General features: G+C 33.9%; 3 protein-coding genes and 1 pseudogene across 3 annotated transcripts in view; 3 read left to right on the forward strand and 1 right to left on the reverse strand.

The window, feature by feature from the left end:
* Positions 1-2,974, reverse strand: part of LOC137398068 (dentin sialophosphoprotein-like) — a 9,828-nt pseudogene extending 6,854 nt beyond the window's left edge.
* An 8,666-nt stretch (positions 2,975-11,640) lies between these two features.
* LOC137398069 (leucine-rich repeat protein SHOC-2-like) lies at positions 11,641-92,114 on the forward strand. The gene is made up of 16 exons (XM_068084172.1): positions 11,641-11,659; positions 12,082-12,278; positions 14,153-14,271; positions 24,079-24,219; positions 29,938-30,078; positions 34,813-34,953; positions 40,889-41,029; positions 44,049-44,189; positions 48,438-48,578; positions 56,599-56,739; positions 63,086-63,226; positions 71,649-71,791; positions 75,420-75,506; positions 82,871-82,954; positions 88,779-88,865; positions 91,667-92,114. Exons 1-16 carry the CDS (start codon positions 11,641-11,643, stop codon positions 91,723-91,725), a joined length of 1,923 nt encoding a protein of 640 aa, XP_067940273.1. The 3' UTR covers positions 91,726-92,114.
* Positions 92,115-141,783: 49,669 nt separating this feature from the next.
* On the forward strand, positions 141,784-143,400 carry LOC137398070 (uncharacterized). Its single transcript, XM_068084173.1, has one exon. The coding sequence runs from the start codon at positions 141,784-141,786 to the stop codon at positions 143,398-143,400; it is 1,617 nt and encodes a 538-aa protein (XP_067940274.1).
* Positions 143,401-143,551: 151 nt separating this feature from the next.
* The window catches only part of LOC137398071 (uncharacterized), a 1,026-nt gene continuing 398 nt past the window's right edge, over positions 143,552-144,179 (forward strand). Inside the window, exon 1 of the mRNA XM_068084174.1 lies at positions 143,552-144,179. This exon is cut by the window's right edge and continues 398 nt beyond it. Within this exon, the coding sequence (XP_067940275.1) occupies positions 143,552-144,179 (628 nt within the window).

Consider the following 144,179-nt stretch of genomic DNA (forward strand, 5'->3'; position numbering starts at 1 on the left):
ATAAAACCTGATTGGATAAAACTTATTTACAACCATATCGAATATGCAAAATTATGTTTATTTGAATAGTTGTTCGTATGGATGTATCGATAATATGAATATTGCAAAGGTTCTATGTAGTACCTTTATTGCTCTACAAGTACAAGATTCGGTGCACGAGTTTAAACATAGATTTGTATACTTCGTTTTTGTAAAATGATTACAATAGAAAGCATGCAACATGTAATGAACAGGCACAGAACAACTCTGCCTTCTGCTCAGGGAGCGTGCTCTACATAGTGCTCTACACACGTGGCTTGGCTCTGCTGGATGGAGTCTGGCCTAGTGTGACTCGAACATTCCATCATTCCCTCCCCTCCATTGGTGCTACATTATCCAACTAATGTTTTGTGGGAGAATCTACTGGACCAGAGCCTCCTGTTGGTGGGTGCCACAGTGCAGGCGCTCTACTCCTTTTTTCGCAGAGCTGATGGTGGCCACTCAACAGAATTCATCCAAACCTTCAGTTAAGATTTTCTCCAATAGTACCTCCGAGCCCACATACTTATTTTTCCAGAACGATTGACTAGGAGTGGTTCATGTTAGCTTCATTCACCGTCTCTTCTTTTCCTCTTTTTTATAGGCTATGATATTTGCAGGCTTTGGTCCACTTAGCACTTCTTGAGCTTTTTCCAAGCTTTATGTGACTGAAGTCAATAGTTGTAGCAGAGAGGTCTGGCAGGAGTTGTCTATGTTTTTCAGTGAACTGACAGCGTCTAGAATGAGCAAGTGCTTTAATAGGAAGGCCTTCTTGGTAGTGACTGTGAGAGCGTTTGTAATGCTTTTCCTTGCAATCTCTGGACCAGTTTCTGGCGACTCTACTGAATAGCATATTCCATATCCGTACCGATCCAGCCTCCTAGTGGCTGGGGTCAGCCTAGAGTTGTTCCTGATCGGTTTCGATGAGGCTATTTCAGTTGATACGTTTCCGGGTTAAGCTGGAGATGTCACTGGCTATGCCGGAGCCATTTTGGGTCTGACTCGCTCTTCTGCCGAGCTCGTTTATTGACTACTTTCTATTTTCGGCCCGGCTATTTTTTTCGCAGGATTGTCTTCAGCTCACGGTTTCTTGCAACTTCCAAGAGCAGTTTCTTCCAGTCAGTGGGTTGTAGCATTGGCAAGGGCTCGCCGAGCCTCCACTGGATTCATTCCTGGCTTGTCTGATCTGACCCCCTTCATGTTGGAGACCCTTTTCAGCTAAAAAGTGGCTGGAGCCTGTCCTAACTCTTCTATGCAGGCGTGGTCAAGCTTAAGACTTGACTCATTTCATATCAATGACTGCCCATACTTCTCCCCCGAGTACTTGTGATTGCCCCAAGCCTTGAGGACCTGGTACAGGCTTACAAACTGTGCTTGCAACATGGGGATTTTTCCTATTGCCTGGGCTTGTTTGTGAGCCATACCTAGGCCCAGGTGTGTATAGGGGAGGTGCCTTATTGTATTTTTGCCGGATTTACATATGGGTTTGCAGCAGGGCTTTGAGTACTGTTTCCAGTATCACTTGTGCTCTTAGTGCGTGTACATGAGTTGGAATAAACTTGGTGGGCGAGACATGGTTTTCCAGCTTGTCTGGCAACCTTGCATTGTGCCTCAGCATCGGAATATTTGCTGTTTTTCTAGTTGCTCAGTGGGGGAAGTTCGGTACGCTCTCATTAGATGGGGAAGTAGCATATCCCATTCATTTGGTCTGCGAGCTAGCAGCAGTGCTCGTTGGGAGTCTTCTAGTCCACGGTTATTCATTTTCCTGTTCTTTTTGCTTGAATGGAGTACTGGGTAGTGGGAGTATTCTTCTAATTCCAGAGTTGGCATAGTTTGACCATCAGCTGGCTTTTAAACTTTTCCCATGGTTTGTGTGGATCTGCTCTGGCAACCCCAATTAACAAATACCCGCTTATCCAAGGTGTTTGCTACCATTGGTGCTGTCGCGTCGAGCAGCACTAGCACGTTTCGCATCTCAGTAAAGTGATTTGTGAAAACAAGTACCCAATTGTTTCCTCTCAGCGGGGTAGAGAATAGGCCGACTAGATCGATGGTTACCTTATACCAAGGCCTACCAGCATACAGCTTCTGGTTTCTTTTGACTATCCTGGTTCCAATGTTCTTTGCGGTCTGGCACACCTCACAACTCTTTACTAGCCATCTGACAGTAAAGGTCAGGCGCGGTCAATACCAGGTTAACTGGATGCAGCTCATTGTTTTATAAACCCCATAGTGGGCCAGGGCGTGTGTTCTCATGGCTGGCTGATAGATGGCACATCATCTGGTATGGTTCTGAGCGGCCACCCCTGCAACACTACACATGTGCCAATTCAACACACCATCCTGTCGATTGTGAAGAAAACCTTGCAGGCGGTTCAGCACGTCCAGCTCACTGCTTCCTGCTTCAAGGTGTTTGGCTACAATTTGTTTCTTGTAGTGAAAGCCTGGTACCTGATGGCCACTGGCCCATTTCCAGTGATCTGTCGTTTTTCAAATTTGCCAATTCGGCTCAGCTCTTCATATGTCATCGGCGCTGTCATAGGTGTTGGGCTTCCTTGTGTCTCAAATTAGAACAGGGCAAAGAGTCAGGCAGCTCTCCAGAACCGTCGTTAGTGCTCAGATTAAACCCCACCATGGTTGGGGCTGAAGTCCCGTTCGACTTACCGACTGACGTTACAGGGTACGCAATGTTGCCCAGGTTCGATCCTGCTTTGTCAAAGAGGAGAGTCCTGTTTACGCAACTGGTCGGTACCCGCGTGGCTTGCAGCCTCTGTTCTTCAGCCAATTCCTTCCTTGAAAGGCCCACGGCTCTCTGTTCAATGCTCGCGCATGGCTGGCAGTCCTTGCAAGTTTGCCTACTTAGGATGTCTGCATTGCCATGCTTAGGCCTGACATGTACTCTTCCAAGATCTTGAGCTATCGAGCTACTTGTTTCAAGGGTTCCTTCTTTCGGCATAGCTATCAGAGATAGGCGTGGTCAGTTCAGAGGAAGAGTGCCTGGCTAAACAGGTAGGGCCGGAAGTGTTTTACAGCCTTGAGGACTGCTAGCAGTTCCCGTCTGATGACGCAGTAATTGCGCTCTGAAATGGTTAGAGTCTTGCTGTAGAATGTCATGACTCTTTCTTGACCCTTTAGCACTTGATACCTCACGGCTCCTACCCCGTGTCCACTTGCGACAGTATCTAGAGTATACTGTTTCCAGGAACCCGGGTAGCTGAGGACCGGTGTGGCGCTGATGCTGTTCTTCAGCTGGTCGAAAGTGGTCTGTTCCTCGCTGGTTCATCTCTACAGTTCCCCATTGGCAATCAACTGATGCCGCAGGTGGACTATTGTGGCTAACACTAGGATATACTGTCAGTTGTAGCCGATGGTCTCCAGAGATTCCTGGAGCTCCTTAAACCCGTGTGAGTTTGGCCACTACGTGACTGTCTGAATTTTTCTGGGTTTGTAGAGACTTCGTTCTGCCTGAATATGTGGCCCAGGTATCGTACCTGGGATTGCTACAGCTCACACTTCAAGGGCTTTAGCTTTGTTCTGGCTTCATGGAGTCTCTGAAAGACCTTCTTGAGAGGGTGGAGGTGTGTATCAAAGTCTGGTGTAATGACCATATTGTAAGTGAAGTACAACAACAGCATTATCCAGTGAATTCTATGCAGGACATGCTCTACAAGCCTACCGGAGGTGACTTGGGCAGAGGTAAGTTTGAAAAGCACCACCTTCCGCTCCCACATGCCAGTCCTGGTACAAAAAGACTGATTTTTCCTGTGCGTATGCATCCAGCGGCACTTTCCAGTATCCGCTGACCAAGTCGAGCGAGCTGAGATGTTGGCTGCCTGACAGGGCATCTTGACTATTGTCAATCCTGGAGAGGGTACGCTTCCTGTTCGGTAACGGCAATCAGTCGCCAATAGTCAATACAGAAGCGCTGCTTCTCATCCTTCTTTCTAACCAAGACCACGGGATAGTTCCAAGCTCCGCCGGCGTGTTCAATTAGGCTTTCATTAAGAAGGTCCTGCACTTGTCATTGAGCTTTTGCCTCTTTCTCTGGCCTTTGTTTTTGAGGGTCTGTAAGATTGGTGGAGTTTTTTCTTTGAGAAGTATTGAGTGCTCAACCTCGGTGGTCTTTCGTACAACGTCTTCCCCTGCGCTAAAGACGTTGGTATAACGGCTCAGCAGGGCAGCCAACTTTGTTGCCTGACCTTTTCCATACAGTTTGGCTGGGCCACTTGGAACAACTCCTTCAGGTGAGGCGGCACTTCATTGGTTGGAGTCGAACCAGCTGTTCACAAAAGGGGGGTCATCATCTTCGGCCTACAGAGTGTCTGCGCCAGGATTTGCGCCAATGGTTGTACCAGACTTAAGAGTCAGTCGCTGTCCCGTAGTGTTAAGGTATCTGGCTATGACTTGGCTTTTAGGTCATACTGATTCTACGAAATACTTAGTTGAGTGAGGTCGGCTGAAGGCATGCAACATGGTCAGGTTCATCCAGGGAGCCATTCGAGGGGTTTTCGACTTTTTCCCTTTGTAACTAAGCAAAGTTGGTTCTTAGGGTCACCCGGTTTCTAGGGTCGACCTGTGGCTCTATTCTGTCAGGTAATATTTCTGAGACTGGGAAAGTGCTGGCCGTGCCGCTTTCAAGGCAGGCATCTGGCTGTCCCGTCCTGTAGAGATGGCTTCGATAGTTTGCAGTGTCTTTGGCGGGGATAATTGGGTAGTCACTCCTTTATGTTTTTGACTGTGTCTCTGTGGTTCGCACAAAAGCGCATAGGCTGTGAGCCACTAGGAAAGAAATGGGGCTGGCCTTCCTCATGGACTGATAATAGCTCCGGGTTTCCACAGCTTTCTCCTGTGCATAAAACTCTCTTAGCCTAGTCCTTGCAGGGTGACACCATCTGTCAGTGTTTTCTGGGTCCCGGGTGATTTTTTCAGTTTTTCGGGAATTTTTGGCCTTGGCACATTGAACAGCCAAAGCTACTACTGTGGCTTTCTTTTATTTCCCAAAGCTGGTTTTGAGTGACGGGGCAGCTCTTGCAGATGTGTTTCTATCCGCCACACTGTCAGCAAAATGTGACTTTTGGGCTCTTTCTTGTTTCCCAAGATTGGACTCGCTCTTTTAGTTGCTCCAGCTTTTCCGAGAAAGATTGGACCATTCTTTGTAATTTGCCAATAACTTTGGTCTCGACTGACTTCACTCAGTTAGTGGAACCCTCATTTCACTGCTCACACAAAAGAACCAGCAGATTTGCACTTTCCCCTTCTATCTGGAGATAGTCCTTCCCGGCTCGCACTGCTTGGCTAGCATGGGTGTTGGTTCCGCCAAAAGGTGTCGTTGAAGAGCAGTGTCTCCCATTGAGCTGCAGAACGTATCCATGGTAATGTTGTTTCTGTGAGGGTTTGGGAAGTCTCCATACGCGATTCGTACCAGCATTTTCACTTCAATTGCATGCTCCTGCATTGACACTTTTTTGCCTCATCTGAGGCTCATCAGACTCAATGCCTGTCTGGCGGATAGCCTAATCCTCGCTTGAAGAGTATTGAACACAGCCTGCAGGCTCAGGCGTGCCGGTTCTTGAGGTCTCGACATCAGCAATACCCATTCCAAAGCTTTGAAAAATCAGTCGGCGCCTGGGCCAGCGCTCATTGCCCTTTTGTTAGCCATGCGTTCAGCGATGAGTCTCTAAGCAGGTTTTTGCAAAAATCTATGGCAGTTTTTCTTCTGTCCTTTCTCGCTTGTCGGCAGCTGCCTTGGAAAACAGCTTAGTTAGTGAAGGTTTCCTTGTAGGTCTCTGCCACTTGTATGGCAGTTTTTCAACTGTCCCTCCTCTTCCGTGTTGTCGTCTGAGTTTTGTGCTGCCATTTTGCAGGTAGGACTTTCACCGCTCCCTCTGGGTTTTTTCCTATTGCCACTTTGAAGGCAACAGGATGTTCTTCCAGTAGGAGCTGCACTGCCGTTTTTTAGGCAAGCCATAATCAGCGTTTTTTGGGTTTCTTTCTACTGCCACTTTGAAAGCAACAGAAAGTCCTTTCAGTATTAGCCTTGATGTGGAGCTTGTAAATGTTAAAGTTTAAAGGTTCCATGTGCTACTTTAATGCTCAACAATTACAAAGCTCAGCTCAAAAGTTTAAACATATAGTTGTCTACTTCGTTCATTAATGGTTACAACAGAAAGCATGCAACCTGTAATGAACAGGTGCAGAACAGTTCTGCCTTCCGATCGGGCCTCCTGTTCTTATATAGTGGAGGGCTCCGCTTCTCCGCTCCACATGGCTAGACTCTGCTTGACTGAGTCTGGCCTAGTGTGACTCAAACATTCCATCACAATATTGTTAGCTGAATAAAAGGTTTGGAAGCACATAGCAGTGAAAACTTCTAGCTCATGATAAAAAGTCATCTTCATTGAGTACAATTAGGTGAGCGGAAAAAGGTCCATCACCATCAGGCATGAATAATGAAAGAAGTTCTGTGTTTCATCTGCAGCTGACACTGCTGGAAGGGGAGAAAGAGGCCAAATCCTGATCATGTAACTCTGCGGCATTTGGAAAGCGACTGATGTCCGAATTAGAAAGTTCTGTTAAATTACCAAAGTCAGGCCGTCCTAGGATAAATATGCAAGAAAGAGTAAGTGAATACAAGCAAGGTGGCCAATATAATCTATAATGCTACATGTATCTAGGGCATTTTTCGAACTTTTTAAAATTCATCTGTTGATATTCCAAAAATCAGAAGAAACTGTAAATAATGAATTTAAAAAATGTTGTATTTTTATTGAATAATTTTCTCAGAGTTGACCGATAAATACTTAGACTGATGTATGTACCAAATGCCGATTAGGATAAGTTCTCACCCTGCAAGGCCATTAGGAAAGCTCTAGTAGCCAAACACACAAACAAACACACACAGATAAACTAAATGATCTAAATGCTAAGCATAAATTGTCTATGAATAGAGCAAAGACACAGCAAAAATGTTTTAAAGTGTTACAAGATGTCAGAAAGTGCCCAATATTTATGTAGTCTGTCGTAGCATGTTCACTAACATTGATCACAATATGTATTCTGTCAAGCATACATGAAAATGTTGTAATTAACCAGAACCTAATTGTATAATATAAAATAAGCTGTATTAAATTCAGTTAGAGTATACAGTAATATATGAAACATTTTATTCAATTGAAATAATATTTATGATGAGACAATAAAGTAATATGTAACTTTTTGTCAAAGAAGGTCTGCAGCTCCAAAGTTTTAAAAAGGCGGCTGGATAAAAACACCCTCACAAAATCCATAAAATATTTTTTCTGATGACTTGCAGTCGTATCGGATTGCCAGGCAATATAACTAAATGCTACTTCAATAGCCAAAGCTTTGACCAGAACATTAATCATCTTGAGAATGCATTTGCAAAATGGCAAAATGAAACCAAACCACATTTTAGCATTGGAGTAACATACATAAATGCATTACATGTTATTTACTTATTGGTACAAGCTTATGAAAGACTCATAAAAGCTGATGGGATGAAAACTTATTTGCAAACATACCAAATACGCATTTTTGTTTATTTAATTAAGTGTTTGTATGTATGTATTATCAACCTTAATATTATTAGCAGGATAGAAAGTTTATAATCACATATTAGTAAAAACTGACAGTTTGGTCTAGATAGGAATGTGCAAACAGATTTACATGATGGTCAGCACATTCCTTTTAAATTAAGTTATAATTTGGTACATGTATTTAATCAAATATCTTTGTAGGAGTTGATGGAGTAAATAAACTAAAATATAACACTGGTTTAGAATGAATTTCCTAGACTAATGAGGCAAAATTTGTGTCAACTATATATAATGTATGTCAGTAAAGCATCTGCAACACATGAAAATTCCTTTTACCAACCTCCCTGGCAGGCTTGGACAATGATGAGTTTGGGTTTACCAGCCATCGCAGGAAATCTGCCTGGACTCAAGCTATCTCTGATGGAAGTCACTGAGAAAGGTTTACCATGGTGGTCTAGTAGCATGCCTCCTTCAATTCCATGGCTCATGATGATCAGTATAAACATTCCTAGTCTGGGGTGCTCTTCCCTGCTTGCTTCCTCATGTATCTCTCTCAGTATTTCCTGTTAACAGGTTTTCACAGAAAAGTTGTATGAACGTAAATGTTTCCTGCTTCATCTCCTAGAAATACTCTGTTTTGAAAAAGTTTATAAGTTACCATGTAAAATGATTGTGCTGATGAGTATTTTAAAAATAATTATGTTTAAAAATCCGGTTCTAAGTCTAGGAGTGGATACAATAATGTTTAGAGAGAGACTTTCCAAAATATTAGAGAAAATTGGTGAAAACCTCAGATTCTGAATTACAGTAGATATTTTAGAATGTCTACCTTAGGTAGGTTATGCAGAATTGACATTGTTTATCAAAAAACTTCCTTTCCTTAACCCTTTCAATACTGAAACTGATGATATCAGAGTAACAGAGTTGTCCTTGCTCTCCCAACTTGTGTCGGCTCGTGTGAAATCAGTGTTTGATGAGCCGTTTTTTAATATTTGGTATTTATTTACAAATATGTGTTATAACTAGTGACTCTAGCAATCATGATAGAATCTTTACCACTTATTTGAGACTAATAATTGTGCCTAATATGCATGTGCGATCAAAATGTGTAGATAATATTTTATCCTCTTCATGGATTAAAATATTAAGATACAGTCTAGTCTAACTTAGGCTATAAAATAGTGAGATACGTTACTGGTCTAACCTAGACTTTGGCATATCGGGATACACCACTGGTTCAATATTGGTTATGGATATTGAAATACATCACTAGTCTAGTCTAGATTTGTTGTTTAGATACTTTGAACAATCAGTTTATTGACAGAAACTTTATTAGCTGTGTTCATCTTGACAGTTGTGAACAAAGAGAAGGTATTATGAAAAGGCTATTGTAACAAAAAGCAGAAAGCTTTCAGAAAGCACAACGAGATAGCTTTTAAAACCATGAAGCTGATATTATTACAATACTCCCACTCAGTTACATGGTTGCACCAACAGCCAGTTTGTGAAACAAAAAATACAATGATCGTAATCAACAAAAAAGCAAAAATATAAGTCTTGTGTTCAGTGGTCAGACAATTAACTAACTCAAGCCCAACATGTCTCTAAATTTGACAAATCGATCACGTGGCAGCGGCTTTGTGAATATGTCAGCGATATTTTCATTTGTCGAACAAAACTCGGTACAGACATCACCAGCTTCAATCGCCTCACGAACGTAGTGGTATTTTACATCTATGTGTTTTTTACGCTTGCTAGTTGTCTGGCTGTTTCGATTGCTGCAGCTGATTGATTATCTACAAATATGATTGTAGAATTAAATTGTGTGGTTCCAATATCTGAGAATAGCTGACATAACCACATGCACTCAACAACATCATCAAACAACGCAATATATTCTGATTCCGGAGTAGAGAGAGCGACGACTGACTGACGATTGCTAGACCAGCTGATTGGACAACCAGTATTAATGAAGACTGCACCCGATTTCGAGTGCCGATCAGCATCGCTCACATAATCTGCATCTGTGTATTCGACCATTGGTTTACCATGCTTTTTAAAATTCAGGCATAAATCCTTGGTGCCCTTCAGGTAGCGTATTACTCGTTTGGCTGCGGTCAGGTGAGTCTTGGTGGGGCAAGCGTTGAACTTGGCTAAAGCTCCCACTGCTTGAGAAATATCTGGACGAGTAGATATGGCAGCATATAGTAGACTTCCTACCATCGATTGATAGAGATTGGGATCTGCTAATTTGCTTCCATCCTAGTGACTCAGCTTTACATCATATGCTGCCGGAGTTGCAACAAACTTACAGTTTTCCATGTTGAACTTTTCAATTATTTGTTGAATGTAAGGCTTCTGACTTAGGCCCATCGAATTTTCTCCTCTCTCAATAAGTAATCCCAGACAATGATGAAGCGGTCCGAGATCCGTCATTTTGAAATGAGACGAGAGAACCGATTTTAATTTGGTCAACTGAGCACCAGTGTCTGACGTTATACACAAGTCATCTGCGTAGACACCAATCATCACTTTCTGGTCATTTTTCCAGTGAATATACACACAGTTGTCAGCAGAGGACTGCATGAAACCTAATGATTTAAGAAATTCATCTAATACCATGTTCCAACATTTAGGCGACTGCTAAAGTTCATACAGTGAGCGATTAAGTTTGCAGACTAAATTTTTTTTACCCAGCACAACGAATCCCTCTGGCTGTTCCATATACACCTGTACATCTTCTGACAGTTTTCCATTCAAAAAAGCTGTTTGTACAACCATTTGGTGTATCATCATATCTCTCTCAACAGCATCCAATAAGAGTGCTCACAGAGATGTTCTGTGAATCACGGGGGCATATGTTTCATCGTAATCCACCCCAGCCTTTTGTGCATATCCCTTTGCCACAAGTCGAGCTTTGAATCTACTTATAGACCCATCAGACGAGTGTTTAGCCTTGAAAACCCACTTAGAGCCAATCGCTTTGCGCTCGGGCGGAAGATCAACTAGCTCCCATGTACCATTGTTGATCAGTGATTGATACTCATCATTGTTGGCTTTGATCCAGGCATCACAGTTTGTGCTAGCCTGTGCTTGCAACAAACTAAGTGGCTCCACAATGTTGATTGCTGAGTGAGCAGAGTGACCAAGGTTTGTGAAATCATCAATACCAAACCGAACAATGGGTTGAGTGGAACGTGGTGATCGCCTATGTGTAACCGTCGGTGTTGGAGGAGCCTTTTCATTTTCTTATAGGTCAATATTCACCGCTTCAGAGTTGTCTACACTTGGCTAAAGCTCTCACTGCTTCAGCAATATCTGGATGAGTAGATACGGCAGCATATAGTAGACTTCCTACCATCGATTGATAGAGATTGGGATCTGCTAATTTGCTTGACTTCTTTTTGTACTCAGCTTTAGTGGCAGCGTTAGCATCATCCTCCAAAGTAATGGTTCCATCCACATATCCAAATAAGTCCTTAGCTATGAGTAGGTGTTTGAGTTTGAACTTCTATGTAGCATAGTTATCAGTGTTCAGCTTATCTATAGTCCAGCCTTTCTCATCCATAGTTCTATGATAAAATTTAAGGGGTTCACTGGGCCCATAACCTGTTGTTTAGCTACTTTGAACATTATGGAATATTGGGATAGTGTAATGGAAGCTGACGACATAGCCGTCAAGGTGGACTGAGCTGAGGATAAAAGGATCGCCTGGCTTAGCTGTGAAATTTGGGCCAGCCCTGCCAGACTGAAGCCAAAAAGGATTGTGCAAACCCACAAACAGAAAATGGTTAAAATGGACAAGCTGACTCCTGAGACAGCACCAAATAGACTGACCTGCTGCTGAACAGGCAGAAGCATGGTCATTTAAAACAAGGACGGAGCCTACGATCGTAAGAACTACATAAATAACCAGATTATTGCAAAGAGCAAAGTACGGTAAAGTTTAGCCATTTCAGTTATTGTATAGAAGCATTTGTTAAATTTATATTTATATACTCATTGCAAATACAAAAACTTTATACTTTGAAAAGTTTTCTGATTATTTGTAGAGTAGTAATAAGTCATGGCAGCAAGTTTACAGTGTTAGCAGTCAAGATATTTCTAAGATCGCTGACTGCACCGAAACCAGCTGACCCTAAAATAAACTGCCCAAAGCTGCTCTAGTGAAACTACCCTGCCCTAGGACAGGAGAGATCCAAAAGCATGAGTATCCCAAGGCAATATACTATGCGAACTGGCAGAAGCTCAGCTGCTTTAGTTGTGGCAGCTCCTTTCCGAACCTTCAACCAGTTCCTCATGAAATAGAAAAATACCTTCATGGCTACCTAGCAAGCCAAAAGCGCAGATAAAGATACTGACCAACTGACCAACGTTTTAAAAACGCTGATGATGGTATTTCGGCTCACCAATTCAAGGTGCCTTCAAATGCTGCCCAACAGAAACATAAAATGTTCTATAAGCCGCTTCTAGGAGTTTACTAAAAGTAATGGTTGGTTGAAAGCAGCCAGGCTGCTTTGCCTAAACAAGACTGTGCAACAAGAAGCGGAAGACTGCAAGCAGGCCAATCAAGTAGAAGCTGATTTTGACATGCTCAGGGCTCAGTTCATCTTCACTCCTAGGCAAGCTCAGTCTGAGCAAATAACTCTAAGGAAAGCACCACATACAACCCTCAAAAAGCATGCTATTCAAGTGGAGCAGCTGGTCTGAGTACTCAATGGCAATCTGCCGAGCGCATCCTTGGCCAATATTGCAAACAACAGTTTATGTAGTAAGCTGAACAACCCCGACCAGCAATGGCACCTACCGCCCTTGCTAATTTTCATGATCACAGGCATAGTACGGGTTGGCATTGAGTTTTTTAAAGTATGGTCTAAACATGCTAGTAGCAGGCTGTCCTGTCATTAGAGGAGCAACCAGCTAAGCATGTAAGGGTGGTGGAGAACCAGACTATCAGTCAGTTTGCACTTATGGTGCAGCAACTAACAAAGCATCTTTGGCAGCTATAGGAAAAACGACGCAGCCAAAAATAGCTGCACCAGCCAAGCCCTTTCATGTTTGGGCTTTAAAGCCCAGGGCCAGACCCTGAAAGATTGTCAAAGCATTTTCTTCGGATGCGCCTCAGTAAGGAATGGTAGAATTCCTGCCACAGAATCATAACGATTTTGCGCTTACAATAGTGCTCACTGATGTTAGTATCAAGGCCCTCCTCAAGGCAAATGTTTTTTCAGCTTCTTGGTTTGAAACATGCAGCCAGGCTATACACCGCTATGCAGGCTATATGAACAGAGGTTTAGTATGTGTTCATAACCATGGGCGTCTGTTACCTAGCAAGGTGAAAATGGTGTCAGACATGGTGGTTAGAACTGGCCCAGGCGTACATGGCCATTTCATGTCTGGTCACTATGCTATAATAAGAGGTTGACAAAGGTTTTTGCTAGGTTAAAATTGTCAACTAGCTTAGGAAGTAAATGAAAAAGTATTCCCATGTTGTTTGATCCTAATTGACTAATAGTTGAGGCTCTGAGTCTTCATCACAATTGACGCTTACTAGAGAGTTGAAAAAAACATTAGGCGGATGAGGAACTAACCCTTTCCTGCTTGGGCTACTTTTCCCATGTTGCAAAAAATTTAGAAATAAGGGGTGCCAACTTACTTGGAAGACCTGTTCTAAGCAACGATTAAGGCTGCAAAGCGCTGACGCAAGCTAAATGATTCACCGAACAGTTGATGCATCACTACGTAGCGTTGAGCACGAGAGAAGAAATTTCTGTCGGTCGTTCTATGTGAAGCACTGAATTATGTTGGAGGAGGAAGTTTAGCCAATTTGTAAACTTGCCACTGGCTCGAGCTGGAGGAAGAGGCTCAGAGACAATGCCTAGCACAAGATTTCTACAGTAAGGATTTCATTGAGCTTGCCGAAAGTGCTAGAAGTTACCCTGTGGGGTTGGTTTGGATGGTTTGAAAATTGGGGATTTGTATCGACTACCGTCGGCTAAAAGCAGTCAAAATTTTGCGCACCTACCTCTTTCCCAGATCACCCACAGCCTCGAGTTTCTGTCGAACAGCTTATTCTTTAGTCCATCAGATCTGGTCAGTGGTTATTGGAAAGTGCCTATAGATGTTGATGAACAGAAGTCAGCGTTTTCAACCTGTTCCAGCTTATGGACATGGAAGGTCCTATGGTTTGGGCTCCCTTCTGCCCTAACAGCATTTGAGAGGCTGATTAAGAAGATACTGAATGGCTTTCATTTGCTTTCACTGCTACTTTACATAGGTTACATCAAAGTCATTTCTCAAGATTTCAAAAAGCACCTGAACCAGTTAAAGGTGTTTTAGTGACTGAAAAAGGCAGGGCTCAAGTTTAGGCCAGCTCAGTAGAAAATCTCCCAGTCACAAGTGCGTTATTTAGGAAAAATGGCTAACAAAGAAAGGCTTGCTATTGAACTTTATAAACACAAACTGTGTAAAAATAATCAAATTCCAGGCGGCTCAGTAAGCTGCAAGGTTTGCTGAACACAGAAGGGTATTATCATCAGTGCATGCCATGCTTCATCACCACACAACCACTCTTTTAGAGAGTGACCGGAAAAAGGAGAAAAGTGGACATGAGGGAGGAGGAGCAAGCTGGCTTTGATGATGTGAAGGAAGACATCTTCTCTGCACCAATCCTAAGATGCTGCTATCCAAGTCAGTTGTATTTCTTAGATATGAACAAGCGCATATGCGGGGCAAGCGCAGTATTGACCCAAGTTTAGGACAAAACAGACAGGATGATTTCCCACTTCAGATAACTCATGGAGCCTAGGGAGAGGGCTAACTGTGCCACAGGGAGAGGGGTTGTTGGCTATGTTTAAGGCCATGACATACTTTTGACCATATCTAAAAGGCAGTCCAATAGTGTCTCCTTCCGCTGGGTGTGTAAGAAAAAAGGGATGTCTAGACAAGTAGTCCAATGATTAGAGATCCAGGTGGTGTTACATGCTGGGACACATAGACGGGTCTGCCGCAAAACACTGATAGGCAGAGCTGTAAAAATGCTGGCAGTGTGAGGCTATCAAGCTGAAGGATGGCGAGCCCGCCTAGAAAGTACTTGCTATGAAAGACCAGCACTTGTCACATGCAATCAAGGAAAACTAAATGGTCGTGTCACTGGTAGCTAGGGTCGTGTTAAAGATGGCCGTCTATTTGGGTTACCCCTCTGCCTTCAAAGTGGTAGCCAGAGAAGTTGACCCACGGCCGCCGATGACACTCTGAGTCCTTGTGACTCAGCATGGGTAAAGCTTTTATCTAAAATTAGCCATGAGCTTGCGCAAATGCAGGCCAATGGCCAACAGCTCATGAAAATTATGTTCCGAGAGAGGCTAACCAGTGAACAACTAAAGTGGGCGTTAGAGAGCTTTTGAACTCTCACAATTCCAGCCATCTTTTTAATATGGCCCGAAAAAGTGTTGGAAGCCTGGACTTTACTTCAAGATCAGCCCAGAAGGCGAATAACCTGTCTACCAACTGTCAGAGAAACCCTCGTGTGGCAAATGCATGCCTTGGACTGATCAGATTAAAACAGAATGACCAGGTTTTTTGTCTAACTTGGTACTGGTCGGGCGTACTGTGAGGCAATTGGTCAAAATCATAAAGCCAGTATTTGTCAGTGTAGTAATGTTATATTGAATGTCAACTGCATGCATAGGATGTGTGTGAGCGACTGATAAAACACAGCTAGCATAAGTATTATTTTAATATGAGGATAAGCTGACTCAGCTAATGTAGGTAAAGTCAATAGCTTTCAGTGTGAGCCCAGACTGTGACATCTTGCTCTTTTAGTTGTTGTTACATTTCGAACTGCTATAAAATATCGCAAGTCTGACAGTTATAGAAAAATACCATATATGCGTAACAATGGAATATAGCAGAAGTTGATTGCAAAAACACAACTGTACCAAAACCGATTCTTTGCAGATATTGACTCCTTGTCCAAAACCAAACAAAACACAACATGACTTTTGTAGATTAAAATTCACACAAAAATTGGTAGATGTAGCTTACAATAATTTGTCCTAATCAAAAGAAGCCAAATCGATAGGGTGGTTTGGACACTCTTCCCGACCTAGTGACACTGGAGAAAAACTTGAATTCATTTGACTAGGATTTGTTGCACATGTCAATGCAGGAGTGGCGGTGCCACTCTGGTAAACAGAATTTGTAACAACAGCTCGCTGACCTTGCCGAGCAGCTTGGATCAAAACCAAAGTTTTATCAGAATTAGCGCTTTCAATGTGTCTCTGTTGTTTTTTAACGTCATCATTAATCAATGTTTTATAAGCATGATAAGATCAGTTAGGTCTCAGAGCCTCTATGCGGCGGCTTAAAACTTCGCCATCTGCTAATCTGATGTAGGAACTTTGAAGCGTTTCTGCATGTTCAACAATAACAACTTCTGCTCACCTTCTATGGCCTAGTTTACACCAAACCTTCATTGCTACGCAATACTCAGTGGGAAAGGTAGCTGTGTTGTTTTGAAATGTAGTATGTGATAGTTGTTTAACAAAGCGATTGCGTATTTCCCTCAGATGTAGTTATTGGGGCTTCCGTTGGTGGGGTAGGCAATGTAATTGTCCTCTTAAATTTTGAGCCTTTAGCACAACTGCTGGGGATGGGAGTTGATCACCCAATGGAGTTACCCGTAATGTGGCTAAAACATTGCACAACATCTGACCAGATACTTACGCTTTTATGAGACTGTTTTTGATGGTTTTATTCATGCATTCGGCCAATCCATTAAAGCGTAAATGATAGGAAAAGGAAGTTATGAGTTCAATGTCATTATTCTCACCGAACCATTCATAAATTCATAAGACTTGAAATATGGCAGATTGTCGCCGACCAAGGTTTAAGGCCAACCAAAGTCGATGAACTGCCTTTTTAGTAATTCTATGACTTCTAGAGCCCGAAAAGTTTTCAACTGATAGCAAGTGGGCCACTTCAAATATCGATCTACTGTTATTAAGTAATTGTTGCCATCCAGGTGTAAAATATACATACTATCCAACTGCATAGGGTATTGTGAGATAGCATAAGGTTCAAGGGTATACTGACTGTTCGATCTCATGTATGCTTGACAAACAAAACACAATTCTACCAAATCTCTAATCTGACCTAAATAGCCAGGCAAATAAACTTCACCTTTGGCTTGCTCTGTACATTCACTAACTCCCATATGACCAGCATGTATTTGGTCCAACACCGTTTTTCTCATTTATATAGAAAAAAACCATCTGGGCCGGCGCAGAAGCAAGTCATCACGCATTGTGAGATTGGATTTCACCGTTTAGTAAGATTTAAGTGGCTCAAAGAAAACATGTTTAGTCATTGGCTAGCAATGCTCTATGTATGAGTCTGATATCTGCATAATGAGATCTAGTTTGGTTGCCTGACTGACTTGGTTCTTGAACAGAGGTTGTCTGATAATGCCTGTGGTTAATGAATCAATCTAATCATGATCTAGTGCTTCAAGTTTATTAGCCTCAGCACCGTAGCTAGGGAGAAATGTGTGTGACGATGTATCAGCCAAAATTAGGTTTCAAACTTGGTTTATGAATTGAAGTGTAATAATATCCTTGGCTACATAGTCTCACACACATCAATCTAGGGCTAAGCTCATTTAAACCATTTTTCATTATTCCAATTAGTGGAAGATGATCAGCTTCTACCATGACATGCTAGCCGTATATGTACTGATGAATCCGCCTCAGACCATATTGAACCACGAGGTACTCCTTCTCTATTTTTGCATATTTTCTCTGAGTTTCCGTAAGGGAGCAACTGGCATATGCATATGCTATTGGTTGACTTGCATGTATTATTACTGCTCCCATTTCAAACTGACTGACATCAACTGATAGAGTAGCTAGCAAGTCTAGATCAAATATTTTTAGCGTTGGGCTAGATGATGCCGAGAATTTTAGTTTTTCAAATTCCTGCTCAGCTGCTTTGCGCTCCCGGCCATTCTACACTCTTTTTAGTAAGCTCGTGCAGTGGGATAGTAACTTTGACAGATTTGAACAGAACTGAGCTAGATATGTTGCAATTTTTAAGAGCCTAGTGACGTCATATTTACACTCTGGTTTTGGCGCTTTTTGTAATCGCCTTCACTTTATGGACATCGGCCCTGATAGTACCATCATCTATAATGTGACATAAATATTTCAACCCAAGCTGCCTAAAATTGCATTAGACTTTTTCAATTTAAGATTACAATCCCTGCATCTCTGCAATAGCAAAATCTAAGATTTTATTGAGTTGGGCCTCAGTCACTGCATGAATCAACAAAGCATCTAAGTAGCATCGCACTCCTTCGAAATCTTCAAATAATTCCGACATGGTTCGAAGGAATATCTCAGAACTAGAAGATATCCCATAAGGCAATCTAAAAATAGATATCTACCGGATGGAGTGGCAAATGTCATCAACAAACTGCTAACCTCATTTAATTCAATCTACCAAAATCCTTAGATGGCATCTAACGTAGTGAATACTAGAGACTGTGAAAGTTTAGCAAATATTTCACTAGCTGTTGGCATTGTAAAATGTTTACGTTTCAGATTTTTATTTAACTGGTAGAGTTTAGGCAAATCCTGAATGACCCGTCAGGTTTAGGTATGTTTACTATAGGGTGTGCCCAGTCAGTTGCTTGTTTTACTTAAGTTATTGTGCCCTCACTTTCCATATCTTGTAACATGAAATTTGGTATACCTTTCAGTTTAAATGGGACCCTCCTAGCACTTTATAAAACAGGCTGACAATTATCTTTTTGCTGCAAAGCATGCTTACATGGCAACCTGCCAGGACCATTGAACACATCAATGCATTGTTTAGCTACCCTATCTGTAAGGAATCAGCCCTATTAATCAACCCAAGGACAATGCAACTGGTCAGCCCCAATAAAGTTGCAGTGTTTGAATCAGTTTTCACGACTATAAACTCCACTGCATGATACTTATTGCTAACATCCACCAGTAACGTAAGCTTAAAGTAACTAAAAGACACTAATGGTCTAGCATGCTTGATAATTGTAACCTGACTATTTACGCTGTCTAGTACAGTCTGTGAAATCATATTAAATTATGCTCCCATATCATTGTTTAATATTAGTGCCTTACCATTGCACTTAACATTGATTGTTCATATTCTTCGGTCATTGATGGTAAATGCAATGTCTCCGGTATTAACACTGTCAGGTTTCGATACCTCATAGGGAGTGTTGTTACTGTCATATCGGGAGGACAAGCATGCCATGGAAAAGAGATTTTATGAGAGCATTTTCTGAACACCTTTCCGTAAGAAGGGCACTTCCTTTTTTGATATTTCATAGCACAGTGTTTACAGTTAATTATCGTTTTTAATGGCCAGTTCTATATTGTTAATCCAATTTTTCTGTTTGGGCTCTTGCTTTGTCGCAAGGATACTTTCTCTTGTAAATGTATGACACTTCATATGGCATTAAAACCATATTTTGGGAGGTTCGTATATCCAAGGTATTGTGTTGTAGCCTCTTTACATTGGCATACTGAAATAACCTCCTGTAATGTAGGATTGCTTGGCAAGTTGAATATATCCTCATGAACCGACTGAGACTATATTCTTGCTACAAATCAGTTCACTAGCGCTTTGTCTTTCTCATCAGCATGGAATTTGCAAGTTGTGATGAGATCTCTCAGCGCTGTCCCAAAGTTTTCAAAGGGCTCACCTTTCCCTTGAACTGTGCCGCAAAATTTGAATAGCTCAAAGACTGTCTTTACTTGAGGGTTGAAGTGTTCTGCGAATGCTTTTTTTACTTTTGTCATTTACTAATGTAATTTTGGTTTGCTATGTTCACTGTCCCAAATATTTCTTGGCCTTGTGCACCAAGAAGCGTAAATGAAGTCGCAACTTGTATTTCTCCATCCTTCTTAGTCTTTTTGTTCGCTGTCATGTAAAAATCATGTTGTTCGAGCCATGCTTTCCAACTTCTGGGGATGTCTGAAGATTTTACAAAACTTGCTGCCAATTTTAAACATCCTTTTGCAATGTTTCCTTTTTGTTCTCAAAAATCCCATCCTGACACCATATCATAAACCAGTATTTGTCAATTTAATAATATTATATCGATTGCCAACTACATGCATAGGATGTGGGTAAGCAACTGGTAAACACAGCTAGCACTAACATAACTTGCATAAGTATTCTTATACTGTAAGGATAAGCTGACTGAGCTACTGTAGGGCTGTTAAAATCATTAGCAACAAGTGGGAACACACACTGTGACAGCCAAGAGACTCAAGGCGTGCCAAGCCGCAAAGTACAGTGGAACCATGACAGCCAAATAAAGCAATAGCTGGACATTTGTTGCCCAAATCAAAAAATCGGAGTAAACATCATGGGTTTTCTGCCAACGAAACCGAAGGGTAATGATTGGATATTGGTGCTAACCAACTACTTCAACAGATAGCTAAATACTTTAATAGCGTAAATCAGTGGTAGCCAGCGCACACGTTGAGCGAGACTTCTGCCACACAGGCTTGTCAGAACAGATCTATACAGACCAAAGAGCACAATTTAATAGTCCACTGATGCCTCATTGCATCACTGATGCCTTATATATATATATATATATATATATATATATATATATAAATATATATATATATACTGGCCTGTATATACTGGCCTGGCCTGTATATGTATATATATATATATATATATATATACTGATGAAGAAGAAGGTTGCAGTTCACTAGAAGAGGGTGCTCCATGTTAAAATAGAGCATTTATACAAAATATATTAAGAACTGAAAACTTTTAAAACATTTTACTACTTAATGTTTCATCATTGCTACCATTCATCAGGTAAAATAAAAATCTTAAATTTTTTCAATTTTACCTGATGAATGGTAACAATCATGAAACTTTAAGTAGTAAAATGTTTTAAAAGTTTTCAGTTCTTAATATTTTTTATATACATGTATATACATATATATTTCTTTTTATATATATATATATAAGTGACTAGAGTGTTGGAATAGGTTAATGTTACTTATCTTTCTTCCAGATTGATGTTTTATTCTGAGGTGACCCCAGAGTAAAACATCAATCTGGAAGAGAGATAAGTAACATTAACATATTTGAACCCTCTAGTTAGTCATAACACTCTACACTTTTTAGAGTGTAGAGTGCTGTTAGCAGTAGGCCTGACCACTTATCTATTATATATATATATATATATATATATATATATATATATATATATATATATAAGAGTAAAAGCGTAAGGTGCGTAAAAGCGCAAAGTGCTCAATGATTCAATCAGGACAAGTTAAAATCAATAAAACAGACTATAACTTTAGGTAAAACACTTGATTACTATTATTTTTATGATTGTTAAAAGGAATCTGGATATTGCTCTTACCAAGTATGAAACTTAGACTAATAAATTGTTTTATCTAAAGTTATAGTTTGTTTTATTGATTATTACTAGATAATTACATAGATAATTACTATGGGTGTATATACCATTTCATATGTCTTCACATTATTTTCTCCTTATGATGCCAACACTTGAGCAAAAATAAAAACATTTTATTATATATGAAATATTTTTTCTATTTTAGTCATAGCAAACATGGTTATATTCACCTGTTCTTGTTGATGATTTTTCCTTTACAATTGAAACCCTTTACAACATTATTTTTCCTGCTAATGATTTTGACGATGCATTTCTTTCATGATGTAAAATTTGAAAGTTACAGTTGTTTGGCAAAAGTGTGACAACTTTTGAAGTCTTTTTATAATTTAATTGAAGTAAACGTTATTTTCCACCAAAAAATATGCCAGCCAAATATGTCAGCCTTATACAACAACCATTATCCTGTTAAAATAACTTCACTGTAACATTCCAAGAATATCACTCATTTATGCAGGCATTGCGATTTTTACTGTTTTATTTATATCGACAGTCATCGCGGACATCAATTACTATTAACAATGTTTAAGGCTAACGGTCTCATCCTGTCTCTGCTTTCAAAGTTTTTTCTTGATACATTTCATCATACTTAATGATATATTTTCCTATGAACTTGGGTCATGCCGTCGGTGTCTAAAACATGAAATGTATACTCTGGCTAATTTTGCGAGTCGCATATGCCAAATTGAGTTTGGCTTTTGTTTTTGTTTGGTTTATCAAGTTTATACTTTCACGTCAATCATGCTGTCACAGTTTTTGTACATAAGAACTTTTTTAGTTACCATACTTTGCAGACTATTAGCCATTACTTTTTTTTGATGATTCGAGCTAAGGGGCTTGTAAGGGTGCGGTTAATCTATGGCCTTTTTTTGCCGCCAAGGTGCATTAACAAGAATCTCTGATTAGTGCGCCTCTAGCGGTAAAAGAAAAAAACAAAACAATGCTTTATGGTATTTTTTCAATTAAACATTAAGTTGAAAAGCGTAGGTTAAAAAGAAACGGTGCCTTTAGGCACTGCTTTGTTTTAAACAAGAAAATTGCTGCCGTGTTAAAATGCACCGTTCTGAGTTCTGCGGCCTTTTTGTTATGTTTTTTTTTATAGAATACAATTAAATCAGTGCTCATCCTACATCTATCAATGAAAAATGCCGTTAATCTATTTCCTTAACAAAATTGTCTTACTTGCCGGCTGATAAAGAGTATTTCACTCTTAGTTTTTTGTTTACTTTGATAGCTGTATTTTAATGTCATATTTGTCCTAATGCCAGGTTTAATAGAACACGATAATAGGAGAAAATTCAAAAATTGTCGTGCTGTAATTTAACACCACGTCACTAAAATTTGATCATTTTGATCCTCAAAAATTCATTATAAAAAGTGCTGAAAGCAAGTAAGTTAATTATTTCATTACCGAAAAACTGAAAGCTGTATATCCCTCATATATTAAAGATTTTTGATATTTGCTCTTTTGTTACCTATAAAGCTAACAAAGTGCTATATAAATGAAATCATGTTATGTTTTTATCGATTTATTCTCAAGTTAAAATAATATACTTAAAATATTGTTCCGTTACTGGAAGTACTCAGTTTTTCAAACTTTTGAGATAACCACATGATGAACTTGAAGTGATTGAGAAACACAACAGAAGTCGATTGGTGACAAGGACTAAAACCTACAGATAAAACATGAGTACTTGTTTAAAATATATCATCCGATTATGGCAGCAAAAAAAAGCTCAGCAATTTAGGATAAAACACAAAAAGCTAGCCAGGAACAATCTAGACAAGAACAACAGCAAGCTACACAAAACAGCTAGACACAAGTAGAACATTAATATAACAAAATCTGGAAAAAGCTAAAGGAAAGAAAACATTGACAGCATCTGTACCAGAATTAGATTAATTCGATCCAACAACAAAGTTACTAACAGACTAGATAGACAAATTCAACACCTTCATAGAACTAATTCAATCCCACCTGACAAGGGAACATGAGTTTTTTTCTGACGAATTAACACCCAGCACAGTATAAACAACTAAGCAACATAACCGCACATCTAAGTACACCTATAGTTATCAATGATTTCCCATCAATGGTCCTACCTTGACAGCAAACATGCCCATTTTTAGTCTTCTGCTGTGGTATTACATACTAATAATTTTTGGTTAAAGTGCTCTATATAAACATCCTATTAACCTGCCTATCTATCAAATGGCTCAAACTTAGGTATTGATGATGATTTTGGTTGTGTTCTATAGCTCTGATTGTTGACTTTGAGCAGTTCTAAAAACTGCTGTTGTAACTGCTAATACTTCTGTGGCATTGCCGCTAGAACAGCTTATACGTCGTTAACCACATGGTCCCTTGTTGACAACTACATATTATCTAGTGTTAGTTGGCGGTAGTTTGTAAGAAAGGTTTCTGTGTCCCATTTCTGACTGAAATAGTTCCATGACGTAGTAGGCAGCAATAAACAAATGTAACATGTCATTTGAATAGATTTATTAGCAACTGAAACAGAGTTATCACTAGCCAACTTGACACTGAACAAGGCCACCTGACCAGCTACACATAGTTGGTAAGCGAAAGATAGGGGGTTGACTCATCCTAAGCTACATGTTTTAGAGTACTAACCGCATGTTTCTGGGCAGGGACAAAATTGAACTCTCGCAATAGTGCATACATATCATTATTTGTCACTGATTTTAAGGCAGATTTTTAGAATAGATGAATGACATAAAAGGTAATTTTTTGCACATGTTCAGCGAATATAGATAATACTTCTAATACAAATGAAATCTACTACGTTCAGCAAAAAAATTTTGATTGATTGGCACCAGTCATCTAGATGATGAGAGTTTGTATCAATGATAGGGTATTGCATTATTAGGCTACACCAAGCATATTTCTGTCATATTGCTTTTAGAGTACAGCATCATATATATATAAATATTTAGTCTGATTAATTTGTAGTAAAAATATGTTGCTGTGGCTCTCTGTTACAGACTTTCCTCATTGAACAAGCTGAAATGCTTAAGCCTACAGGGGAATCCTTTAGATCATGATACTATTGATGAAATAGCCAAGCTTGATTCATTGGAGTATCTTGATTTGACTCGCTGCCAGCTTACTAAATTACCAAGCAGGTTGGTATAAAAACTTGGTGTCGATATAAAATTTCAGTAAAAGTTAGTAGGTGCTTATTTATTAAATTCCACCTATAAAGCTATATTTTAATTAGTTGGTGGATGTACAGCTGTTTGTAGCCAAAAATAATCTTTTAAAATTATTTTTGCAATGTATATCCTGATAATTTTGCAGTGCTACAAATAACAAGTTGATCATATCTATTTTAGGAAACTTATTCGATTCTATTTCTTACTCATTTTCTTGTAGACCATTTTGTTATATATTTTGTGGTCTGCTTGCTTAGTAAAGCTTTAGAGGTAATTCTAAATATTCATCACAGGTTTGTATTTATTTTGCAAAACAGTTTGCAATTTAGTAGGTAAACTTTCCATATGCCAAGATCACTAATCAGACACTCACTGCTATAAACTACTCATCCCCATCTGATTGGAACAATTTAAGAAAGTCAATTGAAGTGTAGTTTTGAATTTTTAAAGAAGTGTTATCATGTTGGTTACACGAAATGAGCTAAATTTGAACATGGATGACAATGAATAGATTAAACACAAATAAAACAAGAATATTAGATGATTCTATTGAAAACAGTCTGAAATGACTAAACTAGAAAACTGGTTCATCATTGTAAACTTGCCGGCACATTTCAATTTGATAATTTGATAAAATAAAACTGGGTAAAAGGTTATTGCACCCATTGATATGTTTGCAAGAGTTTTGAGCCACAACTGGCTATTTTTTCGCAATAGAAAATGACTTATGTATAAGTTATTTTATAGGTGCAATATATAAACTATATAATACTAATGTAACCTGTAACCAAAATATATATTGAAAAGAAATGACATAAAACAGTACTTAAAACACGTGAAGAAACATAAATTACAATTTTTGAATCAAAATATTATATCAATCAGTGAGCCAGTTGCATTCTGATTGCTGCTTTTGTTTTAATACAACCAATATATTGTTACCTCAGCTATATCTGCACCACCAAACTAGTTAATATTAACATTAAAACGTTTTTTCAGTCGAGCATAACTTTTAGGCGTAGCCATTGAGATTTCATGATTTTTGCGCCGATGAACAGAAACCATTTCAGCCATATATATAGCTTGCATATGCAAAATAAGTACAGACTTTATCTCAGTAACAGTAGTACAGATTGCATTCCAACTGCTGTTGCCGATAACTAGTTGTCTTAACACAAATTAGCAGACCGATAAACAGATTTTAAAAATTTGCAAAACAAAGTGAAACCAGATAGACTCACATTGGCTTGTTGCGCTGTAATAAGTCTTTCACTCCGATATAGTCTGTTACAGTGAGGTAGAAGGTATTTATTTATTTAGCAAACTAATTTCCTATTTAGAGGTCGGTCCTTAATTTGAGCATTTAGGACTGTGCAAGGAGTTTAAACACAAAATTGTACAGCAATGCTCATAAAATTCCCCACTAAGTTACCTTTTAAGCTACTACAGGTAAAGCTCCTAAGTGGCTTACAACAAAAATAAGGAATTTCATGTATGTGGTAAAATATAGTTTTCATGTTTTACCTTGGGTTAAAATTTTACTTTTCTGACTACTAAAATAAAAATGTAAACTTGTGAGAATGTTTACATCTGCTGAACTTATTTGGCAAGCAGCACAATATAACACTTCATTACTTCCTATCTTGCTTAAGTCCAATAAGATAATATAACGTCAAGCGGTTGATAACTTTAAATCAATATTGTCTCATTGAAATCAATTGACTCATCAACTTTTCTTTGCATAGTTGAATATCAAATTTTTTTTTTTTTTTTGAAAATTGCATTTTTGTGACACTTCCTTGCCATGAGCCGAAGTGCACAATAAAATTACCAAGCATTTTACCAATTTTAATAACACTATGCTTATTATTAAGGTAAAGAAACGTCTTGTACTTGTTTTCTGAGCTCAAATTTTGTGGTTTTATGATCAAGTATTTTCTTCGAATTATATAATGTACCACATCTATTCAGGCTCAACAAGCATGGGTGGATGAGGCGTGGTTTTTGATTATCTAAATTAAATTGGTACAGGTAATTTGTCAGGTTTCCTTTCATTATTTTTTCGTCTCTATTTGGATATTGTACCATCGAGAAGAAAGATTGTATTTCAGTTAACATTACAGAACCTATATTGATTATGTGCGTATTAGGACTCATGAACTGTTGCATGTGCCTCCATAATGAAATATTATTTTTTTACAATAAAAAAGTTTTGAATAAAACATATTTTACTGGTTAGAATGATCATCCATCTTTAATTACCAATAGAAACCTTTATAATTTTTGCGTTATCCCAAATTCCTAATGACAAAGTCCAAACTTCATGTACCTGTAATCATTAATAACATCTAATGGTTCAGATTGTTATTGCTTCCATAAAGTATTGGTGTCAAAATTGACATATATGGTTCATGTACTCTGTTGACATTTAATGATGGGATGTTCATTGATTAAACAGTGCATACTTCACATATTACAACAAAAATTAAGAAGGTGGCTGAAGGCCGCATAAAAGGTGTCTGAAAGTGGAATGCTGTGCCAGGGCCATCTGTTGCACAGCACTGGCTTAGTGCGTTATCTTTAGTGAATGGTTTTTTCATGTAATTTGCTCTGGTCTTGTATAGCATTATTGTGGATACTTGAGAATTTTTGTTAGTTACTTTCATTACCTGGTACAGATTTACAATTGATGATAAAATTAAAGCTTTCATCTTTCATTCATAGCTCGGTAAAAACCCCTTATTAACTAAGGCTCTAGATTTCATATTTGTCAAATAGTTGTGTAAAGAGACAAATCTTTCATCTTTGTTAAGGTTTAATGATGGATACAACTCTTTCTAAGCCAAAAATCATTTTTAAGTATTTGCTTCCATTAGTCACTGTTTAATTTTGGTAATTAAAATTGTCAATGAAATCTTTAAACTTCAACACATGAGCATTATCATGTTTTACAACTTCATTCTGTCTCATAAACCCTGACTGCCTGCTACATGGTATTTCATCAGTCGTCAGTAGTGGGAGCACAATTCCAAAAGAAATTTGACGAAGGTCTAATGAATGACTGGCTGTGTCGGTTTTCAAGTTAAATCATGGTTTAAGTTGTGAGTAAAGTCATACTTGATTAGGTGATCGACAGTAATGCTTAGGTGTAAAGAGGTCAACAAATCATTTGGGATGACAGCTGTAGTAATAAGTAGCTCGAAAGTGTCAAATGCTGTTTTTATCAGATCGTTTGCCTGTTCTTTGACATATAAAATTTAATTTTTTTGGGAATTTAGTAAGTTTTGGCTAGACGAGCCACCTCTTTTCATTGGTTATGATTAGAAAATCAAGCTATGTAGCAATGCCTGGCAGGTCATAATCACCATGAAGCGCTTAAACTGTGCGGAACTAGAAGCCACACCAAAGCACATTCTCTTGTATTTAAATAGACCTAAGGGTGTATTTAAGACAGGCTCTGAAGTTGCCACATACGCATACTTTGCAAATAGGCTTTAATACAGCAGTTATAAGCTGCGTAGTTGCTGTAGTTGATATGTTTCAATACATTATTCTTAATTAAGCATTCATGTACTTGCTTTGCAGCTTCACGATAAAAAAAATGTATAAATCTGCGTTTTAAGAATGAAGGTTTTAAATCAGGCTTAAAGTGAATAGGTATTTTGGTTTTAGTGCACAAGCATAATTCAACCTCGAAGACATCCAAATATTTAACGGAGAGATCAGAAACTCTTCTGTGTCTTAGCAATTGGTCACTTAGAGCTCATGTGTGATTATCTTGATTTAGTGCTGTTGAACCCTGTTCAGATAAACCAAATGGGTCTTTCCAATCTAGTCCAAAAAGATTAGTTCCTTCATTGGTGTCAGCAATAAGTAATTAAAGATCCGTGTTATGTGGTTACCCTACTTTCACATCAACCGTGCAAAGACTTTTACCTGGAATTTGGCCATTTCCATAGCCTGTCAAGCGTGTAGTCACAGCACTGAGCAGAGGTGAACTGAGTTTTCTGTAACTTTCTAGGCCAACAATGGAGCAAATAGCACCAGTGACTTGATGAAATTTAGCTTTCCGACAATTAACATCAGCGTAGGTCAAAAGCTTTCAGACTCACTCACATCATTAGTCAATAGTTGCTCTGTTGGAAGATCTACTTTTTACATTGGCAGAAAAAGCTTATGTGCCCAGATAATTGGCAGTTCATGCATACGAGCTGTTTTTTTGGAACATTGTTTTCTATCACGTTTTACAAAGCAGTTAAAACATGGCTTGATGTGTTTGTTTGGAGTCGACTGTCCTACACTTTTGTGTTAAATTTGCTTCTGCTGTCTTCTGGTTCACAAAAGTTAAAGAAACTTGATTAGGTTCACCTAAGAATATTTGCTTTGCTGCTGTGGTTCTCGTGTGAATTAAGGCTCTTTTAAGATGATGTGCTAGTGTAGGGTCAGGTTCACAAAGTGATTTTGGGCGAGATGCACCATTTCTTTGATTACCAGGTTATGTATTGCTTTATCAATGTAACTTTGCTTACAACTGCTGTTCTTGCATGTAAAGTGGCAATCACGAAGTAAACTACAATTTGCAGCCCCATAGTTTGCATAGCTTTGTGTTGGTTTCAATTGGCATTGAAAGAACGTATGTTGAGCAGCCTGGACATGACTGGTATCATCGTAATGGCTTGTGAGTTTGCCTGTTAGTTCATCGTATGATTTAGTAATGATGGCTTCTGAGCCAAATATATTCTTAGTCACTCATAAATTGTTGGTCGTACGCATGACAGCAAACATGTACATTTTTCGTCAATTTCTGTTGTATTATTTACAATGAACATTTGATAAAGCGCTTTATAAAAAGAGCTCATTTTTCCGCTTATCTATCAAATTGCTCAAACTTTGGTATTGATGACGGTTCTGTTGCACTGTTTGTTGACTTTGTGCAGTTCTATGAAATGCTGTTCAAGCTGCTAATGTTTCTTTTGCATTGCCTCTAGAATGACTTATACATTCTTATCCATTTCGTCACTGGTTGACAGCTAAATATAATCCTGTGTTAAATGCCATTAGCTGTAGGTATGTTTTCTGTATCCCACTTCTGATACCATTGGTTACTTCTTGTACTAAGAAGTGATAAACAAACATAAAATTTCAATTAAACAACTTGTTTAGTGACTGAACTGCAGATAAAATTAGCCAACTCAACACTGAACAAGGCCAGCTGACCAGCTGGTAGGTAAGCAAAATATAAGGGATAACTCATCCAAAACTACTTCAGACCTGTACAAGAAGTGTAGTAGTTGTAGTACCGCTAGTACTTTAGGCCATGGAGTCCTCGCTGCACATGTTTAGGCAGAAAAACACTGAACTCTCGTGATTGTGCATACATGTCAAGATCATTCAATGATTTTACCGACAATTTTTAGAACAGATGAATGGCATAGAAAGTAATTTGATAACATAACACTTGATTTCAAATGGATTTTAATACGGTCAGCTACAACATTTTGTGATGAGTTAGCATTACTCACATATTTGAGAAGAGTCGATATCAATGATAGGTTTTGACACTTTCAGGCGACCCCAAGGAAATTTCTGCCATACTGCTCCTACATGTAGGGGTACCACTTCACATATATGGTTATTTAGATTGATTTGTTTGTAGTAAAAATAAGTTGGTGTAGCTCTCCATTACAGACTTTCTTCATTGTCCAAGTTGAAAAACCTAAACCTACAAGGGAATCCTTTAGATCCCGATGCTCTTGTTGACATAGTGAAGCTTGAGTCACTGGAGTATCTTGGATTGGCTCACTGCCAGCTGACTAGTTTACCAAGCAGGTTGGTCTAAAATCATTTTGCTGATATACATTTTTAGTAAAAGTGGTTGGTTGCTTATTTATTAAATTCTTCTGATAAAGCCATATTTTTTATAGTTATTCATCTACAAAAAAAACAGCTCTCTTTTAACTTAGTTTTTTGTTGATGAACAAACTACTGTGGTAGACATAAGGCTGCTTGTGGTCAGAGTCTTTTAAGCAAACTTTTGAATTGTTTTTACAAAGAATTTGGCATCACTACGGTTAATAACACAATCATGTCTTTTTTGGGGATCTTATTTGATTGTTGGCATTAGGCTTAATTTTAAGTTAATTATTAAGTAATTACGAACAAGTCTTTTCTTTGAGCTTCATCATTTACCATATTTATTCAGGTGCAAACGACACTGGTGCATAATGAGTGCTTTTGATTTTCCAAAGAAAGTTGGTACAATTAATTTGTCAGTTTTTCATTCATTTGATCTTGTTTTTATTTGGAATTTTTACCATCAGGATGAGATAACGTGCTTTGGTTTACATAACAGAATCTATAAAGGAAATGTAAGTACTAGTACCATTGAACTTTTGCATGCGTCTCTATAATCATTATTTATGTGGTTACCATTAAACATATTTGAATAAAAAATAATTTATCGGATAGACTAATCTTTTACCTTTAAATTTCAATAAATTTTTTAAAAAATATTTGAGCTTTCAAATGTTCCTAATTCCAAACTTTCGAATCAATGTACCTTTAATCATTGAACAGTTCCAATTGGTCATATTATTATTGCTTGCAAAATAATGACATAATTATATGGTACACACAATATGTTGATATATAGATGCATGGATGATCATTGATCAAACAGGGCATATTTCAGATACAATTATATTTTATACATATATTTCATGTACTACAAGCAAAATTAGGAAAGTGGTCGGGGCAGCATAAAATATGTTTGAGGGTCACATGCGACTCTAGGGTCACATTTAGCACATCACTTACCTAGTGCGTCATATTTAATAAACAGCTTTTTGGGTGTAAGTTGCTCTTGTCTTATTGTATCGCATTGTCGTAGATACTTATCGCTGTTTATTAGTTACTTCCATCACCTGGTACAGCTTTACAATTATTAAATAACAAAACTGAAGATTTCATCTTTCATTCATAGCTAGGTAAAGACCACTTATTACTAAAAGCTCTGCAGCTTTGTATTTGTCATTTAGTTACAGTATGTAGAGACTCAAATCTTTCACCGTTGTTTAGGGTTGATGAAGCATAGAACTCAATTAAAAATAAATATTATTTTTGAAAATTTTCTACCATTTGGCGCCAATAAACTCTGGACATTAAAATAATTAATGAAACCCTTGAATTACAACAAGTTCACATTACCAGAATTTTAGATTATGTTCTGTCTTAAAGATGTGGTTGCGTCAAATTTGAGCTGATTTTAAAAGAAAGCATTTTTTTCTCTATCCGTTAATATGTTGTTTGTTGTGTTAGGCAATATCATTGCCAAGATATTTGAAGATTAAAATCGAAAAAAATCTGGTCTCTGTAAAAACGCTCAGGCCAAAAAAAAATGCCCAGACTTGCGCAAAATGATGTCACGCGTCATTCATCTGTCAATATATCTCACATTGACATCGGCTATTTGCGATAAAAGTCTAGTCCTACGCGGCTCTATTAGCATATATTTTATTTTGTATTTGCTCATGTTGGTTAGAATAAATTTTTAAACCCCGCTACAGATACATTATTATGAATGTTTCAAAGGCCTGAAATAACGAAAATTGAAAATTGGTCTTACTCACTTTCTCCAAATGCTGTGTAAACATTTGAGTACCGACTACCTATTCTAACGGTCTACGGAAATTCTGTCAAGCAAACTATGTAAGATAAGGTCTTTGTATCAGCACAGTTCTGCCGCTTCCCACACTAACGATATACAGCCTCCCAAAAGCACTGCCTAAATTATGCTCATCTTCTATCTTTGGGGCAGGGCTGTATATCATTGCCCACACCGAAAACTAGTTTCTTACTACCATAAGTAAAATAAGCAAGCTGCGTCTTTGAAATGAATATACATAGGAAGAGAGTTTTAAGGATGAGAAGTCTGCTGCAAACTGGATTTGAACTCACATTCTCCAGTTCTGCGGGCATCTATATATCGTATTCAATTCACTACAGTATTATGCAAATGATGTTTTGCACTATCTTCAACAATATAACTTTTTTATATAATTTGTACAAGCAAAAATTTTTTCATTTTGGCATAAAGCTTTTATTAAAAATATTCATCAAGTTGTGGCCACTTACATAGTTTTAGCTGATACAATAAGGCAAATTTATTTACTGCAACAAACTCAAACAAAACATCATGGTTTATGCAGCACACATTCAAATATTTCTTTCCCCTTTATGGCAGTTTCCACACTGACAAAGCTGCTTCGGCTGCTGTGACGACATAAACATCCTGTAATCAGTAAAACAAATGGATTAAATATATGTCATTTATAGATATGTCATTCTAAAGCGTATCTACTGAAAGCTTTCAATTTGGGAGTTTGATAGATTGCGAGTGTTATTTTAAAAAACAAAAAAATTGTTTAACAAAGGCACAAGTATGCCAAGCCAACGATTCAAAGCTTTGTTTCTGGATGCTAAAGATTTGCATTGATCAATCAATTTTCTTCACTTTCTACAAGTGAAAAGTGAACATGTAAAGTCAAATCATAAATCTGATTTACTAGATAAAGCCGCCACAGAAAATTTGAAGCAAATGTAGTTAGGTGAGCCAATAAAAAAATATAAAACAATGATTAGTGATAGCAAAAATTTCTAATTTTATTAATTAGTAAATGTATTAATGAGTACTAAAATATTACTTTTAGTATATTCAGCAATCTAAGCCTTTGTATTGCTAGATGCTAAAGATTAAAGAGAAACCGTCAATAACTCACTGTACATATGTATCTCACATGCGCAGGAAATTACATTTTAGCCTAAAACAGGAAAATATAATCTGAATTTAAACTCAACAGTAAACTCTATAGGAGACTCAAAGTAAAAGATAAATTTACCTCCGTTCTCTGATCTTACTCCGTAGAACTTTAACTACCTGATGCCAAAAAAACTCGAAGTCACCTTCACAGGAATTTTTACAATTATGTTGTTCGCCAATAAAATGTTTCAATCGGGTAATTCATTAAAGTAACGATGTTAATTAATTTAGTAAATATCGATGTCCATGCGATTTAGTAATAGAGTAAAATCTCTAAAATTGAGATCACAGACAACGCGCTTTACAAGTGATAACATTTATTACGGCCTATAAAAAAAATTTGCGCTGATGATTGGCTAAGGACGGGACATCATATTTATCGCTCGTGGTTTCTTTTCAGATGTATTGCTTGTGACGTCACGAACGAAGCACCCGCTGGAACATGAGCTTTTTAAAAAAGGGTCTCATTCAAACGCACATATCTCTGGACAGGGTTGGTCTACAAAGACAAAAATGGCATCAAATTGTAGCTGTTGTTTTAGCCTTTTATGGGTTTTAATTTCATCAAATCGAGGTTTTTGACGCAACCACATCTTTAAATGAGCTCTGATTTACTGCTACATGATACATGTATTTCATAATTTGTCGGTAGCGAAGTCATATTTCCCAAATAATTATGACAAAGTTCCACTGAATCATTGGCTGTTACTGTTTACAAGTAAAGATAATTTCTAAGCATTTAATAATATTTTTTGCTTATGTGAAACTAATTGAAACAGATGCAGCCATTCCTAACATTTAGCACAAAAAACAAAGGACGTTTTAACATAATAAACTGTCATTCAAATAAGTAGCGTTATTTTTGAAACTAAAGAAAACATTCACCATATAGCACCAGTATTAATTAATAGTTACAGTATTTAACAAATTTTAGTGCATTATGAAGGTAATAAAGTTTGTTCTATCAACTTTCATCAACAGTTTTTGCTTGTTTATAGAAATTGGCTAATTTCATATCTTGTTTAGTAGTATAATTGATAAAGTATCTCTTCTAGTTGATGAAATTCAAGTAACTACGTTATGCTTTACTGCACTCAGGTCATGATTAGTTTTAATTTAGCTATTTCATCACAAGTAGTTTTATTTATGATAAAAATACACACTTAAAAATTTGTATTTTGTTTTTTATCTGTCATTTTAATCACATTATTTTAGAAATATATAGTTTGAATATAAACTGATGAGACAGCGCGCAACTGCTGAGCTTCCGTGTGAGAATAAAGTTACAACCACAGTATGATAACATGCGTTTTAATCAAGATAAGCATGACTTACTGACAGTTTTAGAAGTTTCTAAAAGGTTGTATAACCAGCAGGTTCGCTTTTTTTCTGTTGTAAAAAATATGAATACTAGGTATAACCATATTTGATAAAGAGGTAATATTATGTTACAGATATGATTCACTGACCAATATTTTAGAGTTCAAGATTCGTTGCAAAATACTGTGTCCTTCTACAGTTTACACACAGAAAAGTCTGTATCACCTTCGATTATAAACAACCATAGACTAATTTATTCTTAATGAATAATGCTGGCAATATAATTGTGGTTAATTAAAACTGTGTTGCAAATTGGTTTCCCTTACCACGATGAGAAAATTTAACATCAGATAGTTACATGTAATATGTTGACCTGGTTGACCACCGCTACAGATATTATGATTGCTTCTGCCTGTTGTTTACAGCTTCGAATCACTGACCAATCTGAAAGAACTAGACATCAGCTCGAATAAACTGGAATCTGATTCACTTGTTGGTATGGAAAAACTGGTGTTATTAGAGAAGCTGGATTTGAGTTCTTGTGACCTGAGGAAACTTCCTTTTAGGTCAGCAGCTATACGCATTCAATCAAATAACCTAGCGAATTTAAATGTTATTTATTTGAGCCAAATTTTATTAGACATAAAATGCACTTAGTAGAAAACTTAAATTAACTATTTATGCGCTATTTTTCTATCATCCTAAAGATAATATTACAAATACAGGTAAGTATATGATATTGTTTCTCTGAATATTATTTCTGATGCTTTGGTATTGTCATAAATGTTTATAGTAAATAGTGATAAGATTTTAGCGCAGATAATTTTTGTTCTTGAGTCAACAAACATTAAACTAAATGAGTGATTAATTCACAGAAACTATTGTACAAATTAAATATAAAATGCCAAACTAATAAACATTGAAAAGCAGGCTTGCTCACAAGAGTATTAGATTTCAAGGTGTAGGAAAATGTAATATGTAGTGTGCACTATGAGTTCTTTTTGTAAAAAACTAAACTGCTAATCAAGTTTTTTTTGTTTAAAAGTAAACTTCCTGACACAGTTTTAATTTGAATTTACCGGTCATGAAAAATTATATTTGCACCTTCTTTTATCAATATTTTTTCAAGGAAAGCACTGTCAGCAATTCCAGTTTTATATTGTTGATTCAATATGTATTTTTGATACTATGGTATCATGATGTGTGTTATTTTATTGCTTGTGACAATAGGGTGTTTTAAAGAAGTTAAGTTTCTTGTTGCATTTCAGTGTATGAAGCTAAATGGGTAATCAGCAACAGGCAACATTATTCTTGAAACCAGCAAAAAACTACATTTACATCTCAATTTAAATTTATATTTGATCGATGCTTAATATTAGCTCTCAAACAGGTGACAAATTTCTAAAACTCGGCGTTTGTTATATATTAACCTAAAGTCAAAACAAATTGCGCAAGTTCATTTAAACTGTTTTCTTGTAGTTTTGGTATAACCATAAACCAGTTGTCTGTAGAGTATACAGAGCATCACCTTAAAAAGTAGCTATTGAAGAATTTGGCAATAAAATAATACTATATTTCATTCAGACACATTTGATCAATGTAATAAAAAGAAAAACTGAAAAAAGTTTGAAGCATTCTAAAAAGTGTATGAATAATTATGTAGTGCTTTTCCACATCACTGAAATAAAATTCAACTTTGAAAATGGTGGTAGTAAAGGCTCTGAATTTGTTAGTCCTTATCAGGCTCTTCTGTAGCAAGCTCTTATTATTAGCTTTAATAAAGTTTCAATACTTGATGTTTCGCCCAATAAAAATATGTTAGATTAATTGAAGTGGGCTTCATGTTCTAAATATTTGTTTTTCTTTCATCATATCACTGAGGATGACTAGCTTGACAAAAAATCAGATAATCTTTCAATGATTTGATTGTAACCAAGAATGCGTTGAGAGTTAACATGAACATTTAATAAATGTTCAATGCTTTTCTATGCTTTGTTCCACAAATATACGTATTACTGGCAATCAGTTTATACCCTTCTAACAACCTCTGACGACAAACTAGTCAATTTCCGAAAAAAATGAAATTCCCTTCTCAGTGCTTGGCTGTGTGTGCCTTAAAGACGCATACGGATAAGCTTGCCTACCATACAACCTCCAATTGAATGCTATGGGCGCTCTACCGTTCAACCCTTTAATTTTTTTGATAGTCATATGGAATAGGCATTCAAATCGAGGCTAGCATTGTCTTTTTCAAATGGAGTGTAAGCATTTTGGGAAGATAAATAAAACCTTTTTTTGGGTGAAGACATTTTCACCTATATTTAGCCTCTTACTTCCGGCCGAACAATTTAAAACCTTTTTGATGCAATAATTCTGCCTACTTGTACTACCTCTAACTAATCAAATATGGTTTTTCTAGTTTGACTGTAACAACTGTTTCACAATTTGTTAGAGCTTTCAATTTTTTATTTCCTTTTATATTGAAAAGCATATTTTTTAATTTTGTATTTACACTTATCAAAGTTGAATAAAAGCTCATTGCACCCATTTATATGTTTACCAAACTTTCTAGCCAAAACTAGCTTGTATGAGCAATAAAATAGTTATGAGCGTAAATTCATTGTGAGTTATGTTAAGATTGCCGCACTAATGCTAACAAATACTATGCTATAAATCTGAACATTGGTTAATTAGACCATGATAATCAATGAAATGCTACAATTTTATGTCATAATGAACATGTGTCATATTTGAACCAATTATATATTAGATGCAAAGAAAAAAATTAAAGTTTTGAGAATGAAATTATTTACATTGTTTGCTCGAATTGCTGTGTTCTTAGTCTTGCTTTCGATGAAACAAGCTTCTTCTTGTTAAACAATTCCCACAATGTTTTCTGGCCTAATTTCTTCTTCTGCATTGCTAAACTAGTCTATATTAGCGTACAGTTATTTTTTTTTGTCAATAATTATTTTTAATACTTTATGCCTTGCATTCAGGGCAAATGCAATGATAAAAAGTTCTACTCACTAAATGCCACCGTGACCCTAAAACTAATCATTCATCGGCCATCATAAATTTAAACCGTTTTTCATATACATGTTCAGTCCTTCAAAGTATCAAGACCATATTAAATAAAAAAGTACCACTAGCCTGAGACAGTTATTAATTATTTCTTTAGTGTTGCTCTCAAAGATTTAACGAAAAAAATGGAACTCTTTGACATTGGGTCACAAAAGATTTAATTGTTATTGATGTAAGCAAATAATTAATAATGCAATTGATGGACATTTTTCTATTGATATTATGGGCTTGTAGATATCAAATAATGTAAAAATGTTGGTAAAATGGGGTTGGCACTAAATGAGAGGGTGACGCTATGTGTGTAAACTTTTCTCTTGAGTGGCGGTTAATTGTAGGTGGCGTTCAAAAAGAGGTGTCGCTCAATTAAAGGTTTTACAGTAAATCTTTAAGGTTAGCTGTTTCAATCGCAATTATTTCAGTTTTTAATGATAGGTTTTTATGATCTATTTTTTATCTTCTTTCAAGTTGAAAAAAATTGGAAGAAATGTGTAGAACTCGAATTTACTGAAAATGCTAAGTTTAGCTACACTCTGAGGATGTTATACTATTGACAACAAAACTTTTCATGAATTATCAAAAATAACGTAGCAAACATGGGTTACCAAAGTTAAATAATTGTTTTCTCTCATCTACACACTGATGGTAGGCTACCTGATTATTTTATCTAATACATATTGTAGTATGAAGTAATAAACAAATGTAACATCTGAATTAGACAACTTTATAAGCAATTGAACCACAGTTGCCACTAGCCAACTTAAAAACAAACAAAGCCAGCTGACCAGCTGATAGATAAGGGAAAACTAAGTAGATGACTCATTCTAAACTAAATATACAGTACTAGACGCATATGTCTGGGCCGGAACAAAACTGAGCTTTTGTGTTAATGCACACATGTCAAAACTTATCCCTCAATAGTTTTCTCATACATGGTAGTACTTGCAAAGCATTCACTATTTATAGGCCTGTATAGAACTCAAATATGCGTCTATATTTTTGTGCGTATCTATGATCTGTAGGTGACGGAGCAAGCGTGTTTAATGGATTGTGTGATTGAATCGTAGTAGGTAAAGGCACAAAACTAGGTATTCTTATTTGTAATTTGTTAGTGTGCTGCTTCCACATACATTGGTTATATTTTACTGCAAACAGCATGACACTAAATTTCTCAACAAAAGTCCGTGCTAACCATTATGATTGTTCACTGTAATTTCTAGCATAAACCAATGTTTTGGGGTGAAATATCTCCGCCATTGGTGTGGCGTTGAAGTAACCAACTGCTTATACTTGGTTGAAGTATAGAAAGCAAATTACGAGACTCTTTTGTTTTAGATTTTAGCGGGAGACTTCCAGTGTAAACTTTGTCAAGTAGGCAGTGATAGGTAGCAAGGAACAACTGTATTTCAGACTTTACTTCCTCTCCTCCAGCGTTGTTCTTGTCTAAGCTTCTATTGAGACACTGAACAGACCGTTCTATTGTGGACAATTTAGGTTTCTAATATAATTTGTGTACATATTTATATAAAAATATATTATTTATATAAATATATATACATATGTGTAGAAATAAATATATATATACATATATGTCTACACACATGTATATATATTTAAATAAATACATATCTTTTTGTATAAATATGTTTTATATTAAAAGGCGCAAATTGTTGACAATAGAACGGAAAAAGAAAGATATACAAATATACATATATATATATATATACATATATATATATATATATATATATATATACATATATAGTTCATATCTAAATGTACATAACCATGTACATATATATATATAAAATATATGTGTTTATATATATGTTTGAACGTTTCACGTTTAGACGATATATATATATATATATATATATATACTTATTGTCCAAGAGATGTAGCATCAAATATAGTTACATGTATCATTCATAAGATTATAATATGATTTATTTATATGGTTATTTATTCGATTTTATAAGTTTCAATTATAAGAGCTATTATTTGATTTTACAAGATCAAAGTTAATTGTTTTGATAGTGTGCAATGTGTTACTGTAAAGTTTATAAAAAATTTTAAAACATTATTCTAAGATTATTATGAGATTTAATTATAACAGTGATTATTAATTTTAAAGATTTCATAAGATAAATATAAGATTTAATTACATGTATAAGATTAATTATTTAATTTTAAAGGATGAAGAATTACAGTTTCTGATGGTGTGCAATATGTTATTCTTATTATTTTCCTAAACATTCTGTCAGTGATACCACCGGCAATACCAGTTCGAACGATTTTAAACAAGTCGTAGTAAAATTTACAGTTTAATAATATGAGTTGAGCACATGTTCATCATCGATTAACAACTTAAAACATACTAAAAAACTATAATTAGTATCATAAAATACTGTATTTCCATCGCAATTATTCATGACCTTCCAAAAAAACACTTGTATTAAATTTTGCTGCGAAATCGCTCTAATAAGATTTGTTATTACAATGAAAGAAGTAAGTAGAGATATTTAAAAACAGTTACAAACAGAAGAAAAAAATTTGGTTTAACCTTTTTTGCGCATGAATTAATTTGAGTGGTTCTCGGTGTAACTTAAATTAGCTTTTGTAAATAGAGCCATGCAAATGCCGGAATTCCGGTCAGAAGGAATTCTGACACAGCCTTTGCAATGCCGGGAAAGCGGCCGGTCATGTATAAAGTGTAAAGAGATCTTTGACAAGTTGTTGGTAAACTATCAGGTGTAATGCATCCAAAAATTTTAATATCGTTTCACCAAAAAATGATAACAAAATATCGGTGGCATTGACAATGCCAGTAAAAAGAATACATTTATCGTCTCAAAATTCTGATGAGCCATTTGAAAATACACTGCAAGCCTCTATTTAAACGCTGCCTCCAATTGACTGCCACTATAGAAAAAATTGAAAAAAGAGTGCCGTTGAGTTTAGTTAGAGGTTTAATAGTATATAAATATATATTTATATGTATATATATATACATAGTAACTAAAATTAGGTGCAAAAGCATATAAAAAGAGAACTCTACATTAAAACCTAAAAGATAATTAGTGAAGTAGGAAATATTTGAAAAAAACTATTAGGAAAAAAGTAAACTTTTAGTAATTGCGCTACAAATCTGTTTTGTGCGATGCACTCACCAGACGCAGTTGGACTAAACATTTTTAGTTCAACTGCGTCTGATGAATGCATCGCACAAAACAGATTTGTATCATGATTATTAATGGTTTACTTTCTCCCTTTTTTCGAATATATATATATATATATATCTACAGTGTATATACATATCACCCATGAGAGTTAGAATCAAAGATAGTTACATGTATTAGTCTGGTTCATATGACTACAGCTGTTACATATATTATGGTTGCCTAACCCTGTTTTTTCCAGCTTTGATTCACTGACCAATCTAAAAGACTTGAACATCAGCTGGAATAAACTGGATTCTGATTCACTTGTTGGTATTGAAAATCTGGTGTCTTTAGAAAAGCTGGACTTGCTTTCTTGTGACCAAACGAAGTTTCCATTCAGGTCAGTTTTTGTATAAGCTCTTTAGACCATAGAGCTATCTCCCCCTAGAGTGATAACCACATGGGCGTTTCCGGTGCCAACAAGGAGCATCTAGTCCACGCTCCTTTTTGTGCTAGTCAATTGTAGTGATTGACTAGATCAATAAATTCAGTCATGAGAATGCCTAAACAAGGACCATGAATTCCCACGGTTAAGATAATAATAAATGCTCATATTAAAGAAATGATGATTATGGTTTATTTCTCTAATATATGCTTATTATTTAAAGCAATTCCATACCTACATGACTTGCACAGGCAATGAATAGATAGTGTTAATTATGTGAGTTAATGCAATCAGTTACTCATAGATAAGATAGATAGTCCATCTGTGGTTGTATTAGTATTACATTAGTGTGATGGGAAGCTAATTGACTGCCATCAACTATGAGCTGTACTACCAGGCGTTACCCGAGTAATAAATAAGTCTTTAGACAGAAAATTTACTTTTTTATAAAATGTACCATTCTAACTTTTAAACTTCATATCATGAGAAAAAATATTTTTGAAGCAGTTCAAATAAATTTAAGAGAAAAAAGAACCCAATTGTAAAGGTTTTCAAGGTTTTTTAAACAACTACAACTTTTGAATTTCATATCACAAAATAAATGTTTTGTTGAAAGAAATTAGAAAGAAAAATAAAACTGTAAATGTGTTTAAATGTAAAATAATTAGCGAGTAATGTCTAAATATAATCTGTATAGCTATTATTGCGATAAAAAACTATTTCATTACAAAAGTAATAAAAAAGGTTATTTTATTTTTATAATTATAATATTATAATTTAGTATGTCAGATTAATTTATTTTCATTTAATATATAACGACATTGGCCACTCTAATTTTCGAACGTTTTCCTTGCTTACATCAAACAAGTATGTCCACTAAATAGTTGAAATATTTGCTTCAAGCTCGTCTATGTATTTGACATGTATTGAAATCTAATATTAGACACAAGGGCTGTTTGCGAACTGTAGTGTCAATGAATCACTCTCTCACCATACAATGTCAATACTTCCAGTTGATGGTAGTCGATTAGCTTCCCATTACACCGATGTAATACAACCCAAGTATGACTATCTATCTTATCTATGAGTAACTGATTGCATTAACTCACTAAACACTATCTATTCAGTGCCTATGCAAGTCATGTAGGTATTGAATTGCTTTAAATAATAAGCATATATTAGAGTAATAAACTATAATTCCAATTCTTTAATATGAGCAATAATTACTACCTTGACTGTGAAAATTCATGATCATTGTTCAACCATTCTCATGGCTGATGTTATTGATCTAGTCAATCACTCCGATTGACTAGCACAAAAAAGAAGCATTGCCTAAACGCTCCTTGTTGGCACTGGAAACGCTCGTGTTGTTGAAGGCAATGTTATCATTTGTGGGAGAATTATTAACTCTATGCTTTACACTGAATTATTATGGTTTCATGCTGAAGGGTTGTTGCTTATTATTGGCCAGAATCTTATCAGATTCTACATAAAGTTTAGTAAAAATTTTCAATACTGTACATTTGTACTGCATCAATATATATCATATCATCTATCGAAAACATAAAACAAACTTTAAAGTTGCATATATTTGCACAAGAGCTATTACAATTTTATTTATTTGTTTTATACTTCATTAAGCAGCAGGGTTCTGCTAGGCGGTTGACACAAACATTAACTCAAATCACCAAAAACTTGCCACTCACTACTTTTAAAGTTTTGCCATATATATATAAATAACTAGTAAGTTAAACCTTTCACTACCACAACTTGTATAATACGTCTCGGCAAAGTGTTTGTATGCCTATAATGGCATAGTGTGGCTCTAGTAAGCTTCCTACAATTACAATTATCTGTGTATGTTTAGCCAATATAAAGTGTCTACAACCCATCATGATTTTTTGGTTATATATATTTATGTAATTTTGTCGCATTACATTGTTAGCAATGAACAATCATTTCAGACGGATTACCGCTACAAATGTTTGGTAATTTTTTAATCTTTGAACTAAGGTAATTTCAATTGTCTCTTGGAAGTACTAAAATTGAGAATTTTTTAGCTGTTAAAAATTAGGATAAATATTTGAGTCGTTTCTCTTGGACATGCTCACGGTTGTAGTGACTATGACCAAAAAACATTCAAGGCTCAACCTGATTCACAGCTGTGGCATCTTCATAGCATCAGGTTTGTTATGTGACAAATTATATATACCTCTTTCAAATATTAGATTTTAGCAAATATGTCATTATGTCTTGCGAAAAGAGTTTTATTTGGTAGCAAAATGCTAGGTAAATCATTAAAAAGCTTTATTCTTGACCAGCTTGACATTAAAAGTGAGCAAAATATGAAATAATGCTCTGTGAAGTATTTGACTCGACGCTAAAAGTAGTTTCAACGTATGACTTTTGCAATTTATTCAAAAGTTGAAGTTTTGTTAGCTGAGCTCAAAAAAACTTAAAAATTACCAAAGTTTTTTAAAGCCTTTCGATAGCTATCAAAGCTTTCCCACGACTGTGAAACTGTTCAAAAGTTTTGGTTAAAACTCTATACAATGTCTTGTTAATTTTTTATTGAGCAATAAAAATCAACAAACCCTAATTATTAACTTTGAACATACATAGTTCATATAAAATTAAGTTTTACATCAAGTTTTTGTCACAGTCTCTACCATTTGCGAAATCTGTGTTCAAAATACTGTCTCTCGTTTGTAATTTGGCAATAAAACTAACTTTTCCTTGATTCCTTCTGCTTCATGTATTTTCCATTGTCGTTTTAGATTAAACCATGCCAATATGATGTAATGATTGAATTTCATTGAGTGATTACTCCATATACGTCGGGTTGATCTATTGACATTTAGAGCCAAAAAACAGATTATGTCGTCGACTTTAGAAAGGCTTGCTTCAACATGCAACCAGAGACATCGAATGCACAAGTTGAAGTCATTGTATAATTTTGAACTTTTTGTTACAGACATGCCTCATTGTTCAGCTTGAAAGAGCTGAACCTCTCTTACAGCAACATGGACTCTGGTAGGCCTGTTATCATCGAAAATCTGGATGCATTGGAGAAACTTGACATGGGCTTTTGCAACTTTCTCAATTCGCCACTCAGGTAGTACAGAAATAGTGTAGCCAAAAGGTAGCATAGATAGATAGCAGGGTAGATGGATTTTACATAAAACACCTAAATTAGAACGCACCTGCACAATTTTTCAAAAATCTTCAATTTTGACTGTGAATAAACTCTATAAATTTCAAACTCTCATCGCGTCTCATCAAATATTCTACAGCCTTTAATCACATCGCTTTCATCAATATCCCACTTGCTGTTCTTTCTTAAATCTAAAACTACCTCCCTCTAAATCTGCTTTGGGTCAATGCATAATGTCTTACCAGCAGTCAGCACAATGGAAAACTTTGCTTGATGAACTGTGTAGGGTTGTGAGTAGGCCCACTTTTAGACATGCCCTCAAGCTGTACCTGTTGAGCAGAGACTAAATAGTTTCTGGCTGCTCGCTGTTAACTTGTGGCCCAGCGCCTTGACTTGCAATGCTACTGGGCAGTGTTTACTTCATCATTATTTCTTTGGTTGTTTTTTTGTTTTCATATCTTTTGATGAAATAAAGCAAAACAAAAGAACGCTTGCAAGATTTTGTCGTATTTTTGAACATTACTCTCTGAGGTTCCGCTTTAAATGCTTTGCACAATCCTGAATGGTCAAGTTCAAGACTTGTAAGGAGGATATTTGGTTGCTAGATGAGTAATTCCCCTGTACCTTTTGTTGTAACTTTTTTGTTTTGGTAAAACATGTGTACCTGCATGACCTACCCATGTCAGCCTGTTTTGTTTAAATTTATGATTGGCGTTTTAAAAATCAGTTTATTAGCTGCTAAATGTGTGTTAAAACAAATAATTGCTGACTTCAGTAATTACGATAGACGCCATCCATACCACTGTTTCAAGACAAAGTCTGCATTTAGCACAATGGTGCAAGCTGTATAAGTGAGTAAAAATTATCTTGCTTCAGAAAATACATAAAGTCTGCATGTGTGTGCAATATGTGAATTTAAAGAAAGTTTCTTTCCATCACAACAAATTGTCAGTGCATTCAAAAGCTGCACAGAAATATTTTGCTCAGTTAAAAAAGTATTTCGATCATAATATCAACTAGCAGGAGTGTGAAAAGAGGTGAGGTCCAAAAATTTAGATAGGGTTGGACAAAAAAACTATCAGAACGTAACTTTCTCCAACCAATGATAAAATATATTTGTTCAAATTATTTTTCTTCTCATTTATTCACGGGCTATAAATATTCGTTTTTTTAATTGATCTTTTAACACACATTTAAATTATGTGTTAGGTAATTATCAATATATAACTTATAAAGTGCACTCATAAATTTACGTATAAATAGCTCATTCCCTAATGCACCAGAAAAGCCATTCGAGTTTTCTAACTTTAGCAAATATATAAGTTAGTTCAATGGTTTTTTATGCAATATTAATAAATATAGTTGTGAAGTAAAAATATGGCAGCAAATTTAGTATGATGACCCAATTTTCTGGTTTGGTCGATGTTTGCTAGGCAAGTGTTTTTGGACAAGCACTTGGTTTTTGCTAACCCAATACTAAATTAGTTGAGGCCTCTTTTGCAACTTGCTTTGCCAGCTGCTGCAACAGGTGTTTGTGCGTGTTGGTGATCTGGTTTTGAAATTTAGCCAATAGTTTGGCAAGCCCTTTTTATGGACTAGGCAGCAATTTGCCGGCTCCTCTCTAAACATATATTGCACAAATTTGTCACATCCCAAACTGTATCGGTCAGTGTAGTGCTTGGTATGGGCCATAACTATCTAATGTAGCTTATTTTAAATTGATTGTGAATAATATCTATTCCCTACCAGTTTGACCAAAAATTCACTGTCCAAAATAAATATATTTGTGTTGGTATTACCAGCAAAACCACAAAACATAGCAATTAAGTCGTAAATAGTCTTTCTTTAAAAAATCATAGCAAGACCACTTGAAAAACAGTAAAGCAAAAACGGTAAATTACTGCTGAGTTTACTTTGACAAAATTCGATTATTTCTACCAACCTCTCTGTCAAAATATTTTTCTTATATTGAACCTAATATTGCACTTGAAAGTTTTGGTAATAAAATGACAATCAAAATCTGTTATAATTTATTTTTGTTGCCTATGGGATTAACTTGGTGTATTTCTATAATTTTGGTGACAATTCGTGAACTTCACTGTATGACCTTATACAATTGTTTATATAAACTTTTTCCCACGCGTTAATTGTCAAACTTTTAGATTTTTGAATAGAAAACTAAACTGTGGAATTAATCAATAAAGAAACCTTAGTTATTTTGAAAAAACTCAAAACTTGCACCAGTCTCATTTACATGTACGTAAGGTTAAAGTATATGAAGTTTTGCTAAAAATACTTCACTAGTTGATATTATTTTTTTAAACTCTCTTTACTATGGTCAAGTAATATACTTGTTTTATCTGCAATCTATATGAGCTTAAACTGTTGTTGAACGAAACAGGAACTAAACAAGTTTTCTAGACGATAGTTCTGGACATGAAGAAACACAATTTGGATATTTTATTTTTATTTGACTTCCTTGTAGAACAACCAGTGTATATAAAATAACATGATTTTTTTGTTGATTTTTAATGACGCTTGTAAAATACTTGATAGCACAACAAAACTGATAGAAAATAGTTTCCTTGGATTTTTGAATAAGTTTTTAAGGACGGCCTGAGTTCTAAAAAACCCCTGTATTTATTATGCTTTTATGATTTTTCTTAATCGAGCCACTATTAGCAAATAAAAGTCAGATTAACATCGCAAATAAGTTCATTATTACCTTTTGCTTACATTTCAGGTTTAAAATTGAGGAACTATATAGGAGCAATAAACCCATTGACCTTTTTTATAAGCTTTCTTAGAATTAAAAAAAAAAATTTGATCATTTTAAACAAGATGAAGTAAATAAATATATTGTTCCAAATATTTATGCTAACATAAAACAAAATCATAGCCATGGTCTAACTGTCTAGATCTACTACTGAAAAAGTCTGTTGCTTTATTTCTCTGATGAAATAAAACTCCTTCCCAATTCAAGTAGAGTATTTAACTCGGGATTTTAATTAAATTGAAACCTCTATTTGAACGCAAGATTTATTTGAACGTCTCTTATATCTGAATGCCACCTATAATAGAAAGCCTTGAAAAGGTGTAAAAAGTCACAGTGCCATTTTTAGGTTGGATGCGGCTACGATTGGGCTTTTCTGTTTTTTACTGAAAGCGGTAAATGACAAAGAGTTCACAAATAAGTACTAAAAAGATGAATATTGGAATAGGGATTACATTGCCATTTTCAATAACTATAATAATACTCCTAATGTTTATCAATAATAATTTATTGTGTTCACTGTGCGACTGCCATAGTCTTTTGACCGCATTTTTGAAAATATTCATTGTCACAATAATCCAAACTAGACCCTGATTCAAAATTTCTAAGGTCTAAATCTGCTTCATTGCCCTTAATATTTGTCTATAATTTGCATTACAATAATCTGATTAAACAACTTTAAATGGTCTGATGAACCATCAGACAATGCTACTGGATATACAAGCGTCGAAACATTTGCGCAACATAAGTAGCACAGTGTGGCTCTCGTAGTATTCATATAGTTAAAACTAGCTGTGTATATTTTCTACGGTAAAACATGTCTACAGTATATTCTGAAACCCTTGATTTGCTGCTAAAAATTATAGTTTATATGCAAATTGCACCGATTATTAAAACATCAAAGTTTAGTTGGTTGAGCTGAAAAAAAATGAAAAACTATCATTTATTTGTTAAAGCGTTTTTTTGTTCCAAAAATATTTTGCCGCTCTAACGCTGCAAAATATTGATGGAAAAACCATCCACTGCCTTGTTAATTGTTATTGATAAAAGGAAAAGCAACAAAACATAATGATTGGATTGTGATTATTCGTGGTCTTTGTAAAATTAAGTTTCACCTCACCTTCTTGTCACAATTTCTGCCCCCTGTAAAATCCGCATTTGCGATACATTGTCTCCATTGTAATTTGCAACGAAACTCATTTTTTCTTTGGTTTTTTGCCCCTTCCATTATTCAATTTGGTCGTTCTGATTTTAATTGCTCAGTATGATGTAAGTATCAGGTTCTGTTAGGTAGTTACTTCATGTACGCCTGGTTGAACGGTTGCTTTGTTGAACTAAAGAACATGAAAGTTGTAGAAATGTCTGCTTTAGCATGCAACAATTACTCTAAATGCAGAAATTGAGGTCATTGAATAACTTTGAGGCTATTATTACAGAATTGCTTCTCTGCCCAGATTGAGAGAGCTAAACCTCTCTTACAGTAAAATGAAATCAACTGGTCATGTCGTCATCGAAAATCTGAATTGCCTGGAGAAACTTAACATGAGTTGTTGCAACCTCTCCAAATCATCACTCAGGTAGGAGTGAAATAGTATCACAATAAACTTTTGCATAGGTTTGTTCTGTTTATAAACATTACTGTCTAAGTTTCTAATTTTAACCTTTTGGCAGGAAACTGGAAATAAAAATTACAGACCTGTAAACAGGAATTTTGTTTGCTGGATGATTTTTTAGCCTCTACTAATCCGACTTAATTGTATTAACATACTTGTTCTAGTGTAATAAACTCATGTCTTCCTTTGTGAGTTTACAATGTGATAGATATATTTAATGTTAGTTTATGGTTTCTTAAATGGGTTAAAACAACCAACGGTTGACTTTAGCAATGACATGAGACTTTTTACTAATGTTATCTGAGTAAAAACTGCATTTAGCAAGCATGAAAAAGATTTGCACGCAACTAAAACACTATCTTTATTTATGCAAAAAGTATGTATTTTTAATTGTGAAAAAAGGGTTTGTATCCAAATATCATTCAGTTGATCATTGCAATAAAGGCGAATATCAGAAGGTATGGATTTAGTTCAAATAAGAAAATTTCAAATTCAAACTATTCAAGCAATTATTTAACTTTTTTGTTCAAAGATTGTTGATTTTTTTTCTCTATGTGTTATACAATGTAACTATATATCTTACAAATTGCAACTATAATATACCTTACTTTATATAACACCGAATATCTAACTTATTTTCGATTGCACAGAAAGACGGCAGAATTTACAAAAACTAGAAAAGCTACATTCCACTTTTGACCAAACTTGCAAAAAATTATAAATTCCACAAAAATATATAATTTTGAGTTATTCTGAGTAAATTGCCACAAACAAAAAGGTGACCTTCCAATTTCTAATAAACTTACTGAAAAGTTTGAATTGTGCATAATATGACACTTTTTAGCATTATATTTATACCCACTTGACGAAAAAAAAAAGGTCATGCCTGAGCTCTAACAAACTAGCCAAAAAGCCTTACATTGGTGTAATTGGATGCTTTTGAAGGCTTTTTGCCATATTAGCAAAAACAAAAAAGTGCCTTTCCAATTTGCACTAAGCTTGCTTAACTGCCTCACTTCAGCATAATTAGATAATTTCAAGCGTTTTATACCAAATTGGCAAAAATGAAAAAAATGATTTGCATATTTTAATCAAGGTTGCTAGAAAACCACAACTCAGCATCATTCAATAATTTTGAGCAGTTTACACCAATTTGAAAAAAAACAATAAAGGTACTAAACGAAATTGGCACAATTAGAGGAGTGACTTTTTTCAGACCGAATGAAAAAAAATTAAAAAATTTGTGCCTGTAAAACTTAGCAAACATTTGAATGAGTTCTATAAATCTTTATGTAATACTTTCGAATATTTGTGGTTATTTTTGTTATTAGGTAAAACATTTATTATAAACTGTAATTGGTGAATGTTTTTTTGGTTCCAGTGTCTTTTTCTAAAAAGGTTCACTCGAACATACACTTGGCTTTTGCAAACCCAGCAGTAGACTAGTTAGAGTCATGTCAACATATCAGCAAAGACTGAGCCTATTTCCTCGGCATTGCACCAGGTTGAAAGTTGATTGACGATCGGGTTATTATAACATAGTCCCCGGTTTAGCAAGCTTTTTTATAATAGACTCAGCAAGCATTTGCTTGCACTTTTTAGACCGAATTTGAAAAAAAAATCTGTATCAGTGTGAACCACATCAATAAGTATAAAACTTTTTATCGGCAATAGAATTATGTAATGTTGTTGTTTGACATATGTTTATATCAGCCTACATTTGGAGAGATAGAACCAAAATAAAATTAGTTTTCTAGGTGATAGTTCTGGATTTCAAAAATACATTTCTGACTATTTTAGTCGGGAATAATTTTATTTTTATTCTGGTTTTCGTATCATCTAAGTTACGTTCGTATCTTATATGCAGAGTTTCATTTTAAACACAAACAGTGTATTGATGAAAGAATAACAAGATACCTCAGTAATTTTGATGCTGGTTGTAAATTACTGCAAAGGTCAACAGAGGTCATAGAAAATAGTTCATTGTTATTTTTAACTATTTTTATGGTTTGCTAAAGTAAAAAAACTTTTTGCATCAAAACTGCTTTTATGATGATGTAGTGACTGTGAATAAATTCAGGTCAGTTGAAGGCAGCATTTAACTTTATTAAAAATCTTTTGGTAAAGTCCATGATAGAAGTTTGGAGATTATTTAAGACAAATTAATTTATTTAATCTTTTTTATGCGCTTTCTCTGCATTAAAAGCTGAAATTATATGGCTTGTACTAGTTTATGGAGTGAACCATTTGTATTAATTCAAAAATCGTTACTTATAATGCAATAGAAGCAATGCTTCGTCTAGATCAACCACAGAAATAGGTATTTAATTAATTTCCTTAACAGACTATTTGACTTCTTGTCTCACTTGCAGGCTAATGAAGAATATGTAACAAGTATTTTTAATAACCTTGAAACCTTGGTTTGAACACTGCCTTCATTTTAATGCCAGGCTAAATAGAAATACTACAATAGAAGAAGTGTCAAATTTTGTCATACCATAATTTATTACCATGACACTGACATTTGACCATGTTGTTTCTCACGAACTGATAGACAAACAATTTCTGTTAGAGAAATATTTCTGAACTATTAGTAAAATAGATTAATCATAATGTAGCAAATAAATTATATTCTGTACTTAAACGACAAAATGAAGTATTTACCTCTGTGTGTTGAGCAATTACTAAAATGTTCTATAGTCTATCATGTTTTTGTAAGGCAAATCGTTTTAGTACTTTATCTTGTTTGCGGGGACTTGCTATATCAGAGGTATTTCAACTACAGCCATTTCACAAATGTTTAGAATATCAAATCTTTTGAACTTTATTGATTCAAAGGACTACAAAAGAGTGGTCATTTTGTTTTTTGTTGCAATAATCTTGATAAATCATTTTCATTGGAAATGCTCATGGTTATAGCAAAAATGACGGAAAACTTTCCGAGCTCAATCTGTAACACAGCCGCCGCATTTTCATGGCAACAGCGTTATGATTTGACATTTTTTACTTTATTTTCAAATATTACATTTTAACAAATATTAAATTGTCTCACTAAAAAAATGAACTTTATGGAGGAAGAGTTGAGGCGGTCATAAAAAAGTATTATTCGGGTCTAGCTGCTACATTCTATGAAAAGATTCATTGTAAATATATGACTTGTGCAATTGTTGAAATATTGAAGCATTGTCAGTGTGCGTAAAAAAGCAGTGTTTTTATCTAAGTGATTAGGTAACTCAAAATTAAACCATTACTGCAATCCCTAAGTTATGGCAGTTGGGTAAAAGTTAAAGAGACAGAAAAAAATACCAAATTAGCATTCTGTAATATGTATTTATTATTACAATACGACTGAGAAGAGTGGAACTTAGAGATGTGAAGTATGCAATACACCATAGCAGTTAAATACATTTATTATAATCAGTACCCAAACAATGTTACATCAGGCTGTGTTACTGTACATGGTAATTAGTATCCTATGGCAAATGAAATTATGATGCCTTTTGGTGGCGAATGCATATTCATGTGAAACTATTGGTTGACATTTTTTGTGAATGTTCGAGCAAGTGCGAAGTAACTTTGTTTAATTATTTTTTGACAATGTAACCAACACTCTTTAGTACTTTTATGGTCAGGCCAGTGATGCTAAAAAATTTTCTATAAATTAGCATAAATTTGAGAACCAAATCTAAATCTTTGTTTGGGAACTTGTAACTCAAAAACAAACACTTTTTGTTAACGATATTTGAACTATTCAATGTTGTAATGGCTTTGGAAGGAGCTGTCGTGTGAGAAGACAAAAGATCACTGACATTTATGTTTACGTCATTATAGCTGATTCATAATTGGAGTTTAAAAACTGCACAGGTAATAGAAATAGCCGTCGTAATTCTGATGGAGGGTAAAGTAGTTGTTCCATAAGAAAAACTGTTGATGATAATTTTAGCTTCATATCGATTGTATCTTCACATATAAATAGCAATGCAAAAAGCATAGATACATTCAATTTTTTGCACAAAACTGTCTTTTTAAAATGGTGGCAAAAAAAACTCATATTTTCAACATGTTTTATATAGAGTTTGAAGTTGAGAAAAAATGTGTTCATATCATAAAACAAATTCGAGAATTTGCAGTAAAATGGCTGGCCAAGGCCGAAAGCTACATGTAAATTTGGACATGGCTGGCAGATAAAAGGTTAAACCGGTAGATAATAAGGATATTACACGAGGCTTTTAACTACAATATAAAATGAACAAACTGAAAAACTGGCTAAACTAAACTAAAGCTAAAACTGAAAAAAATTTCCATTTTGTAAGCGTATTTTAACTCAATAAATGTGTTTAATAATATTGCGTAAAAGATCATTGCACTGATTGATAAGTTTCAAAAGTTTTGAGCCTAAAATTGCCTTCTTTGTGCAATAAAATGAGTTATTTATGAATTAATTTCTAAAAACAATAGATAAGCTATGTAACAATAATAACTCAAACTGTGATCAAAATTTATATTAACAACAAATGCCATAGCAAGAGTACTTGTAATGTATGACGAAAGAAAAATTAACAATTTTTGACAAAAGTATTCCATAATTGGATCGGCAAGTTGTAATCTGACTGTTGCTTTTGTTTTAATACCACATACATTTTTTTGACCGCAGATTTATTTTGCAACGCTGGGCTAGTTCAAATTAACATTCAAAACAGGTTTTTAGGTCAAAAAAAACTTTCATGCGTTGCCATTGAGAGTGCACGCTTTCACTGTCTATGAAGACAAACAGCCACGTTCATAGCTTGCCAATGCATGCTAAGCACTGATTGTAGCCTTGAAACAGTAGAACAGAGCATATCACAACTACGGTTGCCAATTAAAAAGTTGCCGAAACAAAGTTTACCAAACTAACTGATTGTAAAATGTGCATCACAAAGAAAAACCACACTCCTTCACACAGGTTTGTTATGCTGTTACAAGTCTTTCACTGCGATATAGTCAGTTACAGTGCGGTACAGGTTGATTATTTATTCAGCAAGTTAATTTCCTATTCACAGGTATAGAATTCGAGCAATCAGTGTTGTGCAAGGAGTTTAAACACGAACTTGTACAGTATTTATAATGTCATTTACCTACTTGGTTGCCTTGTTCGCTACCTTAAGTAAAGCTCCTAAGGGGTTTGCCTCCAAAATAAGGAAGCATAAAGCAAAATATAAATTTTAGGCTTCACCTCACACAAAACTTTGTATCGTTTCTAAAAGTATTAGATGTATGTAAACTTGTGAGAAATTTTACATCCGCTGAACGTAGTATGATAACATCGCAACATAAGATTCCATTATTCCTTCAAATGTTGAAGTCCAATAGCATAATATATCGGCAAGCAGTGGAATAGTTTACTTCTATATTGATACATAAAAATCTATCATCTCAGAAACTTTTCTTTGCATGGCTAGAATTTGAAATCAATATTATTTTCTTAAAAATTGTTTTTCTGTGACACCTCGGTACAATGTGTTGAAATGTTCCATAACATAACCAAACATTGCACATTTTTCTATAACTTTCGGCTCATTATTAGTTAAAAGAAATTGATTTTTCTTTTTCATGATCGGTTATTCAGCGGTAATTACCGACAAGTGTTTTCTTTTAATTGCATGATGTACCATATATATTAGGGCACAGAAAACCCTGTAATAATTGCATGCTTCTGATGTTTTAATTGAAATTGGTACAAACAATTTTTAGGTTTTTTTCAATTGTACTTGCCTTTGTTTGGATTGTATACCATCAGAAGAGATATTGTATTTAAATTTTAATTGATGTTGAAATTGTTAGTACTAGAAGCCACAAAAAGTTACATATGTCTCTTTAAGCATAATTAATTTTGTTACCATAAAACAGTTTTAATTAAAATATAGTTTAACAAGTAGACTGATCTTTCATTTTTAATTATCAATAAATCCTTTACATATTTTGGGCTTGTATAATTTTCTAATTCCAGACTCCAAACTTCATCTACTAGTAATCATGAAAACATTTTAATTGCTCATACAGTTATAGCTTGCAAAAATATTGGTCTCAATAGTGATATAGATGAAACAGTTACTCCGTTGATATCTTGTGACAATCATGTTTATTGATTGAGCAGTGCATGTTTCACATAATCCAAAAATAATTAAGAAAGTGGAATTGAGCCACATTACAAATGTCTGAGGGCCACATTTCATGCCAGGCCCACCTGTTGCACAGAACTGGCCAAGTGCATCATCTTTAGTAAATACATGTAGTTTTAATCTAAATTCCTCTGGTCTTGTTGTAATACTATAGCAGTATCGTGGATAATTATGACTGCTTGTTAGTTACATCAGTTCCCTAGTATAGCTTTACATATGTTAAATAATAAAATTGAAACTTTTTCTCTCATTCATAGCTACATGTAGATAAAGACCCCTTATTAATTAATGCTCTCTAGCTTCATACTTGTCAAACATTTAAGCTAATACTAAAGTTTTTCCCATTTGTTTGAGCTTGATGAGATATACAACTCATTTTGAATAAAAATATCATTTTTAAAGATTTGCTATATTTGGACATTATTAAACTTTAGACACTAAAAAGGTTAATGAATTTGTTAAACTTTAACAAGTCAGCATTGCCATGTTTTATAGCTTTGTCCTGTCCCATATAAACTCTGATTTCCTGCTGCATGGTATTTCATTAGTTTTCAGTAGTGAGGACACATTTCTTAAGAAAATATGTCCTCACCACTGAAGTCCTCACTAATAAGAAAATATGACAATAATTCAAAGAATGATTGGCTGTTTCTGTTTTCAAGTCATAATATTTTATAAGTTTCGAGGCGGGTCATACTAGAATATGTGACAAACAGTAATACTTAGGTAATGAGAGGTAAGAAACAATTTTTATGGCAGCCAGATTAATAAACAGCTTGTGGCTGTAAAATGAATTTTAACCAGATAGTTTGCCTGCTTTTTGATCTATAAAACTTAATTTTTAAAAATATGTTTTGAGGCCGCATCATGAGTTTTTAATTGTTTGAAAAAAATTCTTACTTTTTAGTAAAACCTTCGCTATAACATATCAAATCACAAGCATTAAATGTTAGCATTAACAAAGAATGGATTAGCTCGTGTGAGACCAACGTAAACAGATGCAGACAATCCTAACATTTAGCCCAAAACATAAGGGACTGTTCTTACGTTAAATTTTCTTTCAAGTAAACAGCATTATAGGTGCTAGTAAAAATCAAATTTACAATCTAACACTGGATGTAATTTCCATAATATTTCATATTTACTAAATTTTGATGCATTATGAAGATAATAAACTGTATTATTTCAACTACCATCAGCAGTTTATACTTGTTTTTATGAATCAAGCAACTTAATATCTTGTTCAGTAAAATTAGTTAAGAACTTCTTCTACCTAGTGAAATCAGGCAATGATATTATGCTTCACTTAAGCTCAGCACATTGTTAGTTTTAATTATGATAACAATACGCATTTTAAAGTTTGTATTTGTTATTTTATCAGACACTTGAGTAACATAATTTTTGAAAAATATAAATTGAATATACATGTAAAGTCACAAGACAGCTCACAACTGCTTATATTTAATGTTAGAATGAAATAGTAACCTCATGATATTTCATCTTCTAAACAAAACAAGCATGACTCACTGAAAGTTTTAGAAAATTAAAAAACGTAGTATATTAGGCAGATTCACATCTATTTTCTGTGAACAAAAATGTAAATTGTAAGTATAACCATAATTGGTGAATATGTCACATAATGTTACAAATTTGAATGACTGCCCATAATTTCTGAGCTAAAAATCCGTTGCAATAAACTGCACCTTTTTACACTATACACACTAAAAAGTTGGTGTCACTTTATATTACAAACAAGCATAGAATACTTTTTTTCATTGAATAATACTCTCAATTTTGTGGTTGTTTATGATTGTTTGTTCCAGATTTGATTCACTGACCAATCTGAAAGAACTTTATCTCAACTCAAATAAACTCGATTCTGAGTCACTTGTCGGTATGGAAAAACTGGTGTTCCTAGAGAAGCTTAACTTGAGTTCTTGTGACCTGAAAGAACTTCCATTTGGGTCAGTATCTATACACACTCAATAAACATAATTAGACCATGGCAGAAAAAAAAGTATTTCTGTGCTAATTTTCTAATATCAAAAAAATAAAATTTTAGCTACAGGTCATTATATTGTTGCCTCTTAATATTATTTCTGATTTTCTGGTATGAAGGTATATGTTTATTGTAAACATTAAGAAATCAGTTCACAAAAACTATTTCACGAGTTAAATATAAAAAGGTAAACTTAAAGACAATGAAAAGAAGGCTTTCTCATAGAAATATAACACTTCAACAAATATTTGTGGTTTTTAAAACAACTGAAATACAAGCCGATTTATGTTAGCAACCACTTTCGGAAAACCGTTTTAACTATTTTTTAACCCTTTGGCTCGGTAAAAGCCTGGTAAAAACACTCGAAAGCCGTATAACTTACTTTTCAAATTTCAATAAAATTGATATTTTTTGACATGCATAGCTCAAATCTTAAATTTAGTTCTATGAGCCAATTCATTTTTACAAAATCTTTCATTTACATATCTAGTACTGAAAAAAATACAACCATGTGCAATTGTCCCTGTATGAAATGCTTGCAAGCATTTATTTCTGTAGAGTCAAACCCTGTAACATTGCCGTGCGAGCTACCAAAACGATATTTTTCTCTGTATATTCCAAATATATTAAAAGTCTAAAAGGTTTACATCACTTCTAGCATCTTAATTATTTATTCTGATCAGACAAAAATTACTAACGATCGCAGGATCAAATAATCTTTTATTTTACCATTTTGAAAGTTGAGCCGATGTTGACTGGCTTTTTCAACTTTTATTATTTTCTAAGGAGACGCAATTTGTTTAGTTTTTAGCACAAAGAAGCGCCTCTCAGATAATCGATTCATATTGTAAATCATCGACTAATATCTTGTTGAAGATATTTAAAACATACTAGTGTTCATATCCTTTGTTTAACGTTACTAGGCAACAGTTTTGTAAAAGTCTACCAAAAGCCAAATAAATGTCATTTCCCCACACAAACAGTAAACAAAATTTTGGTTGTTTCTCCAGCCAAATGGTTAACAGTCATGGAGTTTTATTTTTGCCCCATTTCGACTATTTCACCAAGAAAAAAGCTGTCAGAGTTTTCAGTTTTACATTCTTACTTTAATATGTATTTTTTATGCTCTGGTATGATGATGCTTGTTTATTAATCGTTGGCTTTAAAACAGTAAATTTTAAAATTACTATTTTTTGTTGCATCAGGGTGCATCAAACTAAATAGGTGATTAGCCAATAGGAACATTAATCCTAAAACCAGCAATAAAATACGTTTACTGATAAATCAATGCCTAATATTAACTCTCAAATGGAAACAGATCTCTAAAACTCCCGATTTGTTTTATCTTAACCTAAAATTTAAAAAAAGAACTTGCGAGTGTATTAAAATTACACCTTTGTAGCTTTTGTCTGAGTATAACACAGCTTTCTGTAGTGTTCACAAAGCATGATATCAAAAATTGGCCATTGCCACAAAAGGCAGCAACACAAATACTAAGCTTTGTTCAGCCACATTTGCTCAATGTAGCAAAAGGAAAACTGAAGACCGCTCGAAGTGGTTTTTAAAGTGCTCGAAAATTCACAAAATGTTTTTCTAAGTAATACATAGCTATTTGAATGGTTAAGTGGAAGAGCCCGGAAATTTTAGACCTGACGGAAATACTTCTGTAGAAAGTTACCACTGTTTGCTTCAATAAAGATTTAACGCTAAATGCTTCATGTACTTAAATACATTTGGTTAGAGTCATTGAAGTGGGTTTCACATTCCAAATACTTGTTTTCTTTTTATCATAGTACAAAAATACAGTGAACTTGATAAAAAATCAGTTTATTTTTACATGATTTGATTATAATCATGAATTTATTGAAAGTCAACACAAGCGTTTACTAAATGTTCGATGCTTTTATAATCTTTGTTAAACCAAACATGTACTACTCGCAATCTATTTATCTTTCTCCAATAACTACTGATGCAGAACTAAACGATTTAAAAAAAGTTTTTACTCTCTGTATCAGCACATGGCTATGTGTACCTGAAACGTGTATTCAGGTAAACGTGCCTTTTTGCAGAACTTCTAAAAAATGACTATCATTGGTGCTGTATTTCATAAATCGACAATTTTGTAACAATCAGCTGGAAGTGGCGTTAATTAAAAATCTAATCCTATCAGTTGTTATCTATTGCTTGCAAAACATCTGCAAAATATAATAGCCTGGGCCTAGTTTTGCAAATGGTTAGAACGTCCAGACTTTTATTTAACTACACATTAAAATGCATATTATTATATCTATTGTTACCAATGTTGAATAAAAGCTCATTCGACTCAGTAGTACGATTGCTACAGTTTTCTGCCAAAACTTGCATTTTATGTGCAATAGAACAAGAGTTAGGAACGTAGATACATGGTAGCGCATGTTGAGATAGCCGCAATACATATATACATATATACATGTATATATACATATACATATACAATATATATACAATACGTATATCTATATATATACACTTATATATATATAAATATATATACAATATATATATATGTATGAACAAGTGACACAAACGAACCATAATTTTATAGCATGCACAAACAAAAAATTAATATTCAAAAACAAATATTTACATCATTTGCTCGGGTAGTTGCTTTCTGATTGTTGCTGACAATGTCTTGTGACCTCAACTTTTGTCTGTTTTGCTAGCTAAATCGATATTATTGGGCAAATACTTTTTAGCAGAGAATTTTTTAATATTTTATGCAATGCATTTAGCACACATGCTAAGAGTAAATGTTTTGCTCATTAAACGCAACCTTGGCCCTAAAACTAGCAATTCATCTACCAGCATAAATTAAAACCGTTTTTTATATACACAGTCAGTCCTTCAAAGTATCAAGACTATGTTAAACCAAGAACTACTACTAGCCTGAGGCGGTTACTAATTATTCCCATGGAGATCTTTTCAAAAAGTAAATGAAAAAACCAAAAACCTTTAAAATTGGACAACAAAAATATTAATTGTTATTAATGTAAACAATTCTTTACTAATACAGTTTTGGAAACACTTATCTACTGGTTGATTGTTATTGTGGGCTCTTAAAGATCAAATAATGTCAAAGTATTAGTCAACTGGAGGTTGATGTTACTTAGAAAGTGATGCTACATGTATGTTTTTTAACCCTTCTCTTGGGCTAGCGGGCAATTGTAAGTTGCGTTCAAATAGGGGTGGCGTTTATTTACATTTTTTAAATGTAAAACATTGAAGTTATCTATTTAAATAATACTCTTTTTCAATTTTTATTAAACATTTCCCCATGTTTTTTATCTTCCATCAAGTTTGATGATGCATGTAACTCGAATTTAATGAAGTTTTTGCAAAACATTGCTTTTGCCAAAACTTCGGTGTTTTTTAAACATTGAAAACAGTGCAATTGAAATAATTAAAGAATGTATCCATCGAATATTTTGCTCAAATCAGCTCCTTGTTTACTTCAGTTTGGTACTTTGACACAGTATAAAAACAAGTTGCTGCTTGTTAAAAGAAGCGGGTTTAAACTTGTTCAAACAATCGATTTGCACTGCATTTCTACGGAGCTTAGTTTTGTTCAAAATACAAATAGTTTTACCGGGATAATACTAGAAACTCCACTGTCATACAGCCCATCACCAAAGCGATATTGGAAAAAAGAAAAGGGTACTGATGTATACAACAAATAGCAATAATGAAAGGAAAATATTATATGTTTATATCTCTCCCCTTGCAATAGGATAAATGCAATTTTGGCCAATATTAGAAATAATATTGAATATTGATAATAAAATCTTCCCATGAGTCATTACAATAGCAGTTTGCATGTTTTGATTAAAAATTCTGCTCATTCATGGTCAGTCAAAACAATAAAAGCTGTGATAGTAGGTAAACTGTGTTAATTCATTGTAGTGTATAGTATTAATTCTTGGTTATCTCAATATATGAAATGAAGTGAGGCAAAAACCTAAGTTTTAAAAAACTCTTTACGGTAAAACCTATATTTGAATAGTAATTTTATTTAAGCATTACATCGAAAAGAATGTCACTACAAGAGAAGGATTGAAATATAGTGGCTCCTTTTTGTCCCTATTTTCCTCAGTTCTATCAATAATATACAGCCCCCAAGGATAGCTGATGGGTCTCATATGGGCGGGGTTTAATGATGGAGCTCTGTTGGGATGAACCCGAACACTGCACTCGAGCAAACAAATATGCTGAATAAAGCCCCTTGTAAATTTTCAAATATTTGAACTATAGTGGTTAGTTTATTCATCTGTTGAATTCATTTCGTTGTCAAATAAATATAGTATCCCAATATTGTCACCATTATTATCAGTCAGTTGCCATTCGCAAGCATTTGTGGTATTAATAGTCACAATCGTAAAATAGCCAAAATTCGGTTTTGTATTTAGATGTTGAGTATGAAAACTACACAGCACAGCTTTTGCCTACTGTCCCATCTTATTAGCCATGTAAAACAATGTGAAAACGATAAAATACTTTGTCATTTTATATTAGGGGTGGTAAAATATTGATCGAAAACTAGGAAAAAAAGGCCATGGTTCGGGTAAATTATATTCAACTTTAAGCAAATACTACGACCTTTACAATTTTAAAATTACTAAAAGTATGTACTTTGAAATGTTTTATTTTGCATGGATCCATCATTTTGGTTAGGTATCACCCCTACATTGTAGAAATTTAAGATTTGCTATTGGGAACCGCGGGGGCTACTGACTGAATGAGCTAATGAAACGATAACAATGAGTCGTGTTTTCCAGAACCTAACAAGGCAACGCAACCGCCCCGCGAGAGTTGTGTTTGCTCCGAAACCCAAGCTAGCACAATCCTAACAGAGCTTCATCATTAAACCCCACCCACATGGTAGCCGTCGGCTATCCTTGGGAGGCTGTATATCATTGGTTCTATTCAATGTCTTTAACTTTATTAGAAAATATTTTTTTAGAGGTACACATAAATTTGTGGAACATTTTCACCAAAACATATTCCTTCTTCAAATAATATTGTCATCCTAAAATTTAAAAGCAGCATCATTGGTTTTTTTATTTTTTTACCTAAACACCCAAGTGTTTATTTTTGCTATCATTTTAATGCACGCAATACCATTTACGCATGGTTATTCTTATAATTTTTTTTAAAAACCTAATTATGTTTGATGTTTAAACACCTCAAAAATTGAGTTGATGCCAAAAACTGTCTCAACATCTATTATCTATAAATGACTTTTTTAAGAAAAAAAAGCAACAATAGGCACCATAAACACAGCAAAATAACTAAACAAATCATAGCAATTTACTTTGAACTGTTTCTTTCAAGAACTTTTTTTTCAAATTCACATTAAATTTTATTATCCACAAAAAAACACCTTTTTATCCAAGTAGTCTGTTCACATTAAAACTGATCATATTAATTGTGGGATTTTATTCAATTGTTTTTTGTTCTCAATTTTCTAAATTTTTCTGCTTTCTGGTGTTGGGTTTCAAACTGGTCCATTGATCTGAAATCTGTGAAATTTTATTAATTATATCTAAGTGTGCTCGTAGCATGATGATATTTAGGTAAACACAAACAAAAATGAGTACCCACAGAATATTTAATTGGACTGAAAATAAAATTTCACAGTTAGGACAAAATTGTCAAAAATTGTGCAGTTTTACCAACTAACTTAAGTATTTAGAGTAGCATCCTAACTATTGAACACACATTTATCAAAACTAATGACTCAGAACAAACAGGAAGTTCATACTTAGTATCATAAAATTCTTTATTTGTATCTCAATCATCCATCATGACCTACCAATGGATGAGTCACATCAATTGTTTACCAATATTGTGCCACTAATTTTTGTTACAATAGCAAAACAAGTGAGTTAAAATAGTGGCAAACATTTAAAAAAAGACCAGAAATTCTTTGATTTAATATTCTGTGCAAAAATTAACTTAATTGATTTATTGCAGTGTAACTGTTTTTTTCTGCATTTTAAAGTAACAATAGCCCAATGTTAATTTTGTTACTTTGAGCAGAAGCTTTACACCTCTGGTGGATCAATTTTATATAATATCAGAAAGAAGGAATGTTGAGCTATTTAGCTGCAATGATGGTCATTTTGTATGTATGTTTAGCCATGAAAATGAAAACCTTTTACATTTTATAGGCTATCTTGAGAATATTGCTCTCATAATATTCGTGAATGCGCAAGTCAACATATATTATCAATTAGTTGATTTAGTGTTCATAAAAAACTTACCCTCTTTTACAGACTTTCATCATTGTCCAAGCTGAGAGATTTAAGCCTTCGCTGGAATCCGTTAGATCCTGATACACTTGATGAAATAGTAAAGCTTGAGTCACTAGAGCGTCTCAACTTGGCTTGCTGCTGGCTGACTAAGTTACCAAACCGGTTAGCCTAAAGCCTTTTCATCGATAATCACTCTACTTTTAGTAGCAAGCTGTCAGTTGCCTTTTTATTAAAATCCACATTTAGAAAATGTTGATTTTTATAAATCCTATTTAAATATTTATATTATATTTAAAAAAATTAAATTCTGTATAGAAAACTAAATCATCATTAGTTCTCCATCCAAATTAGTTTGGCAGTTTTTGAGGAAAAATATTTTGGTCATGATATCTGAAAGTGAGGTTAGATAGGAAATTATCAAAACTGAGATAAGGGCACAGCGTAACAAAAAAATGCTTCAAATTTCATTGCATGTGTTTTTTTGTTTGCATGCTATTCAGAACTGATTTTATAGTCAAGAGTCTACATATATCTATTTTAAAACTGTTCACATGGTAATACAAGATAGTTGTGTTTAAAGTTTTTAGTGGCGCAACTCTTTGTTTACAATTAGAATCACCTTAGCAACCACTATCAAATTCAGCCATAGTTCCACAAATACCCAGGATCTAGGACCAACTTTTATGCCGGATCTGAATATTTAAATTAAAAAGTTTTAACTATTTCATGTCTATAGATAATCTTTGCTACCAGTTGATGACCAAATTATTTTGACCACAAAAGACTTGATTGGTCATTGCACACGAATATGGTAACATTTACTATAAAAAATACCTTTCACCTTTTATGCAACACAATGAAACTTAATTCTAAATTCAAAGAGTTAAAATAAAATGTTTTTCATGAGTAATGCTCCATATTTATGTTAACACATACCAAGTCAAAATCACTGAATAAAACATGTTGCTGATTATGGCTACTTCATTGTTACTTTTTCTTCAGTCTTTGGTCTAGAACATATCTTACATAGGTTTACAGCAACTTCCAGGACAGCAACTTCTACAGTCATTCAAAGCAAAATGTTCTGACTTTCAATGACTAAGCATTAGAACATGCCTTACAATATTAGCTGCAGAAATATTTTTATTCATGAAAGAAGGCGACACTTCTGTTGCTTTTCAAAATGTTCTATTCAATCTACCAGGTAGCACTAAACTGTGCTGTTGAAAACATTTTTCAAGAAGGTTTGAAAGCATACAAACTGTTCATATGTAATTTTTTTGCTTTCATGATTAAGCGTCCTTGGAATAATTGACCCGACTTACTTTTTGGTGATTTACTGTCTTATCCAGAGTATTGAGCACTTGACTGAACTGTCTCAAAGTAATTTACAATCTCGTTCACTGTGTTGACTCATACTGGCTTGTTTGGGTGTTTATACTCAGTTATAGCTTTATCTTTAAGTGGATTATTAGCTCTTTTTAGATAAACTGGCTGCTTACTAGCACAAAATCTACCTTCAATTTATATATATACATATATATATATATATATATGTATATATATATATATATATATATATATATATATATATATATATATGTATATATATACATATATATATAATATATATATGTATATATACATATGTATATATATATATATTTTTTTTAATTTATGTATACAGGACAGTCTGGCTATAACTACAGCACACGCTGATAATTTTACCAATGAGGCGATGTATTAAAATATCCCTATTAAGAATTATTTTTGTAACGTGCAATTACATGTACTATATCTGAGATCAAGGCCAATTCTTCTCACGCAAACAATTGAATTGTCTCCATAGGTAGAGTTTCGACATTATCTTTCCACTCGGTCAGACAAATACACGACAATATCTCATGTTTACATTGTTATCAGTATCAAAAGGTGCAAGTATTGTCATAATAAAAGTTTTGATGGCTGGTTCTGGTGGAAATTTAACCTTTTCTATACACACACTCATGCACTCATTCGTGCACAAACTTCTATGCAAGAATTGTTATTATTAATTCTACATTTTGAAGATTTTCTATGTGATTTTCTCAGTTCGTATTACTTAAGAAATCAACAAATTATATTTTGCTGTAATTGTAACAAAGCCAACTTATTTTACCTATTACTTGATAAATGTTTCACATATTCATCTAAACCTTTTCAAGTCTTTTTACTTTTATAGTTTGTTTGACCACAAAACATTTTGCTCATGATATGAAATTCAAAAGTTGTTTGACAAACTTTGAAAACTTTTACAGTTCTGTTTATTTTTTTCCCATATTTATTTCAATTAAACAAAACGCTTTTTTCATGAGATGTAGTTTGAAATTTAGAATAGCAAAGGTTTTTATATGTTAAGTACAAACCAATTTTCTGTTCAAAGACCTTTTTATTGCCTAGGCGATGCCAGGTTGAAACAGCTAATCTTTACTATGATAGCAATGTCCAACTCAGAAATGGATTGTCCAGAGCAAGCATTTCTGCAGAAATGAATTTTATTGTTCTCGAATTGAGTTATACACTTGGAGCCTTTTGGAACTAAGTTACAGAAACATTTAAAAAGAATGTGCTAAAGAAGGTTGCATTTTTCCTTATTAGCATTATGTTTACTTTCGTGAATGAAGTTTATTACAACGGTGTAAACTTTAACGGCTTCTAACTTTGAAATAATGTTTTCATAATCATCTTTGGCATCGATTGAACATGGAAATTCATCCATATCAAAACTTTGTTTTTATTAGATAATTCTGCATCAATAAAAATGACAAACTTTTATTTGAAAGTATCATATACATGTATATCTTTATTATCAATAGAGACAATGAAAAAAACGCTTGTTTGATTTAGGCGACGTCACGCTTTATTATCTCTCGTTTGCATTGCAACGATTCCGCGAAGCAAGTTTGGGTTATTTTAAGCTTTTATTATTGAGGCAGAGTACAGATTTTGAAACAGCATTCTTGATTAGCCCAAATAAAGGTAGCTTTAAAAGCACAACAAATGCACGTGGTATTGAGTTCCCTAACTTGCTAACGCTACTACGCAAATTTAATCAGTGTGACTTAACCCCACTTACCGAGATCGCGACCTACTTGTCATTAATGAAAAAACCTTTTGGTAGACATCAGGCTGCTGGTAGCTACATGTAGAAATAGCTTTTCAAAAGTTTTTTCACGTTGTATTTCCAGAGTGTTTTGTGTTGGTATGAATACAAATCGCTTTTAGATTTAGCTTTACAATTAAGGCAGTCAGTTCTTTGTTGATGTGTTGTTTTGAATTTTGCAACCAGCTTGTCCATGTTAGCAGCATAAACTGCACTTACTTTTTAAAAATTGAACATAATTTTTTAAGTTATCACAAGCTCAAAACTTTGCTGTGTCTAAGTTATCCAGTTCTATTTACGAAAAAGAATGTTTATCAAGTTTTGGTCTGCAGCAATAATTATTGTCATTCAAATGATTCATTTTTGATGATGAACCACTGTGGTCAATGGCTTGCTGCTTGTGGCAAGTAGCAGGCAAGGATTTTTTAAAAAGAAATACTATGTGATTTTTTTCAAGAATGCTTGGTTTTGAATACAATTAGTTTTATCGAAATAGTAAAATGTTTGTATAAGATAATACAATAATAGTTTTGGTTTAATGACCACTTCTGCTTATTCAAAGTCTATCAAAAGAGTGAATGCGGTAACAGTAGGTAAATTGTATTGTTAGATTGTATTCAATTGTGTTGCCTACTTTAATATCATCTTATTAAACTCATTTGAACATACATAACATAACATACAAGCTACAAGTTATGAAATTTTGTTTTACTGTTAAACCTGTAGTTGAATGCTACTTTTAAATTATCACTACAGTTAATAAAAAGGGCCTATGGGGAAAGGTTGAAAAACACAGCACCACCTTTCAATCAAACAGCCCCACTAATTGACCACCATGTTGAAATTCATTGTTTGGTTTTTCTGAACCAATAATACAATGAGAACCACAGCAAATTGTCCACAAACTAGCATTAATAACACCTTGGTTGTATCAACGACAGTTCATTATTTTGTCATCGCTGTAGTGTTGCATTGGGGTTTGTTGCAGTGTACGTACGTAGATAGATTGATCTTCACAATCGCCAGAGCTACTGTGCACTCTGATTCAATCGACAAAATTTGAATCATATTCATTGTCTTTAGATTATTCCACGAATTGGTTGAACAGCTTATCTGAAAAATTGAAGCCTTTTGGTGAACGATAAAAATTTTCTTTGAAAACACCACATGATAGAGTTTCAATAATTTTTACAGCATATTGAAGACACTTTTAATCTTTGCAAAGCTTCATGGTTTTCTTTGAAAAGTTGAAAGCAGTGGAAATAGTTAATAAATGTGTTTGTTTAATGTTTTAATTCATGTAGTTCTTTTTTCATCTCAGTCTAATATTACTACACATACGAAATACAATTTGGCACAACTGATGACGGCAATGGCATACATCTCGCTTCATTGAACAGATAGTCAAAATATGTGTACAACTATCACCTCTTCACATGTAAAAGCGTTAATTTTAACTTTTCAAAAATGTACGAAGCAAGTTAAAAAAAGAAACAGCTTCTATATTTTAATTTGGCATCCTAGAAAAATGCCTCAATAAGGGAAGGGCTGAAAATATAATGCAATCCGGTTAAAAGAAATGTTTTGCAGTGTACACACTGTAATGAGCCTAAGTATTCAAAGCTAACACCTAAAAACAATATTCTATACTAGAAAAACTGCTGCCATACAGCCCAAGATCAAAGTGATATTGGGAAAAAAAGGATACTGATGGTTGAGAAATGCAATATTAGCAGTCAAATAGCACTACAGTGCAATATGATAACAGCAATGGTAGCTGTAATGTACTGGGTGTTGATGTTATTATGCACAACAAACAGCAGTAGTGAAAGGTAAAGATTATATGTTTATATCTCTCTCTCTTGCCATAGGAGAATTGCAATATTAGATGTAAAATGCACTGATATCATTATAATCAGCAATATTATTAATATAGCAGTACGGTAATAATAGAAAGCCAATGCAAAATTGTGTTTACATTTCAAAACGTCATAGCTAACAATATTAATAAGTTGTGATATTTATATAGATTTTTAGAAGATCTATTTAACAAAAAACAATGTAGAAAAATAATAACAGTAACATATTGCCCATCGTCGATGTTGTTAGTGTGATTATAACACTTCAATAGTAATTCAAAATTGTAAATAAATATTGTAATAATCGCACAAAAAGTGATAGAAAAAATATCATCGTCATTTCTTTTACTTTTACTGCTTTGAACATCAGTTAGAATACCAAAGTACTCAAAAGTGTCAAAAATGTCAGTTACTATGAAATCGGCAAAAAAATAAATGATTATTTTTCAGAACTTCTACGTTAATTACAGAAGCTTTCGGCGATTCGACAATGCTATAGACTAGTGAAATGTGCACATTGTTTTTGTAAAATGCACAGAACTTAATGGTTCTATTCTCTGTCGCTCGGCGTTTCAGTTGTCGGTCTTAATTTTGATAAAAATAAGGCTTGGCAAGTTTTAATGACGATTTTCGGCCAAATTAATCTGTCTGTTTGTGTATAATCCAATCAGATGGGGATGTTTTAAGATGTTGTCGACAATTTACAAAGATTTGGTAACATATCTAAATAGGTTTTTATGTGTTTTGTATCATTATTATACTTAAACAACTCTATTAAAAAATGGTTGAATTTGTTGATGAGAATTCTGTACCAGGGTTTGCGACATTGTTGATGAATAATTTTCGTGAGTTGGTTGCACATGCATTTATCATAAAACTCTCAAACATTTGCTCCGCTTGTGTTTGGTCGTGAGAATAATCCCAATTTGAGTTTTCTTATCCTACATGTAGTTTCCCAAAATATCACAGGCATATATGTGAACTGGAAATAATTATAAATAAGGAACTGAAAATGTAATGTTTTGAAATCAATTACTTTTATTGAAAAATTTCATGTTGTTTTTGCTTATTTTAACTATTACAACACACATGAATAAATGTACCTATCATTTTACAAAAAATAAATTTTACAAGTCAAATATAAGAGGCCAAACCAAAAAGCCTAAAAAGACAGATTGATGGTAGACAGACAGCATTAAAATTAAAAAAAGCATCATTTGGTCTGACCCCTCCTCTGATAAACCTTTTTGAAATTCATTACATTTGTTTTTTTATGAACCGATTGTACAGAGTGATCAGCAAAACATTGACAAAATGCGAGTAATAATTGAGTAGTTTCATCCAATACAGCTATTTTTTGTCATTAAGTTTAACTGTAAATTTTTTTTGGTCAGCCTTAACTTTATGTAACTTGCATAAAAAAGGAAGTGGAGCATTTTAATTGATCTAAAAGTTGTAAAAATGAACATTTTTCTTCCCCTTGTCAGCAAAGAGTTACGGAAACATTTTATTGTTTGCTGCCTATTACCTTGACTGAAATGTTTGAGTTAGAATATTCTGAGTTTCGTCTTATGTTATTTCAGCAAATATTTGTAACCCTCTCTGATATCATGTTTACCACATCATAGCAACTCAGGAAAAAGTTATATCTGTCTAAAACAATAATTTTGTTTACTCAAATTAATCAGGTTGAACCTGGCACATAAACTTGTTTTCTATAACCCGTTGTCACACTTTAATAACTCAATAACCAAAACTCTAAGTTTTGAGACTCACTTTTGCTTGGAGACTCAATAAAGATTCATAATAGCTAGTACAAATTACAGATAACCACATCCTAAAGTTTAATAACCTTTAAAAAGAGCTGTGTTTGTTTGCTGTTACTAGTCAATAGGTTCCAAGACTTTTTTTCAAGAAATTATCTACTATACACCAAAACATGGGCTTTTAGTAAGGTTGGTGTAACCGCATTGGCTGATTTTACTATAACATATAATTTGCAACTTGAACCACTTAATTTTTTCTTTCATTTGCTACTATAATAAGGATTGTCTCTGTCGGTCTGTTTATAAGGAAAACTAGAGGTTTAAATAAAATATATATGTCTGCCAGATTTTCAATCGTGAAATTCAGCTTACCGTCTTACCTGCGGTAATCAACCTCTTTGTGGCTTTTCTAAAGAATTTTCTTTCTTTCAGTACTTTGTTGGCACACTTGATTATTGCAGTTAGCATTAGTAGTTCACAGTTCACTGCTGAAGGCAAATGCTAATAATTTTCTGTGAAGCTCATAGTAAAGAAAAAAGTTTGCTAATTTTATAAGATAAGATTTTATAATTTCCACAGCTTGAGTACAATTATTTTGCTAACTGTAATAATCTTTAATTAAAAAACCTGAATGACTCTTATTCCAGTTGATTCGTCTCGGTGCTTTGCAAGACTTCTATGTCAATAATAAAGCATTTTGTGAAGTAAACTTACTTTTTAGAGATTTTTCCCAAAAAATGTTTTTTCATCAAAAGTAGCTTGTAGCTATAATCTCTCTCAAATGAAATTTCACATCTGAAGAATTCTTTAACTTTTCTACAATCACATTCCAGTTACTGTTTTATTAAAACATCCATGCACGTAACTCCATTTATGTGTAGTCCTCTTTCTCCTCCCTTAAATTCCACTATCTATACTTGGTTGTTCAACAATTCAAAAACTTGTTCTGTCAATGTCCAAAATTCTATCAACACCTACATATGAATAGGTTCTTTTGAGAAAAAGTAGCATTGATGACAAATGAGCAAACGGAACACAAAAAGATTGATTAAATATAACTCATAGTCATGCAGTTCAAACTCTTTGTCTCGTGAAATCATTTTCATCAGGGCTGAGTTTGTTATTCACGAGAAAAAGCATTTTTATTTTGATTAGTCTGCTTTTAACTAAAAATTATTTAACCAGTTTGGTGTTTTATGATTTTTTACTTGTTTCCCTGTAGATGGTATTGTTTTAAACTTTGCTCTTTATTTGGGTTTTGTCAAATTTGCAAGTTTTTTTCAATTATTCATCACAGGTTTTTAAGTTGTGTAAAATTTTGGCAGTTTACTACCTAAACCCTTCATAGGCCAAGGGCACTTGTAAATGATAAAAAAAGTTAGCGAGAGCGCTAACAAAGAACATCTTACTAATTTTTATACTTATTAATTTTATAAAAGTAATCCACATAAATTCTCCCAATAAATTGGAAAAGTTAGGTAGCCTAAAATTCTTATTTCGTAAAATTTCGCCAAAAAGACGAATTGCTTTTCAAGCATTGCTGTTTGGCGGTTGGCAGTCAACAAACAAAATTAAAATTCATTTTGAAAAACCAAAACTTGTTCTAAAGAAATAAAAATTAATCATAAATGAAGCACACAGCAAATAAATAATATAATGTCAGTAAACATGATAGTTTGACTAAAAGAAAGTTTTTGGTACCCAGTTCCACTGGTGTCTCTAGATCATAAAATTTGCTACAATGGATGAGCTGAACAAACTAGTGAAGTTATGCCTGCAATGACTGCCGTAATGGTCTATCAAACATTTATTTGCAGTTTTGAAAGGTTGAAGAAACTGGAACATCTGTGTCTCAATGGAAACAGCTTTGAAGAATATCCCTCGGTGTTCAAGAGTTTGCCAAGCCAAACCATAGTTGATATCGGCGAATTTGACTTCTCAAAGAAACGCATCGAAAGAGGTATTGCTCAGCTTCCTTATCAGCCACTTCTAGCTACTCAATCAAACCAAGTTGTTACACATTGTAAATGCACTACACCATTACTGTTCAGTAGGCGGTAATTATGCAGTACCTTACATAGTTTTAATACATGGTAAGCATTTACTTATTTATCAACTGTGCCCAAAATGCTTATTTTTGTATTACCATCTATCACACATTTACTTCTATTATACCTGAAATCAAACAATTTATGCATAATGTGAATGTGCAATCATCAACCGTTGAACCCACAGGTTTATTGCAGTGGCACATTAGTAATTGAGTAATTGATGTGGATCAACTCAAATTTATGGTTTTCCAATCAAATGTGCTGTTATTTACTTGTTACTGCACATTGCTCTTGGTTTTCACCACAATAGCGGTTGTTTGACAGTTAGAACTAATAAAAATTATTAGGCGCAAAGCATCAGGTTTCACTGCACCAATACTTACTATCAAATAATCTAATCACAAATGTATTGTCTCAATAGAACGATTGTGTTAATAGCAATAAATTTTAAAGAAATCAGCTGCCTTCATGGTCTGTTTGAGACATTTTAGCTGCTGCAACAGGTTGAACACATTCACTACTGTCACTTGCACCATCACTTCACACCTCTAAACAGCCTTGATAATGTCTTGCCTGCCCTTGTACAACAACATAGATCACCAACTGCCAATAAAGCAGATAAACTCCAAAATGTTCCAGATTAATTTTTGATTATTGCATCAACATTTTGCTGAAATTATGAACCAGAAATTATTTCTTTCATTCACAATTCAAAGCGTGATAGCATAGCTTTTAACATTCATGAGTTTTAGCTTACAGTAGAAGAGTCTAAATGTCTTGCTCAAGTGAAAGTGATTAACAACGGGGCTCAAATACTCTTGGTTACAGCATGTTATTTAAAATTACTACATTTTATCTCAAATAATAGACCTAGGCTTTTCAGTTGAACCACACAAAAAAGTGGCTTTCTTTTGAACCTGATTTGGCTAAAGAGAAATTAATGTAAATAAAAACATCAATGTTGTCTTTTGATTGCATTCATTTTTGTGCATAATATGTCCATTAAAAAAGCTGTATTATTGCTTCAAAACAAACGCTTTAAGCATTTGAATTTAAAACACTGAGGATATGACAGAAAATATTGTTGACACTAAGTCTGTAAAAAAATGAAAACTTATTTATGTGTATGCTATGTTCATCTTAGCGCTAATTATAAGCATACATGTACATATAATTGAGACTCAAATATCAGTATTCCGTTTATAATCAGCAGTTAGTCATTGATTCAGCTCTCAATAGTCCTACTGAGGCACTTAAAAGTAGAACATGCTTGTTGCATTGAAATTTGTTTAAAAATATCTGAATCTTATATAAATATAGATAAATATTTCAGACATTTTTTAAATACCGATTTCAAAATATTTTGAAGTCCTGATAAATTCCGCTGCGCATAAATGTAAAAGAACACATCAAAGAAACTGATCTGCTACTGCAAGAGCCAGTACCTCCACGCTCAGTTTTGGCTGTCCCCTCATATTTAACTCATTCGCACCCGACTAATTTGTAGGCGATTAGCCTCAGATACCGCTGATTTTTCTGGAAGTTGCCATAATTCAAATTACAACTACAGGAGACAGACTTGAGATAATTTACTCATTCAAATTTCACAAGAACCAGCCAAGTCTTTTCTTTCAAATTATATTATATTAATATAAACAACTCATATCTTTTTTATGTAAATTTGTGCCTTAAAGAAGGTAGTTTCAGAAAATCTCCAATTTCGAAAAAATTGTCATTTGCTGAAACAAAGTTAGATTTGCACCATAAAAGTTGCAAAATATACAAAGTTTGACTGAAATTACTTATTTATTACACACAATACATAGTTATGAGTATTATTGATACATATTCAGTGAGTCATGAACATGAAAATCATGAAACTCTAACTTTTCCTCACGAGTATCATCATTCAAACAAAAGCATAGCAAATCTATATGCCATTATAACTCAAATTAAACGTCATGAAAATGTTTCAAATAATAAAAATATGTTCAACAAATCTGTTCTTGACTTTTCAGAATTCATAGAAAGCTCTAAGAATCAATATGATCCTATCGAAACTGAAGGATAACGTTAGTCTGACTGCGGCTGGCAGCCTGAAGATTGCATTTTTTTAGCATAACGATTCAAATTGGCAGAATTAAAAGTTGATAAAAACTTAGAAACATTAAAAATAATGTTTTAGTTTAATTCATGCAGTCTTTCAATGTCTTACCACTTCTGAATCTGCATATTTACTTCTGGAGTTGAAAAAAATTATCTCGAACGATAGAATTTCAAGTTAGCACGGTGATTTCCGGTTTTGGTAGATATTGAGATGGGTGTACTAATTTGGTTATAGCTTTTGCCAGGGACGTCATAGAGGCATAATTTAAAGTTTCTCTGATTGGCCAGAAAATTTTCTTTCTAACTAATCAAAAACTATTTTTGATAATTTGAAAATAACGATGCAAGGAGTCGGTAGATATCAGATGCGAGTTAACTCGCGTTGGGTGCTTAACAACATTATAAATAGGCAAGTTAACTCGCGCCTGGGTGCGAATGAGTTAAGTTTGAGCAGCACTCAAATCTTACATTTGTGTAAGAGTTGGGTGAAAGTTAAAACAATACTTGATTCCGCATAGGTTTTACATAAAAATTGCTGCATTTATATGTACAGGGTAATGCAAAATAGACTCTAGCAAAACTCTGATTGCACCGATACTGCTTACCGTGCAATAGAAAAAAGTTTTTAGCGCACTGCGTATACAATAAAGAATTGTGTAGTCGTAAAAAATTGCAATGCAATTTAATGCATTGTATTAAATGTAACTGACCATATTTGGACTGGACAGTTGTATAAAATGTGAACCTATCCGTTTTCTCAAACTCTACTTTTAGAGGCTAGTTATTGGAAGTTTAACCAAAAAACCGAAAATAGTATTTCATACTCTCCAATATTTCTTAAAAATATATTTTTATTTGAAATATTTCACAAAAATCTTCATGGTAAACGCCGACTTTATATGTCTTAATTTCTAAAATATCCATCCAGCAAATATTTCTCTAATTTGACCAGACTCCCCATTTCGAGAGGTGCTCTGGCAATGATGCATACTTATCAAGAAGGTTGATAGGTCATATAAAAACTATATGTAAAAAAACCATATAAGTTTTGTGCTACACATAGATATAAACATTATACTATATACTTGATTCAATATAGTTATTTTTGTAGTGTATATGTGTATGTGTATACACATATACATATATATTAATATATATTGGTGTGTATGTAAATACATTTTTATATTTCATGATCAAAAAACAAATTATGTATATTATTACTCAACATATCTTTGTAAAAACATCTTAACCTCTAGCTCTTCTCACTTTTATATAGACCAATAATCACACATATAACCAAGACCAGAAATATTTTATTATAGTCAATACTCAGTTACACTCTAAAGTATGGCGTAAACCAAATTCTGATTGAATATCTTCCATTAAAGTTTCCATGGAAAAAAAACTGACTTAATGCACTTTTATTTCTAGAGTATCCTTCAAGCGGATCTTTGTCTACTTCAACCCAACTTCCTATTCAGAGAGGTTCCCTGGCAATGATGCATACTTCTACAGAAGGTGGCTAGATCATATAATAACTATATGCACCAAATGATATATATATATATATATTTATATATAAACATATAAATATATATGTTATATATATAGATATATATATATTATATTATTGGTCTATATATATCATATTTAGAAAAAATATATTTTTTTTTGGTATATTTATATTTAGGTTTACAAATTTACATATACATATACACACACACACACACACTCTCATGCTCACACGAATGCACCTGCGCATGTCCACACACACACGCACGTACGCGCACACACACGCACATAAACACAGACACTCACATGCACACTCACATGCGGACGCAAACGCACACAATAAAACTACTACCAGAATGCCTAAACTTTTGCACCATAGTTTGGTTTCAACTGCAAACATTTAAGATTTTTGAAGCTCGGTTTTGACCTCAAAATGTGGACTTAATTATCTATGTAACAGTCACAAGAGAAAAAAACACAGTAGCTTTCTGCTTAACTTTTTTATTTTCATGTTAGTCAATAATTCCAAGGATGAGTAGCTCTATATTTTTTAATTCCTTTTCAGATTGTAAAGTTTGCCTTGGTTAGCTTTTCCTAGTTAAGGATTCTGTTTAAATTTGTAAAAATGCCAAATTTTTTTCCATGATTCCAGATGAGATCTACACTATTTTATTAAAATATAACACACAGTCTTTTTGAATACTTTTTTATCAAAATAACACAATTAATATTGTTTCCCTAGATGTGAAATGATTAACAAATTTTACATTACACATTAATTAGAACGTATCTTTTTAAACTGTGTTTAGAGCTAGATGATTTTCATAGGAAAAATACATCTGATTGTGTTCAACAAAATTGGAACAATTCAAATAAGACTAGATTATAGTTAACTAAGTAATTATTTTGAGTTTAATAAAGCAAATTTAATTTTCAATTTGCTTTGCTACCAATATTATAGTGAAAATACATTTTTTGTTCCGAACGAGCATTTACCTCAATACTAGCCTCCACTGTCGCTTTTCATATACTTGAGCATTTAAAGGCAGTCAAAAATATATTTGTACACAGTTATCTCAACGTTTTTTTGTAGCTCGATGCAGTAACTACATTTAGTAAAAGATTAGAGAGTATCAAGTAAGTTTTTTTATATTTTGAGGCAGTGCTATGTTAAGGCATGACTGAATATAGATAAGTATATTTCTGCAAAGAAAATATGCACACAAATATTTAAAATTTTGAGCATTCCTGTTTTTGACCCAATCTGGTTTTGATGCAAAACTTCAAGATTCTAATGACTTTGCTTATGATAATATCCTAATGTACTAAATTTTTATGTTAAAATTGTTGATAAGAGGAAATAAATGATCTGGAAAGGTTTTAAACCATTTTTAGACAGCTTTAATTATTGAACCTATTATCATGAGAAAAAGGTTTTGGTGTAGTTCAAATAAATTCATGAAATTAAAACAAATGTTAAAGTGCTTTGAAGTAAGTGTGGAATAATTGGCTAGAAATGGCTAAATAACATCTGCTTTGTTGCAATTTGAATAAAAATTTGTTTAGCAATGATACAATTAATACAAGCTATATCTAATAGCTATATATAATATATACATATTTATTTATATATATATATTTATATATATTTATATATATTTATAGGTATGTGTAGACATGCAAATACAGCATAATTATAGCAAATCTACATGTATAGCATATACATTTGTTATCTACTATATAAACAGCAATCGTTGTATGTATATGTGTCCGCCTTATAGAGTACCATACTTTTCGGACTATTACCCGCTACTAGGTATCTAGGGTGCGTTAACGGGAATCTCCGGTTAGTAGACGCCTCTATACATAACCTATTCATTGTTTGCCATTTTCACACAAAAATGACGTAGTAATTAAAACTCTATGGCTTTCTTTTAGCTTCATGACACGCAATGCTTTTTTTGTCCTCGACGTATTAGGGCCAATTGGTTTTCGAACAAACAAAATCGACAATAGACTATCTTGATATTAGAACTCGGCGATTAAATCGGCTAAAATTATTAAGCGGCTAAATCGCTGTTAAGATCACTACTTTTCACACCGACAATGGCATTATCTCGAGTAGGAGTAGCATCCAGATTCCCTAACCTTCGATCAGACAAAGACACTACAATATTTTATTTTTTACATAACATATCGTCATAAAAGTATCGTCGTATTCATAGTTTTGATGGATAGCTATTGGTGGAACATTAACATTTTTATACACACATTTCTACGCAAGAATTGTTATTATTAATTCAACATATTCACAAAATTTATTTTGTTTTCTCAGTTTGTATTAATTGTATCATTACCGAATCATCTCATTTTGTAATCGTAGCAAAACAGACTCAATTTAGCTATCACTTGCTAATTATTTCACTGGTACATCTAAACTATTTTATAGTCATCTTATTCTTAAATTTATTTGACCTGCACCAAACATTTTTCTCATGGTATGAAGTTTGAAGGTTACAGTTGTTTGACAAAGTTTAATAAACTCTACAGTGGTTTTTATTTTCTCTTTATTTCAACTACACAGAAAACCTTTCTCATGACACACCTATCATGTTTTCTCATGTTACTTATGTAGTTTGAATTTTAAAATGGCAAACTTTGATATATATGTTAAATACAAATATATTTTCTGTGCAAATACTTTTTTTTACCCAGGGACAAGTACAGCTTATGGTGTAAAATGTTGAAAAATTACTTTACCAAAGTTGTTTTCTCGCCTTTGAGCAGATTAAAATTTACACTATTTCATTTTGATGGGAAAAACTGTTTTGGATCTCGAACAACTCAGTTTTCAAACTACCTTCTGGAACTGATTATGTTCGAGAACTGAGGTTCCACTATACGTTATTAAAAGTAATAGGTCACTGAAAGTCATGAAATTTTAAATTTACATTGGTTTGAAAACTTTTACAGTTGTTTTATTTTCTCTCCTAATTTATTTCAACTACACAAAACACTTCTTTCTGATATTTAGTTTGAAAGTTATCATGGCAAATGTTGTTATATGTTAAAAACAAATCAATTTTCTGTGCAAGTACTTTTTTTACTACCCGGGCAATGCTGGGTAGCACAGCTAGGCTTGGGGCCTTGGCGTCACTCGGGGATGCGTGGGAGACCTTTTTTGCCCCCAGTACATCGAGAGTTTCCAGGTGCGGCTGTCCGAATTAATGAGTTGGCAAGTGCGAGGCGATTGATTGCAAAGTGATTGAGTGCTAGGTGATTGGTTGCGAGACAATTGTTTGCGAGTGCAAGGTGATTTACTGCAAGGCGAATGCGAGGGGATTGAGTGCGAGGGATCGATTGCGAGGCGAGTGCGAGGTGATTACAACACGATTGCGAGTCAATTGATTGCGAGGCGATTGATTGGGAGAAGAGTGCAAGGCGATTGATTGCGGGGCGATGGGTTGCGAGACGATTGGTTGCGAGTGATAGGTGATCGATTGCAAGGCAAGTGCAAGGCGGTTGATTGCAAGGCGAGTGCAAGGCAACTGATTACGAGTGCGAGGGGATTTATTGCGAGGCTAGTGGGAGGTGATTGCAAGGTTAGTGAGAGGCAATTTAATGCGAGGCGATTGAATGCGAGGAGAGTGCAAGTCGATTGATTGTGAGGCGGGTGCGGGCCGATTGATTGCAATGCGATTGATTGCTAGTGCAAAGCGATTGATTGCGAGGTGACTGCAAGAATGCGATTGTCAACTGCTCAGCGAGTAAAGACTGGTCTGTCGAGGCGGGAGCTCAGCGACAGATGTGCGCAATTGTCAACGGCAAATATAGACGAAGGTGAATGGATGCATGAATCTAGACACATGAATCTAGAATATTTACTAGATTTTAGATGCATCTAGCTGTAAGACAAATAGCAGATTTCCATTGTTCTCCCCAACATGGACATGTATATGTGCATACATTCTTTAATCAGGACAACTATTTCAGCAGACTGTACATTTGGAGTTGTTTTACAGTATAAAAAGAACTCTCAATAAACCTTATGCTGCACGTGAAACTGTTCTTGTAGACAGGTAATGCAGCTAGTACTCTATATAACGGCAACTTCTTAGCCATTTTAAATTACGGAAAATCTTTTAAAAAAAAGAAAAGCATGCTTTCGTCAGATAGTAGTTTAAAAAACGTTTTGTACCTTGAAACAAATACCAAAACTTTGTCTGATTTTGAGTACCACTGATATAGTGTTTTTAATTCGCACCAGCATTTTTCCTATTTATCTTACACCTGTAAAATAACTTATCCACTATTATATTCCGGTCTGTCGCTAAATGACAATGTTGGCTGACAAGGTTGCAATCGACTCGTGATTGTTCTCTCCTTTGTAAAAGATGATTTTTGCCTTCAGGCAATTACTGCATATCAAACAGTTACATAACCAGCAACAACACTTGTAACACGTCATCAAGAAAGTGAAAATACAGTGTAAAGGTTAAAATCTGAGCTTTGGAAGTAACCAATCTAAAGCAGCCTAATCTGAAGTTAAGTACTGAAATATTCACATGACTTTGAAAACAATTAATGGCCTCCTGGCGTCAGTGTAAGTCCTAGATTTTTTCAAGAATCATATCGATCAATAATTTATTTGTTTTGTATTTTCACTTTTCAAAAGATACTTTACTTTACTCATGAACGTAGTGAAAAGTTCACATACATAAATTTTAAAATTGTGTATATGATGTATGGAAAACGTTTTAAATAATTATTTTTGCTTTGTAGGCTTATATACAAGGATTTCTGGTAATTAATTATGAAATACTTAAAATAGGTATCATTGAACCTGCTGGAATCATAGATTATCAAATATTACGAGTTAAGTTTTATGTTAAATGTTAATGTTAAATTCATTTTTTTAAATTTGACGAGGTGTTAGAAAAACACACCATCACACTTTATTGATCATCATCTCTAACAAAGCATAGTTTTAAGGCAAGGGTAAAAAACTAGAGATCCATAGCGTTCCAATAAAAGTTTTATGGTAATTGCTTTTCAGTATGCAGTAATTTAGCTGTTCATAACCAATTTACTTTTATGGCAACTGCTTCTAATGAATGCTGTTTACTGATATTTGCCGTACATTTGCCTCAAATATACCATTAAATTACAATCTCAACAAGACATACATACTTTGAATTTGCGATTGTCAACAATTGAATCTACATGAATACTACAAATGCACTTCAGTAAGAAGTTGATAATGTTGATTAACTGACAGTGCTGGTTTTCTAGTGTTTTACTGTAATTTCACTGTTACTGCACTATGCTTCAAGTTTTCACTACAATAGATGTAGTTTTAAATTTACAAAGGTTAATTACCTACACAGCTTTAGCTTTGACTGCATCTACTACTTTTGATCAACTAATCTAATCGCAAATGTTTTTTTCTAAACAAAAAGAGTGTGTTTGTTATGTTTCATGTTAGAGGAATTGGCTGCCTCCTGGTCTATCTGAGAAACTTTAGTTACTGGAAAATAGTTACACACCTTCACTATTTTCACTCGCTCTCTTTGTTCATTTTACGAGATAGTCTTTATAAAAGCTAACATCGGTAATGGTGCAGAAACATGGAACACGGATCGCAGATATAGAAGATTGTCCGTCTTTAAAGTTTGCTACAAGAACTTTGATTTATTAGGTGATGATTTTGCTAAAAATGCTAAACTTGAGAGTTTAACTTTTACACAGAGTTTTCACCATAGTATCATGGTTTCAAAAATTTTAAAATGTGATTTATGATGAATGAAAAGAAAAGTAGTAATTGGCGACCTTAAAGTTAGTAGTGAAACCTATCAACAGCAGGACTCAAATGTTTTTGATAACTGTATGTTTGATAGGAAAATAGGTATACGGCTTTTGGTTCAAACAAAGGAAACAATAGAGTTTTAGTTTGATTTAGTTTCATTAGAGAATAGAAAATACTACCAAAAAGATAATTTTTTTCTCAAATACATTGAGTCTTTTGCATAACCTTTTTCCAATTAAAACAACCTGATTAAAGATTTATTACTCAAAAATTTGAATTCCAAAGAAAAAACACAAAGTGTACGGCAGCAATTATATTTGGTAATGGACAGCTCTGTTATATAGATAGCTGTATATACGTCATGTATATTTGTAAATATTCATATATTTCTGTTTATGAACACAATATATATGCATATACATGAACGCATGCACGCACACACCAGCATGTATGCTACATACACGCCACATGCTTTTCCCACTATTTACGGGCATCAGTGCAGCTTGGAGATAGCCAAGAAACAATTCCCATTGTTAATAAGAATTAACTCTCAGTCAACAACTTATTGTATAAACTGTGTAACCTTTATTTCAACATCTGGGTTCTATTTTAACCTTTATTTTATGGCGTTTAATTAAAGGTGATGCAAAATAAAAGTGTGATGTTAAATTTTTCAACTAGCTGCTCAAGATTTTATGAAGCTATATTTTATATCACAGATGATACATAACAAATGATATTGTAACATCCTGTCTGAAGCTATAATACAAAATTGCTTATTAAACAATAAACAATAAAGTAGCAACCGACATACAACTTTAATACAACAAATATGATGTGAGACTTATAATAGAAATATAATCATGATAGCTGGTGAGTTATAAAAGGTTTACTGTTGAAAATCAAATAAAACATTGCAATTACAACAGTCCTCATCATTTCCTAAAACTTGCTCATCAGTGTTGAGTAGTTGACTGTCATTCTATTGACAATTCTGCCATAAGCCCGCTCTTATTGAAGGCATTCTGGCCCAGTCTTAATTAAGTCGTCTGGCATGAAACAATGAATATTGCTTCTTTCAGATCTGCCTATAGTATTGGTCAGCCAACATATTTTGAATGATTTGACGATTAGCATTTTTGGATTCGTGACTATTTGAAATGACCATCAAAATCATTACTAACGGTTTCGTAGCTTTTTAAGGAAGTTAAATAAACAGCTCAAGTGGTTGGAGGCTGGTAGTTGGCTGTGAGGTAAATGCAATTAATATTGGCCCACCAAGCTCGATATTTTACTGGTTGTTTAGTGCCATATGCCTAGTTAGGCACTTTTATAACCAACTAGCATGAAGAATGTCGAAGTTTTGCTCAACTATAGATGGTGCTCAGATAGAGATTACCTTCAAATAAAAATGACTCTCAAATACAGGTTTTAGAGTAATCAAAAACTTTTTACCCTAGATGGTCTGTATTCTAGTATGGTCTCAATTATGTTTTAAATTTTCCTCTAATATAAACAAATTTTTACAAATCACAACAATGGAATTGTGCACTATCTATTTTAGAACAAGCTAAAAAATCTGGATCTCGCACATCTAGGCTTCGCAGTTGGAAGAAAGCGGTGACAAAGAGGTTTAGCTCTACAAAAGGTGACTGGTTCCTGCAGATAATATAAGATATATATTGAAAAATATATATATATATATATATACAAAATGAATAGCCTTTGTTGCTTTTGCAGTGAAAGAGCCGTTTGACAGAAAATGTATTTTCAGCTTTGGCAATGTTTAAAATTCCAACTTTGAAATTTAATAATATGAAAAAAGGTTTTGTGGTTAAAAGGTATTGGGAGAAAAAAATACTGTAATGGTCATCAAACTCTTTCAAAATACTGTAAGTTTTTAATTTTGCATAATGGAAAAAACAAGCTGTTGAAAAGAAATTAGGGACAGGATATAAATGTAAAGGTGTTTAAATGTGAATGTGAAATCATTAGCAAGTATTGGCTAAATATAGTTTGTTTCGCTATCATTACAATAACAAATTATAAATAATTGGTATAGAACAGTATAATTTTAGAGGGTTGAAGTGTTGGCATAATAAGCAAAAACATTGTATAGAGGGGTATACAAACTCGTAGCAAATATGTAATGCAAACAACTCCTGGTACAAATGATCAAAACCATCATCATAAAAATAGTGACAAAATATATTTCAACATTTGTACACATAGTTACCTCAAATAGTTTTAGTGAAATTTGTGTTTACGATCTGCAAGCAAATGTAGCATTACAATGTCATATGTAAAGTACGTACCGGTCCGAGTTCTTATCTTCAAGACGGGTGTGTAACATAAAAGCTGAATCTAACTTGAATTAATTAGGCTGACTAAACACATACCTACTTGCAGTTGTAGTATGTATTTTGCTAAGCTTCAACTTTCAATTGAAATTTTATCACATGTTTATTTGCAAGTCCTATTTCACCATAACGACTATTGCTGAACTGAGATAGTGAGCAACGTATATCCAACTTTCCATAATTCTCAAATATCTCTTTCCAACATTGTGAGATGCATTTTGGTAAAAAACGTATCAAATTTTTGGTTATTTCATCAAAGTCAGTACAACAAGCACAAAATTGTATAATTGAGAAAAAAACTTTGAACGCAACTTCGCCCTAGTATAATGATGAAAAAGACTGTCCCGTTTCATATAGTTGGGCAAAAACAATTGGTTGGGCGGAGGATAAGGTGATCGGGAGAAACCACGCTCTGTCAGGGATCATCAGGTCCGCGCTGGAAGTGAGCATGTGCAACCCCCTGTTTCCTATGAAACAGCCAAAGTCAACATGGGACCACTTGAGGTCAACCTGGTATTATCTGACTTTCAGGGGTGATGAACCAAGGCACTACTAGTCGCCAATAGGAATCAAGTAAGAGCCGGACAGAAGTTGCCAGGACCGTGTGTAAGATTACCGGCCATACGGGCCGGCACCCTGTTTTCATGCAAGCCCGGGCCGGCACGAGGTTGGTGGAGGCCACCCTGGTACCCAAGGCATTGGCTCAGCAAACTAACCAGTTCGCTCAGCTGCAAGGCAAGGGCAAGAGTGCTGTAGCTAGAATGTATCAAGCACTTCTGATCCACACAGAAAAGCATTTGGAACAGTTGGAGTTGCGGAGCAAAGAGCTCAGGGTTTTGCATCGCAAGGGGAAGCCTTGAGAATTAAGCAGGATGGCGTGCTGGAAGCCAGAGTGTCTTCTCATGGTAAAACCCGGTAGTGTGCTGTGTGCTTCTCGGCTATGAGGCAGCCAGTTATTTAGTAGGCACATGTCATGACCCACGCTAGGGTAGGGAGGGCGGTAAGCCAACTTCAGCATACTTGGTGCGGGCCCGGACTAATAGCCGTTGTCAGCCGGTTAGTACGAGTCTGTGAGGTGTGCCAGACCGTCAAGAACGAAGAGACTAAAACTGCGGGAATGTTACCTGGTACACCCTTACCCCTTTACCCCGAGAGATAAAAAATGGATCTCAGTGCTCTCGGACCACTTTGATTGGTAGTAGGATGCCATTGCCATTCCGGAGAAATGGCAATGGCAATTGCATCGAATCGTAGAGAACAATTGAAGCCTGGGTGACTCTCTGAGGGCCATGTTGTTAAAACGAAGCCAGGCAAAATGAGATGAGTTCCTGCCCCACTTCATGCGAGCACATTGAGGCACCCCCAACATTGTGACATGCAAAATGGCCAACTTCATGATGTTTGGCAGGAGTTGCATCTACCTGACCAGTTAGAATGTCACCTCCTTCCCACGGAGATGAAATCAGCTAGTGACTACGTGCTGCAGGGGCAGCAGAGGCTGGAACAAGCAAATTAGGCACTCAGGGAGGGGCGGATGGAGGCTAGGAAAACAGATCAAACAAAAGCCACTGCTTGTCGCACCTAAGGATTGTGTGTGGCTAATAAGCAGGCGGCGGCAAAGAGAGGCAAACGCTAAGCTACAAGCTAAGTTCATGAGCCCCGCCAAGTCAAATCTGCCTGGCCTAACCACAGCTAATGAATGAAGTGGAAAGACAGGGCCACACCTCAACTCAATACAAGTCCATGTTGAAACCCTATCATGCCTGCCCAGAGAGCTCTGGCCGTGCTCTGGCAACACTTGAGCCTCAAAGAGGGCCAAATATGAAAAAAGCCAGGAAGCCTCAGTTCTCACGAAAAAACTGCCCAAAACATGTCAGAGAATTTTTTTTGCTCCCTTCCCAAATGATTCTAGATGAAGACCTCAACAAAATGGGAAAGGCAACTTTAAGATCAATGCCCAAAAAGAATGTTTGCACCAAGGTTCAAACTCTGGACCTGCTGCCACGCCTTCCCAAAGTGAAGTTAGAGAAGAAATAAACCCTTCCCTTCTAGAATGCCATGGTGAGTTAGCTACAGACCTGAACTCTGGACACTTAGCAATTTTTTCCCAGGCCATGGAAAACCCACTCACCGATACAGAATATCTAAATGATTGTTGGTCCCGGACTAAAAAAAAACTAGAACGCAATGGTGATTGGGTTTATAACACAACGATAGGATACGACGACCTAGCCACAGACCAGATAACCCAAGAGCTTAGTCCAGACCGCTTGACCCCACTATTAGGACAGCCTCTAGCTAGTCAGCCGTATTCAGGCCATGCCACAATAACTTAAGGAAGAAAAGACACAGTTCCAAAAGGCAACCCGCAGAACCAGAAACTCACGACAAACATTTGATTGATCAAGAAGTTAGCCGCCTTAAACACCATGTGAACCAGCTTGAAGCGTGGACCCGGCTGAATGCTCAACCCTTTTTTTATTAGTTAGATACGGCCTCTAATAGAGGGGGTCTGTGGTGGGCGCCGGGCAAAAACATTGCATTTCGTGTAGATATTCTTACATTTGATATTATGCATGCTGCGTTGTTCTTTTTGTTACATCAATATTAATTTTCCATATAATATATCACTATTAAGTCTCTGTATATTGCGGTAATATAACCATGCCAACGGATTAGCAACTTTGTTTTTACCAATTTTATACGGTTTCTACTCGGTTCCTTTAGCCGGAACGGGCAAGTTTACTGTATGTAAAAGAGCGTGCTCACTCAGTTGGGCAGATCTGAGAGCTGTGCGGTCATCGGCTAGTGGGACTTCCTTTCTATAATAATAACTGAAACAAAATCAAACACATTTTCTTTCTTTATGAAATAGTATATATCATGACAAGTTAAGGCCGGCAAATTATTTCACATAAGCTCACAACTTATCTCATTTGCACCAGATGCGAGTTAACTTGCGTATTGACATGTATAACACCGCTATGAACCCAGCGCAGGTTATCTTGCTATGGAATTTACCGAGTCAACGTATCGCTATTTTCAAAATATAGAAAACGATTTGTTATTAATTAAAATAAAAAAATTTAGCTATTCAGACAAATGTACAAATATGCCTCAATGATGTTTATGGTAATAGTTAAGACAAAATAGTACACCCGTATTGACATCTACCTAAACTGGAAATCAACATGGCGAATTAAAATTTTATCGTTGGCGATAAGTCTTTTTCTATTCTAGAAGTAAATATGCACATTCAGGAGGGGTAAAACAGTGAAAGACTTCACGAATTAAATTAAAACACTTATATTAATGTTTCAAAGTTTTTATTAACTTTGAATTTTTGCCAATTGGAATTGTTCTGCTCAAATAAAAATACACTTTTCAGGCTGTCAGCTGTAGTCAGCTAAAAGTTATCATTCACTTTCGAAAGCCTCATATTGATTCTCAGAGCTGTATATGAAGTATTAGAAAGTCAAGAACCGAGTTATTGAACATAATTTTTATTAACCGAAACATGTTTAAGACAGTTTATTTGAGTTATATTGGCATGAAGATTACTTATGTTATGGTTTGAAGAATTATATTGGCAAATAATAGTTCGAATTACATTTTCATAATTTTCATGTTCATGACTAAGTTTATATAAGGTAAAGTATATAAAGTATATACTAGGTTTAGTATATATAATATTCCCAGCTGTGTATTGTATTTAATAAATAATTAGTTTTAGTCAAACATTGTGTATTTTGCAATTTTTATAGTGCAAGTCTAACTTTGTTTCAACAAATTACAATTCTTTTAAAATCGAAAATTAACTGAAACTACCTTCTTTGAGACACAGATCTACATGAAAGAGATATGAGTTGTTTATATGAATGTAATATCATCTAAAGGAGGAGATTGGGCTGACTTTCGTGTAACTTGAATGAGTGAATTATCACATGTCTGTTTCTTGTAGTAGTAATTTGATTTATAGCAACTTTCTGAAGAATGAGCAACATTTTGGGCTGTTCGCTTAGAAACTAGCCGGGTGCAAATGAGTTAACAAATAAATACTTGGTGGTTGAAATTAATGAAATGTAACAATAAATTATAACAAAGTAATGCAACAAAATTAGTCCAGAATTGCACAGAGTGATTATTTTCAAACCAAACCGCAGCAGCTGAAGGATGTGTAAAAAAAGTTGATGGCTTCATGTCTGGTACAATCACTTTTGTGATGATAAAGATAACATAAACTTTATTTGTAGGTTTAATGAGTTTTGCTTACTACGAGCATAGTTTAAAATGCTTTAATCTTATACTAAACATGATTATAGCTTTTGTTTTCGAAATTTTGTTTTCTTTTTATTATTTTATTCTGCCTTGGCACCTTTTGTCCCATTATTGCATTACTGTCTCACTTCCACTTTGCTTATAGTTGGCCTTTGTAATTGGAGGCCTTTGATTGTAGGAGAAAGACAAAAATATGTAGTTTTTAAACAACATTTTGCAGAATGAGCCACCTTGAAGTTGTATTAATAACCGGCAGTCATAGATCAAACTTGTCCCATAACGTCAAGCAATTTTTTCCATGGAGTTTTTTAAGTGTCTCAAGTAAAAACCTATCTGGAGGTATCACAGCATAAATATTTAAAAATCTGTTTAAAAATATTACTATTTCTATCAAACTTCATATTACAGATTTATTATTTGGTATAATGCAATTTAAAGTATTAATAAACAAGCAAAACCTAGTTTTATTAAAGGATTTATCTTTGATTACTGTTGTCTTACTTAATATGCAGACAAATTTATTATTTAAACTTGTGTCACTGTTGTTAAAATAAACAATCAACAAATATTTGGGATTTAATTAAAATATAACATCTGTAAAGACAATTAAATGTAGAAAATGTGGCATATATTTTTTGACAGAAAGTTCATTTCAAACCATTTGTTACTTGATTGTTTTTTCGAATTCCTTTTTGTCGAGGCCAATAATTACAAGTTTCAAAAAAATACCAACACATTATATCATGTTCTCAAAAATGCTTTGAACTATATTCGGAATAAAAATGTTTTTAAAAGTTTGCAGGGAAAACAATGACTATGCATTTCTATTTCTAGAGCATCCTTCTAGCAAATCTTGGTTTGCTCCATCTAGACTCCCAAATGAGAAATATTCGTCGGAAAGGATCATTACTTATCCAGCAGGTGACTAGATAATATACAAAAATATATATACAATATTCTCTATAAGTATTGTATATAGAAAATATGCCCAGTTGTACTAAAATCTTTAGTACAACCGGGTCTGAAGAGTGCATCACGCGAAACTAATTTGTAGCGCAATTGCTGAAAGTTTACTTTATTCTTAATATTTTTTTTATTATTTCGTACTGCACTAATTATATTTTAAGTTTTTAGTGTAAAGTTCTCTTTTTATATGCTTTTGCACCTGTTTTTAGTTACTATACATATGTATATATATTTTTATGTATATATATTTATATATTTATAAATTTGGTTATACATTGTTGTATAAATTTATGTTTATATATTGAAATCTATATATAAATGTATATGTGTATGTATAGATATAATTATAAATGTTTGAATAGATATACCTGTACAAATATATATGTGTGCGCGCAAGCGTGTGTGTGACCTCCGTTTGCGAATGGTTCTGTTTAAGACCAAGTTTGGTTTTGACCAAAGAATAAATTCTTGTGCAAGGCAGTTTTTGACTATAAACTGATGTAAATAATTTTTATGTAACAACTGATAAAATAACAGCCTTACAATTTCTCTGCAGCACTATTTAATTCTACCCGACCTTTGTGAGGATAATTGAAATATGACTTCCTTAGTCTTTTCATACTGTAAACCAGAGATCGCTAAACATATGGAAATGTCTACTTTTCCTTATCCTTTTCCATAAACATAAATATTTCCATAATTTTATGGAAATGAATATGGAAATTTTTTTTCTTCGAAATATGGAAATTTTGTGGAAATGGAAATAATAAGGGAATGAATTATGGAAATGTTATGGAAATAGAAATGATATGAAAAAGAATTATGGAAATGTTTCGAAAATGGAAATAATATGGAAATTAATTATAAAATGCTATGGAAATGGAACTAATATGGAAATGAATAATGAAAATTTTATGGCAATAGAAATAATATGGAAATGAATTATGGAAATGCTATGGAAATGGAAATAAGATGAACATGACATATGGAAATGTTATGGAAATGGAAATTGTGACATACACACATTCCCTGCTGTAAACTTGGCCTAAAAAATCAGTTTTTAAACTGCTTTGAGATATTGATTAAAATCAAATGTCAGACTATTGTAGCTGACTGTATTCAGCAAATCTGAATTGAATCACAGAAGCTTTAACCTCGGACTTGTGCACTGTTTATTTTCAAAATATTTCTACTCTGATGAGTATTCAACAGATGACAATCTGGAATATTATCTGCCAGGATGACTTTTGAATAAAACATGTGTGGGTATGTAGAGTGTATGGGAAATTAGTGGTAGAAATGTTTTTACTGAATCCATGGCTGCACACAACAGTTAATTCTTCTGATCCGCTAATACTGGTTATCAAGCATTAGAAAATAGTTATACTATGTGTATATAACTATGTACTGCACCCTAGTAAAAATACACAAATTCAGTTACATGCCACAAACAATTGTTGATATGCTCCCACCATGTGTAGGTCTCACCAAAAATTCTGAATGCTATTTTTAGTTATAGGTATAACATGTGTACAAGCCGCACTTTCTATTTCTCTATTGGTTTAAAAAACCTAATTTAAACTAGCCATGTGATGCAATCGCCAAGTCGACTGCCTCGTTTTGTCTTCACATGGGCGCGTGTTGACTCCCGAGGTTGCAATCGACTAATTGTTCTTGCTTTTGATAGCGATGCATTATGCCTCAAGAAATTTAGTGCATAGTAAACAAGTACCAAATCAAAAAGTGAATTGAGAAATGTATGTCAGCAAACCGGGGCAAATTATGATGCTTTGTTTAACTTTGTTGTTTTGAATGTAGCTTTGAAAATTACCAAGCAAAATGCTCCTTCAATTTTTGTATCAAGGAAAATTAACTAAACAAATGAAATCAGGTGCTGGAGTGGTTACCCAACATTGACCATGCCTAAATATCTTGTTGTTACAGTACAAGTACTTGATATTTCCTTTTGTCTCCTGTTTAAAACATACTTTTAGCATTTGGGAATATCAAACAGTAATTTTTTACTGAAGGCAGTGAGTATTGCACATATAATTTGAGACTGTTTAATAGGCACACCCCAAACTATAAACCAAAAATTAAGTTCACAGGCTTAAACACAAGGACTCATGTTAGTTAGCAAAACTGGAATACTCTAAAAATGCTGTAAGATAAGCATAACCAAAAACGAGTAGTTCAATGAAGCCGGTATCGTTTTTGTATATTTTGCATTCAATATTCTAGTGAAAATATCCCCTTTTTGAAAAATCAGTTTCAAAATGTTAATAAACCGTTTCTAGAGTGGTGTTGTTCAATTTTTAAAAAATTCAATATACTGACAAAGGTCTATAATTTTTATTATTGATTGAAGTTACATGCTTTTATATGCAGAAAGTCCTAATTATTACATTTAGTTGCAGTGATACCTTTTGCTATAAGCTGATAGTTGTTAATACATAGTATCTGCTCATTCCTAATAGGTTGGCTTCTTTTGTGACATTGGATATGTGTGTTTACGATCTATATTTCATCATGGGCTCTTTAGAATTCATCCACATTTGAAAATGTGTAACAGTATATAGACCTTTACGGTATATATATGTTATTTTCAAGTATTTTCAAACGAACTTCGCTCTTTATGGTTTATCTAAAATTAGTTGATTGGTCATTTTTGATTTTTTTTCTTTTTAAGGTAGCTTTCTTTCCACAGTACCTTTTCATAAACTGTAACAATTTTTCTTGAATTCTCGCTATTTTAGGAGTAATTTATGAAGACTCTGAGTTTTTTACTCCAACTTCTGAAGCGGTGAATGGGTAAACCACCACCTCCCCTGAAGAAAACAGAAGTTATTCATGCTGCCCCCTCATATTATATAACCTCAACAACCAACCATATAAAGCATGTAGTAATCTGGCGGTAGACATGTCACATATTTAGTATGGTTGTTCCAGGATGAAATAGGTTGACTACGCAAACTTTCTTATGTTATTCAATAACACATATGTTATTGTTCTTTAAAATACTGTTATCTAAACATTCTTTCCTCGATTGCTTCAAATGTGTTGCTTATAAGTGATAATCCTGAGTGTTATTACATGTATCTGTTGAACATTTTCAACTAATTTACAAATTATGCACACTAAACAAAGCTCATATATTTCTTTACAGTCTGTGTTTACCTAAATAATTGTTTGGCTATGCATGAAATAGGCAATACACTTTAACAAACATCAAAAGGGGCTTCAACATGAAAAAAGATATACATGGTATCAGCTTTAGTTTAGCTAAATAAGCTATCTACTGATCAGGTTTTAAGGTTTGAATTAGTCCACTTAGTAAGAGAATAATGTTGAAAGGTTGTAGCAGTTTTGCTAAGTGAAGGAATGAAACAGCAATGACACTTGTTGATACATACATGTATCATGTCATTGCATATGCACAAAACAATTTTTGAAAGCGTTTCAACTTGTAGTAACACAGATAGTGTAATGTCTAAAAGGTTTTATGTTTTTAAGTCAACAATTTAGCAAAGAGATAGCAAATGGGGACAAAAGTTCATGTTGTAAAGTTTGATATGAACCAGATTTATATTATAAAAAATGCTATTTGAATTAAGTATTTTATGTCAAGTAAAAATCAAAAATATAAACAACTCACAGACATCCTTGTATTCATTTATATTTAATACCAGGTACCAACTAAGATTTGATTCCTAACACATTAGTTTTTTTCAGACAATTGCTTCACTAAACTATGGAAAGACTGAAAAATGTTGAACATAAGCCTCCCTTGCATATAAGCTATCTTTAGAAAAACAGCACAAAAATGGCAATAGTAGATGAGAGAGTGCTTTTTAGAACAAAAATGAACAACAATGAAGACAAAACAAAAATTTGTTTACTAGCTGGCCAAAAAAGCTGTAACAGTCTGTACCACCTATCATGACAAGATTTCGCATGATTAAATCACTCATTGTGTACCACCGGCTGTGTAGCGCATATCGACTCAGTGTATGAGCATGTCCAAGATCTGCTTAGTACGGCTTCTGTAGAGTTTGCGCAATATGTTTATGATTACTGAGTAAATTCCTAATTCACCTATCACAGCTGTAATTAAACATCAGGGAAACAATAATTATTCTGCATAGGGTCAATGAAGAGCACTCTTACGGTTCAGTTCACTTTTATTTTTATAGTTTACTTTTATAATTTTTTATTTGGTAAAATTTGATCGTTTGATGCAATTTAATTCTGGCAAATACTAGCCGTGACAAGCCTTTTCATAGTTTGTGATTTTTGTAGATAAATAAAATTCTTATTATTGTTTACTGAATATTGGTACCAAAGAAAAGAATTATTTCTTTTCATCAGTGAAAATTAATTTATAAGCGATTATAGTAATTCCATCTCCTCTGACTTAAAATAGCCCTAACTTGTGACGGTAGAAAATAATTCAAAAACTGATTATCAGAGGCTACCTAACATGACTAAAACGCCTCACAATGTAATTTGTAGAATTTAGCTGGCATAAAGTCATTTTGTTTGAGTAAATTGGAATTTTGCACCTGCCTTTGGCTCATTAGGCATAAGCAGAAGCCTTAAACCTATCGTATATATAAATATATATATATAGATAAATATATATATATATATATTTATATATATATATATTTATATATATATATATATATTTGCATTTTAAACTCGGCTCAGGGGGTAGAATCTACATCCGTGTCAGTTTTTGGGTGATTTGTTTATGGGTGTTCGTTTTACAATATTTCTTTGGAAAACAAACAATACAGTAAGAAATCAGAAAAAGTAGATGCAATGAGGTCAGACATGCGCAGTAGAATAGCTTGTCACGGTGCGAGCCCTGCATATAAATTAGTTGAAACACTTACATAGATAAAACAACTGGCAATCGTTCAACTGAATCAATAAGGCCTACTTTTTTATGCTTTGAAAGCTGATGAAAGTGGTAGAGACCTCAAGAATGATCTGAGTGATATGTTGTAGGTGAGATAGTGCTTTTTGGAAGAACATAAGGCTTAAAAAAATGCAAAATTTGTAAAGCAGTTTAAAGAAGAGTTATAAATTTTAAAATTATGAAACTGATAAAGATGTTCCTTTTTAAACATAAATGAATTTAAAAAAAAAATTAATTAGAAAACTTTGGTTAGATTTGTTCTGGTTTTACTAGCATAAGCTTCTAAACAATAAATCTAAAATACTATTAATTAATGCATTATAACGTAACAAAAAGTAATCCCAATGCAGGCCAAGAGACACTTGATAGATTAGTCTTAATTTAGATCTTGATTCTTTTTTTGAAACTTTAATGTGGACCAACTTAAAAAGATGCTACTTGCAGTTTTAGATTGTAAACACATCTAACTGTTAGTACACTCCTTGCCAGCAAGTCCTTGTTTTCTTCATACGCACTGGCGGGGGTCCTCCCATGTTTTGTGACGATTCTGACGACCCGACGACAGGGATATTTAAAAAGTGACAGACGAGACGACCATTTACCAATGTAGGTGACAAGGATTGCGTAAATAGGATTACTAAAGGTACGGCTGCACGTAACGAATTTTTCGTCAGTTCGGAGTTCTGGCCGAAATCACGAAAAACACAGAATTAATCGGTCAAAATTCACAGAATTATTTGAGCTGTGCATGCCCACCGAGTTCGTCGACGAACGCTTTTAACAGATTAAACAAATTATTAGCGAGCACGATTCTAACGGCTTTAGCAATTAGTATAGTCCAAGACATGTGCCGTGACACACAATAAAAATACGAAAGCATTTCAACATAAAACACACGATAAAACGGTCTAAGTCGCGCTATTTTTAGTTAGCGAACACAACTTTAGCAAATTTTAAGATATATGTAGTCCGAAAACATAATGCGACACACAAGAAAATTATTACAGAAAGTTATCATAGTAAATACGATGCAACTGACTTGTTTGCGCTACAGATGTCGACATTCTCTACCGCAAAACTTTTGCTGCTAAAAAGGAAAAATAATTAAAAAATAAACAAATTGTAGCTATAGCGTCCAAACAAAAAATGCATTCAATAACGCAATCTAAGCAGTTGCATCGTGTGTACTATGTTGATTTGCACTTATACTTTTACTATTGTGTGTCATTATACGTCTCTTGGACTATACTAATTGCAAAAGCTGCTGAGATCGTGCTCGCTAGCACGATTCTAGCAGCGCAGAATAATTCTGTGTGTTTCAATAATTTCGTGATTTTGGTTAGAACCAAAGGAAATTTTGTTACGGGTTGCCGTACCGTTACTAACTTATTATTTGTCCATAAATCACCACGGTCAACCGAAACTTCACTAGTTTTGGTTTGAAGCATCTGGCCCAGCATTTATAGACTGCCAAATAATTAAAGCAATGAAATGCCACGACATTGACAGCAAATCCGTTTCCAAGTCTGTGACTGACAGTGATTATTAAAAGCAATCTCGGTCTATTTTCAGTACAAGAAATATAGCTCTAAAAACCTAAGACGGCTGTCACTCTTCGCGGAGTAATCAGCAACGCTCCCAAACATCACTAATATGTTTGTGAAGGTTGCTGGTTGAGCCATGTTTTTGGTTAGCAGAAGTTCAAACCTAGCAAGTTTCAGATTTTTAACGCAACCCAGTGCCACCAGTATAGATATTTGTATTAAAGTAACGAATGTGAAGAAAGAGGTTGTTTTGGTTACCAATTTGAAAAAAGGTGACAGTGATTTTAAAAGTGACGACAGTGATTTTAAAAGTGACGACAGTGATTTTAAAAGTGACTATTCTGACGACAGCTTTGTGTGGTAGGACCCCCATTGGCGTTTGCTACAATACCAGCACACAGATAACTTACCTACAAAACATATCTATACAAAGCAGAATCGTGCTGATCTTTGTAAATTCTTGCAATGTTAATAGTCTCCATTGTGAAAATTTTGATAATTAATTTCATAGTTTAACTAAACTAACCTTGGTACAATAAAGACATTTGAAACTTGTAGAATTTCTTAACAAATCAGTGGTCTGGAGACATCATTTCAAAACAATGTAACCCACGAACATGATCCCTTATTTAACTATGCTTATCACACTAAAATAACCAATTTATCTCAGTCTCCCTCATCAACCAAGAATATTTTTATATACTATCAAAATAAAATGTACTAAGAAAATGACAAAATAGATCATTTCGAGTTGCTTCTTCTTGGTTTCAATAATGTACACTGATTTCATATTTTTCAAAATATAATGACACTGATTAGAATGAGTGTCAAAATTGTCCATTTTACAGCCAACACTATTTAGCTTACGACTAAAGTACGACTCTGTGAGTGTTTTTGGATGAGAAAAAAAACGAGGACAGGAAGTCAATTTTTGTTCAAAATTTTTTTGTATAATACACTGTTGGCTAAGGGATTCCCCTACTCGTACACCTAATATGTAAGTGAATGTATCTTTGAGATGCTCTTGTGATTTGTTATTCTCTTGATGAATAACAATACAGCGAAGCAAACTTTAGCATAATTACTTAAATTGATTCGTAGTACAGTAGTCATCAATTTAAATAATATATTGCTTTTTGTATTGAATCACACATGTTTTTTACATGAAATTGGATGGTACTTTAGGTATGATAGCTAAAAAGCATTTCATGTATAATTTTATTATGTGCTCCGATATATTTGCTGTTTATTCAAAATCTAATTTACTGCATACATTTGTTACGTAAATATTAACCATCATGTTACTTGTAATTATGATGTAGAAGTAGTAATGATAGCAACTATTTTTGATTCATAGACATTGAACAATACAACATCACACAAATAACCCTACAAGCATCCCCTCTTCAGCTCAGACTTAAAAATTCTACTAGTGAATATTCATGGTTCACATTCTATCAATTGTTTATTATTAGTGGTTTAAACATTAATAACAATAATACAACTAGTCACAACAAAATTTACTAATTTTTAGTCAGTGCAGATCATAAAAAACATATTTTAAATACCATCAATATCATTAAAAAAACTTTTTGACAGCAAAATACGTTCTTTGATGCAATTTCAGGTTAAATTAATTTTTTATTGAGGGGGATTTTAGGAAATCCAATGCATTACTAACTAAAAAATTCTTCTTCCAGTTCAGTTTTGAAACAAAGTACCATAAAATTTATGTAGGTTGCCTGGTACAATGTGCTACTTGCAGAACTAACATATGCTCTCAAATAAAAACTTTATAAAATGGCTGTCCGAATTGAAAAAAGAAGGTAAAAGTTTTTGAATGTTATAAAATGCACAGCGTAAAAAAACTAAAATGAATGGGCAATGATTTTTTAATCATTATTGCGGGATGACAGAAAAAAAACAAAATAAAGAGATTGAGACAAAATATGGAAAAAAAGTTGTAATGCAAAAAAAATAAAATCAGAATTACTGGTAACAACTGGAGTCAAACTGGAATCTTGCTTGAGCAAAAACTCTAAAAATGTTAATCTAGTAAGAAACCTAAGCTATAATGCTTGCAAAGTCAATATAAATGTCTTATCTTCTGTTGTGATTCCTTAAAATTACTTTAGTGTACTCCTGTAAGTGAGTTGCAGTCACAGATTCAGGATTTTTCCAGGACGACCCTTGCAAAACTGTTGTTGGTAAGCCAAGCAGAACGGTACCAAATTTAAACTAAAAAGGTATAACCTGCATCATTGCAAAAGTAATGAAAAAGCACTCTATTCAAAATTCTGTAATCTAAAAGAAAACACCACAAAAAATAAAAGTTTGCAAACCTGTTTAATCGCTGAATGATTCTAAAAAGAGACTCAGCAAAGTTTTGAAAAGAGACCCCAATGTGGAATACTCTTTTAGCCCTTTCTGGCAATATAAAAATAAATCTATTAAGAAACTTTCCACCGCAAAATTATGCAGTGTCTCTGTAAAAATTATATAACAATGTTGTTCTTACTGCCGCCCTAAATAAAAAAAATGCTTCCTATACTTCGAATGTAAGCAGGAGCTGGTAGTAGGCTAGCGAGCCACGTTGCAGCTTTTTTGACTCTCTGTCGTTCTTACTTGCATTATGAAGTTTCTTTCACAGTAATTGTGTCTGATGTAATATTAAAAATGGAGACAAGTGTTTGCTGATTGAGTTGTAGAAGATAGAATAAAATATATTCAGTGAGCCATATAGAAAGTTGAAGAAAGTGTTTTTAACGGCGGGTAGTGAAAATACTTACTTAAATAGTATGCTTCAGTCAAAAAACTGAATTAAATTGTTTTTTTACAGCAAATAGTTTCTTTGGAAAAGCATGTATAAACAGACAACTCAAACTACAATTTTTGTCAGCTTTTGCCATAACGATTTCTTTGACAAAGAATGCTTATTTGTCATACACATTTTTGAAATGTTTAAATGCCAGACACAAAGGGCAGCACTTACCGCATACTATTAAACAAACTCGGTTCCTCTGTACTTTATGGTTTTTGAAATAAATCATGAAAGTAAAACTATTGGAGATTAAGAAAAAGTATGTTTTAAACTACAATTATTTCTAACTCTAACAATACCTAGCATTAGACGGCTGAATCAAATGATAAAAGGCTTTAGAGCTACATGTGTAAAGATTTGAAATCTGTCATGCTAATACTCCATATTTTCAGGTGATTTTTACTGTGATGATTGAACAAGCCACACATTTAGAAGTACAACTATATTAGCTAAAATATTTTTATTCCGTAGGGGGTCTATTTATTGAGATAAGTAATTGTAACTTTTGGTATTGGTCATGGGAATGTTTAGACTAGTTTGTTCTAATATAGTTGTTGCTTTATTTCAAGCAAACACTGGACTTTCATAAGGCTTTATCATTGTTTGCTGTTTCCCTATTAACCTGTTCAATTTCTAGCCCAATGTGCAGTTTCCTGTGACCTACCTGATTCTGTGGAAACCTTTTGTGTGATTTACTACATTATAACTTAGATAACTTGTCTTAAAAAACCTCTGATTATTTCATCAAATTTAATAGTTATTCATTATGAATAATCAATAATATCAATAATCAATAAATTGTTAAAATATTTCATTGATATATTATTTTATTGGCCATTTTTGTACAATTAATATTATAGTAATATAAAACAATATTGCAGAGATTTCAATGTTAGTAAACTGCACCATGGAGTGTTTCAACTAATGCTCTAGTTGAATTGAATTCTTTTTTAAGATTACAGATTCAGTACTTTGTCTTTTTTGCAGTGATTTATAACCATTAACTCATTTCAATGCTAATATATTATTCAAAAGTTACTAATACATTGATAATTTGGATGGTTCACAGTTTAATAATAGTTAATTCATTTTTGAAGTTCATTTAAACAAGTCATCAATGTTTCAATTGTACTAAAATGGTACTTGCTTGGTTCAATATTCAGAGATTAAACAAGTAAAACTTGTTTGTGTGACGCATAATGGAATAGAAATATTATCTAGGTCAACAAAAATGTTAAATTATTAAAATTGAAGTTTCGTCAAACAACACTGATAAAACATTACATTAGAAACCAGCAATTTTATTCAGTGGCAGATTTATTCCAATAATTTACTTTTATTAACCTTGGATATGTTTCTCAACTAAGTGCCCAAATTTTGGAATTATAGTTGACAAACGTTCAGAATAAGACACGCCAAAATTTGAACAAATTACAAAATGAACCTTTTAAACAATGTGTTTTGAAGATGAGACCCTAAAATCGCAGTATATAAAAAAATATTTACCACAATGGTAATATAAAATTTAACTACTGCTAGAATGTAAAATTCAGAACAAATGATTATTAAATTGGTAAAATGATTGATGGTGCCTTTATAAATTTAAAAAACTGGTAAAAACATATATTTACTTTTTTTTACCTGATGAATAGTTGCATTAGACTTGACTGCAAGTTTTCATTTGCATTAGTATTGTGATAGTAACAATAACACAACAACCACAGTAACATGAATTTGACTATATCTTTACAAGAGAGCTGATCAGCAATATTTAACTGGGCGTATAAAATTAATGTTGAAAATAAGAACAAAGTACATCAAAGGAAGAAACTAAATAAAAGCAACAAGTTGTGAAAACACTCAAATTAATTAACTACCATTCGAATTAAAATTAGAAACTTATAGCTAAAATAGAGCTGCTCCAAACATAATGCAGTTACAAGAGATCATTGTTAATGGTTACATTTTGATGCAAAATTGTGAGCGTGAGAGGGACTAATGCAAATAAAAGATTTTTTTTCTAGCAATTTATCTTGTCTAATATGTTTCCTGTTAATTATATACTAAAAATTTGCAGGCAATACCAAATGCTGTATGTAGGTATAGGGCTAAGTATATTTTATGAAATTCGAAGTTTAGTCATTATATTCATTATGCTTATTCATTAAAATTAATTTGATGTGATATTTCATTTATGAATGCAATAGCATTAGTAGCCTATGATGCTTATTACGTATGATGCTTGAAGGACTGGCCAGCGGTTTGACTGAAGCAGAGCTTCTCCATATAAAATATGCTACTAATTTCAAGCAGGCAGAGTAAGAGAAAGCCTCAAGGAGAACAGTTGTGTATATGAGCATACTTTGAGGGGTCAAATATATCCATTAAATTTATTTTTATGAACTACAACAAAGTAGCTGATTCTAAGTAAAACAGTAAAGGTCACTGCTCATATCTTACAGTATGTATGAAATAATTAATAGGCTTTGGTTTCCATGTTTTATCAAAGTTTTTGTTTAACTTTAATCTATCTAAATGCATATTGACGGCTTAATTAACACCTAATTTAATTTGGAAAAGTAAACACCTCTTTGCAACTTATTGCTTAAAGAAGCTTCCACATGTAGTTATGTTGCCCGTCCTAACCGTGCCAGGTTAATTTTACAAAATTCCAACTTTCTAGATGATAAATATTCAGGCCTAGTAACTGTTTGTGTACTACAAATCAAGTTGCTCAGCATCCTGCTTGCATACAACCAATATCTTTATGATGAAAAAGTCTGTATACAAAAAGTTTCTAATTAGTTGTTAGTAAATTAATGAGCTCACTAGGTCTGTACTTAATAAGAGAAGAAAAAACTATCTGCTTGAGTTGAGCCAATAAGAAATATGTTAACAGATCACACTGAGCTCGGTTTCATTTTACAAAGGTGTTATTATTATAGCACTTTCCTGTTCCAAATGACCAACCCTTTTTTTAACAATTGTAGATAAAAAAATCTGCAATTTTTTAGTGAACAACCGTACTATTGAAATCTATTAATTTACTTTTAGCATTAACAATAATGTGGTAGGCTATTGTTATATTATCTTTTAATTCTATGATATTTTTATCCACTCAATTATCAATATTGATATTGATAATTTTGTGGAAAAATTATCACTGTTATCAATATTGATATTGATAATTTAGTGGATAAATTATCACTATTATCAATATTGATATTGATATTAGCGTAATTAATTGCGCAGTAAAAATTGGTAGTGGTAGAGTCGAATTAAGTTAGATATGTGAATGTGGCTTATCAATGTTATCCTAATGTTAACTTTTAGTTACTCAAAGCAAACCAGAAAGCAGTTAAAATAGGTTTGTAGTTTGCATTCTGGAAAAAACTTGTAAGACATGATTTTAAAAACTGTTACTAGGGCACTATAAACGATCGTTGATGATGTAAAAATTGAGCAAAAAATTTAAAAGGAAAAACTATGAAAAGTAAGACTAAAAGTGAAAAAGTTCCAAATAATTTGACAGTTAAAATTAATTCACTGGCTCATCAATCAGGCCGTTTCCAATAGCTCAATAAAGTAGTCTATTTAGCACAGCCTACATCTGAAATAATACCAGAAATTATCACAGAGTAGTGTTCAGCACTGAATGCTCACAGCTTCCTAAAAATATGCACTACTGGTCAAGAGGCTGCATTTCAATAATTTTGTCCAACGATTCCCTTTTAAATTTATGGCTTAAGAGAGATCTTGGATGCGGTAAATCTGAAAAGCACTTTCACCCTACTTATATGAACATGCTTATATAAGCGCATTGACTTTGCACAGACCATACCCCCTTATGATAACTCTGCTGCGGGAATAAGCCTTTCCACACTGTGGTACATCGACTAGAGGCGCTTGCAGAGTTTAAATGCATGCTGGGACACCGTGTGAGATTAAAGCACGAAAAGGCAAATGGCTTAAGTAGACAGGTCTGCAAAGACTGCTGGCAGTGTGCATAACTATAGCATCATGATGAGAGCCAGGAGAGCCAAAAAGACCAGGAGGAGACTAGAGCTGTTGGGCAAAACCATGCTCTGTCAGGGATCACCAGGCGGGCGCGGAAGGTGTCCAATCAACGGGCGAGACCCCCTATCTTAACTGAGACAGCTAACGTCTATCCGGAACCGGTCAAGGCCATCCTGAAATTTTCTGACATCAAACTGACGATGATCCGAAGCCCTACTGGTCGCCAAAGGGAACAATGTAAGAGCTGGGAAAAGGTTGCCAAAACCGTGTGCCAGATGATCAGTCATACAGGCAACGCCCCGTCCCACAGGATACAGATTGGTCCGAAGTCGGTTTAGGGCACTCTGGGACCTGAAAAATTGACTCAGCTGACCAATCAGTTGCTTCTGCTGCAGATTGAGTGCAAGAGCAACGGGGCCAAAATGTACCAAGCAATTCGGAGGCACAGCAAAGTGCTTTAGCAACAACTAAGTTGGGGAGCCAGATGCCCAAGATTCCGCATAGCAGGAAAAAATCTCTGAAAATCAGGCAGGACAGCATAATAGACGCCAGAGTGGCTTTTCATTGCCTAGCCCATTGGTGTGGCGCATTCCCACTAGCTGAGCAAGTCAGTTACCAGGCAGACACACTTCATGACCTACTCCGGGGTGGGGAATATGGCATGCTGCCTCCAGTTTGCATTGTACTGGCCTGGGCTGACAGCTGTGTGTTCACTGTTTTGTACCAAGCTGTTAGGTTTGCCATGCCGGCAAACACAGAATGACTAAACCTACAGAAGGCCAGCAACGGTTATACCCTGGCCGAACCTAGCAGAAGGTTGCCGTCGACTTGGTGTGCCCCCCTTTCCATCACTTCAAAGGACAATAAGGAATACTTGGGGCAGATCAGATCTTTATCAGATGGCACGATTATATTGCCATCCCAGAGGCTATGGCTCCAGTGGTAGCCACAAAGTAGTGCCATAATTCTGTCCTGTAGTGACAAGGCTTGGTAGTGTTTTTAGGTGCTCTAGTTGAGAAACACGCCACCAGGATTAGTTTTTTATAAGCTACGTTGAATGGTCCAAACACTTGTCAAGGGCTTTTTTCTGAAACTGCCAGATTAATCCGAAGGATGCATTTTGCAACACATCTTGTCTGACAAATCTAGATGGACATTTCACTTGTACAATGTGTGAAGAACAGATATGGATATTTAACCCACTAACGTTTTTTGTGGGAAACAAGGGACCTCCAAGTTATGGTCTAGATCCGAAAGACCCATAAATTTAGTCTTGAAAGCTTCCTGACAGCTTTTTGTCAGACCAGCATTAAGCGGAACTCGCTCCACTCTTCCTATGGTTGACACTCAAAGGTGCTGCAACTAACCAGGGCCAGGCCCTTGATGAAAGAGCGCTTTGCTACTTGGGGCTTTCAGAGAAAATCTATAAAGACTAAAGCGCTCAATTTCAGAGCGAACTGATGGAGGAGTTCTGCTAGCTCTGAAAGATGAGCATAACACAAACTGCTCTATACCATCAACAAGCAAATGGTATCGTGGAAAAAACCATCGAGGTCTGGAAGACAGTCTGAGAGCCATGTTGTTGGCACTAAGAACGGAAAAATAGAATGAATTTCTGCCCAACTCTGGTGGATGTACCGAGGCACCACAAACCCCACACCACAGTGACAAGCAAGATGGCAAACTTCATGATAAGAATGAAATTGTGCCGGCGTGATCAGTTTATAAGCTAACCTCTTCTCACAAAGATGCAATCTACCAGCGAATATGTGCTGCCGAAACCGCAAAGGTTGGAAAAGGCGCACGAGGCTCTCAGGAAGGCTCAGATGGGAAGTAGACTGGCAAATCCAGACAAACCATCATCGTTCTCACCTGGTGATATGGTGTGGTTAGTGAACAGTCATCGGCAAAGGTACAAGCTAAGCTCGTTGGCCCCGTCAAGTCAGAATCGACTGGCCCAACCACCCCTATGTGGTGAAAAAACAGGTCCAAACCTTTACCCAACACAAGTTCAGATGAAAACCCTATCATGCATGTCCGAGAAAGATTACACATGCTCTGGCAATGCTCAAGCTTCTGGAGGGCCAAATATAAAAGAAACCAAGAGAGCTTAGCCCTAAGAAAGAAAACACACAAAAACTGACGAGGGAATAATAGAGTTTCCTTCTAGAAAGAGTCCAGCTAGTAAGCACCACAAGATTGGAAATCAACTGTGCAAGATAAGGTCGAAAAAGAATACTTGCGTAAAGATTCAAACTCCAAACCTCCTGCAACACACCCCTGAAGCAAAACTAGAGAAAAAATAAACTATTGTCTCTAAAAAGCCCCAGTAAATCAGATACAGACGAGAACTCTGGACACCTACCGATGTCGGTCCAGGCCTTAAATAATCCCATCACTACTACAAAAAAGCCAAACCACCGTTCATTCCATATTAGATGAAAACTGGAATGATATGGTGATTTGATACATTAAACAACAAAAGACGCAATAGGATACAGAGGTTTAGCAATAATCGTACGCACTCACTTAGAAAAAATATAAGTCACAGACGAGACAGCCCAAAACCCTAGTCAATAGACCATTGGATCATTGGTTATCTACTGACAATAGATAACTGATTAGTTAAGAAATAATCTACATTGAGCATTATGTTGAGCAGCTGAGACGTGGGCCCGGCTGGTTACTTCACCCTTTGGTTTAAATTAGACACAGTCTCTAATTGAGGGGAGGGTGTAATGAATGCTGAGCCAAGAATTTGTTAATCTTATAAACACTTCCATATATATTGCATGTTGTCTTTGCTCTTTTTAATGGACAGCATATCCTATTGCTAATACATTATTGGTTCATACCGTATCGCTATTGTATTATTATAACCATGCTAACGCACAAACGATTCTGTTTGTCTTTATTGTACACAGTTGAATTATTCGGAACGGGTAAAATTAATGTATATAAAAGGAGCGCGGTCAATAAGATAGCTGAGCAGTAGTCACAAGCTCCTTGCCTAATGGATTTTCTTTCATAAACAAAAGATAACGAAAAACATACTTAATCTTTCTTCTTGATGCAGTATTCTAGATTGGGCCTAAGTCAAGGCTGGCAAATTTATCTAAAATATGTAGGTATCTACACATATGTGTATGTACCTGTGTAAATATGTACATACACAAACACATACAAGCAAAAATACTTACGAACAAAAGAACTCGCATACATTCATGGATATATACATTCAAATGCATGAATATATGTTGGTACGTACATCTGTAAGTATGTATGCATGTACTTGTGTACGCATGATGACTAGATGTAATATCTTCATCTTTAAGTTATCTTTAAAACAAGAGAGCTTGGCTACAAAGCATTAGTGACCAACCGAGTGAGTATATAAACCATGATTCGGTATGAAAGAATAGTAATAGAGTTGCCTAACCTTCATGTCCACATTTAATCAACAGAAAAGATTACTCAAAAAGCCATATTCACAATGATTCAGACATCACTTATGTACCTAAAAAGTTTAAATATTTACTATTTATTTTTGTTGCGCAGAAATAAATAGTAAAGATATTTTGTTAAAACATTCAAAAATTGAAAAAAAAATTCCAAATTTGGAAAATGCACCAAGTTTTGTGGAAAATTTGATTGGACAAGATTTGAATATTTTCTAAATATACCAAAACTTCATAGAATACAAAGTTATGCAAATTTTTCTTGCTCATGGTTGATAAATGATTTCATGTAAATGGACTAGTGTAAAAGTTCAGTATGCCGAAAATTGTTTTGCATCCTGCTAGGTTGGTGATCATGATCAAAATCTATTAATTTGTTGTATTTACGGTGGTTGAGATATTTTTTTCTAATAACTGAAGGGATATGCTGTTTTATTCATGCATGAAACTTGATTGAAATAGATTATTCTAAGTAATCCTCATTTTGTTAGCTTTCATGCTGCTAATCATTCCAAACATTTTTTTGTATTGGTCGGACAACTCCTATGATTTTTGAATGCCTGGATTTCACTAAGCGACCCATAAAATAAAGTTTGCATTAGCATTGTCATTTCTTTCTGTGTTTTTATATTTTTTTTTGTTTCGTACTGTTCTGAGTAGTATCTATATCGCTGGCATTAAAAGGTTTTTACTTTATGTTAGTCAGCCAACTCCTATCTTTGATTTATGTGCTAATTTCTTAATTCAAATTTCAAAATAAATTACAATCCTATCTAATTACATTTATATCCTTTTTTGCTAGTCATTTGCAATGCCGTTAGTAACTGATTACTAGTACACCGCCATCTTTTCAGTAATTTTACTTGATCCCCTGGATGACTAGAGTTTTCTGTTTTCTTAGCTTCTTGGTAAAAAAGTTCTTTGTCGGTCAACAAAGATTTAAACTCTCTTGGACAGCATATAATATTTTTCTATGATTCTGAAAGCCATTCAGAGGTGCAACAATTTGGTAGTCTACATAGCACTGACAGCTCTTTAGAAGTAATTGTGTTCTGACAATTTTGGTGATATGCAGATACACAAAAAAGGGAAAATAAAAAAATTGGTTGGGATTAATTCTAAAAAGTTATTGTGAGTTTTTTTATTATGGTACATGTCGTTTCATTTATAGTATGCTTTTGCAATGCATAAAATTCAGATGCGGCAGCTCAGAAGTAGAACATTACTCTCCCAAAAATGTGATTATTGATCAACCGTAAGTCATCAGGTGCATTTTGAGCTGTGTTTAAAGCTTTGCCATCCGCATAAGATCTGATTTCCTTTTCATTCTTTTATTCTTACTGTTTTGTCTATTCCATTTTGTTTTTTATTTTTTCAATTTGGTCTAAAAAAAACAAATGTGAATTATAAAAAATTGCTCAAGTGCTTTTGATCTCACTCTTTGATTTTGCTTTCGTATTGTTTTTCAGCTTTTATAAATTAACTTATTTTGGTACATTACTTAAATTTGTGTTTAATACCAGTGGAAACAGCTTTATTGTTTTTAATCCTTTTAAATCTTTTAGCAAATACATAACTGGCGTGTTTAGTAAAAACGAACATCTGACAGGGGCTCATTAAGTCGTCATAATCTTTGAACCACATGGTGTATGACAAGTATTTTAATATTTAACTCTACACTTGTTGTAAGGTTTCATACAAATGTTGTTACTAGCATAGATATTAATACATATGATAGTTAATGCCAAAATTCATATAATGTAGCAAGCTCTCATGAATCTGATTTGAATCAAATCTACATTACATAAGCTATTTATTTGAGTGCCCCAACATATCAGAAAATTGATACTTAAGGAAAAACCTGACTAAGTTTTCGGTCTGAAATACACAAAAAAAGTTGCAAAAAAGTTTCTGATGTAGCGGATAGGTGGTTGAATATGCAACAACATGTTGACAAGAAAACAGCATGTTTTTTTCATTTTGGTCGGGTCATATATGAATGAAAAAAGCTGGCCGTATGTAAAAACAAAAGTGTGTCATTGATGCAAAAACGTATAGGGCTGAAGAAAAAAAAGTATAAAATGAAACTGAATGCAAGTTTAAAGTTAGTTCACCGTTACGTAACATTAAAATTTATTTTTAAATGTCTGTATTGTGAGCTCACCCTTCTTTATGACTCATAGCTGCTAACGACTCCTTTCTGTTTAAAAAGTGAGCATTATAAAAACTAGAATTTTCATAATGTAGTTACATTTTATTGCATATTGTTACCTTCATATGGATATTTTTTACTTTGTAAGCACAATTTTTTTAAATTAGACCAATAAAAACAATGTTTTATTTATTTTAACATTTTATTGCAAGGGAGTTTTTTTGACCGTGAAACTGTATTACTTCGGATTTAGTTGTTTTGTATAGGAAAAAACTTATTTTAGTTTCAGATAATTGACGAACAAGCTCACACATCAGAAAATAATTATGATCAAATCTCAATATTTTTCTGTAGGCGACCAGGATAGTGTTGAATTTCCGATGGTCCTGGTTATACTGACTACATGCAAACTTGTTTGTCTACTTCAATTTATCTTTACAACTATTTTGAGAGTTTTCTTGAAAATATTTGTTGGCCGTGTATGTTATTATGTTGTGTAGAGAGTTTCGATTGTATAGTTGTTAGTTTGGTTCAGTCTCAGTTTGTGTTGTTTTCGAGTTAAAAATGTGTAGTGTTTGATTTTGCGTTAAATAGAGTTTATTGGATTGTCAATGTTTCATCTGCCAAAATTGGTGCAGACTATTACTAAGAAGTTAGAAATTTAACAAAAAAAATGTTTGTAAACATTTGTATTTGTTTCCAAATTCTATGACAAACTGTGATATGTAGCAATAGGCCATATTTTTGTTATCCGCTTCTAAAATTATAATAGCATATTGCTCATGGTTCAGTTTGTGACATTCATAAACCACCATTGTGTGATGTGAATGCTTTAGCTATTATGTAATTGTCTCTTAGTAAGCATTTAATTCTTGCTGTGGACTGTTCAAACATTACCATAGTAATATTGTTGGAGTGATTTTATCATAGTTGCACAACTCTTTACCAATGTAATTATCTCTTCTCATTGTTAATTCAATAAAATAGTTAAATGTTGATTTGCAATCAAATTCACATTACAGTTATTTGATATCAAAAAGATCTCTGTGTCTCATTCTGTTGGTTTGTAAACAAAAAATACGTGGAAATGTGATTACAAGCTGTTGAAAGGTAAAAGCAATGAACAGCTTGTCACAGCCACCATGAAAATGCTTTAGATTTTAATCAATTCTCAAAACGGCTCAAATAGGACATAAATGACTAAGATGCCTTCTGTTTACTCTTTCATGCAACCTCTTCTTTTCACAAACATACTTAATGCATTCAATAAAACCGTGTCTATTGTCTTTACGCATCTATTTCCTCATAATGATAATGCTGTCACTTTGAGCACCGGTATCTCAAAACCTATCGTGAAAAGTTGTTAAATTTTTTAACCTTAATTCAAAGTAGTGTATATCATTATTTGCTGAACAGAAGGGGCCTGTTGGTCACCTGTGGTAGTAAAATAGTACTGCAGAAATTGTGTGCACTATTGGGCAAGAAGTATCGGTCACATGATCATATGTAACTAGACGATTAGACCAGACTTGAATCAAACTGTAAAGTAGCGAACCCCTATATTCGATACAGGCTTACCGGTAGAACCCGAAGTGTTTGTCGTAAGCTCGTGCTGTGAGATGATTTACATCGAGCCTTTTATTGGCATTTCATTTTATATGATAACATCACATGTCAAAACAATAACTACATTGAGTTGAGTACAGAACCAGAACAAAGGGATTGCAACATACAGCGTTTTTGTGATGGCTGCAAGGAACTGATGGTTTTAGAGATCTACATATTTTGCACCTACAACCCAACACAGTAGGACACGTTAGACCTATTGGCACCACAAAACTGTAATGTGAATTTTGATGCAAGTCAACATTTAAAGGGCTGCAGATTCAATTTTGCTTCTTATTTGGTCCCTTTAGATCTTCATTCACTTTGGGTTATGATAAATCTCATCGGTGACTTGCATACCGCCATGATACACATACATACAACCCCAATCCATTCAGTTTTGAGACAGAGCTTGTATGACAGTTCTTTAAAATATTTATCACAAATATCCTAATGTATATAACCTAATTAAATGTAAATTATTGTTTCCATTATTCAAAAAACAGTTAAAGACAAGTCATTACAAAATAACATGTGCTTTTAATTCTACCACCTGGGGTCATACAGTAACAAACACTTCTATAATCTCTAAAAAAGTTTCTTTGCAAAAAAATTGAGAACACTATGCTCTAGGGTATTTGCTACTAGAATTGCAAATAGATTTTTGAAAGTAAACATTTTTATCAATATTATTATGGCATTAGAAGTATTTTGGCATCAAAACCAAGATAAAGCGAGATATTTGCTATCTTTCCAAAATAGGTGTTATGGAAACATAGCAAATTTTGACTTGTGTATTTCGTGATTTTTGAAAAGTTTGTTTCATACAGGTGTATTGGTTAGGGAGATGGTGTTATGACAAATTATTGATTACTTTATGTTCTGAGAACCTTGTTGAATGTTTTGTTCTTAACTTTTATGGTATGCTGCAGCATAATCTTTTTATTTTTGTTGCTACTCCTTGTATGTAGTTGTCGAATGTACATATATGCTGGTTATTTCCTGTCAAGTGTTGCATATGGGATGGTTGATGTGACTTCTAGAGCTGTCTCATGTAGTGTTTAGGTGTTCCACCATGTTACACATATGCTTGTATTTTCTGATGCCACTTGGCTTTTTGCACACCTTTGAATGATTCTGCATTTCATTGAGAATGATCACATTCTGAAATTTTAAACGGACAAAATATTATTCATCTGCTTTTTCTTGTGCTTTAGGCTGCTCAATGCAATCATTTTTTAATTTTTTTCTCATACTAGAAATAAGTGGATGTCTGTTATAATTACTTTTTATTTATAAAAAATTACCTTCATTGAAGTATATCGAAAATAATCATACACTACAATAGTGATGAGCTATGAAAACATGCGTGACACAATCATTAGCTTATCTGCATTTGCATCAGCAAATAGTGTGCGGCGTTGCAATTTTTTATACAATGAGGTTGTTTAAACTTTGGTATACCGACACAGCAGCAACAATCATGGGATGGAATGTAGATCAAGCATTCTGCAGTCAACATGTAGGCGTTGCCTGGGTGATTCCATTCATCTACGCTGCACCCAGTCTTTGACTAATAATAGAGAGAGCAATTTAAACATATTGCATTGCAGTGTGTAGGCCTACATGCCTCGAGATATTGTCGGCTTAAAAATTGTAATGTACAACTGAATGCCCATCATTGCATAGGTAATGAAAAAGTTTTCACCAAAAAAATCTTTTTTTGATTAATATATAATTATAGTTTATCATTTTATATATAACTTTTCAATGAAGATGTTAAGTTTCTTTTATGTACTGTTTTTATGTCATTGTAATTCATACTGCACTTGCTGCTGTGTTTATAACAGCTTCATATTGATTACAACAGTCTAGTTGGCCATCGGATTTTAACAACATTTCTTCACATACGGAAACACATCTTTCTTCTGATATGGATTCGCCCAATTTTTAGCTTTAGTGTTGAGCGTGAGCCATGTAAGATTGGTAAGTACAACAAGTACGTGCTCAATTCATTCTATAGTTCAGCAAACTAAACAACGTAGCGCATCGTGCAATATCTAGATATTATTTTTATCCATTCCAAGGTTGGCATCGTATAGTGAAAAGATTGTATGTACTGGTATAAAAGTCATAGTAATAGTATAATGCAAGCATCCTTAGTAAAAGCTCTGAAAGTTTTATAAAAGCGCTGTACATATGGAAAAATGGTTACAAAATAGTATGTTAACTTTAGTAAATACAGTTGGTTTCAGTAACTTTTTATCATTAGTGAATTTATTCGTTTTGATGTGCATTAAATTATAGCGCTAACATGTCCACGAGCAGTACTAGGTACCATAGATAGTTGTTACATGCAAGACAGATGTACGTATACCAAAGACTTAGAATTAACTTCAGATAAGTTTACCCAACTAAACACACACGCACACAAAAAAATTATGTTTTAGTATGTATTTTTAACTATTTTACCAAATTTCAACTATTTATCACTGAAATGTAATTACTTACCGGTTTGGGTTTTTGCTTTTACTGTGAGTTTTAAAAAATCCATTTAAAGCTTTTTCAATCTAGTTCAGCAAAGAGACCCAAACAGTTTGTTTTCCTTAATGAGTGGATTCTTAGCAGGTTAAGGGAAATTGTTTGACCACCAGTACTTATGTATAAAACGAGAGCAATTCCAACTTTGATAATAGTTTTTTTAAAGGGAAATATTATTAGTTTACACAAAACATTGCATAACTGAAAACCATCCATCATCGTGTCTTTTTCAGGTGTTGTGAAATATTTTTAGCAAACGAAACGTTGGTACCTTTGTTTTTTGATGTCCCTAAAAAGCACACCAACTGCAATTATTGAACTCAAGCAAAAATTTAAATGCTGGAAAAAATTCAGATGATGAAATTAAAAAGTCATCATGTTCTTCTAAAAAAGTGAAAAAATTGCATTCCATGATAATTGCATCCTAAGGGGGTAGTGTATGAGACAAAAGCTTGCGAGCAGAAATGAAAGTTGTGAGTTCATATTCAGTTTACAGCAGATTTCTCATTCTTAAAACATTATCGCTATAACTTGACAAATAGACTTACAGACAGACAGAAAAAAAATACCATTTACTTAAATTATACATGTTTGCAACCAGGTTTGTAAAAAAATAGCCGTCCCTAAGCTGATTTCATAGCGAACCATTGCTTTGGTTACCAAGTTCAACACCTCTTATGTTCGGGCTTCATTGAGTGTGTTGATAGTACTCTGTGCATTTCATTAAGGTTTTGTTCATCTATTTTGTATGCTCCTATCCTGTCGCAGCATAAAGTTGTAGAACCAAGGTTGTCTTTTCCATCATTGAAGACCTATTTGAATGTTTCTCTTTATATTTGTTATTCTTTTTGTACACAAATACGCTTATTGTTTGGTATCAATGTAGATGTATTGCGTATTTGCAGGCACAAAGGTGTTACATTTTGTATATTTTAGTTGGGTGTTGATAAAGTTATCTCACCAGGTAAGCCCGGTATTAAGTACTGGTATGATTTAGAAGCATGTGAAGAAGCATTGAATGATTCAGCAGCAAGTAAAATATACTTATTTCTTTACTACTTGGCTTCCTTACTATAATATTACAAGTTGTGACGGGTGTGTCCTAAAATGCATATAATAATATTCTTTAAATACATATGACAAGTGTTTAAAGCTTGGCGATTTAATTCTCAGTGAGTTTTCTATCCAGTTGCTAAAAGCGGTTTCTCATGAAGAACAGTCGGAGCAGTTTTATATTTCGGTTGGCATTGTTGTTATATTTATAACAAGACTAGTTAATTTGTCAAATTAATTCTTGCCTCGTCATGCTAAAAATCTTTGATCCTTGTTTTTCTGCAATTTTGTTTATCTTTCTTTGCTTTGTAAAAAAGTTTAAACCATCTCCGACACTGTCATCTTGTTCAATTTTTTTGCCATTTTGCCAATTTTGATTTCATTTTCCAGGCAGTTTCTTTCACGATTGTGTACTTCGAAATTAGGCCTAAACAATCTACAAACTTGGTAAATAATACTAAGATCGACTTAGTAATTTAAATTGTAGTCTGTTCCATGAATAAGCAATTTGTTTGATTTGCTTTCTTTTTCTCTCTTTATGAGTTTCTTTATAACCATTTTTGTAGTTGTATTTTGGTGGTGAGATAGTGGTTTTTTATAGTCATCCTAATATTTTTGTGCATTTTGCCGTTTCGGTTTTTAATTAGATTTTCTTTGGTCGATGTCATGTTGCACTTTCAAGTTGCCTATCCTTATTTTTGTTTGTATATCGCCTTCTTTTGTTAGTTTCAGATCAGTAGGCCTTGCATATTCTAGTTGGTAATCTATTTCCTTTTCGTGTTGTGTTATTTTAGTTTCCGATAGAGCTACCCGTTTTTGTCAAATATAGTACTCTTAATTTTTACCGCCTCTCTTCTATCTGTAATGCTAGTTTGATTTATAGCCACTCATTGTGCGATATGAGAAGGCACCCTTGATAATTTTTTCTTTGTATCGACAATTTAAAGGCAACATTTTCCAGTGTGTTTAACATTTCTGTGCCTTATCATTTTCCATATGTAGCTCTCTCCATCAAAACTTTATTCATTAATTATAATTACCTGCTCGTTTATTGATTTAAAAAAGTGTTTCTCTGTCGTAGTCCTGTAGTCTTTTTCAGCTTGTGTAGAATAACTGTCCAAAACTTGTGTTGTTAAACTACTCTGCATTCAATGGTGTTTGCTCATGATGTTTAGCTTGTAGGTCTTCATTACTATTAGTATCATGACTTAGTCTTTAAGATCAGTCATGGTGCTCTGCTTAATGCTTTGCTTTATTCAAGGCTTCAGCACCATTTGCCTGTTTGAATAGCAGCACTAGCATCATTATTTCTTTACCTTGCCCAACATTATAGCTGGCTTCTCTTTTAGGTGCTCCTGCACAACGTACTTTTGAACCTGGCATTACGAAGGCCAGGAGATTTGGATTGTTTCACTAATCATAATTTCCATAGTTACAAAAAACCCTATTGGAGCTGACCATCATCTGCTACTCTGGTTTTCTGTCTCGCTGCTGGGAAGTTTCATCTCGCTGATTTTTATTTTTACCCTACATGTGCTTTACCATGCAACTTTGCATTGCCTTAGTTGATTGTTGCACAAAGTTGTTCGTCTTCTTTTCATTTGATGTGGTAAGTTTTCTGTAGCGGTACAGTGCACTCCAGGTTATGATTACCCTGTTATACAATTTATTTGCTTCATGATGTTGAATTCCATTTTTTTTGCCATACAATTTCAACGAAAACTAACCTTAAAATTATAGCTCGGCAGTTGCTGTGTTAAATATGTTGAAATAACGAAGATGCCGATATGCTTTTTGCCAAAATTTCTCGATATTTTTTTCTAATTTTCCTCAAATAGGAAAATAGAAAGCATCAAATAACTAAAACCAGAAACCGCTGATAATTTATTTCTGCAAACAATGACGAATCTTATTATTTCTGTAGATGTAAGAAAAGTACATCCTACATGTATTTTTTCTGTAATAGTAATGGCTTCTTCTAGTAATTTAACATTTATTTATGGCAACCGAGTACATAAGTTTTCATCTGACTGATAATGGCAAAAATTTATAATACATTGGAAAGGTTTTTATTTGAACAATCAGTAGTAATAAATGTAGCAAGCTTTCTTCATTTGGTTGTGAAACGTAAAAAATTTTGCATTTAAAGCAATATAAGATGAAGGTAGTTCTACAATGAGATTTCAACATTTTCAATAGGTCAGGTTTTGAACTACAATAATCCAAAACACTCCCAATAAAACTTATACTTTGTCCTACTATAAAATTAGATATTTATATAATAGCTAAATGAATTTTTAAAAACTAGGAAAAGTTTTAAAGTTTTTATGAGCAACCATAGTTTTGATAGAGTAATTTGTCGAAGTAATAAAATGAATAGGTATTCAATAGGTAGATATATATTTGTTAATAGGTTGTATATTGATACAAGATAATTACAACCAGGTCTATTGTTTATGCAATGTAATATTATACTTAAAAAAGTGATGTTCTTAATATAACTAAAACATTTTGTAGTGCGCAGCAATGCTGATCGTATTGAGATCTTGTTGAGGTTAATGGATGATTTCAGGTTGAATTACTGCTGCAAAGGTTTTTAACAACTTGTAAATCTAGCTGGTTTCTGCGATGTTGGTTATTGTCATCGAAACAGTTCTTGTTTGGTACCGGCTGCTTTATTAAGATGTTGATTTTGCAAAGTTTGTGTACTGCAGATGATCGATAGTGATCAGTATTCAATCAGCATTTCGTGCTATTTTACATTTTTATGTTTTATCTAATATATTTATGGCAGCTCACATGTTTGGCCAATATTTGTATAGTCGCTGTTTGATGTGTTGCAAATAATTGAAAGCATCAGTGCCTTTATGTTTATTAGTTCAAAAATGTTATGTATTTTTTCCTTGCTGCTCATGTGGCATGTGGCTGGCATCTGTTCCACTAATGTGCTGTTGTCTGGTCTCTAATGTTTTTTAGTCTGAAAACAACATCTGATTAATAAATAAACGCAATATCCATGTTTAAATCACTTGAAAACATGAATAAATATAAAAATGTAAATAAGATATATGCAAGGCATTTACTCAATCATTGATAAAACATGAACACTTAATATATGGTTAGCCTATTTTAACCTGAATAAATGGGTTATCTGATAGAATATTCTTGACTCTGCATTTTATTCAAAGAGTAAACAGTTTCTTTAACAGTTATTTCATGACTTCAGTATGCTAATTGTTTTCTAATTTGACCATCATTAAGATCTTCGTCAGTAATTGACAACTTTTTTATCATTGTAAGTTTCCAACTTTCACAGTTAGATTAGTTTCAGGAAGTGTTAGTGTTACTACATCTTAATTATTTCAACTACTAAGCTAAAACCATTGTTGTTCCCATAGAAGAAACATAGAACCTATTATCCAGCCGCAAATAGAGAGGAGTTATGAGCGACTAATTTCTTTTTTTTATCAGAAAACAAAAGGCTGCAAAGTATGGAGGGAAAATATAATGTTCCAAACATTGTCCAAATATTCAGAGGTGCCTCCACTTAAAACCAGGGCTAAACTACAGACCATTTTCGAAGGTACCGCTGATCCTTAGCAATAAACTAAAGTTAGCATGATATCAATATTGGTTAAACTTTACACAATGTGAAGGCTGTTGGATCATTTTGATCATTATTTGTAAATAGATTTGTATATCTATACGACATTGTTTGTTGCTATTGCATTCTGGTTTGTGATTAGGCTTGTAACCACATTTGCGACAATGGTTACAATTACTGACATACTTGTTCATTGTTATCAAGGCTAAACACAGTTATATAATAACATTTTTATATCAGTTATTTATTGAGTGATGTAGAAATTTTTTTTATTTATTTTTGTTTTGATTTTCATTGCAGACTATTTATTTTTATAGTGAACCGGTCACCGATTATTTACTTATGTCTGCAAACTTCTTTTTGGTTGTAGAATCCTTTGCATAATCAATCAATGGTTGCCACACACTTACACTGTGTATAGATTGTTTGACTAACTGTCTACCTACTAACTGATACTTGGTGGGTTCAGGTTGGCCTTCTGTGATAATCCAGTTGTTAAAATTGTCACCCATCTTCAAGCTCAGTACTGACACAAAGCTATTTACAGCCAACTAATTAAAGTTTTAGACATATTTATATTTTAAATCTTTATCAGTGTACCTATCCAGAGAGTAATCAGGATTAATCTCGTTTAATCGTTAAACTAGTGTTCCGTGACATAACTTACGTGTGTTACAATTTATATCATTTTGGTGCGTAGTATAATATACTATCACCTACTCATTCAAGTTTCACAATAACCAGCCAAGTCCCTTCTTCCCAATAATATTACATTCATATAGACAACTCATATCCTTTTTATGTATTTCCATGTCTCAAAGAAGGTAGTTTCAGAAAAGTTCCAATTTTAAAAGAGTTGTTATTTACTGAAACAAGATTAGACTTGCACCATTAAAATTGCAAAATATAGAAAGTTTACCTAAAATTATTTGTTCATTACAAACAATACACATTCATGAATAATATTTGTACATATACAGTTAGACATGAACACGAAAATCTAGAAGCGCCAGTTTCGAACTTTTCTTCGCGAGTATCATCCTTCAAACCAAACCGTAACGAATCCATATGCCACTGAAACTCAAATAAAATATCATAAACATGTTTCTAAAAATATAAATATATTCTATAACTCTTTTTTGACTTTTCAGATTTCTTGACAGCTTTGAGAAACAATATGATATTATTGAAATCAAATGAATAAGTTAGTCTGACTACAGTTGATAGCCTGAAAAGCACATTTTGGTTCAAGCATGAAAATTCAAATAGGTTAAATTAAAAGTTAATAAAAACTTTGAAACGATAAAAATAATGTTTTATTTTGATTTATGCAGTATTTCACTATCTTATCACTTCTAAATCTGCATATTTACTTCTGGAGTTGAAAAACATTGATCGCCAACAATAAAATTAAAAGTCACCGTGACGATTTTCGGTTTAGGTAGGTGTGAATATGAATATAGTATTTTGGAAACAATTTTTGACGGAGACATCATTTAGGCATATTTGTACAATGGTCCCTTTAGCCAAAAAATATTTTTTCTGACTAATTAAAAGTTTTTTCCACAATTTAAAAATAGCGATGCAAGGAGTAGTTAAAATTCAGAGGTGACATAAATTGTTAATGAGTTGTGATGATTGCGAATGAGTTAAAAGGTTGGTTTCGCTAGGTTTGTGTTGTGCAGATGATCAACACTGATAAATATCTAGTTAGTTTCTGCGCTATTTTACATTTGTATGTTTTATCTAATACGTTTTTATGGCTCACATAATTAGCTGATGTTCATATAGGTGTTGTTTGATGTGTTGCTAGTATTGGAAACAATCAGTGTTGGCTTGTTCAAAAAGCATAGAAAAAATTCATGTATTCTTGCCTTGCGGCTCATGTGGAATATGGCAATCATCTGTTGCACTAATGTGCAGTTATCAGTTCTCGAATGTTTTAGGCACTGAAGACAACATATGGCTAATTACTACACATAAAACTAATCTTTAAATTTATTTAAAACATAAATTAATATACATATTTAAATAAAATATTTGCAAGGAATTTAATCAATCATTGACACAAAAATAACACTTGTTTAATTAATAATTGTTTAATTAACCTATTTTATCCTGAACAATATATCTATCTGATAGCAAATATTTGATTTGGTTTTTTATTTAAAGGGTAGGCTCCTTGACATTCTTTTCACAACTACAGTTTACCAATTGTTTTCTAATTTGACAGTCTTTAAGCTCTTTGGTAGTAATTGAGGACATTTTTGGTCAGTGAGAATATTTAACTTTTACAGTTTGATTAGTGTCTAGCATTGTAAGGGTTAATGTATCCCATTATTCAAACCCATTAGCTGAATTAATTGCTCTTTCCATATATAAAACATAAATCCCCTTATTTGCCGGCAAATAGAAAAAGTGTTGGGATTGACGATTTTCTTCTTTTTTATTAAAGTACCATTAAATGCAAATGTTAGAGGAAAAATATAAAGATCGAAACATTTTCAAAGCATTCAGATGTACCCCAAATTTCCATCAAAACTAGACTACAGTCCAGTTACCTTTGAACATTGATATTTAAATAAACTAAATATGATCCCATTTTGTCAAACTTTGCACAATATTATTGCTGTTGGATGATAATGTCCAAATTTTTGCAAATAAATTTGTACATCTATTTAGCATTGTTTCCTGCTATTGCCTTCTGTTTTAGGATTTGACCTGTAAGCCCATTTGGTGCAAAGGTGATAAGCATTGTGAGTAATTGTGTGTAATTCTCAAAGCTAAATTCAGTTATATAATAACCATTTTGCAGACCAGTTATTTAATGAAATATTTTGAGAAAACTTTTTTCTCATTTTTGCTTCTACCTATTCTGGATACTCTGTTTATTTTCCTTCTGCGATCATTGATAGTGAACGAGCCTTTGAGTATTACATTTCGGTCCCCATACGTCTTATCTGTAGTATAATTGCTTGCATAAATCATCAATTGTTGCCATACACCTATTAGTATGCTGTGTATATGTTGTTTGACTAGCTATCTAACTACTAAGTGCTTCTTTGTATTTTCAGGTTGGCTATCTGTGATAACTTTGTTGTTAGACTGGTCACCTATACTCAAACTTAGTACTGACACAATACTATCTTCTGCCAACCGTTGGGAGTTTTATAAATTTTTCACTACTTGTTTGAGGACTAAATGAGAATCATTATGGTGACTCACCTGATAGGGATACTGATGAAGATCTGAGAGGGAAAAATGTCTGAAACTCCCAACGGTTGGCAGAAGATAGTATTGTGTCAGTACTGAGTTTGACTAGAGGTGACCAGTCTAACAACAAAGTTCTCATGGATAGCCAACCTAAAAATACAAAGAATCACTTAGTAGTTGAAAAGCTAGTCAAACAACATATACTCATCACACTTATAAATGTGTGACAATAATTGATGAACTATGCAAGCAGTTCTAATACGGATAAGAAGTATGGAGAATAAAATGAAATAATCAACGGCTCGTCAACTATCAATGACAGCTACCACTTATGCAAAAATGGACACTGTCGTATGTATAGCGTATACACAAAATGTTTTTATAACAAATGAAATCAGTAATTTGAGCTTAAAATATTGTATGAGCTGTATAGAGAAAAACTGACATTTTCAAGAATATCTTTTTCTACGACAAATGTTGTCCAATTTCTTGCCCTCAATTACTGAAAACTATACAGTTAACTTGATCCCGCTTTTTTCATATGTGGAAAGTAAGCTATATAACTAAACAAGCTGCATTACCCGTATTTGGGAACAGATTCACTTAAAGCAATATGTTTATGTGGGGTTTTCTTTCATACTGTAAAAAATCCAAATATTCAATCTACTGAACAATTTGTGCTGAGCAGACTGCATACACAAATGCAGTCATACGGGTCAATAATGTTGGGGAGAAGTATGAAGAAGTCTCCAACCACTCAAATCGGAGTTGTCCTGTTTTTGTACATACACATACAATAAATTGACATTACTAGACAAACTGAAATTCTTCAAACTGGCAGTATTCAAAAAATTGATATATTTAAAAAACTCTACAAAATATTTTGCTATTGAACTGCTAAGCTGTAGCCAGCATTTATTGAATGGATTCTTCTACATGCTTAAAACACTAATCATGACACACCAGTTCTTCAGCTATAGCCTGTGTTTTGACACGGTTTATACAAACAGTGCTCATTAATGTGGTTGTGTTGGTAAATATTATTATCATTAAAAATCTATTATATAAACAACTTATATGCCTACCGACGTAAGTCATTAGATTTGGAGTATTTTTTAGACATTCGTTCTGTGAAAAACTCGGCCCTATACTGTGTTGCAAGATTGTGAACAAGTGTGGAATTTTTTGCTCATGCACAGGGCCTGGTTTGTTGCAAAAGCTGCTGTAGTTAGTGGATATTGCTGCTATCGCCGTTGCTTCTGCTCTGGAAATTCAGCTCGCCGAGCAGCTACTGTAGTTAGTGCACGGTAGCTGTTCTGTTCTGTTCAATCATGTTCTTGTCACACTGCATCTGCTCAGCATTTTCTGCACATCTGGCAGCTGTAGTAGCTGCTCTGAGTTGTTTGAGTTGCTGCTGGGTTGGCTCAACATTCTCTGCACTTCTAGCAGCTGCAGCATCTATTATGGCCCGCTCTCAGCATAGCTGTGTCTGTTTAGCAGTTTTTGCTCGTCTAGCCACTGCAGTAGCTTTTCTGTTTCGCTGTAGGTGTAGCTGTGTTTGCTCTGCAGTTTCTGTTTTTCTAAAAGCTGCAGTAGCGGTCCTGGTCTGTTCTAGCCATAGCCTTGTTTGCTCAGCAGTCTTGGCGTGTCCAGCTGCTGCTTTTGGAATTATATTTCTTTCTCTACGGGAAACAATCTGTTCTTGTGTTTTCGCAGTAGTCTCTTTGGGTGTCATTGTATTGCTTCAATACCATTAGAAGAGGTGAGCGTTTCAATTGTAATTCAAGAGTAAAACCGTCCAAATTATCTAATTTATCCTAGCTTTATCTGTAGATCCCTTCACTGGAGGCATTGAGATAGCAGGGTACAGTGTTGTAGACTGAACATGAGTGATAATAGATGCATCCTTTGTTGTATGGCTACCAATTGCTTCAGCCATTTTTGAAAACGATGTTATCATTGAATTACATGTGTCGTTTTCTGCATCTAAATAAATGACATAAATTATGGTAGAGACATCACTTAATTTTAAGATGAACATGTGCTGTCAACAGGAACATGCCAAAGAATTTCATGCTATAAAAATATATCTACAGGTAGATGCGGGAGAGCCATGCTCTAGCTTTCAAAATTAGAAGTATCCCTGAATCACAGGTCTCAGAGTTAAAACTTGAAAAGATTTGATGCTTTTTTCATGAAATCTTGAAATTAGAAATTCAAATTAGATTATTATTTAGGAGTCATTATGGCTTGATAAATAGATGCAAAGTCACTCGTTGATTTCTAGTGCCAATGCAGCCCAAATTATATATATATATATATATATATATATATATATATATATATATATATATATATATATATATATATATATAATATGTGTATAATTTATATATTATATATATACATGTATAATATTTGATGCAGTTAATGCTTGCCTGATGAGCAAGTTTAATAAAAAATTGGTAAAGTGTGCCTCTCCAAGTTAAAACTAATGGGTGCCACCACAGAATTAATTTGTGTAACTATATTTTAATGAAGTAATATTTTTTCTACTCTTTGATCTCCTCTAAACCATTAAAATGCAAAAGAAACTCTAGCCCTATTCAAGCTAGAATCACGCAGGTAAAAATAGATATAGTATAGTTTTTTTCAAGAATGTAGAGAAAATACCACCTCTACAGTATATAAAAAAAAGCGATGCGGTCAATATCCAAGATACCATGTTTACTGCCCGACTCCAGCTTCAGAGCAGTGAAGGTCATCTAAAATGAGTCAATAACAATTTATATGAAGAAATGTGTCATAGGAGTAAGTTAGAGTAAGTACTCATAGCTTAAAAAAGTAGTAACTCAGCTGCGGAAAGAAATGAAAATGTTTACTATCACAAACATTGACAAATTCAACATTTTAAGTAGTGAAAGTGCAACAAATAATATAAATAAGAAGTACTTACCTTTTTGAAGTAGAAATTTAGTAGTTTAAATGTGGTAGCAGTACCAGTGCAAGTTCTGTAATTGCTGTGGTGCTCGTAGATGGAAAAAAGTAACTCCGCTGCGGAAAGTAAAGAACATGTTAAATATCACGAACAGTGGCAAATCCAACGTTTTCAACTGTTTTACTGAAGTAGACTCATTTATGCATTTTCTATGGTCGTCTGCAGTCAAAGCATTTTTGCCACTTTCCTAGCAATTACTAGCACCGAATTTTTTTTTTGTTGGCCACATAACCAACGACCTTTAGGACTTTTATAGTAGTGACAGTGTTGTCCTAAGACTTCTCTAGAAAACTAGCCTAAATTTAATTTCAAATCTTTGTTAGGGAACTTACAACTTAAAAGTGAACATATTTTGTGTATGTTTGGTAGACGCCTCCGAGTTAGAAAACAAATAACTACTTATTTTGATGACACTATAGTCTGTTCAGATTTTTGTGATTACACAGATAATTAAAATAGCAATAGCAGCACTGAGTCTGATGGTGGTGAAAGTAACGATTTTGTAAATATAAGGAGCATCAATAAGGATCGTTTTTGCATCGTAGCTTCACATCGCCTTATCAATGCACAAAGTATAGATACCATAAATTTTTTGCATGGCAGTGTTTGTTAACATGTTAGCAAAATAAAATATATAAATCAAACTAACGTTTCAGATGGAGTTTGAAATTGAAGCATATTGTATACACATCATGAAGCATTATCGGCAAAATGGCTGGCAAAAGGCCAATATTTAAATTTGTTAATGAGCGGAAGTGAAAGGTTTATGTGGTAGAGATGTCGCAATTCATAAACAATACCACATTGAATAAAAAGTTAATAAAAGTTAGTAGATAATTACCTTTTTGAAGTAGAATTTTAGTAAGCAAGAATAATTTGATTTTCAGTGAAGACAAGAAAAAACCGTTTACGTGACGAAGGTACATGTGAGCAGTATACATTAATTACATGTAATGTCCTACTCATTAATTTATTTATTGAGTAGCAAACTTTATTTAATTCACTACAGAAGCAATGCTTTTTAACCCAGTGCCTAACGGAATGGTACAGTTAGGCATCGTTTCATTTTTTGTTTCACCGCTAGAGGTTAATGCTCTCTGGCAGGGAAAGAAATAGACAAAAAATAGCCACAGGCTCAAAACATGGAAAAGAGTATCGGCTAGTCCAAAAGTAATTTCATTTGATATTTTCTTTTTTGGGTGGCTTATACCGTTTGACCAGGTATAAGCCATCCAAAAACAACCGAACCTTGAGTAATTTATTTTCAAAAGTTCAATAAAATCAATATTTTACGAACATGCATAGCTCAAATCTTAAATTTATTTCTATGAACAAAAATTTTTGTACATAAACATTCATTCACATATGTACTACTCAAAAAATACAACCATGTGCAATTGTCCCTCTATGAAATGCTTGGAAGCATTTTTTTTTGGTAGATTCCAACGCTATAACGTATCCGTGCGAGCCACCATAACAATCGTTTTCTTTGTATATTCCAAGTATATTAAAAGTCCAAACAGTTTATATCACTTCTATCATTTGAATTATTTTGTCTGATCAGACAAAATATCACTAACGATTGCATGATCAAATAATATTTTATTTTACTATTTTGAAAGTCGAGCCGATGTTGACTGGTTTTTCTTACTTTTATTCTTTTCCAAGGAGGCAGGATTTGTTTAGCTTTTAGCACAAAGAAATGCCTTTCAGGTTATTGTTTCATATTGTAAATCATCAACCGATATCTTGTTGATGATATTTAAAACTTACTAGCGTTCATATTCTTTGTTTAACGTTACTAGGCGACAGCTTTATAAACGTTATCCAAAATAGACAACAATTTTGTTTCCCCACGCAACCGGTAAACGACCTTTTGGTCGTTTCCCCTGCCAAAAGGTTAAGGTAATTAAATATTTTTGCTTTGTACGACCGAATCAAAAAAAGAAAAGAGCGCTCTATAAAATGAACAAATACAAACACCTCCACGCACGCACACAAACACACGCAGGGGCTAGCGCACGTGCGCACGCACACACACACAGTCTTGTAAACGCATGCAATTGGGGACGCGATATTTTTACCATCACTTTGAGGACAATTTTCATCTATCATTAAGAGCTTTAAAAAATAACATATTAAAACATTTTTTGTTGGGTTTACAAATGCACTGATTTTTGGAGCTGTCATCTTATCCGTTTTTCAGTTATAGCTCATGAGAATTTAACACTAACTTTGGGGACATCACATCACACACATGTATGAATTTTTTATCTAATAAACGGGGACTTTTGCGTAGAGAAGATAACTCTGGCTTATTTTTGTTTTTTTCAACCATTTTGGAGTTGTCGGTATGTGATACTTTTCCCACACTTTCGTAAATGTGCTTGTAAAAGTTATCCATCACTTAATTTTTCCCCAAATGTCAACTTAGCAGTTTAATAGTTCTTTATTAAACCTATTTAAAGTACTAATTCTACACATGTATCGTGCGCAAAGGTTGAATCGACCTTAGACTTTTATGTTTAGTAATAAATTCAGTGTAATCAATTGCTTCACAGAATTTACGGTGATCTGTTCCAGTTAAGGTTTTGAATTGCAAACAGCCAGGCCTGGGTTGCAGGCTGATGTCTATCTAGATTTAAGACTTTTCAACATTTAACGCGAGTATGTTCAAGGTAAACATTTTAACATAGTTTTCATAGAACTCTTAAGCCCTGAATAGGCAACAAATTTAATTACTATAATCGATAAAGTATTTTGCTACATCTCATTTTATCACTACCAAGAGCCGCCATAGGAAAATTTACATTGCGCGATCATGAGTTAACTTTTTTAAACAAAAGTAAAAATAACCAGGCAAGCAAATGTGAGTAATTTCTTTTAAATCAGGAAATAAAATAAATTTGGATACAGTTAATTTTAGTCGTACTTTTCTGTTTGGTTGCACACGATGATTACCACTTTTAAATTAAACTTTTGCGCAATTCCTTTGTTTGTAAGCCATGCATGAAAAGCCAAGCATAGGCAGAGACATATTAGAATCAAGCTTTGGAAATGAAGCATTGGTATCTCCAATATGCCTAATGTAAGCCCAATAACTTTTACCGTATGAAAATATAATTATGTTTAATAAAGCGTGTTATCCGTACCAAAGATTTGCCTTCTATTACATTTTCTTAAAAATATATTGAGTTGCCCATCTTTGCAAAAACCATACATTTAATTGTAATCTATTCAAAAGTTTAATAACAAGATTGACTCAATTTTTAGTGCAGATATGACCAAAAGTATGCAAAATATTTTAACCATTAGCTTGGGAGTGTTAAATAAATACTATCACTGCACACACTGATTTGAGCTATCTCGGTACTATTGAAATAAACTTTGTTTCATTTGAAGGCGTGTACGTCATCCAAATAATGTATGATACTACAGCCAATGTTTTTTGAAGTAATTGGCCAGTTAGTGTAACTGCAAACCGTCAAAAATAGTCTCAAATATGTTGTCATACAATTTTTCTGATGTATGATGTAAACATAAAAAAAGTGTGTTGGTATCAGTATACAAGTATATTCGTTATTTAGGTACAATTGACAAACTATTACAAGTGCACACGATATCATAAATTCGCTCAATGCTAGTCTAATAGGGAGTCTGTACTTTTTACCATCAACTATTTAGAGGGCAATATGAAGACAAAGGAATATTTGGTATTTTAATCAGCAAGTTTGTAACCATTAGTTTAACAAATTAGTAGAAATATTATCATAAAGAGATATCCCCGTATTAGTTGTAGAAAAATTATCGCAGGTGTGTATGATATTTTTATCATTGATTTTGGGACATTGACTGATTATTTTATTTGATATCACAGTCATGAATATTCCTAATACCCTTGCTGCAAGATGTTCCAAACTTAATGCCAAAATACCAACCTCGATGAATATGCTTCTTAAGCAGTTTCCTGAGCACATTGAACAATTATAACAAAATAACTCAGTCAGTCATAGAGTATGTCAACTCCATTGCAACAATATGTCCCCAATTTGATGGTAAAATTATTCTCACAGATGTGCATGATATTTTAACCATTGATTTGGGGACATTGACTGATTATCTTATTTGATATCACAGTCATGAATATTTCCAATACCATTGCTGCTAGATGTTCCAAATTTAATGCCAAAATATCAACCTCGATGAATATGCTTCTTAAGCAGTCTCCTGAGCACATTGAACAATTATAACAAAATAACTCAGTCAGTCATAGAATATGTCAACTCCATTGCAACAATATGTCCCCAATTTGATGGTAAAATTATTCTCACAGATGTGCATGATATTTTAACCATTGATTTGGGGACATTGACTGATTATCTTATTTGATATCACAGTCATGAATATTACTAAAACCATTGCTGCTAGATGTTCCAAATTTAATGCCAAAATACCAACCCCAATAAATATGCTTCTTAAGCAGTTTCCTGAGCACATTGACCAATTATAACAAAAGAACACAGTCAGTCATAGAATATGTCAACACCATTGCAACAATATGTCCCCAATTTGATGGTAAAATTATTCTCACAGATGTGCATGATATTTTAACCATTGATTTGGGGACATTGACTGATTATCTTATTTGATATCACAGTCATGAATATTACTAAAACCTATGCTGCTAGATGTTCCAAATTTAATGCCAAAATACCAACCCCAATAAATATGCTCCTTAAGCAGTTTCCTGAGCACATTGACCAATTATAACAAAAGAACACAGTCAGTCATAGAATATGTCAACACCATTGCAACGATATGTCCCCGATTTGATGGTAAAATTATTCTCACAGATGTGCATGATATTTTAACCATTGATTTGGGGACATTGACTGATTATCTTATTTGATATCACAGTCATGAATATTACTAAAACCATTGCTGCTAGATGTTCCAAATTTAATGCCAAAATACCAACCCCAATAAATATGCTTCTTAAGCAGTTTCCTGAGCACATTGAACAATTATAACAAAATAACTCAGTCAGTCATAGAATATGTCAACTCCGTTGCAACAATATGTCCCCAATTTGATGGTAAAATTATTCTCACAGATGTGCATGATATTTTAACCATTGATTTGGGGACATTGACTGATTATCTTATTTGAAATCACAGTCATCATCGTTTCTAATACCATTGCTGCTCGATGTTCTAAATTTAATGCCAAAATATCAATCCCAATAATTATGCTTGTTAAGCAGTTTCCTGAGCACATTGATCAATTATAACAAAAGAACACAGCCAGTCATAGAATATGTCAACACCATTGCAACAATATGTTCCCAATTTGATGGTAAAATTATTCTCACAGGTGTGTATGATATTTTAACCATTGATTTGGGGACATTGACTGATTATTTTATTTGAAATCACAGTCATCATCGTTCCTAATACCATTGCTGCAAGATGTTCCAAATTTAATGCCAAAATATCAATCCCAATAATTATACTTATTAAGCAGTTTCCTGAGCACATTGACCAATTATAACAAAAGAACACAGTCAGTCATAGACAATATCAACACCATTGCAACAATATGTCCCCAATTTGATGGTAAAATTATTCTCACAGGCGTGTATGATATTTTAACCATTAATTTGGGGACATTGACTGATTATTTTATTTGAAATCACAGTCATCATTATTCCTAATACCATTGATGCTCGATGTTCCAAATCTATTGCCAAAATATCAATCCCAATAATTATGCTTCTTAAGCAGTTTCCTGAACAAATTGATCAATTATAACAAAAGAACACAGTAGTCATAGAATATGTCAACACCATTGCAACGATATGTCCCCGATTTGTTGGTAAAATTATTCTCACAGGTGTGTATGATATTTTAACCATTGATTTGGGGACATTGACTGATTATTTTATTTGAGATAACAGTCATGATCATTCTTAATACCATTGCTGCAATATGTTCCAAATTTAATGCCAAAATACCAACTCCAATGAATATGCTTTTTAAGCAGTTTTCTGAGCACATTGACCAATTAGAACAAAAGAACACAGTCAGTCATAGACAATGTCAACACCATTGCAACAATATGTCCCCAATTTGATGGTAAAATTATTCTCACAGGTGTGTATGATATTTTAACCATTGATTTGGGGACATTGACTGATTATTTTATTTGAAATCACAGTCATCATCGTTCCTAATACCATTGCTGCAAGATGTTCCAAATTTAATGCCAAAATATCAATCCCAATAATTATGCTTATTAAGCAGTTTTCTGAGCACATTGATCAATTATAACAAAAGAACACAGTCAGTCATAGACAATATCAACACCATTGCAACATTATGTCCCCAATTTGATGGTAAAATTATTCTCACAGGCGTGTATGATATTTTAACCATTGATTTGGGGACATTGACTGATTATTTTATTTGAGATAACAGTCATGATCATTCTTAATACCATTGCTGCAATATGTTCCAAATTTAATGCCAAAATACCAACTCCAATGAATATGCTTTTTAAGCAGTTTTCTGAGCACATTGACCAATTAGAACAAAAGAACACAGTCAGTCATAGACAATGTCAACACCATTGCAACAATATGTCCCCAATTTGATGGTAAAATTATTTTCACAGGTGTGTATGACATTTTAACCATTAATTTGGGGACATAGAACAATTATTATGTGTGAACTCACAGTCATGAACAATCTAAAAACCGTTGCTATAAGATGGCCGTTATTTGACAGCCAAACATCTCAGACATGTTTACGCTATTTTAAACATTTATATGGTCGCGTTAACCAATTATGATAAAATAATGTGCAGTTTTAAGCCATGTAAATTCATCATGCCAAGATGTCTCAATTTGATCACAGAACTATTATCACATATGCATATGACTTTACACATTTTTGTAAGTTCACTTACAGTCACTAATCATTTCAAAGCATCTGGGCTGAGGAAAAATCTCTCTAATTTAATGGCACAAATATCACAGGAAGTTTTAGTTATATTTGAACCATTAGCTTAAAAAAATTGATCTATAATTGTAAGTGCACACTTATTTGCCAACCATCTTAAAGCGAATGTGTGAGAAGACTTCACCAATTTTGTGCTAAAACTAATATTGCAACTGTGAATGATTTTGCTTCCATTAGATTGAAACATTGATCAATTATTACCAATCGACACACAGTGATCAAGCATCTCATAGCTATTGTGACAAGATGTCCCCAAATAGATGCTAAAATACCATCACCAGTGTTTATAATTATGTAATTATTCTGGGAAGTTGGCCAATATGCAACTCCGCTCACAGTCGTAAAACAGCTCAAAGTATCTGTAATAAAATGTCCCTAATGCTCGCTTCATTATCTCCACAAAGCTTGTATGATTTTTTAACCATTTGCTCGAGGATATTGAGCAATTATTACAAAAGCAGGTTGAGTGATATAGCATCTCAACGCCATTGTGCTATGTTGTTGCTAATTTGAGGCTTCAAATATAACCACGAGTTTGCATGATCTTTTAACCATTGGTTTGAAATAATTGTCAAAATTTACTGGTGCATACATAGTATTAATTCATATCAAGGATGTTACAAAAAGTTTCCTTCAGTTTGTTGTTACATTTGATGACAAAGAATAAAATACCTCTAATTTGGAAATATGAATACCACAAAAAATAATTATTATATTACAACCATTAGTTTGGAACATTACACAATGATTATAAGAGCACAATTAGTCGCCACCAATCTCAAAACATTTGTAATAAGATGTTCCCAAATTGATGGTAAAAATATCAGTGCATGAACATTTGCTTGTATGGCCATTGGTTTAAAAACATAAAGCAAATATCATAACTGTACATATAGTCATAAAATTTTTCAATTCTGTTTCAATAACTACGAATATTATCAAAACCATTAATTAAAATACAACCATTACTTTTAGAATATTAATGAATAAATTAAGTATGCTTTCATCCATAAAAAATTCATGAAACATTGAGAAATTGGAGATGTGTTTGTTGTTTCAACGATTAATTTTGCAAACATTAGTTTAACCAAATAATAGAAATAGCATTGCGATAATATATCCTCATTTCGGTTTTGGAATTATTATCATGGGTGTGTATGTCATTTAACCTATTAGTTTGGGATTTTTACCAATTCTTGTACGAAAATTATTAGGTGTATTAAAAAATATTTATTTTCTTTCAAATATTTGCATGATAGAAACTATTGAGCCAATAATTGGCACACATACACAAGACAACAACACTAATGCAATACAAATATAATATAATTTGTGTACAGCTAAAAGACAATATTGCAACTAAAGGTGATTTGCTGTCCGCTAAGTAGGTATTTGCCAGAATTATTTATCTTCAGAATATGTGAAACAAAATACAACCTGTCAAACACATTTCACTTGCTATGCCTGTTTGGCTTTTAATTCATATTGAAGTTTTTAAAAATAAAAATAGACAGTAACTATCAAATTCTTTAAGTATTTAATAAATTTTTAAGTATAACATTTCAACGTGAAACCTTCGGCAATATTTAACTAAGTCAGTATTGTTTATGATAATAATCATCTATGTGAGCAACATCCAATAATATGAAATATTTTGAAAAGGTGATTCGTCTTAACCGTTAACTGTTGTTCACTTTACTTTTTCGATTCAAAACACATGGCATAACTCTTTGGCAACTGTGCAGTAAGTTGATGGATTGTGAAAGCTGTTTAGATTGGCAAATATGTACGCATGTCTTTAAAAAAATGGGCATAGTGGAAACCATGTGATATAAAATAAAAGTGAGCATGACTATCTGATGTTGCAAATAAAGTTTAAAATCTTGTGCCTAGGTAGATTTTCGACAAATTATTTGCAGTGTCTGTGAGATTTACAAGCTACCATTTCATTAACAACATGTCTCACTCACTGAATCTGCTTGGTTTTTAGCTAACCATAAAGCCGCACACAGAATAGAATATTATAGAACAGCGTAGACAGAAAATGCTAAGTTCATTTAATATTTGTAAAGCGTCTATGCTATTGAGCACAAACTTTATAAGAGTTTAGGATCTTATTTGTCTTTGATTTAGTGTACAAGCAGAAAATGTTATAATCTTGTCATTGTGCATGAGCAGCGCTGAACTTTACTGATTGCAGTATTGAATAAGTCTCTTTGTTCCCTAAGTTTAATTGATCCTTCTTCAATATTACATAATCATAAGCAGAACAAGACATGTTCAATGTATGACAGGCAAAGTTTCAACAGTCATAAACATGTTGGCTCAGAAAACTCTTAAACAGATCAGAAAGTTTATCAATGCTGTGAGACTTTTTCAAAGCATTTATTAATAAAAAGGGGTGGCTATATACATGTATGAGCTACGCAAAGTAAAGTGAGATGAGTTTTCCAATCTTTAAAACTATAGGTAAGCTTTTCAACAAAGGTAGTGAATGGCCAGCTATAGAACAATTCTAAAAAAAATGTTTAGTTCAAATTAGCAATCACAATAGAACAATAAGTAGGTTATTGCACTATTGCTATTGATATCTAAAATTATTTTCTTACAATGCAATTTCTAAAAAGACTTGAGTAGTTTTTCAAACAAAATTACAAATTGACAAAACAGGAGTTTTGGCTTGTGACCTTCCTAGAGTAAAAGACCAAAAGTAATAACTTTGTCAGCAGTAATAACAAACAGTTGACAAGGATCTTCAGGCAATTTTGCAAGTGTGCTTTTGCGAATTTTCTACAAGGGATCTACCAGTTGGTAATTATTGGTGCTCAACACAAGTTTTTGTTTAACTTCGTGTCTAAATTATCAGAAATACTTTTGCAAATTGGTATCATTCCTGCAGACTTTTTATTATTGTGAATTTTATAAGCAATTATCAGCCTCTCTTGCTTCATATAAAATTAGCATTGTAATTAAAACCGTTAAATATTTTTAAGTGTAGTATGTTGTGGAGAGCATATCTTTAAAGAAAAAATTTCTTCTCTGGATGAGAGACTGTGTATAAGTCGCAAACCATATGATCTTATTATTGCCTGCAAGTAACCGTATTGCATAATTTCCTTTGTTCTATTAATAGATCTTGTTGCTGTTTGATGTTGCATCATGATTACCTGGACCCATGCTGCTTAATGTTTAGCAGAAAATAAGTGGAAAGTAATAATATTTACTTGGTTCAGGAGATTCTCTACCAACACTGAAAGTATACCAAAACGACGGTATTAAACAAAAATTATTTCAAAAACAACGACACTTGAAAACAACTTTGCAATAATCACTCACTATTAAAGTTCTTGCTGTGCAAGCCCGTACATCAACCGAACTATCTAATGTGATGCAAAAGAAAAAAACTTTGGAAGTGTGATATTCTAGCAATCAACTTTGAGAATCATGCATTTTGGGTTTAAAAGATTTTTTCCAATTGCAATTTAAATTAAAAACTAAAGCAAGTCAGTAAATACATGACTTCAAACCTTTCGTAGTTAGGGTGATCTAATTCTATTGTCTATCATAATTTTCTTCTGGTATAAGTTGCTCATGGTTAAATTGCATTAAAATTGTCAAAATACTAAATTTCTCTTGAGAAATTGAAAAAGGTTTTATAAGAAATACCCTTCATATTTGTTTTAAAATGTAACTGTTCAACTCTTTGTAAATTTGATAGTCCAATTAAAGAATTAATTTGTGTTCCATATTACGTTTTGTTTTTCATAATGTTATCAAATAAATCATTTGACAATATTGCCCTATGTCAGTATAGCGTATGATAATAGTAGTCTATGGGAACAACATCAATTTAGATGAAATATTTTAAAAATATGATTTGTCTTGATTGTTAGCTTTTGTTCATTTTATTTTTTCTATTTATGATGCATGTGATAATTCTTCACAAACTATGCAGTGATTTGATGCACTGCGAAAGCTGTTTAGATAGGCAAATATGTACGCATTTCCTTAAAAAATGGGCTTAGTGAAAATCATGTGATCTGAAATGAACGTGAGCATGACTATCATTAATCCAAAACAAATGTAATATTTCCTGTTTGAGGCTAGCTAGGTGATGTTGCAAATAAAGTTTAAAACCTGGCACCTGGGTAGATTCTTAAAAACTATTTGCAGTGTCTGAGGATTTTGAAGCCACCATAGCATTTACAGCATGTCTCACTTGCTGAGTCTGCTTGCATTTTAGCTAACCATAAAGCTTTGCGCAGAATAGAATACTGTAGAGCAAAGTAGACAGAAAATACTAAATTCATCAAATATTTGTAAATTGTATATGCTAGCAAGAGCAAACTTTATGAGAGTAAACATTTGATTTGTCTTTGATTGGTGTATAAAGCATCAAATGTTATAATCTTGTTATTGTATATGACCAGCAGTACTGAATAAGTTTCTTTGTTCTCCAGATTTAACTCCTGATTCTTCGATATTACATAATCATAAGCAAGACACTACGGGCTCAAGGTATGACAGGCAAAGATTGAGAAGCGATAACATGTTGGGTCAAACAAATCGTAAACAGCATCAAATATTCACTAATGCCGAGAGACTTTTTCAAAGTAATTATGGAAAAAAGAGCAACTATCAGTAACACAAAGTACAATTAGATGGGTTTTCCAAACATTGAAACTGTAGATAAAATTTACAACCGAAGTAGTCAATGACCAGTTATAAAATAATTCTCATAAAACTGATTAGTTCAAATTAGCAATCACAATAACAATAGAACAATAAGTAAATTATTGCACTATTGATATCTAAAATTAGTTTGCTACACTGCAATCTATAAAATATTCTTGCGAATGTCAAATAGGATGTTTCCATGGGAAATATTTGACAACATTGATCTATGTTTGTATAGTTTATGATAACAGTGATCTTTGTGTGCAACATCAATTCAGATGTAATATTTTGAAAATATGATCCGGCTTGATTATTACAGGTGGTTCACTTTATTTTCTCTATTTAAAACATATAACATTACTCTTTGGCGCCTGAGCAGTAATTTGATGCATTTTTAAAACTATTTATATTGGCAAACAAGTACGCATTTTCTTAAAAAGATTGGCATAGTAAAAACAATGTGATTTAAAGTGAATGTGAACATGAGTATCATTAATACAAAACAAATACAATTTGTTCTGTTTGAGGCTAACTGGGTGATATTGCAAATGAAGTTCAAAATCTCACGCCTAGGTAAATTATTGACAAATTATTTGCAGTGTCTGTGAAATTTACAAGCTACTATTTTATTAAAAACATGTCTCACTCACTGCATCTGCTTGGTTTTTAATTAACAATAAAGCCTTGTGCCAATAGAATATTATAGAACGGAGTAAATGGAAAATAATAAACTCATTGAATATTTGTAAATTGCATAGCACAAATTTTATGGAAGTAAACATCTTATTTGTCTTTGATTTGGTGTGTAAAGCATCCAATGTTATAATCTTGTTATTACAGATGACCAGCAGTACTGAATAAGTTTCTTTGTTCTCTATATTTAACTTGTGGTTCTGCGATGTTACATAATCATAAGCAAGACACTACAGGCTAAATGTATGACAGGCAAAGATTGAAAAGCGATAACATGTTGGCTCAAACAAATCTCAAATAGCACGAAAATTTTACCAATGCTGTGAGAGTTTTTTAAAGTAACTATTAGAAAAACAAGCAACTATGACCAACAAAAAGTTAAATGAGTCGGTTTTTCAAACATTAAAACTGTAGGTAAGCTTTCCAACAGAAGTAGTCAATGGCCCGCTATAGAATAATTCTCATAAAACTGTTTACTTCAAATTAGGAATCACTATAACAACAGCACCATAATTAGTTTATTGCCCTATCGCTATTGATATCTAAAATTAGTTTGTTACAATGCAATCTATAAAAAATAATTGCAAAGTTTTTGGAACAAAATTAAAAATAGCAAAATAACAAATGTTTACCTGTAAACTTTTTTAATTAAAACAGCGCAAGTAATAACTTTGTCAAGAATAATTAAAAAAACAGTTAACAAGAAATTGCTAGCAGTTTTGCCAGTGTGATTTTGAAAATCTTTGACCAGGGATCTACTATTTGGTATCTTTTGGTGATCAACAGAAGTTTTACTTTCATTTTGTGTTTTAATTATAAAAAATGTTTTTCTTTATATTGGTCTAACTTCTTTAGATTTTTTATTGTTGTGAATTTTTACAAATAGGTAGCAGCCTCTCTTGCTTTATATAAAACAAGCAGATTGCCCGAATTTGCACGGGTAATAAAAATGACGGTTTCAAATAAAGGTGTTTTTTATCTCTGTGTACTGCATTTATTTCTGTGTACTTTTTATATATTTGTGTAATTTATACTGTGCCTGTTTCAGTTCTACTACAGCTCTCTACTGATTGCAATATTCTTGCTTATCATATCAATCAAGCTTATGAGAGAGTCATGTAAGTTATGCATTGTTATGTTAAAACAATGCATACTTATTATAAATGAACATACAATAAAAGACAAAAAGACACTGATATTTATATATAGATTTTCAGTATGCATTGCTTAAGTGCTGAGACGTTAGCTAAGCGCATTTGGCTTTGTATCGTATAACAAACAAAGTTTCATGCATTCACTGAACCGTATTAGGCTCTTACATATATACACTACTGAAATCCAGCTAAAATTATATATGATGAATACTACAATAAAATTAAAAAAATTTTAATATGTTGCATTCCCATGAATGAAGTCAAAATAAACATTAAAAAATCATTCATGTTGACGATTATTTGCGGTCAGTATTTCACACCCATTTAACACCCCAAAAAATATTTTTATTGTTTGCGAGTATGCAAAAACACTTTGCTTTTTTGTATACTTAATTTTTTGCCAATTTCATGTGCTTGGTGGACAATTTCATGTGCAATCTCATGTGCACACTTTCACAATTATGCTATTAAAAGTTATGCATGACTTCATTTCTACTTCAAACTCAGTTCAAAAGTTCTATAGTTGTCTATGAAATATTTGTTGAGTAATAAATATACATATTATGACACTTTTTTAATTTACTTTTAGGAACTATTAATGATGATACACATGTATGATGTACAAAGGATAACTCAGCGTTAAGCCATTAGCGATTGACATAAACAGACAACAAATTTAATTACGTTACTGAATTAATTTTGTTGCCGTATCTCATTTTATACTGCTAGCAATGCCAGTCATCAACATATTTACATTGCGTCAGCATGAGTTAACTATTATAAACAAAAGTAAAAAGAACAAGTGAGGTGATGACAAGCACTTTTTCAAAAATCCAAAAGCCAAAAAGAATTAAATATATTCATTAAATGTTGACACTGCTGCTTAGTTTTACACATTGATAACCGCAATTGGTTAAACTAGAAACTTGTATAATTCCATTGTTTTCAAGCCATACATGAAAAGCAAGCATAGGGACATAGGAGTTTAATTACAATCAAGCTTTAGATAAAAGATTGGTATTGTTAACATACTCAATATAAACTTGATGAAATATATATATTTTCTAAAACAACTATAAGTATTTTCGATGAGGAGCAATAAATGTATGGCAGAATTTTCCATGTAGCTGTTTCATTCTCTAAAGATATACTACCTTGTCAAACAGCAACGAAAGTTTTTTAGTGGAGCTGATGAAAGAATATTACATAGTAAAAAAGTTCAATGATGGACCGTTGGTCTGAGAAAGAAAAAACAGAAAATTTCATTGAATTCTAACAACATACAGATCTCAGATTACAAATTTGCAGAGACACTTGAAATTGGTTTAATAATGTTTGTTTTAAATGTTTTGAACCAAAATTATCAGACATTCAAGTTAACTTTTAAAATATATTTTAAATCAGAATTTTGACCATTATTATTCATAGATATAGAAAAAATGTAAACGAGTTAGAGAAAGCATTGGAGGCTACATGTTTTATTTTAATATTTTATTCTGTCTAAAAATATCAAGGAAGAATGATGTAGTAAAGTTCTTGCAAAGACATACAATGGATCAAGATTTGAAGTCAATAAAGTACATGTACAGAGATCTTATGCTTAAGACTATGTGAAATTAACCTGAGATTTTATGCAGCTATAACTTATGTAAGAAATGTAAGTAATGAATTCAAACAAATCTTTTGAATAATAAAGCGCAATTTTTTTTTATTGCGTATAAACTACAACCATACTTAAAATAAAAGCTATTAAGTAAAGAAGGATGCATATGTGAGAATATTTGAAAAAGTACAAGAGCTCTCAAGGATTATTAAAGGCCTGAACTATTGAAGGAAGCAAACGTGACACACTTTCAAATGTCTGCTGAGCGTGTATAACTGCTGACCAAATACATTATATTGTAAAAAAAACTCTGCAAATGCTAAACTACAAAATACATTTGTAATGCAGAAGAGCAAATATCGCCTTTAGCTAAACATAAGTTCAAAAATAGTGTAAACGCTCAATTTGCTTCCGAAGCTACATTTAAAAAAAAACTCACAAATATTGTGACTTTTCACTCACAAATATTGTGAGTTTTCACCTCTTGTAATTTAATTCTTGTAGCAACTCGCAAATATTGTGAGTTTTTACAAGGTAGAAATTAGCTCCCCAATAAGATATAATGTCCCCAATTGTTAGGTAAAAAGTTTCTATGAGAAGAAAACTCCGAAAATATTTGCCTACTCACAAATGGAAACAGGTCAAATGTGTGTAAGAATTTAACAAACTTTATGGGGACTTACATATTTTTTCACACACCCACACTCACAGATGTTCTCGTACAATTGCAGGCAATTGGGGACAGTGCTCAGATTTTGTCGGGAGTTGGATTAAACTATATATTTTTTAGTTTTTTATAAGAAAAAAGGGTTTAAAAGATTGGGGACGTCCCCAATTTCCGAACGTCCCCAATTTGTCTGTTAAATTCCGGTGTGAGTCCCCAATTGCATGCATTTACAAGTTCACACATATTACCGTTTATACAGTATATCATTATCTTTTTCTTAATTGTGTGTAGTTCCAATTGTGATTTATAAAATTCTTATGGGTTTTTCTAGGTAAAGTAAAGTGAGTCTCACACACGATATAGTTTAAAAAAGAACTCAATTTTTAATGCAATAAATTTCTCTATAAAGCCAGTTGGTCAAAGTTGGTTTTCTGCATACAATTTACATAAGTCTTCATAATATCGTATGCAGCCAATGGATTCCCAAAAAATTGTGTGGCTAGGTTTAATAGAATATCAAGCTGAATAATTTATAAGTATTGTTAATAAAGTTCAAACAGATAATCTAGACTAAAAACTGACCGTTTTCGAGTCATGACTAAAATAGCAAGAGTAAAAAATTACCGCTTCATTGAAATTGTTGTGCACACAGAAGGGGAACTAAAAATGAACTTACCAACTACAGGTTTTAACCTATTAATATCTAGGACACCAAACAAGATACGAAACAGCTTGTAATATTGTTACAACTGTTGCAGTGGCAGTGTTGGCATTAGAAACTATTCACATCAACTTTCACACCACTTTCACACCACTTTCACACCACTTTCACACCACTTTCACACCTTATTCACACTACCATCATTACCATTGTATCTACAGAACGCAATACTGACTTCTAACGAATCTATTTAATTTTCTATTGCCTTCATCTTCTTGTAAGAGAGCGCAGGTATCACGATTGAGTTGAGGTTCATTTCTGCGTAAGGAACTCATAAGAAACCTTTCTCTATTACATTTTCGGAAGGTAGCAACAGTTAAACTTCAAATAGTTTCAACTCCATCAGACTGAAACTCTTGTTTAGCTAAAAACAAACCCACCTCGAAACCATACTAACATCACATCATACTCTTTCTTATCTCGAGTACTAAAAAGAACAGCTCTCGTACCAAGTGGAATCCACATCTTTTTCTGAATATAAAAAGGAAGCAAACCAGTGCTAATCAGGCCAAAAGCAAGAGCCAAGAAGCAAAAGGCTGTTTTCAAAAACACTCCCCCAAAGAAGATTTAAAGGGAATCAGTTTTGTTTTCATGTTTTTTAGTTGGTATTGCTTTAATTTTTATGATATTTTCAAGTAAAGAGCATAGCAGCTGGCTTATTCCATAAGCTGAACACCTGGCAGATTGGTTTGCTTCTGCCTTAATCAACCAGAGAAGAGATGGCTCCGCACCAACAAGTTCAAAGTAAATAGCTTGGCTGCACTGGAGCAAGAAGAGATGGAACTGACCCGGCCAATAAACAACCCGTCCAGCGTTAACGGCACTATGAAAAGCAACCAGCCATGGGGGAGTAGGGAGCTTTTCCATACATAACAATGCCATAAAGCCCGAGTAGTATGCAATAATGGAGATTCTGGCTCAGAATTTTCGCCCTGGAATTTTTTGTCTAAAAAATCTAGAATTTTACAAAGTTTTCAAAATCCTTGGGATTTAAAAAAATGGAGGAATTTCAAAAAATTCAAAAATAAAATGGAAAAGAGAGTTAGAAACAGGCACGGCTGTCACCTAGGTGACACGCGACTGCAGGACCTTTCGATGCTGGTCACGCTTGCTTTTTGCGCCTATTTATTATACAAAATTCTTTAAGCCTACATGAATCGATTTGACTAAGGTTTAAAGCTTTGTAATAATAAATAAAATGGAAAAGAGAGTTAGAAAGCGGGCACCACCTGAGGCAGTGTCTGACATTAGAAACCTCTACGGAGAGGGGAATACGAGCTGGCTTCGACAGGATGCCAAGCAAAGCGGTATTAAAGGATACAGCAAAATGAGCAAAGCGGAGCTAGCGTATTGTGCAGGCGATCGATCCAAAGTGATTGGTAAAACTAGTAAGGGTATACCAATAGTGGTAGACGGTACTTACAAAAAGCCACACCCGGATGATGCCCTCCGCAATGTGAGAAACCTGTATGGAGACTCTACCTCCAGTCAGATGAGGGAGGAGGCGAAGCGTATGGGGTTTGGGAATACAGCGAAGCTGAGAAGAGCCGAGTTAAAGGATATTGTTGATGGCAAGAAACGTCTTACAGTGGACGGCTTGAGTATGAAAGATCTAAAATCTTTAGCTCGAGACAGAGATATAACAGTTGGGCCGCATGTAAAAAAAGCGTACTTGGTGGACGCATTGAGAGGTGTTGACAGAGCGCCGCGGGTGGAGATAAGAACCACTTTTGTAGACGAGGTCACCAACAAATCTACTATAGATGTATCCAGTTACCAGTCAGCCGACATAGACTTTGTATGGAATCACGCCAAACCCGTCATTATAGGTAGGATTAGTGATGCGTTTAACCGAACTAAAAAACTACGCGTAAGCGCTGAAGTTGCATTCTCCCATCTGGAGCGTGGTACTATAATCACTCAATTCTGGGGTACCCCTAAAGAAGGCGCCATACCAATCCTAGCATCAACCAATCTGGATGAAGAATTAAACAGACAGCTAGCGAATATAATCAGAAAAATTGATGAATTTACGAACAACGGTTCGGGGTGAATTTTGGAGCGAGTATCTAGATTTTATTTGGAAATTTATCGGTGGAAACCTCTAAGAGGTGGAACGTACAAACCAACCCCTAAAGCTTTAGCGAACAAAAATGCCATCATAAACGTCAACAATGTAGGTGGCAAAACAATGGCAGAGATAAAACGGATTGCAAAATCTCTGGACATTGCTTTTACTACCAAAACCAAGAAATCAGCGTTAGTTAAAAAGTAAAAGAGATAAATCCGGAAGCGGTAGATGACAACAAGTGCTTTTTGTGGGCGGTGCTATCATGCTTACATCCACCGAATGACAATGCTGACAGGCTATCAAAGTACATCCCGTATAAAAATGCCTTAAAAACTAAAATGTTAAACTATCCGGTGACGGTTGCGGAAGATCAAATACAAAGGTTTGCCTACAAAAACAATATGGTCGTGAATGTGTTTGAGTGGATTGAATCTAAGGGAGAAGGCGGCGAGAGCAGGAGCGGGTTAGAGATTGTCCACATGGATAACCGGTTGTATACTGAGGAGGCGGAAGGTCTCCCCGAGGTTAACCTGCTTCTCTACAAGGATCATTACATGTGGATCAAGAGTATGTCAGCGTTAATGAGGAAGCAAACTGATCACAGAGGACATAGCAACTATAACTGCCTACGATGTCTCCACCACTTAACGTGTGAGAGAACATTTAAGGACCACATCAAAGGGTGCCTAGCCGCTCACGATGGTACTTGCATCATCAAAATGCCCAAACCTGGCTCGGTCATGAAGTTTAAGAACATTAAAAATATGGAAAAGGTGCCTTACACCGTCTACACGGATTTTGAGTCTATTATAGACAGAGATACCAAAGTCCATACAGTGTGTGGCTACGGCGTAAACCTGGTGAACAGCTTAGAAAAGCCATTGAGGTTTGAGACTTACAGGGGTGAGGATTGCATGGAGAGGTTCTTTGCAGAGCTTGATAGAATAAAAGAGTTGATAGATAGCATTCCAATCGCGAAAATAATAATCACTCCGGAGCAAGAGCAAGCATTTAAAACTGCGACAGAGTGCTACATGTGTGGGCGCGAGGCTACGGAAGAAGAAGATTGGCTAGTTAGAGATCATGATCATGTCTCTGGGTCGTACAGAGGCCCCGCGCACAATAGCTGCAATCTCAAGCACAGACAGACAAAAAAGATTAACGTGATATTTCACAACCTCAAGGGGTACGACTCTCATTTAATTGTCAAGGCTTACGAGGGGTACAAGGGCATCGATGTTATAGCGAACACGGATGAAAAGTACATGTCAATGAGAATAGATCGCTTTAAGTTTATCGACAGCATGCAACACCTCAACAGTTCACTGGCCAAACTAGTGAAAGGACTAGACGATCTCCTGCACTTGAAACAAGAGTTTCCGGAACACTACGGCTTGTTGGCGAGAAAGGGCGTGTATCCGTACGAGTATATGGATTCTCACGAGCGGTTTAAAGAACGACGACTCCCGGATAAAAAGTACTTTAGCTCATCACTTGACAATTATGCCGGTATAAGTGATAAGGACTATCGGCATTCTCAAAAAGTGTGGAGAGAGCTCGGATGTAGAAATTTGGGTGACTACCATGACCTATATCTAAAGAGCGATGTGCTACTCTTGACGGATGTCTTTGAGAGTTATAGAGAATTAGCCATGGTGAATTATGGCCTCGATCCATGCCATTACATCTCTGCACCCTCATTGACATTGGATGCTTGCTTAAAAATAACGAAGCAAGAACTGGAGCTCATCACCGATGTAGATATGTACAATTTCTTTGAGAGAGGCATGAGAGGTGGCATGTCTACCTGCGGTGGTTTGCGGTATGCCAAGGCAAACAATCCGTATGTAAAGGACTACGATCCGAGTAAGCCAACTACCTACATTATGTACTTGGATGCCAACAGTCTGTACCCTTCGACAATGTTGAAAAAAACTACCGACTGGTGGTTTTGAGTGGATAGAAGATGGCAAACTGCCCGATGTTAGCGAGGATGAAGGGTATGTCGCGGATGTGGATTTTGAGAATCCAACCGAGTTGCATGATGAGCACAACGACTATCCATTCGCACCCGAGTCAAAAAAACCCGATCATTGGTCGGAATATATGCGATCCGTTGGTGACGTGAAGCTCGGAGAGCCTTGCTACGCAAAAGTGCTCAAGCTAGTGCCCAATCTTAAAGATAAGTGCAATTACGTTGTACATCACAAAACTCTAGAGTATTATATCAAAAAAGGTCTGCGTGTGACCAAAGTGCACCGCGCTCTCAAGTTTAAAGAGAGCGCTTGGATGGAGCCGTACATTCGACTAAATGCCGAGCTTCGAAAGGAGGCTAATACAGATTTTGGTAAAGACTTTTTCAAGCTTATGATGAATGCGCTATTTGGCAAGACGATGGAGGAAGTTCGCAAACGGATCGAGGTTGAACTGACTACTAACACGAAACGCCAACAGAAGCTCATCAACAGACCACGGTTTAAGTGTAAGAAAGAGTTTAATGATGAACTGTCAGCCGTGTCAATGAACAAAACGACGGTAACATTAAACAAGCCAATCTACGTTGGTCAAGCCATCTTGGATCTATCAAAGATGCACATGTACGATTTCTTTTATGATGTCATCAGAAAACTGTATCCCAATGCCCGAATGATGTACACTGACACGGACAGTCTTGTGCTCATGATCGAGACTGAAGATTTTTATAAAGAGATGCCACTACACCTGTACGACACGA

This window comes from Watersipora subatra, chromosome 6 (assembly GCF_963576615.1).
Source record: "Watersipora subatra chromosome 6, tzWatSuba1.1, whole genome shotgun sequence".
Taxonomy (NCBI): domain Eukaryota; kingdom Metazoa; phylum Bryozoa; class Gymnolaemata; order Cheilostomatida; family Watersiporidae; genus Watersipora; species Watersipora subatra.

Coding starts and splice junctions, on each gene's coding strand:
- LOC137398069 (XM_068084172.1), top strand. Junction 44,190..48,437: donor TTTCTCAATTCGCCACTCAG/GTAGTACAGAAA, acceptor CTATTATTACAG/AATTGCTTCTCTGCCCAGAT. Junction 48,579..56,598: donor CTCTCCAAATCATCACTCAG/GTAGGAGTGAAA, acceptor TGTTTGTTCCAG/ATTTGATTCACTGACCAATC.
- LOC137398070 (XM_068084173.1), top strand. CDS start 141,784: ATGTTAAACTATCCGGTGACGGTTGCGGAAGATCAAATACAAAGGTTT.